This window comes from Glycine max, chromosome 6, assembly GCF_000004515.6.
Source record: "Glycine max cultivar Williams 82 chromosome 6, Glycine_max_v4.0, whole genome shotgun sequence".
Lineage (NCBI taxonomy): Eukaryota > Viridiplantae > Streptophyta > Magnoliopsida > Fabales > Fabaceae > Glycine > Glycine max.
Genome location: NC_038242.2, coordinates 3277554 through 3418545, shown reverse-complemented (window position 1 = coordinate 3418545; position 140992 = coordinate 3277554). Strand labels below are relative to the sequence as shown.

At 31.8% G+C, this 140992-nt stretch overlaps 20 protein-coding genes and 1 long non-coding RNA gene across 29 annotated transcripts in view; 10 read left to right on the top strand and 11 right to left on the bottom strand.

Annotated features, from left to right (window-relative positions):
- Nucleotides 1-6444, top strand: part of LOC100797127 (transcription initiation factor TFIID subunit 4b) — an 8955-nt gene extending 2511 nt beyond the window's left edge. Inside the window, exons 2-16 of one of the 4 annotated variants that reach the window (XM_006581198.4) lie at nt 61-196; nt 295-400; nt 532-1058; nt 1198-1293; nt 1389-2333; nt 3640-3758; nt 3856-3943; nt 4043-4178; nt 4303-4358; nt 4438-4494; nt 4579-4719; nt 4865-4930; nt 5009-5249; nt 5798-5971; nt 6229-6444. In XM_006581198.4, the coding sequence (XP_006581261.1) occupies nt 158-196; nt 295-400; nt 532-1058; nt 1198-1293; nt 1389-2333; nt 3640-3758; nt 3856-3943; nt 4043-4178; nt 4303-4358; nt 4438-4494; nt 4579-4719; nt 4865-4930; nt 5009-5249; nt 5798-5970 (2790 nt within the window). In that variant the 5' untranslated portion in view covers nt 61-157 and the 3' untranslated portion in view covers nt 5971; nt 6229-6444. Of the gene's footprint in view, nt 1-60; nt 197-294; nt 401-531; nt 1059-1197; nt 1294-1388; nt 2334-3639; nt 3759-3855; nt 3944-4042; nt 4179-4302; nt 4359-4437; nt 4495-4578; nt 4720-4864; nt 4931-5008; nt 5262-5797 lie in introns of all 4 variants that reach the window. The other 3 variants (XM_006581195.4, XM_006581196.4, XM_006581197.4) reach the window with 3 other exon arrangements.
- Nucleotides 6445-14854: 8410 nt separating this feature from the next.
- Nucleotides 14855-17695, top strand: LOC100818258 (subtilisin-like protease SBT1.7). The gene has a single exon (XM_003525877.5). The coding sequence runs from the start codon at nt 15054-15056 to the stop codon at nt 17361-17363; it is 2310 nt and encodes a 769-aa protein (XP_003525925.1). The 5' UTR covers nt 14855-15053; the 3' UTR covers nt 17364-17695.
- A 773-nt stretch (nt 17696-18468) lies between these two features.
- Nucleotides 18469-20617, bottom strand: LOC100527621 (protein arginine N-methyltransferase 2). Its single transcript, XM_003525878.5, has 3 exons — nt 20292-20617; nt 19824-20219; nt 18469-19080 (listed from the first exon to the last, which is right to left on the bottom strand). Exons 1-3 carry the CDS (start codon nt 20566-20568, stop codon nt 18767-18769), a joined length of 987 nt encoding a protein of 328 aa, XP_003525926.1. The 5' UTR covers nt 20569-20617; the 3' UTR covers nt 18469-18766.
- A 3986-nt stretch (nt 20618-24603) lies between these two features.
- LOC100815067 (uncharacterized) lies at nt 24604-27429 on the top strand. Its single transcript, XM_003525872.4, has 5 exons — nt 24604-25025; nt 25330-25444; nt 25528-26130; nt 26241-26424; nt 27023-27429. The coding sequence occupies exons 1-5, from the start codon at nt 24949-24951 to the stop codon at nt 27046-27048; spliced, it is 1005 nt and encodes a 334-aa protein (XP_003525920.1). The 5' UTR covers nt 24604-24948; the 3' UTR covers nt 27049-27429.
- A 1111-nt stretch (nt 27430-28540) lies between these two features.
- On the bottom strand, nt 28541-29830 carry LOC113001935 (cytochrome B5). The gene is made up of 2 exons (XM_026128828.2): nt 29576-29830; nt 28541-29035 (listed from the first exon to the last, which is right to left on the bottom strand). The coding sequence occupies exons 1-2, from the start codon at nt 29657-29659 to the stop codon at nt 28706-28708; spliced, it is 414 nt and encodes a 137-aa protein (XP_025984613.1). The 5' UTR covers nt 29660-29830; the 3' UTR covers nt 28541-28705.
- Nucleotides 29831-30297: 467 nt separating this feature from the next.
- Nucleotides 30298-33195, bottom strand: LOC100816659 (uncharacterized). Its single transcript, NM_001252800.3, has 4 exons — nt 33110-33195; nt 32987-33031; nt 31587-31619; nt 30298-30846 (listed from the first exon to the last, which is right to left on the bottom strand). Exons 1-4 carry the CDS (start codon nt 33147-33149, stop codon nt 30677-30679), a joined length of 288 nt encoding a protein of 95 aa, NP_001239729.1. The 5' UTR covers nt 33150-33195; the 3' UTR covers nt 30298-30676.
- Nucleotides 33196-35086: 1891 nt separating this feature from the next.
- On the bottom strand, nt 35087-36708 carry LOC100813467 (3-oxo-Delta(4,5)-steroid 5-beta-reductase). The gene is made up of 2 exons (XM_003525871.5): nt 36555-36708; nt 35087-36471 (listed from the first exon to the last, which is right to left on the bottom strand). Exons 1-2 carry the CDS (start codon nt 36591-36593, stop codon nt 35344-35346), a joined length of 1167 nt encoding a protein of 388 aa, XP_003525919.1. The 5' UTR covers nt 36594-36708; the 3' UTR covers nt 35087-35343.
- Nucleotides 36709-38718: 2010 nt separating this feature from the next.
- On the bottom strand, nt 38719-44400 carry LOC100796597 (uncharacterized). The gene is given in 4 exon segments (XM_026128714.1): nt 38719-39197; nt 39200-39258; nt 39260-39560; nt 44073-44400. Coding segments are annotated over 4 exon segments (1167 nt in total).
- Nucleotides 44401-49630: 5230 nt separating this feature from the next.
- On the top strand, nt 49631-50615 carry GASA9 (gibberellin-regulated protein 9). The gene is made up of 2 exons (NM_001371564.1): nt 49631-49969; nt 50107-50615. Exons 1-2 carry the CDS (start codon nt 49888-49890, stop codon nt 50289-50291), a joined length of 267 nt encoding a protein of 88 aa, NP_001358493.1. The 5' UTR covers nt 49631-49887; the 3' UTR covers nt 50292-50615.
- A 5146-nt stretch (nt 50616-55761) lies between these two features.
- On the bottom strand, nt 55762-59445 carry LOC100795545 (pumilio homolog 12). The gene is made up of 5 exons (XM_006581193.4): nt 58340-59445; nt 57975-58137; nt 57104-57267; nt 56738-56996; nt 55762-56629 (listed from the first exon to the last, which is right to left on the bottom strand). Exons 1-5 carry the CDS (start codon nt 59146-59148, stop codon nt 56519-56521), a joined length of 1506 nt encoding a protein of 501 aa, XP_006581256.1. The 5' UTR covers nt 59149-59445; the 3' UTR covers nt 55762-56518.
- Nucleotides 59446-65879: 6434 nt separating this feature from the next.
- Nucleotides 65880-70132, bottom strand: NRAMP3B (metal transporter Nramp3b). 2 transcript variants are annotated; one of them, XM_006581192.4, is made up of 4 exons: nt 69265-70132; nt 68907-69043; nt 68113-68765; nt 65880-66527 (listed from the first exon to the last, which is right to left on the bottom strand). In XM_006581192.4, exons 1-4 carry the CDS (start codon nt 69819-69821, stop codon nt 66507-66509), a joined length of 1368 nt encoding a protein of 455 aa, XP_006581255.1. In that variant the 5' UTR covers nt 69822-70132; the 3' UTR covers nt 65880-66506. The 2 variants fall into 2 exon arrangements, with proteins under 2 accessions (XP_006581255.1, XP_003527729.1); XM_003527681.5 differs by having other exon boundaries at nt 65880-66585; nt 69265-70127.
- A 5789-nt stretch (nt 70133-75921) lies between these two features.
- LOC100794488 (E3 ubiquitin-protein ligase APD1) lies at nt 75922-78921 on the bottom strand. 2 transcript variants are annotated; one of them, XM_006581189.3, is made up of 8 exons: nt 78770-78920; nt 78446-78672; nt 78252-78351; nt 78081-78158; nt 77020-77240; nt 76851-76917; nt 76436-76769; nt 75922-76344 (listed from the first exon to the last, which is right to left on the bottom strand). In XM_006581189.3, exons 1-8 carry the CDS (start codon nt 78876-78878, stop codon nt 76266-76268), a joined length of 1215 nt encoding a protein of 404 aa, XP_006581252.1. In that variant the 5' UTR covers nt 78879-78920; the 3' UTR covers nt 75922-76265. The 2 variants fall into 2 exon arrangements, with proteins under 2 accessions (XP_006581252.1, XP_014632739.1); XM_014777253.3 differs by having other exon boundaries at nt 78446-78921.
- A 4686-nt stretch (nt 78922-83607) lies between these two features.
- On the top strand, nt 83608-86773 carry LOC100793965 (putative cyclin-A3-1). The gene is made up of 7 exons (XM_014777252.3): nt 83608-84063; nt 84558-84792; nt 84878-84953; nt 85074-85150; nt 85230-85263; nt 85358-85507; nt 85610-86773. The coding sequence occupies exons 2-7, from the start codon at nt 84560-84562 to the stop codon at nt 85649-85651; spliced, it is 612 nt and encodes a 203-aa protein (XP_014632738.1). The 5' UTR covers nt 83608-84063; nt 84558-84559; the 3' UTR covers nt 85652-86773.
- Nucleotides 86774-87476: 703 nt separating this feature from the next.
- Nucleotides 87477-89759, bottom strand: LOC100793436 (putative cyclin-A3-1). The gene is made up of 8 exons (XM_003527678.5): nt 89251-89759; nt 88930-89162; nt 88757-88832; nt 88596-88672; nt 88478-88511; nt 88232-88381; nt 88007-88141; nt 87477-87924 (listed from the first exon to the last, which is right to left on the bottom strand). Exons 1-8 carry the CDS (start codon nt 89530-89532, stop codon nt 87835-87837), a joined length of 1077 nt encoding a protein of 358 aa, XP_003527726.1. The 5' UTR covers nt 89533-89759; the 3' UTR covers nt 87477-87834.
- A 1911-nt stretch (nt 89760-91670) lies between these two features.
- LOC100792917 (WD40 repeat-containing protein HOS15) lies at nt 91671-98243 on the bottom strand. Of its 3 annotated transcripts, none has more exons than XM_003527677.5 (14): nt 98101-98243; nt 97452-97597; nt 96635-96989; nt 96433-96527; nt 96303-96349; nt 95413-95563; nt 95156-95219; nt 94876-95034; nt 94644-94765; nt 94382-94456; nt 94020-94073; nt 93843-93916; nt 93412-93486; nt 91671-92183 (listed from the first exon to the last, which is right to left on the bottom strand). In XM_003527677.5, exons 1-14 carry the CDS (start codon nt 98159-98161, stop codon nt 91964-91966), a joined length of 1698 nt encoding a protein of 565 aa, XP_003527725.1. In that variant the 5' UTR covers nt 98162-98243; the 3' UTR covers nt 91671-91963. The 3 variants fall into 3 exon arrangements, with proteins under 3 accessions (XP_003527725.1, XP_006581249.1, XP_006581251.1); XM_006581186.4 differs by lacking the exon at nt 98101-98243 and adding an exon at nt 97879-98078; XM_006581188.4 differs by lacking the exon at nt 98101-98243 and having other exon boundaries at nt 96635-96997; nt 97452-97586.
- Nucleotides 98244-99731: 1488 nt separating this feature from the next.
- On the top strand, nt 99732-100502 carry LOC100804911 (MFP1 attachment factor 1). The gene has a single exon (XM_003525868.5). The coding sequence runs from the start codon at nt 99871-99873 to the stop codon at nt 100354-100356; it is 486 nt and encodes a 161-aa protein (XP_003525916.1). The 5' UTR covers nt 99732-99870; the 3' UTR covers nt 100357-100502.
- A 9248-nt stretch (nt 100503-109750) lies between these two features.
- On the bottom strand, nt 109751-110485 carry LOC121175038 (uncharacterized). The gene is made up of 2 exons (XR_005891939.1): nt 110143-110485; nt 109751-109915 (listed from the first exon to the last, which is right to left on the bottom strand). It is a non-coding gene; the product is annotated as an uncharacterized lncRNA (long non-coding RNA).
- Nucleotides 110486-116104: 5619 nt separating this feature from the next.
- LOC100801734 (F-box protein GID2) lies at nt 116105-117342 on the top strand. Its single transcript, XM_003525866.5, has one exon. The coding sequence runs from the start codon at nt 116582-116584 to the stop codon at nt 117104-117106; it is 525 nt and encodes a 174-aa protein (XP_003525914.1). The 5' UTR covers nt 116105-116581; the 3' UTR covers nt 117107-117342.
- A 4665-nt stretch (nt 117343-122007) lies between these two features.
- On the top strand, nt 122008-126473 carry LOC100800645 (protein MRG2). Its single transcript, XM_003525864.5, has 10 exons — nt 122008-122379; nt 122486-122542; nt 122633-122646; nt 122740-122885; nt 124319-124359; nt 124607-124711; nt 124884-124963; nt 125388-125557; nt 125871-125955; nt 126076-126473. The coding sequence occupies exons 1-10, from the start codon at nt 122191-122193 to the stop codon at nt 126164-126166; spliced, it is 978 nt and encodes a 325-aa protein (XP_003525912.1). The 5' UTR covers nt 122008-122190; the 3' UTR covers nt 126167-126473.
- A 7111-nt stretch (nt 126474-133584) lies between these two features.
- Nucleotides 133585-136001, top strand: LOC100792388 (putative receptor protein kinase ZmPK1). Its single transcript, XM_003527676.4, has one exon. The coding sequence runs from the start codon at nt 133600-133602 to the stop codon at nt 135943-135945; it is 2346 nt and encodes a 781-aa protein (XP_003527724.4). The 5' UTR covers nt 133585-133599; the 3' UTR covers nt 135946-136001.
- Nucleotides 136002-137074: 1073 nt separating this feature from the next.
- On the top strand, nt 137075-139574 carry LOC100791864 (probable carbohydrate esterase At4g34215). Of its 2 annotated transcripts, XR_414570.4 has the most exons (3): nt 137075-137737; nt 138193-138295; nt 139080-139218. XR_414570.4 is itself a non-coding variant. In XM_003527675.4 (2 exons), the coding sequence occupies exons 1-2, from the start codon at nt 137114-137116 to the stop codon at nt 139389-139391; spliced, it is 936 nt and encodes a 311-aa protein (XP_003527723.2). In that variant the 5' UTR covers nt 137075-137113; the 3' UTR covers nt 139392-139574. The 2 variants fall into 2 exon arrangements, 1 of the variants encoding a protein (XP_003527723.2); XM_003527675.4 differs by lacking the exon at nt 138193-138295 and having other exon boundaries at nt 139080-139574.
- Nucleotides 139575-140992: the final 1418 nt, after the last annotated feature.

Sequence of the window (140992 nt, the reverse complement as noted above, 5' to 3'; positions counted from 1 at the left end):
TAGTTAAACAAATAAACAATATGCCTACAGCCTAATACATATGTTGATTACTCCATTTAGGTTCAGCTGCTTCCTGTGAGTAAGATATGGTGTAAAAAAAGTTTCTGAAGTGCTGTTGGTTAAAAAGAACAACCAAGATAACAGTGCATAAAACTCTATGGACCCATCTATAGTGAAGCTTCTGGAAGATGACGAGGTTTTCTCCTCTCTTCTTTATACTTTCTTTCCAGAAAACATTTGCTGTTACTGAATTGGGGCTTAACTTATCCTGTCACTGTGTTTGGATGTCCACAGGATGAAAGTATGCACTCAGGGGCAGACGTGGAAGCATTCCAGGCTGCATTAAATAGAGACATAGGAGGAGATACTTCGACTTCTCAGTTGTCTGGTTCAGACACAGGTCTCCATCAAAATCTTAGGAGTATAGGAAAATCAGATTGACTGTTGTTTCTTGTGATTTTTGTATTTGCTTGGTAAATTTTCAATTGCACATGCTTTGTGCTACTTTGATTGTTTCATTTTTGTCTGAAGGAAGCAATAATTCATTAAGCCAGTCATTACCAAAGCAGCCAACTTCTACCCATGACAAGCAAAGTGACTGTCAAAATCAAGAGCCTAAAGTTGTGCAGCAGCAAGAGCAACAACATTCGTCTGAAATGGAGCAGAAGCCACAGCAACCTCTTGTTGAACAACTACAGAATGCTGCTTCTCAGGATGCCAATAATCTCCCTTCATCTCAGAAACAATCTCAAGATGAAAGTGCTCAAGGCCATACTGCACAAGCTCCCCACCAAAATTCTCAAACAAATGTAACTCAGAATTCTGAAAAAGATCCTGTCTTCAACCATGAGGCAGTCAACACACATAATCCTAACCATGAATCTCAGTATGCAAAGCTGCAGCAAATGAGTAATCAACAGGCCACTGTCAAGGAACAGCCTGGAAGTCAGGTCGATCGGAATAAACAGGTACCATTTGCCATGTTGCTCCCTATGTTGATTCCCCAGCTTCCCAAAGACAGAGCCATGCAACTTCAAACTTTATTTAATAAATTGAAGGTTGGTTTCTCAAACCAATTTCACTACCATGTCCTTTCCCCATCTTTTGGGTTAATTTTAAAAATTGCGATAGTAGGCTTAGCCGTTTAGCCATATTACTAATTTTTTGTTTTCTCAATTTTGTTGCTATTTGTTATAGAAAGATGAAATGCCCAAAGATCAGTTTGTGCGGCTTATGAAAGGTATTGTAGGGGATCAGATGCTTAGATTAGCATTAACGAAAGTGCAATTACAGGTAGGCAGAGAATATGATTTGTATAGTGTTAGAGATGGCTTCTTAATTCTCGATGTCATGGTTATGCTAAGAATTGTCCTTTTATACTGTTATAGACAAGATCCAACCCAGCACCCACTGGGCAGCAGCATCCTCATGTAAGGACGCCAAATGTTAATTCAGGTGCAACAAAATTTAATGATCCCCATGCATTAGCCCATCTGCATCAGAGAAGTATGAATGCTGCTGCAGATCAATCTAATAATACTTCTTCAGCCGTCCAAGTAAAGAATGAACCAACCTATCCAACTATGGACATTAATGCTAAAAAATCTCGGGAACTGGATGTTCAAGTAGAATCTCAAGGAGCGCAACTAAATCAGTTACCATCATCCAGTTCTAATGCTGTTAGTCAAGAAACGGAAAGATCCTCACTTCACTTACAAGGCCTTAATAAGGAGCAACAACAGCATCTACATTTCCCTTCAGCATATGGTAACAGTGGTGGTAATTATAACCCTTTTTCGGGCTCAACCAGTAGTTCCACATCATCTATCAGACCACAACCTTTTGATTCACACATGAGGCAAATTCCACATCAGAGCATCAGTCCAAATCAATTAGGTGGGTCAACACAGGGTTTGATTGGTTTGACAAAACTTGATCAGCAAAATTCTTTCAATGATCCCAAGAGAATGCCTGGTGGATTTGTGTCCCCTGTGGCAAACAATACAACATCACAACAAACATCAAATTCTTGGCAACCATCAGCAAACAAAGAACAAAGTTCAGGCTCGTTTTCATCTGTTCCATATGTAAAAAAGGAGCCTAATGACCTGTCTACCGAGCAGCAACACAGGCATAATTTGTCTAAATTGCACGGGCTGCATTCTGTTAATTCTGTGCAAAATGAACAGGGTAGCAGTGCCAATCAAGGCACCCTAAAGGAGGAGTTTTCAAGAGGCTTTCCAGCATCCACAAGTATGCCGCATACAACATCTAGCTTGCTGCCTCTCAATTCTGCTTCCCCTTCTGTATCTCAACTTGACCCTAGTGCCACTGTAAGTTAGAAACTAATATGCATGTTTTTGTCCAAGATATACTTGCTTACTTTTTGGTAATCAAATAGTTTCTAAATTTGTTTATATTTTCATGGGTATGAGGCATTCTTTATTAGCATAATATATTGAAGGCATCTTAAGCATAAATTTACAAAACACTGAGGCCTTTCAGTGATTTGTATTCGGGAAATGGTGTCCCTTTATTTATATTGTTTCTAGGGAAAAAACTTCTTCACTATTATTATAATTCTGTGAAACATTTTGTGCTATTAAACTTTCAGCATTGAAGCAATCAATATATTCCCCTTTACTTATATTGTTTCTAGAAAATAACTTCTTCACAATTATTATAATTCTGTGAAACTTTTTGTAATATTTGACTTTTAGTATTTAATCAATATATTCCCCTCTTCTCTTTTTGTTTTGGTAGAGAGTTATTACAGCATGTTGAGGGATTAGGAAGCTGTATTTAATTGATTTTGTCTTCTTTTTTTCTTGGTTTTCTATTCTGTTCCTTTGTTTAGGAAGATTTCATATGCTCCTTTTTGTTTGCCTTTTATCTTTGTCTTAATAAGTAAACTTCTTTTAGTTTTATCAAAAACAAAAAGAATCACGTAACAAAGAACTGATAAGAACAAGTATGAAATTTCCTTATTGTCAGTAATCAAGAGTGATATTTATACCCCTATCTTACTGGATCATAATTATTACGCTTATTCAGATTAGTAAGTTACTTCAGTTAATTTTATTAGCTCCATTCTAGTGGTATAGTAATAATTTTGCACTAATAGGTTGTGGTCTACATTGAGGCTCGTGAGTACATTGTTTAGGTGTTATTGACTCTGATATTAATGTCCAAGTCTTCTATATTAGGAAGACATCTCTAAAAAGTCATGTTTTTTAAATCATTTTTCTTTGTTGGAATTCTCCCTAGCACCCTTAAACCCAATAAGACTAACACCAATTTGACTTTTTATAACCAGCATATCACTTGTGAAATTGCTCTTGCCTTGAGATGCATACTATTAAGCGTTATTAAACTTTGACATCAAAGATATTGCAAGTTGTGATGAAGAGATTCAAGGGTATAGTTATGTTTATAGTTTCCCTTTAATAATATCCTTGGGCTTCCACTTTTCTGAGCATTGCTATTATGAAATATGAATTTAATTTATTTTTTTGCAATTTTCCCCCTAAAACACCTAAATTTGATATCATGCTGTACATAGAGCAAGCCTTGTGTTTCTAATGATATCTCCATAATTGGTGATGCCTAATTTCCTTGCCCCCTTTTCTATTTTATCAGTTAAGCCCTCAGATCCCATCAAACACGTCTGTTATAAATGCAAGGACACCTCTGAAAAAGCCTTCTCCTGGCCAGAAGAAACCAATTGAAGCACTTGGTTCTTCACCTCCTCCTCCAAGGTGATATGATGTATTCTGCTGTTTCATGATTTACTTGTTCTGTGTTAGTTTTTTAATCTCTATTTTGATATGCACACGTGTGCTTGTTATACTACAGTAAGAAACAAAAAGTGTCTGGGGCATCTCTTGAGCCAAGCATTGAACAACTTAATGATGTTACTGCTGTTAGTGGTGTTGATCTTAGGGTATGATACTTTATCAGATTGAACTAACTGTATAAGTTGGAAATGTGTACTTTTCTATTTTAAAACCTGACTCTGTTTCTGTGTTTCTCTCTTTGATAGGAGGAGGAAGAACAATTATTTTCTGGGCCCAAGGAGGACAGTCGAGCTTCAGAAGCATCTCGCAGAGTTGTGCAAGAAGAGGAGGAAAGTCTGATTTTGCAGAAAGCTCCATTGCAAAGAAAACTGATTGAGATTAGTTAGTCCTATTTATGCCAAACCCCTGTCTGTCTGATTTTATTCTTTCCATACTTTGAAATAATCTGGGTATGTACTAAGCCCCACGAAGTCTAATAGCTGTTCTATGTTGTAACTTTTGGCAGTAAATGAGTGTGGCTTGAAGGGTGTGAGTAATGATTTGGAGAGATGCTTGTCACTGGTGAGATTCAAACAATGTTGCTATTTTTATAGCAGTAGTGGGGTTGTGTGTAATCTTACATCTGAAAGTAAATGTTCAGTGTGTGGAGGAAAGAATGCGTGGAGTAATAAGTAATGTGATTAGAATGTCAAAACAGGTTAGTTATTTTCTCTAACTGCTTGCATGAATAGTCTTTTCATCAATGTATAAAATTTCTTATTTCCGATAATTTCCTTACCAGCGGGTTGATTTGGAGAAGACAAGCCATCGGACTGTTGTCACTTCAGATGTACGGCAGCAAATCCTAACAATGAATAAGAAGGCAAGGGAAGAATGGGAGAAAAAACAGTCAGAAACAGAGAAGCTCCGGAAACTAAATGATGTGCGTTTCTCTTCTTGGAATTCTGTGGGGATTTAATGACAAGCCTTGTCCATGCATGTTTTCTATGCATGGATATTTTTTAATTTTGTTTCTCCAACCTCTGTGCTTATCATTTAAAACCTTGTAATGCTATTCTTAAGTATAGGTAGATGGTAATGCTGGGATTGATGGTGACAAGGAGAAAGATGAGGGTCGGACTAAAGCAACAAAGGTATTATCTCATTTTAGGTATCATATTTAATCTTTATGTACATGGGAAATCTTATCTTTGATCGGTAATATTCTGCAGGTGAACAAAGAAGTGGATGACAAGATGAGGACAAATGCTGCTAATGTTGCTGCCCGAGCTGCTGTTGGGGGAGATGACATGCTGTCAAAGTGGCAACTTATGGCTGAGCAAGCCAGACAGAAGAAACGTGGTGGGGGAATGGATGCTTCATCTGGTTCTCAACCAGCTAAAGATGTGAGCCAGAAATCTTCATCAACATCAGGAAGGAGTACAAAAGATAATCAGGCAAGAGAGAAAAAAGGTCCAACTTCTGGTGGGTTTCTTCTGTTATTTATCTATCATTTCAGCTGAGTAAGAACTAAGAACTCAATGGCAAGATGGGCATTCAAATTTAGATATCGTTACCACTCGGCAAACTGAGATTCTTGAGGCAAAAAATTTAGAGGATGAAAAAAATAGGACTTCAGGATATATCAAATGGAAGTAAAGAGCTAAGCTTTGACTAATATCCTTTTTCTGGATTGCAAATGTTTTGGTAAATATAATTAGCTGAATGAAGAATATCCTCCTCTTACCAACTTTTTATAAGACAATTTAGAACAATGTTGCATGTTCTCCTCCAAGTTCCTCCAATTTAGTTGATAAACTGATTTTGCTGATCCAAATATGCATAAAATAGTATTGTACAATTGCAACTTCATTAAACTTTACGCCTCCACCTTTACTGGAGGAGCAAATTATGTTTGGTTTCTAGAGAAGATACTATGTGTACACCCATAACCCATTCTCTGATTAAGTTGTGCAACTTTTTAATTGATGTTCAATCCTTTTGATGTTATATGCCAACAGGGGCTGGTAGAAAATTTGGGAGAAGTCATGCCACGACACCTCAAAATAGCATAGCTCGAAGCATATCTGTCAAGGACGTGATTGCAGTCCTGGAGAGGGAACCCCAGATGTCCAAATCATCACTCTTATATCGATTGTATGAGAGAATTCATTCTGACACCTCAACTGAATAAGGTAAAGCTTTGGATTCACTTGAACTTTTAATTTTACAGATCAAATTTATGCATTGTACTATTTCTATCGCCAAATATTTAGTAGCGGTGGTGCACTGGATTCACTTGAACTTTTAATTTTAGAGCTTAAATTTCTGTAGATAACGTGATGTACATCAGTAGGTGTGTGGAAAATACTTATTACACATTCAGTGGAAGGAGATCTTAAATTATTTTTCTTCCCTTTTGAGTTTTAACAAACATTACAATTTCTCCCAGAGGTACCCAACTGGACAGAAAATGCTTATTTCACAACAGTCATCCCTCATATCTCTGGAAGAATCGCAAGTCTACTTGCAGAGAATGAGATGGGACTTGATATATTCGGATGGTCAAAATTGTGTAGATGTCAGTAAAATTACGTGTTTAAATGTATGTATGTATCTTGTAATGCGATGGGACTTGATATAAACTGGACTTTATTTAATTTTTAAACGACTTGTGATCTACATTTCTATACATTTTAAGGCATGGAATGAACTAAGCTAGCTTGGGAAGTGGTAACCTTTATGTAGCTCGGTTCAGCAGATTCATAAGCTGGAAAATTTGCTTGTTTGTTAAATGGGTCGAGTTGGAACTTTCATAATTCTGACTCATTCGCACGTGAATTTATTTGAGACACGCACTTCGGTTGAGAAATTAAATTCAATTACTTATCCTCTGTAACTTGAGAGTGAAGTAGAGAGAAAAGAAATAAGATGGGTACAAATAAAAGTAAAGTAGAAAAAAATGTGATGCTTGTATGAATAGAAATAAGAGAAAGAATCAGAGTAAGTTCTCTATACTTGTTTGAATTAGTGAAAGAGTGGAAAGAAATAAATTATATAAAAAGTATTTTTGTTAAATAAGAAAACTAATGTTTTTAGTTAATTATTTATTTTTAATACATTATTTATTATTTTTTAAAATATGTTATATAAAATAATTTAATCTTTTAAGAAATTAAAAAAAAAAATGAAAGTTATAATTTTTTTAAGCATGTCTTGCCTGTTGGGAGTGGAAGTTTTTCCCAGTGAAATTTATATAAAAATGTAACAATTTATGTCTAGATTATGCAAAGATAGGACAAATAAGTTTTGGTTTGAATTGTCTTTTTGTTTTTTTTTTTTATCTTGAGAATCGGATATAATGTTAAGAAAATTTATAATAACTTATGTATAATATTTAACCAATTGAACTGGAACAATTTGACTGATTTGAGTTGTCTAGTTCTGCTTAACTAGATTTTTTATTAGATATTTACAATATCCAACTTCTCTTGTTGGGGTCCCATTTGTTTCCTGAACTATCGTAAGGAAAAGCCCAAGGATTGAATGTCATTTAACTGGAGGAGCTCGGAGTGCTGTAAGAGTGTTATCTAGCTCGAAGGGCTGTAATGTAAGACTTTTTGAGATAACTGCAAAATTTATGTTATTTTAATAATCAATTATATGTATAATTATTTATTTTTATAATCAACTATATTCAAAATTAAATATTGTTAAGCTAAGTTTGCTAAAAAGTGATTATAAAACGATAAAAGTCTACTACTATTTAATAAATCTGTATAGAATGAGAATAATAAATCTCTTCTCTACAATTATACATGAATGGTTAGAATTAAAGTTACTAGTTAATAGCCAAATGACTATTTAAAAAAGTCACATAATTTTATCTTTTAATTTTAATCTTATATAATTTGATTTAATGGTCTGTATTTATCTTTCACTTTCTAATAATAAAATCTCTCTCTCTCTCTCTCTGTTGATAAAGAGGATCACAAGATATTTATAAAGCTAAAAATCGAAAAGAATTACATAAAAAGTGCATCTGAATTTTATTTTATTTTTTGCTTAGTGCATCAAATGCAGGAGTTGCAGTCAATAATTCGGTAGTTGTGAAACCATGTCTGCTTTAAAGAAAACATTTTTAATGATTGACTATATATACAGTTTTTTTTTTTTCCTTTTCAAATAATCATTATCCAATGTCATTGTAACTCTTGGGTCCTCAACAACCTTTGCTGAGTGACTTTAAGGTTGTATCATTCGAAAGTGTCGCATAATACGAAACAACCAGCAACGTAAAGATAACTATTATTTGATCGCCATGACTATTGCGCGTCCAAGCATATGCAAAATTGCGCACGCTTTTCTAATTACATGTGTTTAGTTAATCATACTAATGCGGATACACTTGAGCTTTGCTGGTTGTTCTAATCAGGGAGGTCCCCGAAAAAACGTAAGAATTCAACATAATACGGCTTCTAAAAAATGGTTCCCAATGGTTTTGTCCGTTTTCTGGTACGAGAATGCAACTTAACAGCTACCATATGATTCATATCTTAAAGATCGTGTATTATGTGGGTTCTTATATATCTTAGTCGCATACTAGCAGTGCTTAGGTGTGTGAATATTTATTCGTATGTGTTATTTCTGCCTGTTAAAAATTTGTGGTTTGATATTGGAATACATGTAATTTGGCTGAGACTTAAAAGTCATTTTCTTGAAGGATGGCCATAGAAGCTTAGATACCCCACACAAGATTCTCACTATATTGTTATTTGTTAATGATTCTTATTTTTCTTTTCCCTTCATGGGTGTTGATATTCTTTCATTTTTTGTCTAGCTAGCACCTTCATTTGGTGATATTGATCAATTCATGATTGAAATTAACTGATCCAGTAGCAAAGGATGGTCCAATCCAACATTAATTTGTATTTTAATTTCATGAATGCTTGCTTTTGTCATAATGCTGGACCTCCAAAAACTCCAGCATGTGAGAATTGATTGAATTTGTTGTTTGGCCAGATGAAGGTATACTGCTTAGTGCTTAGGCCCCCTTCAACTTTGATTGTGCTTTGTCTTGATGGATTAACTCGCTTTGTCGAGTTTCTTGCAGTAAGAGGGGCCCAATTGCAAACTCAGCAACTTTCAATTGTTACACCACTAAATTCCAAACAACAAATAAAGTTTGTTCCGCATTCATTTTGGATGTCTAAACATATATACATGAATTCCAGTCCTAATTAAATAATAATATTTCCTCGTTTGTTACCTTTGATATGCTGTTAAGTGTTATGGCCTTACGTACTTATGTGCACTCCTGCGATAAGAAAAAGAATCGAGAGAAATCTATCTCGCTTCATGAAAAAAGAGATATTATATGCGAGTCTCACCCACAAAAACGGAAAAATACTTAAATGTTCTTAATTTCATTTTGGGATAGATCAGGGATTAAATGAATAGAGATGAAAGAAAACAAAGAGAAAATAATAGATGTGATGGAAAAAAAAATGAAAAGGATAACATATGACTATATGAGTGTAAATAATTGTTCGGTTCGACGGACTAAAGCTTAAAATGATGGGTCAAGTATGTTCTAATTTTCATGAGTCATTTATTTGATAGTTTGGTATAGCCTATTGGACACGAAATCAAATTGATTTGTTTTTTTATATATTAATTTTCAAATATCTTACATTTAAAAAATTGGACAAATATAATTATAATTTTTGGGTTATATTTTTTTAGTTTAATTTGTTCCATGTGATCCAAACAGATAGACCAAATTAACCTAGTTTCTTTTGGATTGTAAGTTTAAAAGTATGGTTTAATTCATCGAGTCATTAAATCGATCTATCAGATCGTTGTTTGTGAATTTTTATAATAAACTCTAAAAAAATGCTATGCTTTTTCTACACCATGTCAGTAAAATTGCACATTTCCACCTAATCTTAATCTTTATTTTATTTTTTTTGTTTTCTATTGATTACTATACACTCACACATGAAAAAGAAATCCGTAGTGGCTAATTAGTCTGTTGTATTAAGTTGACAAATTGGCATTCCCTACCACACCTCGCTTTGCTCCACCAAAAGCAAGTGGGGGAGGGCTGGCTTCTTCATGAAATGTGGGTTAAAAAATGTAGTCCAGCTCATTTATCATTTTCTTTTTTTTAAATCTCATTTATTATCACAGTTTCAAAACTTCGTTTATTACCTACACAACTATTAGCACATAAAATTAATTAAAAAATATATTTATATACAAAATGCCTAGTTTTTTTCTCTAAAGATATTTAATGAGTTTATTATTATTTTTTTATCAAATTTCCTGTGTATGACATTTATAATTAGATAACAATATGAAGCATGCACTATTTATTCTTTTTTAATAAAAAAAAGTCTTAATGGGCAAATTCACTTTAACTTATCATCAACCCTTATTTAGCAGAATCTTTTAAATTTTTTTTAGCAAACTTATTAAAAATAATTCCACACATTTCACCTTTCTCCTTTTTTTTTCCAGGAATTTCACCTTTTTCCTTGCAAAAACATTGACGTGAAACACCAATATGCCTCAATAAGAATCTTATAAGTTAGCATAATTAAGGTTAAAAAAAAAAAACTCTCTAATTCTACACATTTCTCCTTTCTCCCTATAAAATACTGACGTGAAGTTTGAAGCTCTGCAGGTGCCCAACCAAAGTTTAGCTTACAAAAATAATTGATGTGAAGTATCTCAGATATCCTTCGCCTTGAATTGATATTGAATAAATACGCACGAACATATTTCTATGTTTGCAAAAGGAAAAGTATGTTAACAAATTATATTCTTAGAATATTTTAATAAAGAATAATTTTGAAATAATTATTTTTGAAATTTAAATAGTAATAAATTTGACTTATTTTGAAGATCAATTAATTTGAATCACCATTAAGCATTGAAATTTTCAAATAATCACGAGAAAGTAAGTAGTTAAACACCAATACATATTTTAAATTAAACTAAAATATAATTTTCGTCTCTCTATTTTTTTATTTACACTTTTAGTCTCTTCATTTTTTTAATTGAAACATTTAATCTTTACGCTTAAAAAATTTATAATTTTAATCTTTCATTTTTTAATTGAGATATTTCATTTACATTTTTAAAAAATTTGTAGTTTTAATTCTTCATTTTTTTAGTTAAGTATTTTGTTTCACACTTTTAAAAAATTTGTAATTTTAGTCCTTGTAATTAATTTTATTGATTTATGTATTCTATAAATATCAGCTAAAAATTATTCGTTTATTATACGCATGATAAATATTTTTTAAAATTATTTAATTACTAATAAGTTTAATTTATTAATTTTTTTAAAAAAATACACACTCAACAAGTTTGAAATTGACCTAAAGGACTAAAATTGTTCATTTTTTAAAAGTGAAAAATAAAATATCACAATTAAAAGAAGATTAAAATTATAAATTTTTTAAAAGTAAAAGACAAAATGTTTCAATTAAAAAATAAAAAAGACTAAAATCATAAATTTTAAAAAAAAAATAGGAGAACAAAAATGACATTTTACTCTTTTAATTATATGTACATGCAAAAATGTGCATTTCTTAAAGGGGTTCTTCTATGAAGCTTACAAAAATAATTTATATCTTCTATATTTTTTTTAACTTGTTTTCATACACTTCACTTATAATATAAGATCTCGTATAATAAAAATAAACTTATATGTCCAATATATCCTAAGTATGGAATTTAACCTGTAAGGATAACATTGATAAGTGGTAGGTCCACTGAAGGCACCCACCACAATAATGCATAAAGCGTCTTTAGCTTTTATAATACTGCGCAATTAAATTCTTAGAGGATGGTGCGATAATATCTGAAATTTGAATAGTGTAAATAGCAGTCACCTAAGTCCCAAGGTCTAAGCAGGATATGCTAATTCAGCTTTGGAGGGCCTGCGGAACTGAGTGGTTCTTCCACTATAGCAACTAGCAAGCAATATCTTACAAAGATTTTTCTATTAAAATTATTTTAATTATTATAATATTGTTTCAATAGTGGTCATTAAATATCTTGTTATATTTTATTACAATTAAAAATTTAAATATCAATTATAAATTAGATAACTAATTAAATAGAAAATATGTCAGTTTAATTTAACAAAACAGTTCATAAATATGTATAAAATATAATAAAAATATATAATTGTACCAGATATGTGCGCGCGCGAAGAATTTAAATTTATTATACATATAAAAAGGCAAATTAATATTGTCTTAACTTGTTATTTAGTCTTTCCCATGTAATAAAGTAGAAAAAGAAAATAAAAGAAGTATATCTTAATTAGTTGAGCGTAGTTGAGCGTTTTTTTAAAAATTATTATAAATTTTTTAAGGTTACGTTGAATAAAATATTTCAGGCAATTTTTTTTATTAACTGAAAAAAGTTGTTTAAGTGTTTGGTGAAATTTTTTTATATAATTTTTTAGTTATTTTTAGTGTTTTTTAAATATTAGTTGAAGTAATAATTTTTAAAATATTAATTTATAATTTTTTATATTTTTTTATCCTTAATATATTTATTAATTAAAAAAAAAAGTAGAAACAGGGAGAGTCCCATTTTCCACATGCTCATCCTTGATTGTGAAAAAATAACAAGGGAATAATTGTCATTTAGTTTCTCTTTAATTGGACAGTACACTTATATATGGAAGAATCCTATGGTCAAGATGTTTATGTATACTTACTACTTAATCATTGAAGTTAAGTTTTGTGGAGTGGACCACTAGGAAAACACTAACTGAACTGAAAAGGATTTAAAAAATTGCATAGAGTTGTTCTCTCAATTTGAAAATACTAGAAAACCCTCACTACAAGAAAAATATACCTACTGAGTATTTCTCACCAAATTTATTTCGTTGGAAATATTTAAATTTCTGAGGGAATTTTTCAAAGGATTATATTTTATAGGAAGCAGAAAAGTTTGCATTTCTACTTGTATATTTAAATTTAAATATAACTTAAATATTTGGCCCCTCACTATAAACAAAATTTAAAACATGAAAGATTAAATTAAAAATTTCTAGAATACATTAAGGATAAAATACTTTTTTTATAAAATATATGTGTATTTTTCTGTTATGTCACGTTTAATAATTGACAATAATGACTAATGTAAAATTATTTGAAAATGTTATGGATTAAAATAAAAATTTTAAAACATAAAAGATTAAATTTAACAAAAATTAAAAACATAAAAGATCAAATATGTATTTTAGCTAAATATTTTTTACTCTAAAAAAGATAATTAAAAAAAGCGTGGAACATAACTCGGTAATAAAATTTAGTTTCAAAGAGTAAAAACTACACTAACACCATACTTTTTTTTTTTATTGAGATTGTATATAATTCTATTTTTAAAGGTTTACACCAATCTTCCTTATAATAAGAGTATATAATGTAATATTTTTAAATAATTAAAGTGAGTTGATCTAAGGTTAAAAAATGAGAGATATTAGAAGGAATTTGATAAAATTTTAAGAGATGTTAGTACTTTATTTTTAAAGAATGACTCGTGTTATTATATTTTTTAAAAAATAAATTTAAATTATTTTTAATTAATTATATATACCATATTTATGTTTTTAATCTTTTTAATATACCGTATATACCATATTTATATACATTGGATGTTGTTGAAATTGTGTGTGTAGCACTGTGTCTAGAGATTGTGAGATCTAAGACCAAATTTATTTCAAATTTTAATTTAGTAAACTTTGTTATTTTTTTAAAAATAAATTATGATTTCATATTTTAAATATCATTTAAATTTTAAATTGACTCTCAATTAAAGATTTAAATTAATCTATAAATACAAAATATCAACATGAAATGAAATTTAGTTAAATGTGTGATGTTATAATCAAGATTTTGTCAAAACATTTTTTTTATATATATCAATCATAGACTTATTCATTAAATTTAAATTTTTCATTAATTTCAATAGATTTTTTTAGATAAAGAAGAAGTTAAATCTAAAATAGATATAAAATAATTTTTTTATTTTTTAGAATAAAATTAAAATTTACTTAAATAATTTATGATAATCATTATATTCATAACTTAAGATTATGTAGTCTTATTAATAAAAAATAATTACAAATAATAGATTATATCTAAACAAAATTTACCAGGCAAAGGCCTCATGCTTATGGTCTCCACGGTCCTCTGTATGTATTTTAATGTTTTTTTTGGTTAGTTGAGACATGAGATAACTGATAGTACACGTACAGTAAGCAATAAACTTGACTGTCTCCCACTTTCTTTTTCTTTCTATATAATAGTATAGTCCAAACTTTTTCAAAAAACGTAAAATATCAAATATGATATGTAAAGCAAATATTGGAACAAAATGAATGATATATATATATATAGCAAAAGAGATACGGTAAATCCACCGTACCTACATATGTAGATAGTTCAATGATCTGGGACTATGTAGTCTCCAACTCATACACTAAATTTGCACAAGATATGGCTGATGACAGGTATCTATACTATAAAATACAAGATTCCACCACACACAACAATTTTGAAACTTGGAGGAAAACTTAATTTGCAGCTGAACCTTTTTCTCTTAATAATAATAATAATAAGAGTTTGTATATTACCTTTTATAACATGAATGACTTCCTCGGCTAATAAATTCAACAATTAAGGAGAGAAAAAAAAGAAACACAAAAGAGGCTTTTGTTCACTTTTCTTAAAAAATTATTAATGGCTTATTGACAACACGATTCTGCGTCTCATTGACATTACTGTTATCATCTTCCAAAAGAAACACTCATATAGATAGTGTTTGTAATAAAAAAAAATTTAACCGGATCCTATGCATTTTCACAAGAAACTGCAGCGTGTGCAGTTGTACTTATACATCCAACCATTAAAATTTATTAAATTTAATTGAAAAATGATCATTTTATCATATAATGAAATGAATTGAATGAGTGAGATCACTGCAGTGACAATATTAACTCATAAGTTTAGATTGGTAGAAAGTGATAGAATGGAGTGGTACAAATGAATTTTTAAGGTGTTCTACTGTTTGTATTTTTAGCCTTACTTTTTTCATTCCGTTCCAATTATTACAAGATATCTTAGATAGGCCCGCAGCCTCAACAGTTTCATAGTTTCCATGTCAATAATAAATACCAGCTATCCCTGCAATATTTCGGAAGCAAATTTGAAAGAAGCCTGAGACTAAATAGTGCTAAGAACTCTAATGGTGGACAAGATGAATATGCTGATATTCAAGTCCCTTGTGATTTCTTGGCTGCTAGTTTTCTCTAGCAGACACACCACAGCAGAAAAGAAAACCCATCACACTAAAAACACATACATAATTCACATGGACAAGTTCAACATGCCAGAAAGTTTCAACGACCATCTCCACTGGTATGATTCATCACTGAAATCAGTATCAGACTCGGCAGAGAGGCTCTACACATACAAAAAAGTAGCTCATGGCTTCTCTACAAGGCTAACTACACAAGAAGCCGAGTTACTATCAAAGCAACCTGGAGTTCTCTCTGTGATCCCAGAAGTTAGATATGAACTCCACACAACTCGAACACCGGAGTTTCTGGGGTTGGCCAAATACACCACTCTTTCACTGGCCTCTGGAAAACAAAGCGATGTCATTGTCGGAGTGCTGGACACTGGTGTGTGGCCTGAACTAAAGAGCTTCGATGACACAGGACTTGAGCCAGTACCGAGTAGCTGGAAAGGTGAGTGTGAGAGAGGTAAGAACTTCAAGCCATCTAACTGTAACAAGAAACTTGTTGGTGCAAGGTTTTTCTCGAGGGGCTATGAGGCAGCCTTTGGACCGATTGACGAAAAGACGGAATCAAAGTCACCGAGGGATGATGATGGCCACGGAAGTCACACCTCAACAACAGCAGCGGGTTCTGCAGTTTTTGGAGCAAGCCTATTTGGTTTTGCTAATGGGACAGCAAGAGGAATGGCCACACAAGCCAGAGTTGCAACTTACAAAGTGTGTTGGCTTGGAGGGTGTTTTACATCAGACATAGCTGCTGGAATTGACAAGGCCATTGAAGATGGTGTCAACATCCTTTCCATGTCAATTGGGGGAGGTTTGACGGATTACTACAAAGACACTATTGCAATTGGAACTTTTGCAGCCACTGCCCATGGAATACTGGTTTCCAATTCAGCAGGAAATGGTGGGCCTAGTCAAGCAACTTTGTCTAATGTGGCACCATGGCTAACCACTGTGGGTGCCGGAACTATAGACCGTGATTTCCCTGCCTATATCACCCTTGGAAATGGAAAGATATACACTGGGGTGTCGCTTTACAATGGCAAACTCCCACTCAACTCTCCACTGCCAATTGTTTATGCTGGTAATGCAAGCGAAGAATCCCAAAACCTGTGCACCAGAGGTAGTTTGATTGCCAAAAAAGTAGCCGGAAAAATCGTGATATGTGACCGGGGAGGGAATGCTAGGGTGGAAAAGGGTTTGGTGGTGAAGAGTGCTGGAGGCATTGGGATGATACTATCAAACAATGAAGACTATGGGGAAGAGCTAGTAGCTGACTCCTATCTCCTCCCTGCAGCAGCTTTGGGCCAGAAATCAAGCAATGAGTTAAAGAAGTATGTTTTCTCATTTCCCAATCCCACAGCTAAACTTGGATTTGGTGGCACCCAGTTAGGAGTCCAACCATCCCCAGTGGTGGCAGCATTCAGCTCAAGAGGGCCAAATGTGCTCACACCAAAGATACTCAAACCAGACCTGATTGCTCCAGGAGTCAACATCCTAGCTGGGTGGACCGGTGCAGTTGGACCAACTGGCTTGGCTGAAGACACCAGGCATGTGGACTTCAACATCATCTCAGGCACTTCCATGTCCTGCCCCCATGTCACTGGCTTAGCTGCCCTTCTTAAGGGCATTCACCCAGAATGGAGCCCTGCAGCTATAAGGTCTGCCCTCATGACCACTGCCTACAGAACCTACAAAAATGGCCAGACCATAAAAGATGTTGCCACAGGGTTACCGGCTACGCCATTTGATTATGGCGCCGGACACGTTGATCCAGTGGCTGCTTTTGATCCTGGCCTTGTGTATGATACCACCGTGGATGACTACTTGAGCTTCTTCTGTGCCTTGAACTACAGTCCCTATCAAATAAAGCTTGTTGCAAGAAGAGACTTTACCTGCAGCAAAAGGAAAAAGTACAGAGTGGAAGATCTCAATTATCCATCTTTTGCTGTTCCTTTCAACACAGCTTATGGAGTAAAGGGTGGTTCTAGCAAACCAGCCACTGTCCAGTATACAAGGACTCTAACAAATGTGGGTGCCGCAGGAACGTATAAAGTTTCGGTGTCGCAGTCTCCGGTGAAGATTGTGGTTCAACCTCAAACACTTAGTTTCAGGGGACTTAACGAGAAGAAGAACTACACAGTTACATTCATGTCTTCTTCAAAGCCTTCTGGAACAACCAGCTTTGCTTATCTGGAATGGTCGGATGGGAAACATAAGGTTACTAGTCCCATTGCTTTCAGTTGGACTTAAACTCTGATTTTTGAAGGCCCTAACTTTGAATTACCTGTTGCAAGCAAACGTGGTCGTGTCCATGAGTAATTGTGTCTCTTTGTTTTGTTCTGTTTTTGGTCCAGCAGAAGGGCATGATGTTATGTTTCTTTTTGTTGTACTCCTCTGAAAATAAGTAAAGAATGATTGTACAGAAAAGAAACAGGGTAATGGAGTACCTGAATAAATGACAGTAAGCTCTTTCTTGTCCCACTATGTGGAATAGGTAGTCCACTTGGGTTATTCATCTATATCCCCAAAGAGCAATAAAACAACTACACTTGCCATGGTCTGATAGACGTTTACCTAATAAAGAACTTTCTAATGGTGTGCTCGAAAGTTTAATCTCAGTTTCAATTATATGACAAATATGATCGTTATTATAGGTTAAAGTAATTAAGTAAATGATATAAAAAAATTTAAGATCCCGTGTTCATTAGTCACTTGATGAACTGAGCAGGCATGAGATTGGGTCTTTCGACTGGTTGAACATATCCTCGTTTTCCTCTATTGCTCTCTCCAGTTTCCATCCAAACCATCACAATTCACCACCCTAGACTCCCATTTTTGTATTTAAAATTTTAAAAAAAAGTAATCAAGAAATTTCAGGTAAACAATAATCTTTAAATCAATTGATAAGCTCTATCTTTATCAGAATAAAAAGAGAGCCATCTTTTCGTCAGAATCCCAAGAAAACGACCTTGAGTAACTACAAATGACTTTTTTAGTCCGATTATAATTGGAAACATGTCCAGTAATAATTCATTTGCTTAAGACTTCAGAAGATTGATGACATTAGCATATGAACCCACTGGGTTGATTAGATTGTTACCCCAACTTAAAGTATCAAAATAAGAAAAAAATATTGTTAGCCTAACTTCATATAGAAAAGCTTAACATTGGAAAAAAGGGAAATTTGATTTAGCTTATTGGAAAGAGATACAAGCTGTAGCCTTAAACGTGAAAATAAAACTGTAGTTCTTAAGTGTACACTTTAACATGAAATCCTTCGTGTATAATGCATTTTCTTGAACCAAGTTGGTTAGCCAATGACTTCTAAATTCAAAAGACAAACAATGTAATGAAATTTACAAATAAAGCTCAAAAATTCAATATGACTCTAACTGTATTCTTACAATTCCATTTGATACGTTTCAGAAAAGCAAAAACACATGGTGTGTTAGAATATTTTGACGATGTGATTAAAAATCAAATCATACATCACTGGGATTAAGATTCTCTACAGTTAAAAAAAAAACTGCATGAGATTTCAATTATTCCTTTAATTTTAATATATAAAGAAGAGAAAAAACTTGCATGGACGGTGAAATTTTAACTGCACATGGTGCAGTTCTTTCTAAGCTGCAGGAAATCCATTTCCTGCCTCACTCAGGGTCCTCTACGGCCTGACAGACAGGAAGATAGTACGTATCGAGCTGCCAATATCTTTGTTTCACACCTTCCCAAACTTGTTCTCCCAAACAATCCTTAACCGGCAATGGAATTAATTGTGTGGAATACCCCAAATTCTCAAGCTCAAGGGATACCAAATTGCAGTAAACAACATGGAAAAATGCATTACTGCCACAAAGACCGTTGAAGAATGAGTAGATACCACCAGGCTTCAACAATGCGGGGAGATGCTGATGGAACTCCCTCAGATCTTCGTAGTACTCCCCATAGGTGTCAAAGAATATTCCTGAACAAAATTCACGCCAATGACCCATATCAAAGACATAATAACAAAGAAGTCTTTTCCCACTAGGTAAGATAAGCTATATGGGATTGCATGATTGTGATGTTAGTAGAGTCGGTTAAAAACTCTTTTATAGTTTGAGTTAAGGTCTAACATGACTATGAAAGCTAACTGATAGATAGGGTGAGGATTACTCCTCACTTATATACACTATTTTGGCTATATTACTAGTGAACAGAGCATCTCCAACACACTACCTCACACCTAACATTTGACGCCTAGAATGTGAAGTTTATAGAATTGGACATTTACAAGTGATTGCAGGACATTTGTGGGTGGTTCAATATCAACCCAATAATAGGTGGAGATACAAGTTGGTCTAATGGTGAAGGGAGAAGGAAAGGAGAGAGAGATCGCGGGTTTGAATCCCTCCACTAACAGATAACATTTGTCGATAAATAAATAAAAAATAATAAGTGGTCAACTGATAGACCCTAAAACAAGAACAACTGTTGGAGTAGGCTGTAATATCATCTTAGAATTTGAATTTAAATCTGACACATTTCCAAATGCTGCTACTCATGGGGGATGAGGCTCTCCCACTTGTATACACTACTTAATGTATATACTAGTAAACAAATAAATAAGACAATAACATTGCAATATTTTTCACAGGAGAATATCCTATTAATTGTAATTGTAATGCGGCTGCAACTAAGCATAAGAATTGGGCGATTAGCAAATACCATCATATGTTTCAAGCTGAGGCAGAACATCTTGCCATCGTCCAAAAACAATCTTGACACTTTCCTTCTGACCCCAACCGGAGCTAAGCATGCGTTCATAAACCTCAGGATGAGCCTCAACAATGGTGTGTGAAGCAGGTGCATATCGCTGAATGGCCGAATCCACCAGCCCCATTCCAAACCCAATATTGAGTACGTGGCCACCTCCCGAACAAACAGCTTTGGCATGAGCCTCCATCAACGGATTCTCCCACGCCATCATCACAGCCTTGCTTTCAGAGTCCATAAGCTTGTCTTCGCTAAAACTCACCCTGTCTTCCAAGTAATCGTGACCGGAATCGCCGTTCTTGTTTTCCTTCCTCGCAATTGTTCCCAGGATCAGTTCGGCTTGAATCCCTAATAAATTGAAATGAAATTAGATTCCAATGCTCAAAATGGAAAAGGAGACTGTTGAAAGGGAAAGTGTACCGGCGTTGACGAGAAGCTCGAAGGCTTCGTTGTGGCCTTCTTGCATGGCGTAGTCGCCGGCGGAGAGGTTGGAGGGGGAAAGAGCGTTCCAGGGAGCGCCGGCGGAGAGGAGGAGGGTGAGGACGGGTGCATGGCCGTGCTTTGCGGCGTGCATCAGAGGATTGAGGCCCTCGCCGTCGAAGTGGCTGACGTCAGCGCCGGAGTCTATGAGAGACCTCACTTTCTCCGTGTCACCTTTTCTGGCCGCCTCGCAAAGTTGCTCCTCCGCTTCATTCATCTTTGCTTGCGCACCTCAAACCCTCTCGCTTCCCACTCTTAAACCTCAACATTTCTTACCTTCCATCTCTTTTTTATTTACTTAACTAATTAAATAACAATAATAATGATAATAATTCCTACTAAAAAAGAAATAATAACAATTTCAATCTTAATCTTACAAGTTTTACTTGTTTTTAATATTTTATGTTTTTTATAAAAAAAAATATATGAATACATAGTTTTTTCTACAAATTATTATATATAAAAAAATATTCACCTTTATAATAATTATCTTAAAAATAATATGAAATAAGTATGTGAAAGTGTTTCAGCAATTAATTTATGATAATTAAGTTTTTTTTAACATTAGGATTGAGAACTTAAATTATAACTTCATAAGAATTGAGAAACAAATTAGTGAAACTTAATATTTCTTTCAAATTCAATTATAAAAAAAATTATTAAATATGAATAACAAATTATAACAATTTTTTTATCATATATACAAATAAGAAATTATCTCAAAAGTAATATAAAATATATTTGTGATTAAATAACTATGTGAAAGTGTTTCAACAATTAATATATGATAATTAAGCTTTTTTTAACATTAGGATTGTGAACTTAAATTATAACTTTATAAGAATTAAGAAACAAATTGGTGAAACATAATATTTCTTCCAAATTCAATTATAAAAAAATCAATAAATACGAATAACAAATTATAACAGATTTTTATCATATTTAATGATATTGTTTTAAAAATATTTTTGGATTAATCTGAAAACACATAGGAAGCTCGTGAAAAATGTTGAAGAACATGAATATTGTAAGTTCATGGATGAAGAATCTTAACTTGCATGATACCAAATATGAAAATGATTATACCTATATTGTAACTTGAAGAATCTTTCCTCCTTCAATGATGTAACTCCTGACTGATAAGTTGAAGAACCCCAAAGGTTACACGTTCAAGAAAGAGCAAACCTATGAGATTCTACATGTTTAAGAAAGTGTCATGAGATTTTAAACGTTTAACTCACCATTACCATGTGTCATGAGATTATTACGTCAAGTACATTGCAAAATCATTAGATTCTTTCTTGTGTGAACTCAAAGGCATGAGATTCTCATCCACTAATGATAAATGCATGACACCAAAGTCTACTTCGCGTGATTAAGTCACTAGCAAAGGGTACTTCTCTAATGTATTTTGAATTTTCTCCTCTTAGCTTTTCATTCTTCTTCATTCTTATTTTGCGAAGCTTGTTTTCTTTCTCACATGCCACTTTTTTCATTCTTTTTGCAATCTCTTGTTTTCTTTTTTTTGTGAAGCAATTACACGTGCACAACCTGGACCTATTGATGGCTCGTTGTTGCGCTTGCAACACAATTATATTTCTAATCAAGTGTGAGAAGGCAAAGAGAAAATGATTCGTCCAAGGTGTAATTTTGTATGGGTGTTTACACATTTGGAATTTATAGACAATCATGTGAAAAAACTTAATAAATGAAGCTAGTTTTGGTTGTGTTATAACTGTTGGGAAGAAGATTGATATAAACCAACATTTGGCCACTGCATTGGTTGAAAGTAGGAGGCCCAGAATTCACACATTTCATTTTTCACATAGGAAGACAACCATAACTTTAGAAGATGTGACCTTGCAGTTGAGCCTCAAGATTGACGGACTACTATAATTGGTGTCCTTACTAATGATTAAGTGTTGCTTGTCAAACCTTATTAGAGGACATTCCACCTAAGTATAAGAAAAATGATTTATCGAACCTGATTGCGGCTTCTGTTGATGTTGTGATTGCACAACATGCTAGAGCACATATCATGATGCTCATAGGCGAAATGTTTGATGTCAGATACATCAGGGGCAAGAGTTCATTTTATGTATTTCTTTTTGTTATCAAATTTTACAAAGGCGAGTCATTATAGTTGGGATGCAACAGTACTAGCTTCCTTTTTTTGAGTTCTAGGCCAGGATATAAAGCTTTTACAGAATGATATTAGAGGATGTTTGTTGTTGCTACAGTCTGCATTAAATGCATTGCCCCATGGATAGATGACTTATTTGATGAAGGAGTACAGCAAGAACTTGGATTTCCTCTTGCAGTGGTCACCGCCAATAAGCCAAACAAACATTCCCACTATAGACCACATATGAATGAGGTTCATTTTTCTTATTTATATTAAGTATTTCTTTGTGTTTTGTATTCATTAACAAATAAGTGACAATAATAACATATGTCTTCCAATTCTTGTGGACACCTTATGAGACACTTCAAATAAGGTGATTAATTAATCATGTTGAGGTATCTATGATTGTTCATGTAAAATTACCTCTCATATGTTTTCCAACGGTGGAATGACATGTAGTAAACAGGGTCATCAAACAATTTAGACAGTGAAAAAATATTCTAAATGACCCACCAAACATAGATGAACTCCACGACATAGGTATAAGAGGGAGAACAAATATTTGTTTGTCTTACTATCATTGTCGCTAGATTAACAAATAAAATCATTAGAATGATTATATTGTTCAAGGTGAAGTTGACCATAGTATTTTGCATGAAAATTCAGAATACGTGTAATGGTATATACGTTGAACTAGACGATATATACCACGTGAGGGGACAACATTTATATGTTTACTTAAGAATTTTGATAAATTATTGCTATTATTATTCATTATTATTTTGAACTTCATAATTCTTAATTTATGGTATTATCTTGACGATCACCACCATTAATCACATGTTGAACCCATTGTACCTCTAGTGTATGTTTCTAAATATATGTTTCAACATCGTCAATCACATGCACAATATATTTATCAATCATCAGACTTCTCTAAATATATGCCTCAAGGATGTGAACAAAGTTTTCAAACATCATAATTCTCATTATATGTCTCAGTGCTCATTTCAAGATTCCTTATACCTCAAATATTTTTGAAGGACTTTTACAAAGGTTTGGTATCACTTTTAACACTACAACATCTTCATACAACCCACCTCCATCAAGCTCTTGGTATTGTCCATCGTTATCTATTCAAATGCATGGTATGAGTTAAGAGGATGAAAAGGGAGATGATGATAACAACAATACCAATAACATGGATGATGATGAATGTGATAATGATGATAACCATAATGGTGACAATGCTCCTTAACAACAACAAATTGTTACAAGTCATCAACCTAAAACAAAAGGAGGATGAAGTCCTGAAATAAGAGAACAACAATTACCATCAAATCAAATGTATTAGGATGAAAGATCTCAACGCATATGCAGAAGAATTTATCATGTGACATCATCCTATTATTAATATTTTTGTTAAACAAATGTGTATAATATATTTTAATATTTTTATTTAAATTTAAATTTTTTACATTATTTTTTTAAGTTACAAAAAAAATAATAATCCTTGACATTTGTAAAAAAATATAAAAATTATTAAATATAAAAATATAGAAAATATATTAAATAAAACAATATAAAAATATAGAAAATATTAAATAAAACTAAAAAAATACATCAATTCATTAAATAATTAAAAAAATTATCCCTTTCTGTCTTTTCAACAAAAAAAGGAAAATAATTATATTATTAAAAAGCACATGACAATTTCTCCTGGTGAAAAAATTGCGATTTTTTTTAGAATACACCTAAAATGAATACAGATTAATATAATTAAAAAAAGATTAAATTAATTGAATATTAAAATATATTTTGATTTAAAACAATTAATAAAGCTGATATAAGTTTTGATTCTAATTTATAGCAACTTTAAATTCAATTAAGACATCTCACTATTTTTAATAAATGCACCTGAACAAAATTATAACATAGGAGCAAAAATAATTTTCTCTTTTTATATCATAAAAATTCACAATTATATTAATTAAAGTAATTTTAATGTAACAAAAAAGATTAAATTAATTAAACATTAAAATATATTCTAGATTAAATTCGTACGAAGGTGTGTCTCTAAAAAAACGATGTGTTTATATCTGTCAAATTCATGGGAAGATGTGTTTCTAAAAATAAATAAAAAATCATACTAAGAACCAACTTGACCGACCGCACAATTTTCATGAATTAAATGGGTGATTTACTCTGGAGGAAGCTAATCTTCATCCCACCCTACTGTACCAGCTGACACGGACATCATCTCACGCGTGCTTGCTGTATATCCAATTCTTCATACTTTTCCTTCATTGCCCAAAATAATTTTGTTACGTTTCCCTCCAACTATTCCAATCCATCTTTTAATTCACCTTCTCCCCCTTGTAACCCAACACAGATTACATACATCGAATTCCTCGGTTATTTCCTTTCCCAGATTTCGGTTGTTATTAATTATCATATTATTATTCAATATTCATGGCGTCGAGTTTTGATCGATGGGAAAAAGATCCTTTCTTTAACGCGGCCGAAGAAGTTCAGGAATCTGCAGACAGGTACCTATCATTCTTCCAATTAGGTTTTCCATTTGTTTTCGCCTTTTTTCCTATTTCATTTAATCTTCAATTTGGTTTTCCAAGGAAATGTAGGGATAATATAATAGAATCTTTCCAAGTAATTCCATTTTGGATGAAACAGACGCACTTGCCAAATTGTACCCTCCCCTTTGTTTTTTTTTTTTTTTATTTGTTTTTTTGAAAGGCTTAAGGTTTTTAAGTTCTTTTGTGTGCACAATCTTAAAAAAAATAATGTATTCCTCAGATTTTGTTGTCATTGATTTGCTATGGTTGTGTTTTCAAGGATGGAATCTACATATAGAACATGGATTCATGCAAGGAGAGATGCGTCCAGCCCATGGAACTGTGATGAACTCCGCCGAGATCTAGAAACTACTCTTGGCACTGCTAAATGGCAGGTAATTTCTCTTAGAAAATGTGTAGTTTTACTTTTTTGTATAATCATAACGAGCACGTGGTTGCATTTGGATGGACAATGCAGTTAGAGGAATTTGAACGGGCAGCTAGGTCAAGTTATAGCAGAGTTTCAAGTGAGGATGCGAGAAATAGACACCGGGATTTTATTCATGCCATTGGTGACAAGATTCAGAAAGTTGAACATTCGTTACAAGAATCTGTTCATTCAGGTAGCAAGGCATCTCTGCCTTGGACGCGTCTGGATGAAGGAGAACGAGATGAGCTTGCGTCGTTTCTTTCGGGAATACCGGTTCTCATTAAATGTGTTGGCAGAGACAATGAAAGTCTGCAAGCTAATTGTTCAAGCAATTTACATGTTTCATCTGGGTGGGGTTCGTCCGAAGCAGCGCTGGAGAAATCACGTGGGCATCGCAGGGCAGCTAGTGCTGATGCTGATATTGGTACTTGGAAAATCACTGTTTCTGACGATGTGCAACAATCTAGTTCCTCCAATGGTTCTTCTGGTCCTACTCCTATGCATAAGGTAGCCAGTCTCTCTGGATTTTTTGGTTCTATGGAAACCATCTCTAAGTTCAAGTGGCCTAAGAATGGTTATAGAAAGCTCAAAGCGGTTAATCCTTGTGAAGAAGAGGACAAGGCACTGCTACCACCAGCTGGATTGAATGGGGTTTGTTCTTTAGCTGCTTTTGTTTTTATTCTGTTAACAGAGACTTGGTTGTGTACTTTTAATGCTTTTGCTTTAGTATTAATACCTCATGTTTTTTCCCCCAAATAAAGGGCATCGAAGCATACTATGAGAGAAGTAAGAGTTCCCTTGGCAATTGTAATGAATGTTATGATAAGCAACTCCACGGGTGGTATGGGGCTCTCCATAGGCAGCTTCAAAGATCTCAATACCAAATGCAATACAATCGACCAGTTCAAATAGCTGTATGGGCTGTTATTCTCCTTTGCTTTATTGGTAGGCCTTTTTTTCTTTCTATAATATGTATGGCCTTCTTGATGATGCTTTCCATTTACCCCCCCCCCCCCCCCTCCTTTGGATATACAACTTTTTTTTGCCCCATTTTAGTTTTTCCTGGTTCCTTTGTTCGTGAAGCCTTTTCATGGTATCATTGTTCTTGCCTTTTCATGCTTTCTTTGTGGGCATGATTTTGTTGCAGTTATATATTTCACGTATAGAGATGAAGCTAATTTTGAATTTATAGAACTTTATTATTCGTATGCCTACTGTTGGGGGAACTTCCAAATATCATATGAAGTGGTGAGATTTAGTCACGATTGCCCCTTCTAAAGTTTTACTAAGAAATTTTATAGTTGGCCGTTTTCACCTACCAAGGGGTGTTCTGTGTGCATCCTTGTGCAGTTGTGCTTATATCTTGGTCTATAGTACTTGGTAACTGTTTGAAACTTTGTCTATATGCCTCACAGGCCAAACGAATACTGAGAAGCTATGTCAATTCAAATTCTCTTTGCAATTGTTACTTTTATCGTTTCCTTTGTCCTCCTCTCTTTATTGCAATAGTATATGTTGGCTTACAATTTTGATTTCTCTGCAGTTTTAATTGCTTTTTGCACGATGTAGAAAGGAAGATTTAGATAAATTTTCTATCAATTTCTGGTTGCGGCAGGCAGAATGGGAGAATGGACAAACAATCTTTTGATTCGAGTTCATATAATCTATGTTGTCGCTTAAGCAAGCGAGAGTTTTTTATCTACTTCTCGCTGGCATACATGGTGTCGATATAACATTTCAAGTGCTTTGATATTATTACTACTTAGAGTCTTCCATTATACATAGCAGTAGCATTTCCTTATTTTTTTCTTCTTCTCATTTTTGCTATCTATTTTTCGTTCACCTATTCCAGAATGGTCTCATGAAGATTGAAGAGTATTCCCTCTTCGCTGTTGTACTATATCACAAGATGTAAATGACAAAGTCAATGGACATAAATGTTGCAACGAATAAGATTTTAGCTTGCATGTATAAATTGAGGATAATATACCATGATTCTGTTTGGATTATTTATGAAATAATTTTAAGAAAATAAATTATATAAGTTTGTCCATATTCTAATTTGTAGAAGTTGTTCAAAATTAGTTTATCCAAAAGTTTATTTTCAATTTATACATAAATTAATTTTAACCTACAGAAAAGTTACTTAATTTTTTTTTTTTTAGTTTTCTTCTTGTGAATGTATTTATGAAAAAGTTGATTTAAACATGTCCTATCTTGGTACTTGTCAATTAACCAACACTCGTGGAATGATGGAATTAATTCAGGGTAAGGCACGTATCTATATCTATCATCTATTCATCTTGTGATGGCCACCTTTTCTCTGGGATGAATCATAAAAAGGGCTGCCAATTAACTAACTGCAATACCAAGTCTGGAGCTAAGGGAAAATAAGATACTATTGGAGGGCTCAAATATGAAAGAATTATTAATCTTGCATTTTCCAAAGTGATGTATTTTAAAATTAGAAAGATAGGGATTTTTTTTAAAAGACTAGAGCTATATATGTACAAATGTGTGTTTTGATTAGCTTTATTTTTAGAAAGTCGTTTGTTTTTATTCTTTTTAGAGAATTTCTTTTACCATGCACGACCATGTACTTGTGTTAAATACAAGAAACTAAAGAATTAATAAACACAAAAGTCATATGAAATAATTAGATTAGCTGCTAGAAAGCAATTCTCCATCAACCAGACGTTTGAGCCTGTTTGATTACGTGTAGGAAACCGTTTACGCATTATGAGAGCAAACGTGCAAGGAACAAATTTTTATGTTGAGTTAATTATATCCATTAAATTACGTTCCATCGAAAAATCAAACACATCTGAGCTATGCGTTCAATTCCGGAAAATATCAGATCCTTTGAATGGAAGTATATATTGGAAAGTACTAGAAATTAGCAACTGAACCAAATAAGCGCGTGTTTGAAGACTAACTTCAAGTTAAACGTCAATAACCATAAAGGCATTCCGTCAAACAGAAAAAACCATAAAGACATAGATTTCCGTTGGAACTTGGAAGTGTATTGGAAAGTAAAAAATGAGTAAAACAAACACACTTATTTTCAAAGTGTTCCAAATACAATGGACCAAAAAACAAAAAAATAAAGAGTTCTTCTCGTTTAACCCATATTTCATCCTCCAACAGATAGATATCAACTCTCAAATCTCAATTAAAAGCAATACAACTATACAATAACATTCAGAAAGCGAGTTAATAAGATGAGCTAGTAAGTGAGACATCGGTAACCAAAATAGAGTGCAGCTACAAGAAGTGGAACAAAGAACTCGTAAAAAACGAGGGACTTAGACCTTGCACTCTCTTTGATCACGAAGGCACTCATCTCTTTGGTGTCGGATTCCTTGTCGACAACATCCTTCACCTCTTGAACTGTGGCACCTTGGAGGACACCCACTTGGTACTTTAGGACCATGTTTTGCGCTGCTTTGCTGTGTCCAATAACATCAAACTCCTTTGTCGCATCCTTCCCAGCTACCTCTAGAATCACCTCTTCCCCTCCCGGGTGTTCCTCCAAGAACTTTGTCACGTCCAACACCTACCAAAATTCAAACAATCAATTAACATAACCTCTTTTTATTCTTCCATTTGATATGTGCAAAGTATTCCCCACTTTTTACAATAACTAAAATAACGGCTAAATGAGAGACGAGAAAGTGCCCCATGAATATCGTTTGAATATGGTGAAATGCCAATATAAATCAATGCCAGATCAAATGGTGGACATTATACTTTCTCACTTACATGTTTTTAGGCTAGATTTCCTATTTTCTTAGACACAATTAGCTACAAAAACACCAACTTTAATGAAATATCCTTTGCCAATTACATTTTTTTTATGTACATGATTCCGGCCCGAGACCTTGTTAATTTTTAGAAATCATCTCTTAATTAATTACTAGAAAATAAAAGGAATAATAACGAAAAATCTATATTTAATCTTTAAAAAAATCTGTTACTAAAACTTAATGACTTCAAAACTAACAAGGTAAAACAAATTTTTGTTATTAAACTTGGTTACTAATTTATTCATTTTTATGAGAGTGTATGAGACACAAATTAAGAAGCTACTACTTACCCTGCCATTGATCACAAGCCAACAGTCTTTGTTGGATTTATGTTGGGCAACCTGTGAGAGAGTGAAAACCCTTCGTTCTGCCATGCTTCCTAATTAATGAGTTTTGGCGTAGTTCCTATAACACGAGAAAAAAAAATGCTCTAGTTTGAAACAACAAGATACGTGCCAAAATTTATAAAATGGTGGTAGATAAGTTGCACTTTCAGTTACTACTACCACGTTTTTTCTTCCTCCGAGGGTTATCAACCACCAATCACCACCTTGACAGGAAGATCTAACTGGCTCTATTAATGATTAATTCCATATCATCGTCGTCTACAAGATTCCGAAGATATATAGAGAGAATTCCATTTAATTAATTTACTTGCCATGGATTTATTTCTATATTTTAAAAGATACAGAGTTTAATATTTTATTGCATAATGTAAAGTTGGTTTATTAACTGATAATTATACATTGCTTAAAAGAATAATAAAAGTTTAATGGAATAATAAAACTCAAATTTTTTATATTGTTTGTTTAAGGTTCGGAATTTAGAAATATTCCAAGGTGATGTTACATTAAGTTTTTAAAATAAATATTTATTTATGAATATTTAATTATATTTAAGGTCCTTGATTATCAAGCCCAAAACTCAATTGTTTTTGCCGTGTTAATCGATTATCATCTTCAAAAATGATTTTTGTGGGTCAGTTTTAAACCACTTATAAACACTTGAAATCGCCAAAATTTCAATTTATGGCTGTTTTTAACCAATAAAAAAGATCCACCACAAATTTATACACCGTATCAGATTACTGTTCGTTTCTACTTTCCAAATTCCACACCACCAAATACACACCATTTACTATCTCATCTCAATTTCCCCTTTATTTTTCTTGCACCAAACGAAGCGTACATATAAAATTACCATTCATGTCACAAACTGTTTACTTAGTGCAAGCAGTATCCAAGAAATGAGAGCTGTAACAAGCACTGTAGTGCTACTACGATTTGAAAGGACAATAATCGGAAGTCACAAGTACTATCTCCACAGGCTTCTTGTTATTACAAATTCAATTTATCTCCATAGGCCAACCAGGAATTTACAAAGTACAAACGCTACCGTGCACCTCCAACTTCGGTCCTGGGTTTTGACAACTCCGTGCTGTTAACTTTCTCCTTGCTATCAAAATCCACTCCTTGAAATGTGACCCGTGAGGAACGATACTTGCTACCAAAGGCAGTACCAAACCCCCAACCAAGCCCTACTCCAACGCCACAACCTCCACCTTCATAATTATATCCAATACACCCAATTCAATAAGCTAGGTCAATTTCATAATATTTGATTTACAAAAAAAATGTTAAAATAAATTTTCAGCCCTCGTAGATAACATAATATTTACATGCACAATCATTTTCACTGGCTATTGCCCTTATAACAATGTGAGACTGACATGGTAATACCGCCGAGTAGAAACAAATTTGCAAATAATTGTTACATCTCTCTCTGTCTCTTTCTCTTTCTCTCTGTTCATGGTAATATAACGTTAAGAGACCAAATTAATGAAATGAAATTCTGTTTCAGAAATCAGAACTAGTTGAAAACTTTCTTTGAGTACAAACAATATTGTAAGCAGAATATTAAAAAAATTCCAAAAATTCGTACCACAGGCAGAACTAAAATGACAAAATAGGAAATAGCAATGCCAACATTACTTGAGAGTTGGGAGATGAAAAAACAGAACTACTTTCAGGTGGTCAGCTCTTTTTATATTATTTTCTGCTGAGGGAGGGGTAGAGTAATTATGCCAACCCTATCCCATAAGGTTAGATATTAGCACTAACCAAGCCAGAAGGATAGATATTAGCAAACAATTTGTTACAATGTCATCAACTAGTAGGATTTTTGGTGTGGGGGGGAAGGCAACACACTTCATACAGTATGTCATAGTCATAGCCATTAAATACTGAAAATTAAAACCAAGTAACAGAAAAGGAAGCAAGATTAAGGAGTATTGTACTGTACCTGCACCAAGACCCAATAAGTTCAATGGCATACCTGTGCAACAGATAAAAACAACAGATCAGATACGTAAATTATGAGCAGAATATGAAGAAAATTATTTCATCTCTGTATTATTTCATGAGTATAGATACATTATATAGAAATGAACCATTTTCAATATCTGATTTGATGAAGTTTCTGTTAATCCTTACATGCTTCATCCTATCATGTTCAATTGGATTACGAACTAGGCACTTGGCTGAATTGCTGTCAAAATAAAGAGTTTCACAGGTTCTTGAATTGGAATAGATAAATCTTCCAGTAACCTATTTATCCAGATCAGTTCAGAAACACCTTCATTGATTGCTCTATATTCTGCCTCTGCACTTCTCCTAGTCAAAACAATCTGTTTCTTGCTTCTTTAGGTCCCCAAACTTCCCAATGCCTTTGCACAATACATACAGACGACTTTGTCACTGAACCAGCCTAAGCACCTTTATATCTAGGGTACTGAGAGATGAGATCTTGAGAAGAGAATGTATTTTGTTCATAAATTAAATGGTTAATATAAGTACAGGCTAAAGTCCACTAGGTAGGAAACTAAGACTGATACTTTGTGGAAGGCTTGACTAAGGAAAGTAGCAATAGATAGACAAAATTTGAGAAGATTGTGCTAAAAAATTTGGAATGAAAATTTACACTTGCTTGGTATCACAGAAGTGTGGAAAGGATGGATGGTAGAAAGTGGAGTGCTATATTCTTCACTCCACGTCACCGTATTTGGCCTATAGTGGGTGATCCTATGGTATGAAAATGTGCCAAGAGCAAGTTTGGATAAACTTTTCAGCAAATACTTATAGAAGAAGAAAAAATAAAGAACCAAGGAGATGAAATGAATTAGAACTTATTGCATAAGTAAAAGTCAACTCACACTACTTAACTTTTTCAAAATCTCCATTGTTTAACTTCTCCATAAACACTTATAAATTATAATAAATCAATTGTTAAATATTTATCCAATTGACAAGGACACGTAAGCTAGAAAGAAGCAAATCCAAAATTGGGCCTAAATTACAAGTCTAGAAGTGCTTGTCCACCCACATTCCATTCTATACCAAGAAACCTTACTATCCAGACTCAATAATTACCAAATACCAACAGACAATCAGTTATGCAAGCATATCTAACAAATTCGTCTGGAACGACAAGATTAACATTAGAACAAAATAAAAAGGAAATTGGAAGTAACAACTAAATTGGATAATAAATGAATGCAACAGCTTAAAAAGATTGCTAGTAAACAGCAGGGAAAAAAGACTCATAATTCTAAGATCAACGAGTGGAGTATCAAAATTGGGTACTAAAATTAAATTGCAAAAGGTAGAGAAATGTCAAAAACGATTCGAAAGTAAGGCACAGACCTCCGAAACCCCATCCTATACCGAAACCGCAACCTACGCCGAAACCTGAAAAAGAAAATTTAGCGTGTGAGAGGGAATCGAGATTCCGAATATGCAGAAATCGTGAAACCCAAACCAGCGTACCAAATCCAACGCCGGTTCCGTTGAAGGTTGTAATAACCATTTCTTTCCTTCTTCCTTTCTGGCTATACAAAGTAAGGAGATCAGAGAAGAGTGAGTGTGAATAAATTAATTAACTAGTCGAGAGTACAAGCCTTTTTTCTTGGGCCATATGGACTCAAAGACTCATGCTGGACTTGGACCCGACACGCAAGTCCACTTCATAATATGACTTCCCCAATGTTTGTGGCTGATTGCACCAAGAAAAACAATATTATGACTCAGAAAAATACATAAATATTTAATTTTTAAAACTTTTCATATCTTTCACCTATTTTCATTTTTTAATTATCTTCATCTTTTCATTTTATTCAACTGCATATTCTTCAATTTTTTTTACCATCACCATTCATCAAGAAATAGTTGTTACAATACCTCGTATTACTTAATTATCTGGTCAACTAAAATGAGTTTTTTTTTTCATGATGGAAAAAAAATATTTTTTAATTCTTTTTTCTTTTACAAATAGACTCTAATTTGAGGGTTTAAGTTGATTCTTTGAGAACAATTAGACATTTTTCTTGAACAAGTCTTTCATTTGCTAAGTTGTCCAATTAGACCAACTTATTTCTTCGTCAAAGTGATGAAATAATTTTGTTATAGAAAGAAGTTGTGATAACAAATGCTCAACTTGTGCTCTTGTGAAGTTGTTAAGGTTAAGCCATCATTTGCAATGATGACCAAATCAATATTAGTTGTAATGTCCCGACGTTCTTTACAACGATATAAAATTTGTTTAACAGTCTAAATATTTTCAATATGTTTTTTAACAATAATCTAAGATTGGAGCAAAGCTGATGTTGAATCTAAAGGATCCCTAAATCCGAATTTCATTTCATTTGATCATCAAACTTATACATTTTTGTAATTAACCCATTCTATTAAGTTCAAGTTAAATTAAAATTTATATATTTTATTTAAATCTTAATTCGCTATTTTATCTCTGACTCATTTTAAATGACTATTATTGAATGGCATTAGAGAATGTTAAAAGATATAGTTTGTTTTAATGTGTTCTATTTCTATAGAAATCCTTGACTTACATTGGAATTCCTTCTTTCCCTTAAAAAAAAAAATGGAATTCCTTCTAGTTAAAAATTTCATGTATTTACATATCCAATGAATTGATATTGTTGGATAAAGTTCAACCATTTCATTTTTTTATTAATCAAATTTAAAACATGCATTTGAAATTCAAACTGTTCGATCTTTATTCGATAGTTTAATTCATTGATTGCATGAATACATAAAATAGAACTTGGAGGGGATCAAGATCCATCTTTATACGGGCGAACGTGAGACTCTTGTCAAATTTTGGCAGCGTAAATTTTATGTACCTTTTCTAACATTTTATCAACCGATTGAATACAATATGTTTTTTGGTCTACAAACAGAAACATGTGACTTGAAGGCATCAAACTTGACAAGATGCTAATTTCTTGTGACAATCAGCGTGACATATACTTGTACGAGAGACATCTAATATTCAAAATTCAATGTGTCTCTACTTATGAACAACTTGTGAAGTCATCTCAAGACAACGCGATCTGCATCCAGGTCTGACGTGATTCTCTACTCTCAATGATTCTAGGAACTAACTCGAAACATTATCCTCTCATTCTCAAAATGTATTCTTTCTTTATATTCCCGTATCAGCACGAATATTTCCCCAACATTATAACATAATATTTTTGAATGAATACAATCGTTTTCCATAGCACTCTATTGTACGTGGCAACCATTACATTAATAAATTATCAAACAAACAATCACGAAAAGCAACTACTACTTCAAATACAATAATCGACTCTGTATTCAAGCCAATCGTGGAATTTACTTGTTTTAGACTAGTAGTCAATCCACTTGTCTCGTGATGTTTATCTAACAAATTGCAATACCCTTTTTATAATCAGGATATAAATGAAAGAACAATGAGATACGTTACCGAAAACTGGTTCTTGCTTATCATTCAAGTTTTGCTTCCACTTTCTGTAAATACTAAATACCAGAAACTGTGGATACAAAATTACAACACAACACAAGACATAACTCTGGATTATCCCAACCACTCATACGAGTTATATCCTCGAGTTTTATTCATTCATTCATTCCATATAATGATATAAATTACAGGGAAATACAAACAAAGACGCACATGAGAAATTAAACAGAAGCAGCAAGAAGAGAATGAATTAAATTCAAGGCACAATCTTATAAGCCTTGGTCTTGTCTATCCAACTTATGAACGAATTCTTGGAGTTCCTGAATCCCAAAAACCCATGTTCCTTGGCCTTGTTCATGCTATCCAACATTCCCTCCCCTGAGAAAATAAGATCCACAAACCACCAATCAGCAACCTCGTCAAGCTTGGTAGGCAGAAGCTGATTCTCACTCACAATCTCATCCCAAACAGGACCCTTATCCTTCATCAATTCCGACAAACTCAAACCTTCTTCCTCAAACCCATACTCCTCAATCCCAAACTGTTCCGCCAGCACCTTCCAAAGATGCTTCCACCTGAACACGTCTCCATTGGAGCAGTTAAACGCCTCGTTCCGCGCGTAGGGATCAACCGCGGCCCAAATGTGCTGCTCCGCAATCAAATCCGCATCGGAGGCACAAGAATAACTCTCCCACGCGCCTCTCGTGCCGGGGAATCTCAACGGAACACCCTCGTGCTTGCAAATTGCGGCGTACACGCTGAGCGTCCCAATCATGTTCATTAAACTGTAAGGCGAAAACCCAAAGATTACTTGGGGTCTGTGAACTGACCAGGTCAAACCCTCTTTCTTAGCGGTTTCTTCAAAAAGAATATCCTCTTGGGTGTAATAAAAATTGGGCGCATCCAAACGCGGCATATCCTCCGCGAAGGGAGGTTCATGAGATTCGATCTTGCCGATGAATTCGAAGGGTCCGATGTAGTGCTTGCCGCCTGTCTGGAGTGACACGTGGCGGAGATTGGGGGCGTTGGGGATAACGGCGCGAAGCACGTTCTGTAACATAGCGCCGTTAACTTCGCAGTTTTCTGCTTCGGTGGAGCGGTTGGTCCACGACACGAAGAAGACGTGAGTGACGTCGGTTAGGGCGGAGAGTTTGGCTTCGGCGTCGGCGGGATCGGAGACGTCGCACTGGATGTACTCGACAGGATGGTCGGCGTTCCACGGCGGACGGGGGCGGCGTGCGACGCCGTAGACCTTCCATGGACCGGCGGGGGTGTCGGCGAGAGGGAGGATCTCGGCGAGGCTGTTGCCCACGATGCCCGTCACGCCGATCACCAGGCCCACGCTCTGGAAGCTTCGCGGCGGTTCCTCTTCCTCGAATTTCTTCTGCAGAAAAAAAGCAATTAAATGTTAATAATAATAATAGAAATGAAAAAAGGAAAAAGAAAATGAATAGTTGTTGATCTTGCCTTGGCAGCACCGATTGCTCCAGCCCACCACCAACTCATTTTTTAGAATCTGAATAGTTCGATTAAGCAGATGCCCTTTTGGCTTGGCTTCTTCCACTTGCAGATTTATTTATACAGACAATAATCATAGTTCCGATCGACCTAGACTTCTGACTGGATGACCTGTCACCATATTTTTAACAAGATAAGACGAAATAAAAGAAAAGTAAATTTAGTATTTTAAGCAAGGTTAAATCAGTTTTTTTCTTCTGATTTATTATTTAATTTTTAATTTTTTTAATTTAATCTTTTAATTTTTAAAATATATATTCTGTGAAGGTTTAAAATCATAACAGATTTAAATTGTCACAAAATGTAATTTTATATAATTTAGATACAAAGATCAAATTGAATTAATTTAAAAAATCAGAATATCAAATTAAATCTAAGAAAATAAATTTAAACTTTAAGTAACAGTGCATTCTATAAATATTTAATATTTAATATGATTAATTTATATAATTAATAGGTATGTTTAAATATATAAATTCATCTTAGATTTATAATAAATAATTTAATTTGTGACAAAACATTAGTTTTAGAAATTGACAATTATTAGTAATTGTTTCTAATTATTTGCGATATAAATAATATAGATTAAAATCGAGAGAGAGAGAGAGAGAGAGAGACATTTAAAAAGTTCAAATACTTATAAATTATGGGTATTTTGAGATGATTGGAAAATATGTTGTAAAATTAATGTGTGAAATGCATGTATAAAAAAGAGAGACAAAAACTGAGAAAAGAAAAAAAAATATTGAATTCCTAATTTATACTTGAAAGAATGAAAAGATAAAAAATTCACTCTTTCATACATTCTAGTCTATAATACAAACTGGATTATTCTTTATATTTTTCATATAATGTTTTAATTTAATTAGTATTTTTGCCTATTGTATTTATATATTACCGAGCACGTGGAATGGTGGTTGTGACATATAATTGTTTTAACTTAATTAAAAGTTTTAAAAATATATTTAAAGAAATTTTTTTATCTTCATATCATACTAATACCTTTAGTAGAGCATATCTATACAAGCTATACTCTAAAAATAAAATTAGGTATTGTGTAAAAGGACTATTTTTTATATAAATAAATTTCATAGTATATAGATTATATTTTATTTATAACTCAACAAATAAACATCTTTTATTGTAATTTTATTTTAAATTTTAAATTTATAATAATGCCTTGGGAAGAGGTGGTGCCGTGGTGTATTCGTGGAACGCAAGGAGAATGGCTGTTTGGGTTTGCTAATTTTGGAAGCCCTGGGGACTCTATTCATGTTGAACTTTGGGCTTTGAAGATAGGAACCCAACATACTTGGAAGGTTCAGGTATAGCTCTGTCCAGTGTGAAACAGCCTGTCAGGATGTTGTTAATTGCATGAATAATTGGTCAAATCTGATTTGGATAAACCTTTGCAAAATTAGTTTTAAACAAAATCTATTTAATAAAATTAATTATAATCATTTATATTTAAAAGCTTTTACTTTTAAAACAATTTAGTAGAAAATTTAATATAATGTTTTTATTTAACATTTAACTCATAAATCAATATTAAACTCAAACAATTCTTCAATTAATATAAAACTAATTACATATAAACATTTATCTAAAATCAATTTTAAGTATTATTTTATCATGAATTTATTTGTTCTCTTTCATCAAAAATACTATCATGATTTTTTTGTTTATCTAAGGTGGAACTAAATATCTCTAATAATAGTACGTTTGTGTACTTGTTCAGAACTATATGTGCACCAATTCTATTATTCTATTGCTCCGGCGTGATGAAAAACTTTGTTGCGGTTCCTATAACTTACGTTTGGCGTAATCTAAACAAGAAAACAAACGCAGCAGAACCTTATTTAAAATTTACAAAATTCATCCGGTTCTCTCAAACTCCATTAAGTTTTTGCAGTTCATACGAAGTTACGAACTTCTGATCAGCACTGGGAATGCTTTAGTTTGTGTGGTACTAATATTGTTGTTGGGTATTTTTAATTTGAGCAATAAGTTACAGTAGTATTATATTGAAAATGGAGATGTGGTCCTCTCCATTTCCCTGCGTGATGCTGGGTTAGGGTTATATCAGTCACGCCATTCTTTTATAATTAATTGGCTATTCCATCATGCATAACACTCCATTTATCATTTTGAATACGCAAAATAGATTAGAGAGCCTTGTTAGTTCGATTTCTATGTACTGCCAATCATCTGGGTCCTTGAGAAGGAGAAGAAGACAATAGATACCTATGTACTGCCAATCATCTGAAGATCTTGAAAGGTTACCTAGAGTGTTCACAACTTTTGGCAATTCAGCAATGTTTTTCCTTCCTACTTTGCTATAACACAAGATTCTAACAAGTCCAACCCCTGCTGGAGACGTGTGATTTATCAAACCACCCCACATATCGCACAAGTACTTGAGAAACACCTTTTTGCAGATGAGATCCAAAGACCTATCTTTGCAAGCAAAGCAATTCAGAAGGTAAAGAGACCAACACTGAAGCTGGCTAACCCATTCCTCTGCCTTGCGATTCTCCATATCCAAATCCCCAACCCCTCTAGCCATGAAGTTTCTGTGGTACTCAAGTCTTTTTTGTTTTCCTTCAAAGATACGAAGTCAACATAGACCACTTGTAAACAAGTTGAAGCCAGGTTCGTGCTGTGCTACTGATTCAAACGTGCTTTTGTAACTGGCCAAGTGACCAAGTACTCTAACAGCAACTCTTTGCTCAACCCAACTGATTTTCCCACTAAGCAGGTCCAGTAATGGAGGTAACACACCTGATTCCACCGCTAGTTGTGCAAACTCTTCCTTGTTCATTGTGTAAGAGCCAATGATGTGAGCAGCGTAATAGGGTATGTATATGTTTTGATTCGTGAGAAGCCAGTGTGTGTCGTTTATGCCTTTGTGGATTAGACTTGCCATGCACTTGAATATGCCGAGGGATGGGGACTCTGGGGCTCATTGCGATGTGCCATAGTCCACTCAGCACCGACATGTGTTGATGAGTCTCTCCCTGAGGCTGAGGCATTTCTTTGAAGCAGGTTGCTATTCCAGCCCTTCTGAGAGACGTATCTGGTTCTCTCATGCTGCAGAAGAAACAACAAGGGTTGATTGCAGGACCCTTCGTTCACGTGATCGCTGGTGTTGCAAGGAGTGTTGGGAATGGGAGTCACTCTTTTTTTCTTTATTTGGGACTTCATAGCTGTCTCAGTTGATTGGGGATTTCTTTGACTACTAAGTTAGGATGCTCAGTGCGTTATATATATGAAGGTCCTGGGGCATGAGGGATTCCAGATTGACTAGGTTAATAATGGGCTGGGGGGGAGGGGAGGAAAGAAAGAAGGGGGTGAATGCTATGTTACACCTAGAGGCTAGAGGCGCATAAATTGAGGCTTTCAATGTCCAATAAAGCAGTTTCTATCTATATATATATGAGAAAAAATTGGCATGCTTCATAGAGCAGTTATCTTTTTGTTTCCGGTGTTTTTGTTTTTACAGTAGATAAATATGTTCATAGATGACAAAGTTATTTCCTTTAAACATTTAAAGTAGTTGTGCATAACCAAACTTTGAATGAGTGAGACATGATAAGTTAAGAATATGGCCCTATACTAATTGATCAGTAATATTATTATTTGTACAATTTTTCAGCATAACATTTTTTTTTACTTTTGTACAGCTTTTCCTCATAATAATATCAATTATGACACACACTGGCACACCTTAAAGATCTTAAGTAAGATTGGAATGATGTAATATTTAGGTTAAAGAATTAAAGGAAAATTTGCACATTAATTCTTTATTTTCAACACATTCGTAATATATATATATATATATATATATATATATATATTGATTCAATAAGTTCACTAAGTTGTGATCAATACAATATCAATTTAACAATTAATTTATGTTTCTTTTATAAATAACTTTTTTTCATTGTTTATGTTTTCAGCTTTCCGTGCATTTGAATACCTACAAAGAAAACTCAATTTATGTACGACCACTGTTATCAAAAGAAATTGGAACAGAAATATATACTGAGACACTTAATTTGCGGGAAGCAAAATTGTTCTAAGAATTAAATCAGTGAACTTTATCGTTGCTTAATTAAGACTCACCTTCTTTCTTAAAATAATAGAGCAAAAAAAATGACACTTTAACATACAGCATTCTCTTTTCTGGGTCCATTCTCTTGTCCATATATATTTAAGAAAAATGTGTGTATAGTTAAATTTAATCACGTGCACATTGATATCATTATTATCCCTTCACAACTTAAATACTTTCTGCCAAACATATGTAATACTAGTATACCATGCAGAGCTTCAATCACGTTCGTGGTTACGAATTAAAAGAAACTGGGAAAGAGATAGATTGCATACAGCGATACACTGCACTCGGACAATTCAACACATTTCTATAATTTTTTATTTTTATTATTATGTCATGTTCCTCTTATAATTAAGTACTTTGGTGCGGTGAGGGGTTGTCCTCCTCTCCCTGATCATGATCTATGTTTCTTGTTGGAAGCTAAACGTCCCCGACAGTACTTTCTTTTTCTTTGGTCGATAACCCGACAGAACTTTTCAAATCAAACACTAGTTCATGAAAGGCTTTTTTACCTTCGTTTTTTTTTTAATCTAACTTTTCTTACTTTTATACATCCTTTCTCATGCAAGAGTCTATCGTCCTTATGCGACAAAGCGGATCATCACGTAAGCAAGAAAATTTGAAGACTTCGATCATATGTTGCACACAGTGTAGACTCGTGATGCTTTTTCTTATTTTCTATGCAAATTTATCATCATGCTGTCCAGTATCCAATCAACTAAATAAGTTCCTTTTTCAACAGCTCCAATGCTCCACCTATGCCTATAAAGACCTTTTTAAGCAAAAAATGTGTATAAAGTCTAAGTTAAACTGAAAATAGATTATGGGATTTCACCAACCTTAGCTGTTATGAATAGAACACATGAGGCACCACAATTGCAAGCAGCACAATCAATAGGAATGCTGACGTGGCAGGATGTTATTGGCTCCCAAAGATTATCTTGTCTGCTATTTTTATAATTCTGTTATGAGCAAATCTTTTCTGTTATGCCCTGTAATCAGAATCAATAGGGATGCTGTTAGCACTAAAGCTCTATATAAAGAAATCAATCATATGTAAGAAGAAGCAGAGAAATATAATCAGAATTCCTTCTCTTCAATCCTCGAACTCTAGGATCATAACATTAGCCCACAATTCCCAACTTGCTAAATAAGATTTAATAGCTGAAGAGAAATGAGCACCTAAGTTACTACTTACTAAGCCAAGGTGAGGGACCACATCTTCAAATGGCAAAACAATCCCCTTCAAATCAGTAGCAGAATGTGGTCCCGTCACATTGCTAAATTCGCACCTTCAAATAAAATCATACACCATAACTCTTTGAAAGCAGAATATGGATTAAAAACATGATTCAATTACAGGTGGTGGTGGTCTCAAGAATATGCGGCTTCCATATAGGTGGAAAGCATAAAAAGGATGTTTCTTAGATTTTATCTTCTTCTTAAGAATATTATTTCAGATCATGCTTCAAAGATTCGTTTAACTATGCCAAAACACAATTGAGGCGGGGACTTAATTTATTAATTGTTTGTTCGTACCATTAACATGGATAAATAACAATAACAGTTCTATGTTCATGATGTCAAGAACTAGATTTATAATCTGGACACACACAACTATGCGGAATTTAGCATGTTTTGCTCGGATATAACGGTTTCAAAGTCGTTCAAATCCAAATCATCATGTTCCCCTGTCATGCTAAAGAAGTTTCACTTGTTTTTTTATCTGGATTTTAATTTTATCATACTGAAAACTAGATGAATTAGCTAAACAACTCTGCTGGAAATTAAGGCTTAATTATGCAGAGAAATGTATTTGGATGCAAGTCTATCTATTCTTTCTTTTGAGTTTTTTGAGGTGATAATTTTGTGAACAAACGTATAGGATAACAGACTAAACAGAGAGAGCATATTGCAAGGCTAAGGTATATTACAAGCATCTCTAATGACTTAAAACGATACTTATAAGTATTCATTTGTTTTAAAATTGTCTTCAAAAATTTGATTTTATACCATCAAACAAATTGAGATATGTGTTCAGATAAATCTAACTGTAATGATAAAAAAAAAATTTCAACCGTTAAATTTACATCAAAACGTATGTCTTAGTGTAAATTAAACATTTTTGTTATTTATTGCTTTAAAAGTACGTATTTTGAACAGCAGGAGGTGACCAGTTGTAAATACAAAGGCTAAAAATCTTTAAAACATTTTGTTGTTTAATAGTTTAGCATAAAAAATGATTATAGATAGTTGAGATCTCTTTTTATTTGAAGTGCATTTGATTGTCCTTTGCACTTTAATACACCAGCTTTAACGATAATAGGTACATACTTCTAAGTTCTAAGAATTAGTCCAGAATAGTAAATTAAAGCAGATTAAAGTCGGAGGGTCAAGCTGTCTAACTCTTAAAAAAGTGACTATATATATTGGTTAGGTAATGTAATCCACCAATTTAATTGTCCTATCTCAATTTGTCTAACTTGGCAATCCGTTGGGTTGAAGGCGGAATTATGGCAGGTTGAACAACTTAACCTATTTCACTTTGCTCATAATATTTATAATTAGATTATTGGTATTTTAAGAATATTTAAATACTTTTAATCTTTTCATTTAGTTAAGAAAGAAATATTTGAGTAACTTTAATGCACACAACATATGATTATTTTTTTCTAACAATTTATTTTATATTTTATACCAGGAGGATTCAAAATATTATTATTATTTGTGTTTATTAAAATATATTTTTTGTCCTTATAAATATTGAAAAACTCTATAAAAAATTTTGATATACTTTTCATTCTTATAAAATTAAAATATGTTATTTTTTTTAAGCAAAGTTAGATATGAATAAAAGCTTAGATGATATTTTTTTTAATTTAAATTTAAACATGTAACTTTTTGAAGTTAAAAAACATAATAATTTTTCAAAAAAAAATCAAATTGTAATTTGAGACAGTTAAAGATCACTACAAATTGTAGGATTTTTTTTATTAAAAACCCCTTCCCAGTCATAGCAGCCGCCATATACATTAGAAGCTCCTTGCAAGTTCACCTCTACCCATCTCTGATCATAATACTCAAGCCCTTCCCATCTTGTTATAAGACTTCCTGAAGCGGATTTGATTACCAAATAAATAACCCCTTTTTCAACCATATAGCAACATACACTATAGCTATTAATTTTCTCAACCAATTTGCATCTCATTACAAGAACACGATTTACAAATTGCAATCGAATTTGATACTCTATTGCAATGTTGGAACAATCTAAGGTTGCTCTGTAAAGCAGCATTAGTCGTTATTCCAGTGCTCACCAAATGTCTGATAAAAGTTCTGTAAGAACCAACCTGCATCATGCCCCAATTCACAACACCCTGTAGACTCCTTTGACAACACCATGTAAGAACCCACCGCGACATCAACACATTCTTTTCCTATTCTTCTACCTCCAAAACCATGGAAACAAAAACTTGATAAAAACGGAAACAACAAAAATCTCAGAACAAATCTTGAATTTGGAAGAACTAGAGGGGGGGAACTTGAACTTCCAAGAACCTTGGCGAGGGTTTGAATGTAGCAATCAATCATTTGTGGCTTGGTGCAGCCTTTGCCGGCGGACTCATGGATGACGACGAGCCAATGATGGTAGTCACAGCCCTTGAACAGCGACACCATGTCCGCCGGAGGGTGCTTCGTGAACGACGACACGGTAGATGAGGGCCTTCCCGTGGTCAATGGCGAGTACGTCCAGTCTCCGGCACGGTCGGAGAGGCACCGGACGACAACAAAGGGGGCAGTGGAGGGAGAACAATGGAAGGAAGAATAGGACGAAGCGGGCAACACGCGCCACCGCCACAGACCACCACCATCAACCTTTCGCCGTGTGACCCCAACCAACACCCAATCGCATTACCGAAAAAACGTATGAAGAAGATGAACGCTAGGAAAGAAGAGAATTTGACTTCTCTACTGTACCTTCCCATACTTTATCTGTGTTGTTGCATGAAAATCATTTGACAGCACAAGAGTAACAGCAGAGAAGCCACATGCCGAAAAAGGGAGCACATGTTGGATGAGCCATTAGGAGTAACTAACGAGGGAGTGACACGTGTTGTGCAACCCACCACATAGGTTCAATTAAAATGGAGTCTAACTCCAGCCAAGAAGTCAATTGACAAAAAATTTACAAAATTAAAAATAAATTTTAAACATTTTATAAGGAAAAAAAACATATTTTAACTTAAATATAAACATACACCCATTTTTACATTAATATTACATGTAAAATATATTTTAGATTATAAATCATACAAGTTGAATTGAGAACTAAATGTACTTTATTAAAAATTGAAAGAACAAAATTTTGAATTCAACATTTAATATATACAAAAAGTATAATTAAATCTAAATCAATTCATTTAACGATAACTTCCTGAGTTAATCAGTTGTGTAAAATGATACTCAAATTGCAATTAAGATTAAAGATAATCAACACAAACAAAAGAAAAGTGATCAAGAGAAAATAAAAAATATTTCCTTTAACATAAAAACGTTACTTTATTTGAAATGGAAGGAAAGATCATACGGAAATATTTCATTTAAGTATTTTTCTGATAAGAAAGACTTGTAGCGGTTAAAAAGAAAAGGAAAATGAAGCAGGACATGAAGGTATAGTAGCGTCATTACATCTTAACTATATTTTTTTCCTTTCTGAGAGAAGAGATATAAGGCAAAGCAGCCCAAAGGCTGTGGTCTAAAGCAAAGATTTCATAATGATATCAGCCTGTTGACAAAAAAACAATACTGCAGCCATGTTTGGGCCCAACGTCCTATAACCTATTATTCCATTGCGCCATTTTCAGGATTTTTTTTTAACTAACATTTAATTCCCCCGTATTAGTACCACCGAAGTTTAATCAAATGTCTCAATTATTAAATATGTAATTACTTTAAATAACTAAAAAAAACTTTGTCTCCATAATAATTCTATTCGATTCAAATAAAATTATATTCAATAAAAAAATACATGTAATTTAAATTAAAAGAAGATGAATCTAAAAAATTATTTTTTTTATGTTTATTATTATGCATGTTATGCGTTATATAATATTCGCACAACGTTAAAATTGTGCTTTTGTACCACTTGACATACAATTGAGACAGGCAAGAAAAAGGAATTTTTTTAGGGGGCAAGAAAAAGGAATTAAAACCAACATAATTGATTCTTTGACTTCTCTGACTCAATCAAATTCAAGTTAATGCCTCCCAGGTTATTTAGGTCTGTTTGGTTTAAAATTTGATTGAGTATTAATATTGAATTGTTGAATATAATTAAGAAATATATTTTATTAATGATTAATTTTTGTTTAAAAATTTGACTGATTATTTTTAATGTAATTTTTTTTCAATTACGTTTTTCAATCTATAAGTTTGAATTCAAAAATTTATTTTAAAGAGATTAAATTTGATATCACTTGCACCATGTTAATAATTAAAAAACATATTTACATTAATTTGAATCAAATATTTACATTAAAAAATATTTTACTATTTTAAAACTAAGTAATAGATAAAAGGTCCAGAATTACAACAAGGAGACAATCTTCATAAAAAAAAAAAGATAAATACTAATATTTTAGTGTGTGGGCTATCTTATTCACTTAAATGTTTTTGTTTTGATTGTAGTGTATGTATTTTTTTAGTCTTTATTGTTAGATAATAATATTAACTAATGACATAATAATAATATTAACATCTTATTGATTTGCCACGTCATAAATTTTTTTTAAAAAAATCATATATAATTATATTTTTAAATTCTCATATATTTTACCAAAAAAATATACTTGACTAGTTGATAAGGGATTTAAAATACATTTTAGCAAAGAAGAAAAATAAGTCTGACTGTCCTATTAATTTTTTTTATGATATCATAAATCAATAAGTTTAAAACAACCGATTTTACAATGAGCAAGAGATTACACAATCCTGAAAATTATAATAAAAAGATTGTTGCAAAATTCTTTGTTGGAGAAGTTCTATGAACACCGACGACAAATGGTGGCTCTATGAAAAGAAAGTATAATTGGGTACAAATTGCTCTTGCATAAGAAAGTGAAATTGGGCAAACTAACATTAGGAAGCGGTCATGGTCTGCTTTCGTGACAACTCTCCCATAGTCCCGTCTCTTGAAAGGAAATAAATTCAACAATTTTGTCTTGTGATCATTTTTTAATGAATCTCTCCATAGTTATTTCAAGTGAATTTTTTAAGTTGATTTTACCTTCTTCTTTTTTACGAAGTTGATTTTATCTTTTTCTTTTTTTTCTAAAAAGAAATACATGTATTCTTTACGAGAAATCATTTTATTTCATCTATATAGAATTATTATAAATAATAAAGTTTTTTCTAACTATTTAATATAGTAGTATATCTAAGATTAAAATTTGAGAAAACAAAAAATCAACTGGTAAAAAGTTCCAAGAAAACTAAAATAACACTTATCAATTCATCTACGCATTCAATAATAAAACTAATCTCATCAATACTAAGATAAAAACTCATGTGATGAATAAATACATAATTTTCTTCTGTAAGTATAACCTAGTTGCAATTGATACATGACTCTCCTTTGCTTTCACGTTAAAACCGCGGTTCCTCTAAAAAAACAAGAAGAGTCGCCATATTCGCAACTGTTTCCAACTTTTGAATTACGTCATAATCTTTGCTTGGTGTAATAAAGGGTAAAGATTAAAGAAGCCGGCAATGGTCCCAAATAAAGGGTAACATCATGATAATGAATTGACAATTTGACAATATACATTCTTCCTGGTTCTTAGCACACTCTGAACTGGCAATTCCAAACCTGCGAAAAATCGTTTTATGTGGACACAAAAAATAAAAGAATATATAAAGAAAAATATTTAAAATAATTTATTTTATATTTTATAAATAGTTATAAAAATATTATTGTATTTTTAATATTTTCTTTATTACAAATATTTGAAAATAAAATTATAACATTTTCTAAAGAAAATCAAAAGTAAGAGATTGAAGGAAAATATTTTTTTATTCGTTCTCTTTCATTAAAAGAATTAAATTGTTTTTACACAATTTAAAATTTTTGTTGATAAAATATTTATTTTTTAATATATTTTTTTCTTCTATTCACTCATTACTTACCAAAATAATTATTATCCTTATAAAATTAAAGCACTTAACAATGTTTTTTTACTGAAAATATATACAAATATTTAATTCATTTGATTTAAGAATATATATATATATATATATATATATATATATATATATATATATATATATATATATATATATATATATATATATATATATATATATATATATATATATATATATATATATATATATATATATATATATATAAGAGAGATATATACATATAAAACAATATGGAATATCAAGGCGCTCGTGTGATGTTTTCTTTTGCATCGAGTCATTTGCAGAAGTGGCAAACAAAGATTTGTCGAAAGAAGAAAAAAACAGAAAAAGATAGAGCACAAAAAACACATTTATGGTAGACGATGACGAACCACATTATCATAGCCTCACAGAGAGATTTTTGGGATATGCCTGTTGTTGTAACATGGATTCGAGGGGGAACTGGGTCCTCTTAAACCTTACTGTGTCATTTCCCTTCTTGTAGAATTTGAAAGAAAAAAAACGTATTAGGAAATGGACAATTTCATCCCATAGATAGATATAGATATTAAAACTATGTATATATGTAGTTGCGATTTATTTTTTTTTAAAGGATATGTAGTTGCGAATAATTTGAGGAAAATGCTATTGTCTACATATTTAGTCGTTAATCTTTGAAATGATTAGAATTGAGTTTGTAGTGAGGGATTTGAATAGTTTAAATAAAGTTATGGATTCAAATTTCGTTTCTATGATAATTGCATTAAAAAAATCGTTAATCTTTGCCAAAGACAGGTTGTCACAAAACTTCCTAAATTAAAGTTGTAATTTGTTCAAGTATAAATTATTGAATCCGGTTGGCATATATACTTTTTTTTTGTTTATGTTACTGATGAATAACATCCTTGTCATAATTAACAATATTCGCATGCATATATAACCCTTCATATCAAACAAAATGCAAATTCTCAATAAATTATCTGGGGCATAAAGATGCGCCTGAGTACTAAAGTGTGAGAGCTGGGAAGGGTCTAGACTTTTGGTGCAAAGCGTGAGTAAACTCACACCATGGTATGAGCATATGCATGGCATATATGTAGAATGGCAATATGAATATGCAGGGTAATGGCCATACATATGGTTATCATGCCCATGTTCTGACTTACTACAAACGTCAATCTAAACCTAGAAATAAATTTAATAATGTCATGCCCTTTTTTTTTTGGTGAAATATGTTTTTTTTTTGGTAAAAATAATGTCATGCTCTGACTTAGGTCAAGCGTCAATCTAAATCTTGAAATAAATTTAATGATGAATGGCTTTCTAGTAAATTGTATATTTTTTTATAGCAATTAGTATTTTAAAGTTATGCTTAATATTTTTTTCTAATTATTTTATAAAATATAAAAAATTATATTGATGACATATCAAAATTAAATTCAAAATATTAGCAATATATTTTACATATACTATTTTAATATTTTTTTTTCTTAAAGAGAAAAAGATATAATAAAACAGAAATACAATTAATATATATTTCTTATAGTAATTAATATCCTTCTCTTACACCAATAAGATTATTTAAATATGGTGTGTGGATATTAATTATAAATATTTTGATGCTTGTTTAATTTGTAGGGATAAAAAAAAAGCATCCTTTATCTTGTATATATATTTCTCTCTATAATAAAATCATGTGTTGTGTAGCAAAGAATGATGTTAGGCACTTAGCAGTACTGGGAAATGCCCAGCTGTATCCTGCTTGCATATTCGATGGAACTAAGAAGTAGTAATAAATTTCAGACGTAAGATATTCTTGACCTTACACCTAACTAGTAACTACCCTTCATTTGTTACTATAAATAGCACCCTTAACTGGCTCACACTAGCGCAACACAACCTAGTAAGCTCTTTTAAAGTTCTGGCCCGAACCCTTTCTTTCGTCACAATCACAACTTGGTAAAGGTACTCCGTGCAAGAAAGATGAAGCTCGAGTTCGCAAATGTGCTACTTCTGTGCCTTGTCCTTAGCTCTTCTTTCTTGGAAATCTCAATGGCTGGTTCTCGTAAGCCCTCTCTCCCTCCCTCCCTCGATGATCACTGCATGCAAATACAGTTACTGCTTGATTTAATTTGTTATATGCTACTAATGAAGTGATGAAATTAATTAATGTGTACATTGTGTGATGTGTGGTGGATTTAGCTTTCTGTGACTCAAAGTGCGCGCAGAGGTGTGCCAAAGCTGGGGTTCAGGACAGATGCTTGAGGTTTTGCGGGATCTGCTGCGAGAAGTGCAACTGTGTCCCATCTGGGACTTACGGAAACAAGGACGAGTGCCCTTGCTACAGGGACATGAAGAACTCCAAGGGCAAGGACAAATGCCCTTGAAGAATATCTAATTTCATCATCACACTCCATTCCAATAAACTACCTTGTATTGTATCTTCAGCCTTCCTTTTCAGAGTATTGCATTATGCCACGGATCTATGTACCTACCCTTCAACTTAAGTATTCCGTCTAGTTAATTAGCATAGCTACCCTTCAACTTATGTGTTCCGACCTAGTTAATTAGCTTATTAATTATTTACGAGAGTAAAACATCGTTTTAGTTCTGTCATCTTAGTCTTTGAAGTTATATAAAGAAATTCAAATTAAAATAAATTTGTAACATGTTAAATAAATTTATAAACTTTATTGTTTATTATTATTTTAGTCTTTAAATATATATTAACTTTATCTATTTAATTAAGCGACTTTTTGAATTTTAGATTAAAGTGATCAATAAATTGTATTTTTAGAGATTTTTTTTTTTTTTTTTTACTTTTAGGTCTACATCTTTACATGTTTTATCATATTTATGATGTTCGATCTGTTCTCATGTTTTATGAATTTTGTATATATAACATAAAGATTTATGAATTGGATGGGAAGAGAACCGTATTAATTGATTTGCTTCATTGTTGTCCTTTTCTATATACAAAAGTTTCTAAATTTAATTAGTCTCTTGTGGTTAATCAATATTGCAAATTATATTTATTATATACTTAGCAACCGAAGATGTAAGTCGCAATCTTACATATCATTAGCCACCGAGTGTTTCGGTGACAAATCATTACATATAATCGTTTTGCTTTAATAATACTTTTGCCACCCAATCAGTGACCAGTGTTATTTTAAACTTTTGCAACTGGATAATTAGTCGCTAATTCTCACTCCATTAAGTGAGATTTCGTTTTCTAAACACAAAACGGTCGCGAAGTTGGTCTTTTTCTTTTTAGTGATGCTTACTCCTTTTAAAATTAAATGATAGTTATTTAATCTTTTAAGAAATTTTTTATTAAATATCAATGAAAAAATGTTATATATACAAATGGTTTAATCTTTGTTGGGATAATATTTATTTATTTAATTAATTAAATCTAAACTATTAGTGTAAATACTACATATTTATACGAATAGTATAATATTATACGATTAAATTACCATGCTTGAGAAAAAATTATCAATAAATATTAACTTTTAATTGTTAATTTTTTTAGTGAGAGGAATTAAATCTGCAACTTTTCCCTCCTTCCTTTCTCCTTTTACTAAACCAGTTTTATAACTCTTTCATGCTTAAGAATTAATTCAGATAAAAAAAAAGTTCAACATAATTTGTAGATAATTTAGTTTTTTAAACATGCTGACCAGGATATAACTCCTAACTATGCAAATACTTTACTTCCAAAAAAAATAATTCAAACATAATAGGTTAATTAGGATAAGTTTTATAAGGTTTGAAGATGGTTTGTTTTATCACTTTTCCCTTTAAAAAATATTTTTTTAATAAATTCAATCTTTTATTATTTGACATACACTTTTTTATATTTAACTTAGCTTTTTTATAAGTGTACTTTAGTTTAACTTATTAATTTTTTTGTAATAAATCTTTTTAAACAGATAAAAAAATTACTTCTAATAAATAAGTGCTAAACCTAAACTTACATATAAATGTTGGATCTAAAGACGTATAGAACGTCTAATCCCTAAAATTGTTTTGATAATAACAAAAAATAATAATAAGTTTGAATGATCTAACAATGCGTTAAATGAGCGGATATATCTTTTTTTTTTAGAATAACAAGAGCACTTCACTTCATTTATAATAAGAGGATAAATACATGAGCGGATATAAAGAAGATTTTGTTTATTCTATTTTCCCAAAGAATGTCTGCTTTGAAAGACAACTACGTTTTGTGAATGAAATCCATATTGTCTAAAGCTATACGAGTTTTTAAGCAAAGATTCAAAATATGATTTTACATGAAAAGTGTCCGAATCAATACTTTCTACAAAATGCATCCAAATAACAAGCCTTTTAGACGATACGGCGATACCCTTTCAACTGGGCATTTATTTATGCACTGAGTTCATGTAATTTCTTGTTGCATGATGAAGAAGGAGAAATAGAAAGAACTCTCATTGTGTCAAATAAGTATAACATAACTTTTAAGTAGACTGTCAATGCAACAGTATTATCAACTTTTCTTTTTCCTCCTAAAAAGGACAAACTCTCTCTATAATAACACACAAAAAAAAGTTTGTCATACATTGAATGAAAAATTAGAATGAGAAGAAGCTCTTTCAACAAATACTTCTCATTGGTGTATAAAAGCAAGACTTCAACAAAGTTCAAACATAGAGAAGTGAACATAATTCCTTCTAAACTTTTTTCATTGGATGAAACTCTGAACTTACATTCTTTCATGTACCTTTATTATCAATGCTTTGTATCTTGAACTTAAGTTTCAAATCCTCAATGAGTTACCTTTTCATCCGGTGAACTTTGTGAAAGTTTGAAGAAACTTAATGAAAAAAAAATAATTAATGTCTGTTTAGATGAACATTTGATAAAATTGATTTTGAAATAATATGATTTATATTTAAATTTTTTATTATAAAATAAATTAAGAGTAAAATCTAATATAAATTTTTAAATTCAACTCAAAAGCTACTTAAAAGTTAATTGGGTAGAATGCATGAATTATTATGAATTTTTTTATCTTCAATTCATACATAAAAAAATTATTCTAATTCAAAATTAATTTTAAACCCAAAATCAACTCTAAACTTTACTCAAACAAAGTAAAATCAAACATATAAAAATATATTTAAAATTAATTTTAAACTTAGAATCAATTCTTTAACATCAAACCAAACACACACTTAATATCTATATCATCATGATTTGGTCACATTGATGTAAGCTTGAAAAGTCAACAAAAAATACTGTACGTTGTTAGTGAAATTGCTTAAAGTGAAGGGACTAAACGCAATTCTAAGTTATAGAATGAGTCAATATAAATATTTGTGTAATTTTATGTTTCCCTTTCTCCCTCACGCATCTAAGTTTTCATATTGCAAACTCAGTTTACACTTTTTTTTTTTTTTTTGAAAGAAACTCAGTTTAAACTTATATTCAAGATTTTGCGAAAATGTTTTCAAGAACACTTACACTCAACTTAACCCCATTTATTGTGTGTACCTTTATTTATTTCAATAGATTGATATGTTTAAAATTGTAAATAACCAAAAGGTATATAGTCTCAACATACTACAGTAAAAATTTATCACTATCAGTAACGAATTATCTAGTTAAATCTAAATTAAGCACCTTTAAATAAACTTAGAGCTTGATTTTTTTCAATAAATAAGCTTTCAAAAAAAATGTGATGGCTCATTTGATAAAGAAACCTAACTTATTAGCCCATGTTTGATGTGGGTCATGCATGCAATGAAGGGAGACGCGGAGACTAGACTGAGAAATGAGAGAAAAAAAAGGTCAATTGACAAATTGGTTGTAATTTTTTTTTTTGTGTTGATTATCAATTGTGGTTGATTTTCAATTATTATCTGTTTTGGAATAAGTTATAACATTTGTTATGATTTTTGAGTTAAAAGTGATAATCAATACTAAGATTTTTTTTTTTTTACTGAAGTCCTAAACTTTGATACGATTTTCATTTTAAAAAAATTTTACAACGTCTAAGTGGTAGTTAATTTTTTTTTGTTTTTATGACTTTAAATTTTTTTAGGTTTTTTTATATAGAAGTGCAAATTTATTTACGACTTCTAATATTATTTTTTTTGCGTATATTTTTTTAAAAAAATTGTAAATAATTTTTTAATTGAATTATTTAATAAATAAATGTTTTTTTAAATTTTTTAGTTTTATTTAATATTTTATATATATATATATTCATATGGTTTTATTTTATATTTTATATATATTTTTAATATTATTTTATTTAATACATTTTGTATATTTATTTAAAATTTTCATATGTTATTTTATTTAATACTTTTTCTATATTTTTTTTACTAATGTTAAGGAATTTTATTAATTATGTAAATTAAAAAAAATAATGCAAAAGACTTAAATTTAAAAATACTTAAATTCAAATGAAAACATTAAAATATTTTGTTACTAATTTTAAAAAATAATTATTTTTTACAATTATCATTAAGTAAATTAATACATTCATATAGTAGTATTTATTAATTTTATTGTATAAAATTAAGTGTTTTTGAATTTAAGTCTTTTACATTATTTTTTAATTTACAAAACAAATAAAATTCTTTAACATAATAACATAACATAAGTAAAAAATATAGAAAATATATTAAATAAAATAGCATACTAAAATTTTAAATAAATATACAAAATATATTAAATATCAACTAAAACCATATAAAAATATATACAAAATGATAAATAAAATTTAAAAAAACATTTATTTATTAAATAATTAAATTAAAAAATTATTTCCAATTTTAAAAAAACGTAAAACAGAAAAAAATAAAAATCATAAATAAATTTGCCACTTCTATATATAAAAAAACCCAAACAACTTTAAAGTTGTAAAAACAAAAATAAAATAAAAAAACTAACCGATTTTAAAGTCATAAAAAAATGTCACACCTTAGAAGTCACAAATTTTTAAAAAAAAATACCCAAAATTATAAAGAATTTACAACTTCAATTTAAAACAATAAAAGTCATAACATTAATTATGACTTTCAAGTCAAAAGTCATAAAAGTTGTAATATCAGTTATGATTTTTAATTTAGAAGTCATAATAGATGCTACGATTTATCCCAAAACAGATAATAATTAAAAATCAACCTCCAATTAGTAATTAAGAAAAAAAGATTACACCCAATCGGTCAATTGGCTGAAAAAACATCTACCAGGGTTAGGCTTATAATTATTTGTTACAACTTACAACCTGCTCAACTCTTATACGAAAGAGTGTCAAATCAAATGGTAAATGGGTGGTTGAAGGAAAATGTAGAGACAAAGAGACGAGACAAAGTGTCATATGAGATGATAATCTATGTGGCATCATTGGGATGTGTTTGGCTGAGAAAGCAAAGAGAAATGAAGAAGAAATTGGATGAGACCCATGTGTATTTCATATTTCTTATATTCTATTTTAATTCAAAATTTTATTTTTAATTTTTATTTTTTCTATTTTCATCTTTTAAACCAAACAGAGGCAATGAAATCAGCCAAGGAATATTGACGGTTTGGAAAAGAGATTTTAAATGAAAGAATAAAGGATTTTTATTATGGTAAATTCATGGTGCCGTCATAATTGAAGGGCGCTGTCACATGTGCAAATAATTATCCACAAAAGAAAAATATATGCAAATAATTTGTTTCATGCAGAAGAAAACGTTAATTTAGAACGGCACGAGAAAACCACCACCAATAATAATAATAATAATAATAATAATAATAATAGAATGCACCTATACTCAATAATACTTACGGATAAAAATTCACACCCGACCTATATCCATCAAATGGGTAATTATGTTATTCATCAAGTGGAGTTTTTTTTGGATCCCTATATTTTAATTATGCACACCTTAAAACGTTATTATGCATCAATAAAAAATTAGTTACTTGTGCATACCTTAAAATAAAACTTAATTACATTGATTAATTTATGTGAACTCACCTCTTCAAAATCCAATCCGCAAACACGCCTAAGCCCCTACATAATAAGAACTTATTGAACAAGATCATAAGTTGTTTACCCAAACGTGCCCATAATCTCATACTAGATAAAGAGAAATATGGGAGTGAACCTCACAGATTACATCTAAAAATAAAGAATACATTATTATTGGGGGGAAAATGTATCAAAAAGTATGTCGCGAGCATTTATCATGCATGTTTCTCAGTTTTTTGGAGGTAAGTAGCAGGAGCTACTGCAGTACTGCCCCCTAAGCAAATTTATCCAATTCAGAGGAATACAGTAGAATCACAAGAATACAGTTTCTGAGTATCACAATTTGTTTCACCTGCTTCAGCTCTTATGCCAGAATTATGTGTACTTTACATCTGAGCGTTGTCCTCTGTAGTCCAATCTACCGCATGAAAGTGACAAAAAATTGAAATAGAATAAATACACTACAAACTAACAAAATAGCTCAAGGCATCACAATGTTTGTTATGAGAGTAATGAAACAGACAGGCAATGGAGACAACACACGAGACGCGATTGTAACTCCCTGGTGGTATGAATGGGGTCTTCTGAGCTATACAAAGTAAATGTGACACACGTTTATATTTTCCCCTTTTCAAACCAAGCAAGTAACTTCTTCCCATAGAGGTTGCTCCGCATAATCAGGGAATTTAGTTTGATCAGTCGCTCCAAGCGATTCCGAACATGACCCTGCAATTCAACCTTTAGTAACTACCAAAAACACGAACTGCCAAAACCATAAGAACCATGCAAGATTAGAATCAAGAGTATTGCCCAAACATGAATATTACCACTGACCTTAGATGCTGATAGTGCTGATTTGATGACATAATTTCCATAGGGATCCACAAGAAGCATTGCAACATTTGGATTGTGGAGCAACTCCAAAACAATAGATGTCGAATGCTTTTCACCCGAGTCTTGGAGGAACCTCTCCACTACATTACTCCCATATTTGTTGCAGGCAAGATAGAAAAATCTTCCTTTAAGCTGTATGAGTAGAGATTCTGCAACTCCTGGTACTTTCAGCGACAACAAATGTTGCACAACATAGTTGCTGCCAGACGAGTTAACAAAATCAAAATACAAAAGTATAAATAAAGCATATTTAAATTTATTGGCTAGAAAAGAGAAGACTTAATATAGAAGGTAAAAACAACCAACCCGTAACAGTCTTCTGCTAAGAGTGAAACATGTAATATGATAGCATCAAGCAGCTTCTGTTTTGTTTCTCCCTGTGCATGGTTAATGCATTGCTGCAGCACAACACACCCAGTCTTATCTGTTGCAATTTCAAAGCACTTGTTTGCCACAACATTCAGAAGATTCTGTGCAAAAAGTCTACAATCAGAACTTAATGAAACCAGGAACCAGAGCAAATTAATTTGATAAACCAGGCCTTATATCCATCCAATAAGAGTAATACGTCTTATTTCTTTCTTCCGGATTTCTTTAAACAAGTAGAATACTGAGTTTTGTATGAAAACTACATAAGTTCCATCACTTTGATAGGACTTAACCAAACAAGAACAAACAGATCACTGTTAATTTACTTCAGAAGAGAAAATATGGATGAAGGAAAATATTAAAAGAAAATTTCTTTAAAATGGATAAAATAAAGTAGCATGAAGGTATTGAAGATCTTTATACAATCTGATATGGTAAACATAGACTTCATTTCTACTAAGAAACTTAATTTGAGACCTACCAACGGGAAAAAAAGAAACCAAGAAAATAGCTTTCAACTTAAATCGCATAAAAAGTCAAATCCAAAATGCTATGTAATCAGGTATCATCCCCTTAAACACGAGTGGAAAAATCTGCTATGTAATCAGATCACTGTTAATTTACTTCAGACGAGAAAATATGGATGAAGGAAAATATTAAAAAAAAATCTCTAAAAAATAACTTTGATTCCTATAGTTAGCACCAAACACGATTTCACCACACTGTTTCCAAAATTTCCTATTTGTATAAAGGAAATGAATGTGCGAATTCAAATAAAGTACATAAGAAAACCATGAACAAACATTACCTCATTGTCTTCTCCAGAGAATTGTTTTAGACAATGCAGAAGCACCCGATGACCATTCACATCCTTGGCCAATATAGCAGCACCGGGGCAAAGAGCTGACAAAACAAGATCTCGTTGCTCTTGGGTTGTAACACGCTCCAATAGTTTCTCAACACCCCGGATTCTGGGAAAAGAAAAAACACTTTAACAAAATCAAAAACCACTATTGAAAAAGAAAACCACTTTATTGCACACAGATATATACATATAAAAGAAAAAGACCCAAATTGCTTCCTTCACAAACAACTGAAACAAGAAATAATCAAGACATGAAGATAAAGTAACCAAACAAAAAATCTTGGAAAGGGAATAGGCAGCAGCTATACCCATGCGCACTTAGACAAATTCTGACCAACTGAAAATTACACTGAGCCAAGCTCAAAACGATCTGACTCAGCTGCTCTTCAGTGCAGATTTCCACCATTCTTTGAACAACATAGTTCCCAAAGGGATCAACCATCAAATCGGTCACGTGATTGATCAGCTCCAAGAAGATGATATAAAACTCTTCTCTAGTCAATTTTCTCATTGTCTCCTGCAAAGTCCTACACTCATGTTGATCCGTAGCCAACAACAGAACCCTCCCCCGCAAATCATTGAACCATCGGAGGCGCCTTTCGTTGCCACTAAACCCCAGATTATTGGACCCGTTATTACCACCCAAAAACCCGTACAAGAAACCAGCATCATCAGGGGTTTTCTGTTGCATCCCATTGGAGAGTGGAAAAACGGGAAAAGCACCTCCACCAAATGTGGGGGTTTTTTCTCTTTGCCTCACCAAAGGTTTGGAATCGACAAAACCATCATCATAATAAGAATAATTGTTGGAGGTGAATGCGGGGTGCCAAAGATTGGAACTTTGAAGAGTGGTAACCCCATGACCCCAACCGTTACAAGGAAGAATCTTTGAGGGGGTTTTGACGCCGTAAGAGCTACCGGCGGAGAAATCAGAAGGTGGGTAGTTGAAGGGAGACGCGGAGACAGAGAGACGAGAAAAAACGTCTTCTAGGGTTTGACCAGGGTTTTGGGTTTGCGACAAGAACCGGGGCATGGCCAAGGGTTGCTGAGACGACGTCAACAACGTCGGAGACTGATCGTTGTCGAACACAGATGATGATGATCGTTGCGACGACATCGTTGGGAGCCAACGAAATGGGTCAAGGAATAACAAGGGTTTAGAGAAAAGGGGTTTTACGGGAAGGAAAAAAGAAAAGGTTTTTGATTATTTGTTATCTGATAATTGCAAAAAAGTGGAAGGGAAAAAAAGGGGATTAGGGTGACATTGAGGGAGGAAGAAGAGTGAGGGAGGTGAAGAGTGAGTGTTGTTTAGCTGAAGTAAGGAGAGTCTTCCTATGAGAAACGTTTTGCATGCAATATATAGTAATTTTACATGCGAGAACCCCAAAAAGGGTCGAGAAAGAGAAACTGAGTGCTTAAGAGTCTATAGATGTGAAGGTTATGCCCCATAGTTTCCCTTTTATATATATATATATAAGGTTGATCCTGATTTTTTATTTTTCAAGAAATTAGTCTACAGTCTAAAACATCTAATCTTGACCAACCTTAGATAATTTTGACCAATTTTAAATAGACACGTTATTTACTTTCCTTTTTTAGAAATTTTAAAATTACGATTATATATTATTAGTGTGTTTGCTTGAGCATTAGTGAAAATTACATTTAATTTTCAAGTTAAGGCCAAAATTACATATTGTTTCAGATTTTCACATCCTGAATTCTTTTTTTTTAGGGTTTGAACTTTGAACGCAAATACAAAACCCAAATATAAACACGCACTATGTGAAGATTGATTGAACCGGATTCTTGAATTATATAGTTTCTCTGATTTTGTTCCAAATGTTAAAATCTTTGATATAAGACACCTTCGATATAATCATATAGACCAATAAAAAATAGATAATCCGGTTGACTTTTTAAAAATATTATTAATGTATCAATTTTATCTATTTTAATAATCATTAACTTGTTTCATGATTAAAAAAACTTATTATTGGTGATGTGTAAATTAAAATTTAAGAGTATTATGCATCACTATCAATAAAAAATACAAAAATTTAGAGTATTTAATAAGAACAACTAATAAAAAATAAATTAAGTGCATGATAAAAATATATCAAATGCCTTGTAAAAAGATTATCAAATCCTTCTAAAACTTATCTTATATTAGATATGAAAATGAGTTAGATAAGATCGAATCTCATCTCAAACTTGACCTACTTTATAATTTTATGGTCCAAACTTAAACATGTTACATACTAAATAAAAATCAAAATTGATATACTTTTTAGGTTATTGGCATGATAAAAAAAACATGTCAATCACCTGGAAACAAAAAAAAAAAAAAAACTCATGTGTCCATATGATCACCCCTTGATTCTATTATTTTTTTACATCAATTTAATAAAAATATGTTAAATTTTTTTCCACATTTTCATGTCCATCTTATGTGTGTTTCTCTTGACCAACAAAGTACACCAAGTTTGTAATTTAAATAATGGACTATTTTGTAATTTAAATAAAATAAAGGTTGAATTGTAATTTTGGTTTTTTAATTTTTTAAATCCATGATTTTGTTTTCTTTAATTTTCAATTATAATATTTGGTCCTCTAGTTTTATAAATTAAAAAATCATTATTTATTAAAAAATTAATAAAAAACTATTGATCCTAATATAATATATTGTGGGTAGAGTCACGTGCAATAATGAAGATAGAAGAGGTGTAATTGCGAAAAAAAGGAGTAAAATATTGTAGAAAATTAAGATTAATAACTTTTTATTCACTTTTTTTTAATAATTAATAATTTTGATTAATTTATAATTAAATTAATAACTCAATTAATCAAAATTAATTATTAATAAAAAATTATTAACCCTAATATATGTTTTACACTGTACAATGACAACAATTAAGATTAAACCAGCATTGTGTCTGCATTAAGACCTCTCAAGCAAGTGCCTGAGACCCTCTTGAAAATAACATGTATGTTCCGTATCAAAAAAAGTAAAAATAACATACTTATTAATTAATACCAAGACCTTCTTACACGAGTATCTTAGGATTTGCGATGTCACATGCTTAACTTTTAAATTGTTTTTTAGAATGAAATTGTTGTTAGTATAATGGTATTTTAAAATTTTAGTGATATATATATATATATATTTGTTAAAAAAAATATGAATTCCTTGAATAAATCCTAATATTTTAGGGATTAATCATTAATCTTCCAACAATAAATATCTTGGTTAAAAAATAATTGTATGTGGTTGTGACCAATAAATAAAATGGTAATTAAAAAAAACTAGTCGAATTATGGTAATGAATCTTGAGGAAATATGAGATTAAAGACTTTAAAAGTGTAGCCAAGACATCTTTTAAGTTTAAGTCTCTCTTATTTCTTTTTTCCTATACTGTAGTTGTCCACTTTTTTTTTTCCCCTTTGTTTCTTCCGGTTATGACTCAGCACTAATGAATGCATGTGGTTTCCTTGGTTACCATTTTTAGTTTCGGTCCACGCTCCGTCCAACTTACACAACTTTGTGCATATACTCTGAAAAGGAAAATAAAATATACTACGTATTTATTTTGTCTTTCAAATACTTTTCGGATCAATTGAATAAGTTGGAAATTTTCACTGGCTATATATAATGTGCAACTTAACATACAAGTTGCCCATGAGTTGATTCAAATTCTTTCTTTTCTTGGCAACGGAGTGATTTGGGCTAGTGTGTGTTTGAATTTGATGAGCATTATCAAAATTGATTTTTGAATAAAATTAATTTTGATTAATAGATTTTGAAGTAATGAAATTTATGTTTGAATATTATTTTTATTATAAAAGTAAGTTAAGGATAAAAATCTGTATACAAATTTGAAAAATATTAGGAATACATTCTTTTAAATATATTGGTTTTAACTGGTTATTTTTTAAATAATAAAATTTTATAGATCTCAGATCATATTTAATAATTTTCTCTCATAAATTTAAAATTGTTAATAAATTTTAATCAATTTAAAAATGATGTGTTTTAAGAAGTATGTTAGATAATATATTCCTAACCTTCTAAATTTTTTATTTAACGCAAACTTCCTAAAATTATTTTTAACAAACAGTCAGTTTTAGACTTGAATCAATCATGCACTTTTTAATTTTTGAAACCAAACATATAAAAATTTATGTAAAATCAATTATAAAAAAATTAATTATTTAACATAAAATCAAATACACTAAGGCGACACATATATTAGATGAAAATTGAAAAGAGTATTTCCTTCCTTGAACCTTGTATGTAAGGTTTTTATGTTTGGTAATGGGCCTCTAATCAAAGACAGGGACATCTAATGGATTTGACCATCAAAGATTTAATCTAACAAATATTAGAAACATCAATATGACAAATGAGCGCGTGGTGGTGTAGAAGAAATTGCAAGGGTCAAAGTCAAAGTCTCTATTAGGATTATTTATATTATTTGGAATTTGTGGTTTTGTTCTTGGACGAATTTTCCTTGTGCTTTTTATCTGTCAAGTAAAAATGAACAGCTGGGCAAGCGCATTGAAATCATTAGGCAACTTCCTCGTTTTTTCGTTACCGCCATGGCATTAGTATTTCGCAACACCTTCGCTCTTATTAGGGGAATTCAAAATTGGAGCATTTGGATCTTCTTTTATTCTTCGTTTTGATTTTCATTAAGACGATCTTAATTAATTAAGATAACTATTTATTTTTATAATTAAAATATATATTTATATTTTCCAAGAAGAAGAATTCTTGATGTGCTGGCATGTGTTTAAATTATTAATTATATACTCTTGTTATCATTTTGAATACTCAAATCGTGAGAATTGTATTTAATTATTACAATCAAAATAATCATATTTTTATAAATAAAAAATTGAGGAAAACTCGTGGCTGGCATAGTGTTAAATTTATAAATAAAATTGTGATTTTTAATGTATTTCATAATTTTTAAATTTGACAAATATGTCAGTGGACATGTGTATAAATATTTAAAAGTATATATAAAAATATATCAATATTGGTATTTTTAAAATAATTTTACATATATACATGTTCCATTTATATAAATGTGTTTTGAAAAAAAAAAGTATCTTTATACATATATTTATATTTGTACACGATGCTTTAATAAGTGATGTTTGAGGGGAAAGAATTTAAAATAGTTTAACAAACTTACCAAGAAAATTCTATTTTCCAATATAAGTGTTTTTCTATAATATTTACTTTCTTAAAAAAAAAATCCTTAATTGACGTACGAGTGCATACTACTTAATTAGAAGGCGCATAAAAAAATACTACTTAATTAGAAACCAGCAACACGTTGATCTAAATGGAGGGGTAGAGAGATTCAATAAAATCCAATTATATTTGTTTCGATTTTTTAAGTGTTTGGGTTGGATCTCACTCAATTTAATTATGATCTGATTAAATATGAATTAGATAATGAATTTTATTTTTTTAAACTCAATTCAACCTAACTCAAACCATAACATATAATTAATTTCATTATTATGATTATAACATATAATTAATTTCATTATTATGATTATGTTTCGCAATATATTTTAATTAATTTTTAACTTTTTTACTAACTAAAAAACCTATTTACTTATCAGATAAATTATTTTTTTAATAATTTCTAACGTTTTTTAAACTTGCTCAAACTAAAGTGTTATGAGTATGAGATGGAACTAGAAGTAACTAGAGGATAAAATGCCTCATATCAATAGTCAATTAATAAAAGAGCTTTTCAAAATCTAACCAAATGGAGTGTAAAATAAAAAATCACATAAAAATTAATGATTATTGATTTGATTTGTCTTTTTTATTTTTCAAATGAAGTGATTTGGTTTGGTTTACAGTTTAACACGCAGAAATTCGAATCAAATCACATCCTAAACATCCCTAAAATCTACTGTTACAATTAACATTTAATCACTAAATATCTAATTTTTAAGTTTTCATGATTAAAAACACGTATTATGAATGTTAGTTTATTATTTTTTTAAGTTTAGTCGTTGGAACTTGAAAATAAATATTATACATTATTTTTACTTTTAACTTAAAAGATTATTTTAAAACTCAATGATTACTATTTAAGTATTATTCAACTTGAAAATAATTACTACTTTGTTTGAGTTTAATTTTTTTAAACTTTTGTTGTCCATTTATATGTTGATTGTTAAACTAATTATTATTCAAGTTTTGTTCAATTAATAGTAATCTTTTAAGCATTCTTATAGTGATTTGGTTTGAATTCCATAAATAATTTTAACCGAATCTAAACAAATTCCACAACATTTTATTTTCTTATTTAATTTGAATTAATTTTAAACCAAAATTACATAAAACCGCGTATTAAACACCTCTAGTTAATAATAATAACCATCTGGTAGGACATGGAGAAACATTTGGAATTTTCATTTCTTTCTTTGAAACCATTTATTTAAGAATGATTAACCTACTACATCTCATTTCGTTTTGGATCACGATGAACTATTAATTAGTAATACATCAATAATCTATCAACATATATATTCAAAAATGATTGTTTTACATTTTGAGGTATATATACCTCAAGTGAGAAGAAATAAATAAATAAAATAAGAGAAAAAATGATTGATGTAATAGTTTAATAGGTAATGCAAAGAAAAAAGACAAAGAGGTGGAGAAGAATGCAAAGTGAATGAAAGAATGAATTTATGAAAAAAATTCAGAATTGCTAACTATTTTTCAAAGAGATCATAGGAAAAGGAGAAAAAAATAATTAAACGTTGCATTTTATTTGGAGATAAAAAACCCTAAACCCTGCCTCCTCCAACGGTTCAAAACGTAACATTCCAATTCTTACCATTAAATTTTCAAAAACATAAAAAAACTAATATGAATATTTTAAAACAAAAAGAAAACAAAATAAAAAAATAAAAACATAATAGAATAAAATGATATTTTAATCTTTTAGTTATTATGTCACGCCTTAAGTTCACTCAACATCACTCCAGATAACACCAATGCAAATGATCAAAATAGAATTTTTTAAAAACACAAAAGATCAAAATAATTTTTTTTGAATTATAAAAGACTAAAAAAGACACTAAAACTTAATAGCCCAAAATAACATTTATCCTCGCCAATAATAATATACTTCCGACTCACCTTTTATTGTTCTTCACAGTTTAATGACTCCAATCAATAACCCCATACGGCCATACCGTTAAATGTCCCTTGACTTGATGTTTTTCTTTGGAGTTTCCAATAGAGACAGCTTGTAGGCTAATGTACTTAATCATTTTAGATTCATATAAATATTTTGTAGTGATATTACTATTATTATTATTATTAATTATATATGAATAATTTTTATAAAAAAAATATTCAAAGATAAAACTCAAAATTTTAAAAATATAGATTGAAAGAAATGAAAAATTAAGTTAAATGGTTCATTTGATATTAAAAGCATAAGAGTGTTTGTTTTATGGATTAAAATCTTATTCCCAGTAATATGTTTTATGGATTAAAATCTTATTCCCAGTAATATAAACACAAGAATGTAATATTCCTATGTTTGTTACATGTTTTGAAAAAAGATTCCCACGTATTGCTGATTTATGAGAATATTGTAGTTTCATTTTTTAATATGTTTTCACACACTTTTATTTCCATGGAGAGATGAGAATGAGAATGTGTTATATACCCATGAGAATATAGAAAGTTATTCTATACATGTACATGTGACTTCCATTTTTACTTTTAGTTAGTGTGTTGCTCATCAACTGAGTAGCACCTTCACGTTAGTTGAGATCATAGCTAACTAGAAAGCATAGAGATGATAAATATAAATGTACTGGACATTGCACTATTGAGTAATCCCTACAACTTATGTATGCTGTCTTACCTGGCTACCTACGTGTGCCAGTTCGTCCAAGTTAAATACAAACTGTTTACATCAAAGAATAATGGAGCAATTCACAACTTGTTACAAAAAGAATATGGCAACTAAGTAGGACGGTAACCGGTAATTTATCCTGCAAGTTGTAATGATGCTCCCTCCGCATCTTCCATTACTTAAGGTATCTCCATCTTGTTACACATGGGAGGTAAACTCTGTAATGCTATTGCAAAATTGAAGAGCAGTTAAATCAAGGTGCTTTCCTCTATCTGACCTTGTATACCCTTTAATTCAGGTTGCAAGGTTAGAGAAACTCTATAAACTCTTTATGGTGTATGAAGGAAAACTCCTCATGCAAAATTGTCTAGCAGAAGTTTGCCGTACTGTTTCCAGATTTTTCATGGTGTGTGAATTTTATTGACTTAATTCCCAGTAGAAGAAAATCCTTTGGGAAGACGATTAACCCAAGCAGAAGGAAGAATACCGCTCTGTGAAACCAAATATACAATGAATGCAATATAGGCTGTTGTGCAGGAGCAGGCTAAAAGACCAAGCAAAATGCCATTCACCTCAGAAACGAAGAAATCTAACAAGAGATATCCATTAATTATCATTATCAGTCCAGCAACAATCCATGCTACTCTCTACAAAATAAATAAATAAAATAAGCAAACATTAGTATGAAAAAAAACCACATGATTTTGATAAATTGAAATCAGTTTACTGAATGAATATGGACATATGGTATTTGCTCGTCAATTTTATTTATAAATTAGTTTTACATCAACCCAATTCCTACAAAAAGGACCACAATCATGTGAATCTTGTACAGGAACAATAGGAAATCAATGTGCAGCAATCAATTTCCTTAATGTTATAAGACAATCTCTTACAACATTAGGATTCATGAACTCAAGCAAGGAGCGGTATAATTTTTTTTTCCACCTATAGAAGTATGAACTCAAATTCAAACAACTTCACTTGATGTACCAGTGAAACATTCATGATAATGAGAAACAATCACTCTGTCAGAAAAGGCAAGTGCATTGGCATCTATATTTTGTAAAATTAGCTTCGAGAAAGTGACCAATAATCACTCACATATTTTATATAACTAAAGAATTCCAAGCTCCATAAATTTCTCCATAAGCACTTGCAAGAGAAAAATAAGGGAAGTAAAATGAATTAAATTTCTCCCATAAGTTAAAATCAAATTATGCACCTCAATTTTTAGATAAGATAGATGAGAAAGCTGCTAAAGATAGTTAAGGTATATAAGTTGACTCTAATTTATGAGAAAAATTTGATTTATTTTACATCCTTATCTATTATCTTGTAAATGCTTGTGCAGACAAATTGGGATACTAACAAATTGAATTTCCAGGATCACTAGTTTGTCGCTTTTTTAAATCCAAACTCATCAAACCACTCAAAACTTCAAACTCTAAAGTCAGTCCCATCAATTAATGTATCCAGATGTGATTCATGAACATAAGCAATGCTCTAGTAACCCATAATTTGCAGAAAATTCATGGCTTAGTAACAAAATAGTTGGACTCGGATACACTTTGCAGAAACAGATCTTCCAAGTTATTTAAATTCAAATTTGCTGATCAATTCTGCTACAGGAATACAAATCCATTTACAAACACCTACAACTAGAGAATTCACATATGTATTTCATACGAACAAAGATAATCACACAAAAACTATTAAAACCGATTGCATCTGAGCAGCAAAACAAGAAAAGGGATAGAAGCAAATATAGAGATTAGAGAAACGTCAAGCATCAAGCATGTTACAATCTCTTAATATATTACAGCAGATCTGTTTCTATTTTTACCCAGAAAATAGGCATAGATTGTTGTTGAATAGCCAACATACATCTTAATTCTTTCAATAACTCTAGATTTGATAAGCAGATTGACTCTGGCTGCTAAACTAGACAGAGTGACAGAACCATTCTTAACAAGTGAAATAGAGATTTCTAGCTGCACAGACAAAGCTGAAACATTGGAAAACTTTACTTTTGTCCCCTTACTGTTGTCAAATAATCTAGTAAGATTAAAAACATAACTTTGAATCATGAGGGGATTTGCTTCAGAGAGATCTCATCTTATGGAGTAATTAACAATCAACAAAATGAAAGAACAGGGAGATAATGAACTAACCTCAAGAACAGGCCCAACCCTAAAGGTCCCCATGATCTTCTCTTTGGAGACCAATGTGAGGAGGGGAATTAGAGCAAAGGGAATTTGCATGGACTGAAGCACATTGAGCCATTCATTCAAAACATCCAATGAGCCTTCTGATTTATTAAAAACAATCGCTACAATTATAGTTGGCACAATTGCAAAACTTCGAGTGATCAATGCTCTCAACCATTTCTTTAAACGAAGGTTGAGGAAACCCCCCATTATGAATTGGCCAGCATATGTGCCAGTGATGGTGCTACTCTGCCCAGCTGCCAATAACCCAATCCCCCATATATAAAGAATAGGGAAGACTCCTCCCCCATACTTCTCTTCAAGATACTGCCCTGCATTGACCAATCCTATGCTATCTGCCTGTTTTGTTCCATAAAAACCCTTAGCAAAAACTGTTGTGACAAATAGATTGATCATGAAGGAGACTGCAAGTGCCGCCGCCGATTCAATTGAATAGTAGTTGAGAGCCTCCTGCACCCGACCTATCTTTTTAGGATCAACCTTCCTTGATTGCACCAAAGCAGAATGCAGGAATACATTGTGAGGCATAATGACACAACCCACAACACCCACAGCCTGACGAATTGTTTTCGAGCTTAGTCTTGGAACCAAAATACCTAACACAAGGAACAAATACAGTTATATTTTATGCCCATGTTATTAAGGGCTCCATATATTTTTATTTCTGAAATACCAAAACAGATGAATCACACAGAAAAGTGATTGATATTCGAAGCACATCATCAGATGAAATTTACCCATTAAAAGCTCTTTTCTATTAGGTTGAGCATCACCGAACATCCAGGCAAAAGAAAGACCCATAACAGCGATGAGAACCGCAAAAGCAGCTTCCAACTTCCTCACTCCATAGTTCTCAAGAAATAGAAAGAAAAAGCTGCTCAACAACAGGTAGAATAATAATAAACCACAGTTAAAACATGTTATAACATGAAAAAGTAGAATGGTTCGAAGCAATTAGTCAAAGGCAAAAATAAAACATGAAACCAAGCCAAACTAAAAGCCGCCTAACTGGGAGATATAAGGTTGGTCTAGTGGTGAAGGAAAAGGGAAGGGGGGAGAGATAAAAAAAAAAAAAGCAAGAAGAAGGAAGGGTACCAATCTGAAGCAGTGATTAGAACTCCAGCCCAGAGAGGGAAGAAGCCGCGGCTGAGAATTTGGATGGCAATGGCACTTCCAATAACCTCTTGAATGTCGGCGCCAATCAGGGCGAGCTCGGCCATGAACCAGAGCACGAGGCGGGCCCAATTGGGATACTCGTCCCTGCAGAGCTCGGCGAGGTGGCGGCCCGTGGCGACGCCGACCCTGGCGGAGAGAAGCTGGATCAAGAGGCCCATGAAGGTGGCCCACATGAGGAGCCATAGAAGCGAGTAGCCCGCGATGGCCCCAGCCTGGAGATCCCCCTCTAGATTCCCTGGATCCAAAAACGCTATGCTCATCAAGAACCCAGGCCCCGTGAACAGCCAGAGCTTCTTCCACGAGAAAGGAGGAGGAACGCTCCCATCGTCCACCCTGTCGAACTCCAAATCCGCCACCAGGATCTTCTCCCCCTCTTCTGATGATGATTCTGCTTCTTCTTCTTCTTCTAGAAGCCGGTTCGCTTCCTCGTCCCTCTCCTCCTCCTTCGACTCCTCTTCTCGCGATGGAGCACTCATTGTTGATCCAATTCGTGGTAAAATTTTCCGGCGAGCGCGGGCGGCGGAGAAGCCAGTTTGCGGTGGCTTGCTGCTACGTGTGCATACTCAAATGCGCCTATTTATACGGATATATCTATCTAGTTCTAATGTACCCATCTGGTGGTGGAGTTACTTACTCTATGCTCCGCTCCTAGATGCAACCGGTGGAGTCGAACTAACTATCTAGCGACACGTCACGGTTGTAGGGTTATTTTCGGCATTTCAGAGATACATTTGCACCGTCTGCGACGTCCATCGTTCGATCCGAATTTCAACATCATTGTTTTTTCTTTTGAGGTGAGCAGTTTACAACAGCTTAATTTCAGAGATGACTTATGTTTATTGCACCTAACACGTTACTTCAGGTAATGAAATAAAAGTCGCCTTGGTCAATTTTGTTTTGCTGTTGCTAAAATCTGTCTATACAAATTTAACGTTTAAATATATTTTTAATTTATGATAAATCAAATTTTTATTTTGATTTTTATAAGATTTAAATATATTTCTAATTCCTTTAATTTAAACCATTTTGTTTTTTTTCTCTCTAAAATTAAAGTCATTTTTTAATCCTTGAAAATTATAAGATGCTCATGATGTTAGTCAAACAAAAAATAAAATATTCATAATTTAAAATATTTTTTATTGTCAAAATCAAGATTATCATATTCGATAACTTACATAGACTGGTCGTGAGGATGAATTTTATATACTCGACTTATAGACTTAACGGATAGACCCGTAAGAATACACTTCATATAAAAAATAATAATAAAATATATATAAATAACATACCAATTAAACATTTCAACAATATAACAAAACAAAATAATAAATCATAAATTATACAATACTTAAATAACCAAGTTTAGTAATGCATCACTATTAGATAATAACTTGCATTTGTTATATAAATGGTAGATCATTTCCATCATTGAGGGTTTGATATTAATAAATAACAAGGGTTTGATATTATTAAAGGTATAATTTTTTTTCATGAATAACACACTAAATGAATGTATACTTAATACTAAACACACAGAAAACAACAAAAAATGACTTATATTTTGGTCTAATTTTTAAACTTGCTTGCTCAGTGATAAACTCAAGATACTATTGAGTTTACTACAACGAGAGCTTGCACACGAGTCAACACATAGAGAGTAAGTAGACTTATAAACTCGTAAAAATTAGCAAATTGACTCAAAAGTTTGATAATCATGGTCAAAATTTAACTTTCTATTTTGTATTTTAAATGATGAATTTTCTTACGGATAAAGACCATTAAAATCAAATCAATAAAAAATTAAATCAGTATTTAAAGCGTTTAATGAATTTATAATTTTTTTACTAACTTGATTTTGGTAGCTTTTAATTGTCATGAAATCATACTTTAAAATAAGAAAATAAAAAATCAAATTTTGGGGTCAAAAGTTGACACAAATGGTAAATTTTTAATTCCTTATTTAACTCTTGTACACAAGGATTAAAATAAATATTTCATGAATTTTATGAACTAAAAAAAAAAATTAACTTTAGAAGACTAAAAAAAATTACTCAAATTTCAAAGACTAAAAACACATTTGAATGTTTTTATAATAAGTTCATCTTTCTAATTTTAGTCCCTCGTAACTTTGTAAGTTGATTATTTTTTCAATTTTGATTCCTTTAAGTTTTTTTTTTTGTTCATTTCTATTTTTTAATCCTTGTAAATTTATAATTTTTTGAGCAAAATATCTTATAAGGACCAAAATTATAAAAAAAATATATAAACTTATAGATTAAAAGAATAATTTTTTTACAAGGATTAAAATTAAAAATAATATAAACTTATCAGAACCAAAAACATATTTAAGGCTAAATTTAAATTTATTATTTTTATTTATTGAACAATAGTTGAAAAACATTAATTTTTAAATAAAAATAAGTACGTTGTTAAAAAGTATTTGCTTTATCACAAATGAAAAAATTATTTAATGTTTATTTATTACACCTTGTTAACAAATGTATTTTACTAATATAGAGTCGTCAAGAAGATTAATTTATTTATGAAATGGTATTTTAAGAACAACTTTTAAAAACTCATAAAGCTATTAATGTTATTGTGAAATTCTATTGTTTTTTATAGTAATATATATGCATGCATTTAACATTTAAAAATATAGATTTATGTTGACAAATGTGAAATGCCACTGTATTTAATTATTTATATTAATTATTGAAAAGGAATATATCATTGGTGACTTTTGACCCCTGTATATGAAGTAGCAATGCTAATAAGCAAGTGTTATTATGTGCTCTATTGAGTCTATTCATAAACTATAGGGCGTTTTTAGCCAAGAAACATAATAGGATCTCGACCCTTTGGTTCTCATCCAATCCTTTTCGTGATCTCTAATGGGGGTGTGTGCATCACATGGAATCAAACTTCTATTTTTCTTGTATTTATTTTTTTCTTATCAAAGGGAAGTACAAAGAGAAAGAAAAGGAGGCTAGGCTAATCCAACAAACAGCAGAGTCGTGGTTGTCTATGGCAAGGCCGAAGAGGTCCATCGCTCCAAACTCTTAGTTTATAAACATACACTTAGAAATTTATTCACTTAAATCTTTTACTATTTTTTTTATAAACATTATCATACATTTTAAAATATTATTGAAGAATCGAAATTAAGAGATAAATTCTCTCTCTCTCTCTATAATAATAATAATTTTTAGAAATTGATTCCTTTTACAACTTGTGATAAATTATATTATCAAATAGTAGTTAAATGAATTACTATTGAATGAGATATTGAAAACTTGAAAGTACATTATTCTTAAATTTTAATTAACATTTTTACACATAAAAGGTTAGAAGAATAAAATGAAAAGTGCTAAATTATATATTAGAATAACACATATATAAAATTTGCCTTAGCTAGGTCTTAAAATTTATAGACACGTCAGCCAAAATGAAAGTTCCTAGCTCACGTGAGAGGACACTGTAACCATTAACTAAGATCACTCCAGCACCTTTGTTAGCCAGTCAGTCAGCACACGCGTTTTCTTATAGTTTTAGATGCAACATCACACACAAAATCATATATCTGTACCAAAAAACACATAAAATCATTCATCAATTTAATGTGATTTGTCTTGACAAACCTATATTATATATAAATAAAAACTAAACTAATGTATGAACATAAAAAGATGCAATACATCCGGTAATGTAAATGTAACTTTTGAGTAAGGATATTGGAAGCCCTTAGAGTCTCTAATCTCCATTTAATTAAGCAATTGAGGTTATTTTTTTCTGAAAAAATAAATAATTAAAAGGATTAAGGGTCTGGTTTTAAAAAGAATATTTTTAGAAGAAATAAAAAGTCATTTACGTGCAAGCACCGACACTCAAGCTGCGGCAGCTATGGCCCTGCATTAATGGTGCAAAACTAGTGAAATGTCCCATGAATCATGATGCAAGATTCCTTGGTTAAAATTTCATTTCACTTTTGTACAAATAAGACTAATATTAATATTGTCCACGTTTTTGTTGTCTTATAACATATGCATAATGCTTACGGAAATGACTTTTGCTTGCAGTCCTTTGTTAATTTCAATTGTTTTACACTATATCGAGATGAGTTTTGCATTTTCTGTTCTCCTGTAACTTTTTAATATTTTATCGGGTGTCATTTTTTAGTAGTGCATTGCTTGGCTGTTCATTCTCTCTCTCTCTCTCTCTCTCTCTCTCTCATTTTGCTGCTTATATGGTCCTGCAAAATTGTAAACGTTAGTGTGTTCAATGTAACAGCGCAAAATCATATCAAACAAGTACTAAACAAAGAAAAGCAATTAAGATCATATCAAACAAGTACTAAACAAAGAAAAACAAGGCAATCTGCAGAATAACAGGATCAGTTACCACATAATATAAATTTGTAGTACTTAAGAACATTATGAGGTTCTAATTTAAAACTTTGGATGTTGGACCAGTCATAAATTTATCAGGTTCTAATATATAGTTTAAAAAATTAATTAATTTTGTCATTTTTATTAAAATTATTTGTAATTTTCATGTATATCCTTTATTTCTCTTATTTATTACTTTGGCATTTTTTTTTATAATGATTACTTTGGCATTTCGTACTCTATATATTAATAAGGATATAATCTTTTAACTAGCTACTTACTAAATTTTAATCTTAATGATCCATATAATCGAGGACCCAACAGGAAATGTTCTATCTTCATACATCCCAACAAAGGAACATCTTCCGGGTATAGTACTGTACTTAATTGTCTCTTGCAACAAGACTGTTAGTTGTTTAATGAGAACAATTCCATAAGCTTTAAGAAAAGCGCAACAATGTGCTGAACCAAAAACATAACCTAGTTGATACTCAGCACTTTATGGTTTGTTTGAAATTTGTGTGTCAACAATAACCGATAATAGGCACCATTTTTTAGAAGAGTGTCCAACTCGAACCCAAAAAGCGCTACAGAGTATGCATTGTTTTGATTTTGGCGATTTCGTTTCGAGCTCTTAGCATCTGCAGCAGCCATAACAAGAGCCATCAGATTTTGATAAGAAAGTAAAGTGGGCCATCCTGAAACACTTTCACCGGCCCCCTTTATTGATTCTCTCTTATGTTGATTGTTCCAAGCCAAGCACATGCACGAGTTTATTCAGTTGCAAAGCTTCTTGCAAATTCAGAAAATCTTCATCTAAAATCGGGTTGCTGTGATGTGAGATTTCAGACTGCAATAGAGAAAATGACATTTGTTCTCCACTGAGAACAATGTTGGAGCCCTTGACAGGTGAAAGAACGAGTGTAGTGAAAAATTGGCATGTAATAGTCCACGGGAACAGTTGCAACACCATTTCAAACCACACACGGAGTCTTTGCTGTAGACCCTTTAATTTTTGGCTAACCACTTGGCGCACTTTAGCTTGGGAATATTTATTTTCAAGATTGAAGATTAAAATTCGACACATCGTTGTGAACTTTCTATCCATAATTCTAAAGCTGATATAATCACTTCCTATCACCAGCTGGCTGGCTGTGGCGATTTGGGTCAAAACACTATGTTCCTGTTATAGATGGCGTACTTAAGGAAGGAGAACTAACATAAGAGCATTCAAGTGTCAAGTGTAATCTGTCTCATAGCTCAGCAACGAGGCGTATAAACGGTAACCACCTTCCCGAGATCCCCGGGAGTGGCTTATAAACTGCCCATCTTACTTAGGGGCCAAGGAACATGAGTGTATGTGTGTTATAGGTCACGCATTGGATAACCCTAGTGTCTCGGTCGGGTACCGAACCATAAGAGCTACAATAAACTTACCGATCGAGAGGAAACGAGGGATACACCATCCCACAGAATGTGTGAGCACAAAGAGACTATGAGCAAGGTCGTTCCCATCTCCGACCGAGAGGAAAATGATTATGGTTTATGTACATCGTGGTGGTTCCTGATTCCAGCAATCAGACTAACAATTGTTTATATTAGTATATTTCAGCTTAACAGTTTATAGAGAAAAAGGTTAAGAGTAGCTACTTCCATTCCTTTTACTTAATTAGTGTCAGGATACAATTTTCATCACAAAATGACTTCAAGTGCCAGGACTATCAGGTGGTAGATTTTTTATTTTTTTTAACTCAGTATTTCTTACATGAAAATCAAAGACTAATTTATTAAAATACTAATATCTACTTAAAAAGATTATTTTCCTCAACATATGATATTTGTATGCACAAATCTATAATTTTATGATTACCTATTGAATAAAATTATTTATCAATAATCAGGTCATATGTATAGGTAATAATAGAATATTATTACACAAAATGATAGATTTTGATTTTAAATGGAATATCATTCATTTTTTGAGTTAAAGTTCTCTTATTTTTAGCATTTTTTAAAAAATAAAACATGCCTTTAAACACTTTTGTGAACACATGGAAGTTGTAATTATAAAAAATATGTAACTTCCATTTTTATGAAACTCTAATAAATGAATTGTTTTTTTATATATCCCTAAAATGCTTTCAAAAAGCATTGTCGACAAGTAACATATTTTGTTAAATAGAAGTCTGAATTACTGCTAAGAACAACAATATCAGTGACATCATTCTTTACTTTCTCTCACAGTGAACTTACATAGAAAATATCAAAAGAATAAATAAGAGAAGTCATATTGTTGGTTGCTTATCATAGTTACCCTATGATGAACTCTGCCCAAGCCATAGTAACTGATTCCCCTGCAGCTTCATGCAAAAAATGGAAAGCCATGGAAGTACATTTGAGGAAGGGAAAAAGTACCGCCAGGAGAAAATAACAACTCACATGACCCCATTCCCAATGTTAATTTCCTATCAAATTTTCCCCACTATCTACATGATCCCTCAAATCAAAATCACTACAAGACACATGTTTATAAGCCTAATTATGATATAATCGTCGTACTTTGTGAATAAGCCTTCGGCATATAGGGCACACTTTGCTCTCCCCATCTACAATCCTGCAAAATGCTTCTAATGTGAATCTCCTAACATTTGTATATTGGTAAATTATTAGAGCATGCATACAAAAAATATTCGGCAGTGAGGTACCTCTCTGCACAGTCATAGCAAGTGGCACAATGCCCACAAGGAACAAAGAAGCTGTTGCGTTGTTCATCGTAACAAATGCAACATAATTTTTCATCATATAACTCCTCTGAAGAGCTACTGGATGCTCCTGAATCTTCTTCTTCGTCATCTTTTGCATTTGTTCCATATGTCCATCGATTTGTCTCCACTTGCATCAAGGGCTCAGTTTCGGTTTGCCTTGCCACTACATCACTTGTTCTGTATGTGGCGTCGACAGTCACACGACTATTCCGATCACCACCATCATAGACTCCAAGGAACTTCAGAATCAGATAAACAACAATCATAAGAGCTCCTACACATGGAAAAATGCGGCATCTTTAGTAACAAAAAGTATAATTAAACCAAATTAGAAGATAAATTTTAATCATTGTACCTAAAAGTAATATGTAGGTCAACACACGAGCCAGAAAAGAAATTTCAACATACGAACCCCCATCTCCCTGTAATCAATTGATGTAAATGTAACAATGTATATATTGTTGAATTACTATGGTGAAGATCCATAAAGATAAATGAGTCAGACAAGGTTAGCCATGCCTTACTTTGCCAGGTGCCGTAAAAATAACATACTGAGTATTAGGGAAGACAAAACTGAGCCTACACGATCCATTTGCAGTAGAGCACATCTTCTTGCCTTTGGTGGTATCATATACCTTTGCCGAAACATTAACTTTCATATTCAAGATAATGTTCCTGGCATTCATGTTTAGAACCCCCATGTGGTACATATTATCTTCCTCAACCTTGTATTCAGCTTCTTTACCTAGCAATGTCCACAAAAATCAAAAATGTCTTGCCTCTTTCAAAATTTCATATACTTAATAAGCTCTATGCTAATCATAGATAATTTGGCGTACAATCATAGAATTGGAGATGTTGATGCATATTTGGTAACGATTTTGTTTTGGAAGAAATAATAGTTGTTGTAACCTTTTAGACAAAAGTGATATTATTTCTTTAAAATAAAATCAACTATACTCTCACTTCCCATACAATAATATTAGAGATCCTAAATTGACTAGTAATATGAAACAATATATAATAAATAGAATCAATCCTCACTTCTTGAGCTAGTTTTTGAGTAGAGTTAAACCTAAATTCAAATTCTAATTTGATATCAAAGTTTATCACAAAGTTGTTATTGAATCTATTAGACAAACGAAATCACTTGCAAATGTCTAGCTCTCAACATGTGTCGTGAGGGGAGCGTGCCTGAGATATCACACAGACTAATAATATAATCAAAATTATATATATATATATATATATATATATATATATATATATATATATATATATATAAAAGTGAAGAATAGTTCTCATCAAATTTTAAGAATTGGAATAGAAAGTGTTAAGTCACCTTAATAGACAGCCTTAACCCATCTTAATTTGCAATCTCATACATCTTCATTGTGATAGGTGTGAGGAGGTGGACATTGACTAAAGATAAAACGTAAGTAATGCTTGCAACCTAAGCTATTTTCATCTTATAAGTCAATTTTGTGAGGTTAAGTGTTCAAATTCTTGCTCAATTGCTTATGTCACTAAGGTAGCCTTTGACTCAGTTTTTAGGTCAAAGTAGCGTAACTCTAGAATCAATTACCATTAACAATCTTGTGAAGAGCCATTGCATTGGGGAAGCTCGTTTGTTTAGCCTGTGGCAGTTTAAACTTCTTTTCTCCTGCGAAATAAGAAGGTTCTTGAGACAAACCTGAAACTCATACTCAGAGAAAAGAAAAGGAAAAGATAGCCATGAGATTTCCCCCCAACAAACCTTTGATCACCATCCCATGTAGCTGATCCAAACTACTAGTAGTGTGTGCTTCCCACCCCATACGGATGGTGGAGCCCTGATTTAACCACAAAGAAATTCCCTGAAGTTGAAAAGTCAATTTTTTCAAAGACATTCTCTCGGTGACTGCTTTAAAACAAACCAAACCTAACCTAGTAACCTTGTTACAATGTTACCTTGCTTTTATACGCTTCAACAAGACACAAATTTGACACTGTCCAATTAGTTTGGGAGCTTAACTCGGGCTTCTCATTGAAGGCATGAAGAATAACTTGATTATTGTCCTTGTTTGACACTTGAAGCTGCTTCACAAAAACAGAACTGGTCTTCATCAAACGGGATGAGGCAGGGCCAAGCAGGATGCAAGAATCGCCGTAATAACCATAACGGAGTGTGATTGAAACTGTAAAACAGAAAGAAAGAAAGAAACAAAAGGGCAATGCATGAGAAAGAGAGATCAAGGGAAGGAGGGAACCTAAAGAAGATGAAAAATTATATGCCACAAATCCAAATGGTGAGAGGAGGCAGCATCCAAGCATGTTGCCACCGCTGATGCTGATACATGGATGGTATAGTGATAGTGTGCATGACTCGGTGTAACAGAGCCATTGATTCAATTCAAGATAGCATGAAGAAAAACAAAAGTGTGTGTAGATTAGATCACTTAAGTTGAGACTAGAAGGTTTTATGAAGGTAACCATTAGGTGTGAGTGACGGGTATTTGAATGGCAGTTACGTTGATTGAATGTTAGGTGGTCCTTATTATAATTTTAATTTTAATTACTTTTCATATCCGTTTTGCAATTCTTTTTTTTAATGTTCATGTTTGGGGTAAAAGTAAAAGTAAAACTGTTAAAATATATCATGTAATGTGTATCAGTATATGTTCATCATGATTGTGGGCACAAAATTTTTTGCAAGCTTTTAGGGTTTTTTTTGTAACATGAGATAAAAATGATTAACGGGTGATTTAAGATTTATACAGACGACAATTTCCCACGTCACATGTAATGACTAATGGGAGAAAATAGATCCAACATAGGAAAATCAAATTGACAAAATAGATACTAATCAACTGCTGAAGTTATTAAATATTTCTTACAAAGTGGTTTGTGAAACTAATCTTAGGCTGAAGTTAGTAACAAGTACGTTATTGCGTTACTGTTAAAAAAATATTTATTTTATAATTTAAAATTTAAATTTAAACAGATTTTGTTTTTAGAAAAATAAAATGTTCAATTTTTTTGTTCAATTGTTTATTTATTAACATTTGATTAAGTTACCTATATATATATTATATGTTGATATCTTTAATTTGCAAGTGGGGTGTTTGTTGCTCTGTGTTTTAGTTTTTAAACCTTACAAATATATTATAGTATTTGTTACCTATATTATATGCAACAATTTCACTTATGATTTTCCTCTCAATGTTGTTCCTGCAGGTTGAGTTGAGTTGGTTTCTTTTAGTGCAGGTTGCACTTTTTGTGGGCAACATTGGTACATCTTTTTTCCTATAAATATTCAGTTTGCTGCTCTTACATACACACGAGAAACAGTACACTATATATTCCTCCAGTGGGGTGTGTTTCTTAAGGATGTTTGTGTTTATACATTGATTGGTAATTCGTGTTTTTTTTAATTCTAAATTTATATTGTTACTTTTTGTTCTTTTATTTAGTTAGAATTTTTGTATTTTCTTCTTGTTTATTTATTTTATTTTATTTCTCAGTTATAGATATATTGTAAATTTCAGCAAATGCAACTTAATCACATTAAATGAAGGAAAGCAGGCATACATAAGATTCAACTAGTAGCAAATAACAGGCATACAATTAACGTCAAAATGAACAAACTGACAAATAATTGCAACAAAAAAAAACAACACACACATACGTGTATATATATATATATATTACTAGTGCAAACAAGAAATAGGAAAACACAGCAAATATATATGCAGCAAATCGGATTGAGAAACCTAGAATTAATTTAATAAAACTTGAAGGTTTGCAATAAAAAGGTTTAAAACTTCAAAGCATGTATCCAAAGCAAAAAGACTATATTTATGGAAAATGTGTCAAAATTTGAACTAGACAAGTGTTTTTACTAAAAAGGAATATAATGATTTTGTGAGGGTGACAATGGATCACTATGTCTCATCCTTAACAAAAAAATGAAACAAGGTGAGAAATGGTCAAACATTGTATTTGTGACATTTATGATAGGTAGGGGTGTCTTAGTTGTATCCAAATAGTATACTGAATTGGAATCTATTTAAAAAGTGTGAGATTAACATCTTATGATTGAGTAACCAAATCTATGACTATGTAACACTTCACTCCTTTCCTATCATTAAGAAACACAAATCTTCTAGCCATTTTATCAAACTTAAACATATGATGAGAAAGTGTGAACACTAAGGATATTGATCCAAAGGTGTTTAAGGTCAATCAAACAAGAAAACTTTAGAGATACATTTATAATATTTTATTTCGAGTCTCATGTTTATTCAACTCTACTACGATGGATAGAGATTTATAAATTAAACACATTATTTGTCTTTGATAATTGTCCCTTTGCTCCTCTCTTTATAAAATAAATTGGAGAAAAAATATAAATAATGTTTCAACTCTTTCTTTTATTAAATAAAAAACAATAGTCAATTATATTTTCTCATTTATTTTAGTATTTTATCTATAATGTTACATTTGATTTTTATATATTCGTAATGTCTATTTTTTGTTTTATATATATGTCTATATGCTTGTGTGCATGTGTGTGCATGTATGTGCGTATCCTTGTAAGTATATTCATAGTTATCTTTAAAAAAAATTGAAGTATATTGTTATACTAAAACAAATATACTTTTAATATATATATTTATATTATTTTTTTTTGAATTTTTATATTTATACTAAAATTATATTAGAGTAATTTAACTTATATATAATATATAATTAAAGTTATTTTAGTATTTTCAAATTATAAGTATCCCTGAGTTTGAGTTAGAGTTATTATCCACCCATGCCCGGTTAATAAACAAGTAAAATAGATTTATTTTACCTTTAGATGTAGATATCCATCAAATAATTTATTTTTAATAAAGAACAAAAACTGAAGTAAAAGTTGGTTTTTTACATATTTGTAAAAGATAATTGGGCAAAAATTGAGAATTATAAAATATAAATACAATCCAAATCATAAAAATGGTTTAAAGTATAATAAAATACAATTATAAAATATTGAATTACAAAAGAATTTGAATGTGTGATTTAAATATTTACAGGATTTAATTGAATTATATTTTCAATTACCAATAAATGTATTAATATTTAAATCTATTTTTAATCAAACCAAATTATTAGGAGCCATCAAATGATGACATATATATTTAAATTTGAGTGTATTTTTTTAATAATTAATTATGAAAATAAATTTATGAATATTATTTCTATTTTGTGTTGCAAATTATTACTTATTTGTAAAATAAAAAATAATTGAGTGTTTTGATGCGAGGGTCGGCGGAAATGAAGCGCGCCTCCCTGCCATATGAAAAATTTTCTTTATACTCAAAATCAAAACAAAATCACACATCTAAGTTTAAAACCAAAGCCAGATTTTGAAATTTTCATACATCTCTTTTGTCATATTATACACCCAATTAAGTGCGCACACATATATATTTATATAAATAAAATTAGTATAAAAATATTTACACCAAAACACTCAATTGCCTTTGTCTTTATATAATTATAAATAATTAGTTTTTTTATTTGCTAACAAAATAAGGTTTATGTAAAATGGCCCCCCCAATTTGCCTATTCCGAGATCAACCTAAGATGTTAGTGAATGCAATTTATTATTTTTCCTATATAACTGGTGTCAAGGTCAACTCAAATATATTAGCAAAAGAAAAAGTCAACCTAAATATTCAATAGTGTCCTCATTATTTTTATTAATCAAATACTTTTAGCTTATGTAACTATGTTGTTTACACAAAAATTGAGGGACTTAATTAAAAAATAAATACAAGTTTAGAGTCTCAATTAAAAAAATAATAGAACTAATTAAAATGGTCAAATAATTCATAAATCTGCAAATAAATTTAGTGTATTCTTTTTTATTTTACTCTATTTTAAAACTGTCACATTATATGATATAATATATTATATTTTTATTTTTATATTTATATGCATCATAATACAATAAATAACACAAATAATATTTTAACATTGAATTCTACAAAATACAAAAAATAAAAATTGATAGTTTTTTATTTTATTAATGTTTGTAATATTACAATTATGGGATCATTCAATAACTTATTTTTAGCTTACTCTTATTCATTTGTACCATTTTTTCAATTTAAATAATCTTTTCACTCTCATTTTGAATTTTTTTTGTCTATTATACGGTATTTTTACTAATGTGAACTATTAATATAATAATTTGTGTCTTGTATGGGTCTTAGTTTATAATTAAAAAATTCTTATAATTTTTAATATATTTTGTAATGCCCATCTTTTTATTTTAAATATATATTTATGTATATGTTTATGTGTTTGAGCAAGTGTGTATGCATGAGTATGCATATGTCTATAAGTATAGTTATAAATATCTATTAAAAAAGTAAAACAAAAAAATTGAATCATATTGTTATACTAAAAGATATATTTATACCAAAAACATTTTTTTTGAATTTTTATATTTATACTAAAATTATATTAAAGCAACTTAACTTACATACATTTAAGTTATTTAAGTAATTTCTAATTATGGGCACCCATAAGTTTGTATTATTACTTACTCAGGTCTCGCTAATAAGCAAGTAAAAATTGATTTATTTTATCCTTAAATGCATATACTCATTAAGTTGTCTATTTTGAATCTATAATAAATTTTAGTATATATTTTTTGTCATCTCTAATAACTATATTTACGACCCAAATTAAAAGATACATCAAGTAAAAATTAAAGATTAACAAATGAAATAATATTTTTATATTATATAATAGATTCTAAAAATATACTAAAAATATACTAAAAATATTTTATTTTTGAATATTTTAGAATAAATTAAATTTACAAACATATTTTTAAATATAGTCTAAATCATTAAAAAATGGTTTAAAGTATAAGAAATATACCGTTATAAAATATCTTAAATATATAATTTAACTATTTACATGATTTAATCAAATTATATTCTTTAATAATTAATAAATATATTAATATTTAAATTTGGTTTATAACCAAACCATCAATGGATGACTCATCATGTTTTTATAGTATATATATGTAGAGAGAGAATTTATAAATTACTATCTGAATCTGAATCTGGAACCAGAAATCAAATTCTAGACAGGCTAAACCATTTTCATTTGAAAACTCGCCTTTGTCTTTGTCTACTCATTATACACTCAGATGACAACATATTTTCTCACTCACCCAACCAAGACTTCAACTCCATCTCCTTCTCTTTTTATCTTTTCCAAATCAACAACACACAAAAGGAAGAAGATGGAGACTATGTCGCCGCAAAGAGAAAGACAAATGCTGCCACCGTAGTCATAGTTGAAAAACAACACCCCAAACGGAAGCACGTTGTGTTGGGTGAACTTCCCAATTTACTAAATGTTATTGTCCCCACAGCTCAAAATCCGCACAAAGAGAAACTCCAATGTCAGAAGAATCCCAATAGAATAAGCCATCTCCCGCAAACAACACCCTTTCTCCACCCCAGATCGATGAATCTTATGTTTCCGACATCTTCGAGCATCTTCATGCAATGGAGGTAATTTTGATTTTCAATTTTGTCCAAATGGACTATGTTGTAGTTTGTTGAGGTTGTTGAATGTTTCAGGAGGTGTTTGGTTTGGTTGTTTTTTGTTTTCATTTTCACTGAAAACGGTGATGAAAATGTGTTTGATTGGATTTCTGAAAACATTTGCAGTGAAAATGAAAACAGGAAACAACCAGAAAATGAAAACAATAAATTTTCATGTTCCGTGTTTTCAGTTGAGAACAGAAACCACATTTCGGGTAAAATGAAATTGTGGTAACAAAATGTAATTTTAAGCTAATATAAAAATACAAAAAGACACGAAGTCAATGTATCATAAATTTTTAGTATTTTTATTTCATGAAAACTGAAAACATGAAGTCAAACCAAACATATTTTCAGAATTCTAATCTTTTGAAAATGAAAACAGTTTTCAAGAAATGAAAACAGAAAATGAAAATGCAAACCAAATACACCCTTAAATTTTAAATTTTTCTGCTTCTCAGATATGCAGAGAAAGAGAAGGCCAATGATTGATTACATGGACAAAGTTCAGAAACAAGTTACGACAACTATGAGGACAATATTGGTGGATTGGTTGGTAGAGGTAGCTGAGGAGTACAAGCTTCTCTCCGATACCCTTCATCTATCTGTTTCGTACATCGATAGGTTTTTGTCTGTTAATCCTGTTAGCAAATCAAGACTTCAGTTACTGGGTGTTTCATCCATGCTCATTGCTGCGTAAGGATTCGACACCTTTTTCAATTTTGCAACAGTTGTTCTATTTAATCTAGCATAATAATTGCATTCTTTTTTTAATATGCAGCAAGTATGAGGAAGTTGACCCACCCCGTGTTGACCCGTTCTGCAACATCACTGATAACACATACCACAAGGCAGAGGTAAATAAATATGCTTTACTATTCTCTTATTTATGATGTGATACCAAATTATGTTATGGTTTTTTACTTGTTGGATCTTTCCCCCTCACTTTTGTTTACATGGTTACTGGTTATATATAGGTTGTAAAGATGGAAGCTGACATGCTCACGACCCTAAAGTTTGAGATGGGAAATCCAACTGTAAACACCTTTCTAAGGTAAGGACTTTATATTGTGAATTTTAATATTTTTAGCCTATGTTGAAATGAAATTAATTGAGTGTTGTTATTGCTTCAGGAGGTTTGCAAATGTTGCTTCTGAGAACCAAAAAGTGAGTTGAACTACTCTATGCCCCTACCTATTCTTCTTCTTGATTGTCTTAAAAGCTTTATTGTGTTGTTTACTAATTTTCTTATTATTTTCAGACACCAAATTTGCAGATTGAATTTTTGGTTGGCTACCTTGCTGAGCTAAGCTTGCTGGACTATGATTGTTTAAGATTCTCGCCTTCTATCATGGCTGCATCAGTTATATTTCTTGCCAGGTTTATTATCTGGCCTGAAGTGCATCCTTGGGTAAGTATATTATATTCTTGATAATGATATATTTTTCTTCTTTTTAAAAGAATAAGCTCTTAGCCATGTTTCAAAGCACTCAAAGTTGAGCACCTATTGCAGACTTCTTTGTCTGAATGCTTGGGTTATGAACCAGCTGATTGAAAAGAATGTGTCCTCATCTTGCATGACTTGTATTTGTCAAGAAAGGCAGCCTCCTTAAAAGCTGTTAGGGAGAAATACAAGCAACACAAAGTGATTATTTTTGCATCTCTTTTGTCGTCATATACATCAATTCTCCTTGTGACAAATTGAGTAACTAGAAATCTTCGGAACAGTTCAAATATGTGGCAAATCTGCCTTCCCCTCCACATGTACCAATTTATTACTTTGAAGAACAGTGATGCAGTGGAAATTCTTTGATAAATAAAACTCATTTGAAAAATAGAAGACTTTTTGAAGTGATCTACTCTGATGGAAGTTGGTATCTTTTAAATCATGCTTGATCAAGCATGTGTTGAACAGTGTGGTTTGTTCGACCATTGTTTGGAAGGGCCTGGCTTAGAAAATTGATGGGCAAGGTTTGTGTCTGAATTGCAAGGGCAGCAGGATCAGGACACATACCAATGTTCAATTGCCTTTCCTGATGAACTATCATGGAAAGACCTTTAAAAAGGAAAGGGCTTAAATAAAAAGATCATAAATGGTACTATTACATAGTTATCATTGAGGCCATGAAGGAAACACAGGACACAATCTTGGATACAGCTGAACAAATTTGTCAGTCTAGCAATAGCATGCATCTGGAGAATCACTCCATAGGATGAGGTTAAAGTTGCATAGTTCATTCTAGAGGTGAAGTAGTTTGAATTTGGAGGATTTGAAGTTTTGAACAAAGTCATCTTGTGAAAAGCGGTACTTATGATCTTGCTAGACATCTTTGTCATCATTGATCCAAATGATGTTGGCTGCAATCTCGTGGGAGACTCGGTGATTCAACCAAGACAGCACAAGGGTTTTACACTGCTTCCAAGCAAAATACAAGGGATCTTTATCTCGGGGTTTAGAGATGGTGTTGCCAACAAATTTCAATCTGGTCATCTGCAAAGCCATGGCTTGGGTTTGTTGGTGTTAATTTAGAATTCTTCTAAATTGGAAATGTACTTTGATTTAATCCACATTAATTCCTCCAAGAATGAGGTGAAATTTGATGAACAATTTGTTGGTGTAAAGTTTATGTTTGCGATCAAGATTGAAATTGAAAAGGACCAAATTTCAAGATATTAATCATTATGTGTTAGAAAGAGGTAGACTTGAGACAAGAGTTTGAGTAAAGTAAAAGTTATCAGTGTCACATGGATTATTTCTTAAACCTTGTTAAACATTTGATGGTATTTGAAAGCTGTAATGTTTAAACCAATTTCTAAAAGCATATTTTAATTCATTAAGACATATTACTAAATAATGATTAATATTTTGATTGAAATCAAATTAAATTCTTATAATTTGAATTTATACTCAAAACATCACGCACAAATTATTAATTCTTACATTAAAATGTTTCTTCATTCAGTTTCATTAGAAAACCTCAACGTCAATAATAGGTTTCCCGATATATAAAAGCATGAATAATTTCTTACAACTTCATATAGTAATTTTACTCTATTTTTTTTATCATATTATCCATCTAATTTAACATTTTTTTATCTCTTTTTATCTGTAGTTATAAAAATTTATAAAACTTTATGAGAACAAAACTAATATTATACATTATTATCAACACATTTTCTCTTCAAATAAAAAAAAAATTGTTTGTTGATTTGGTATGTTGAAAATCATAATCATACCTCAAATTTTAAATTTATTAAAATTCTTATTATCTTCTAATGGACCAAACTAATTTTTATTCATTAATCTTGTACCAATTTTCTATCAATAATCTAATAAGTTCATTAAATCAAATCACTTATATTAAGCCCATCTAAATATAAATAAAAAATATAAATTATAATATAATATATAATCCATATTAATTAATTAAAAATTATAAAATTCCTAACAAATATGTCTAAAAACTACTTCACTAAGATAAAAATTCTCTGTAAGAACAATGCAATTTTCGGTTCATCCTACACCGTAATTCTCCTAATACATGTTGCAAGTATGCAGTTGTACATTCTAAGATCTTGTTATTTGATCCTTATTTAAAGGTCTTCTCCCTGATAGTTCATCAGGAATGGGAATTGAACTTTGGTATCTAATGAAATCCTGTTGCTCTTGCAATTCAAAGACAAAAACCTACGCATCAAATTTCTAAGCCATGCCCATGCAAGCAATGGTCGGTTTGATCATTTATCAAGGAATTCACTGCACCACTGGTCTTCAAAGTAACAACTCGGTACATATGGAGGGGTAGGCAGGTTTGCCACACATTCGAACTGTTCCAGTAGAAGATTTCTAGTCACTAAATTAGTCATAATGAGAATTGTATTATAACAAAAGAAATGCAAAAACAACCACCTTTTGCTGCTTGTATTTTGCCCGAACAGCTTTGAAGGATGCTGCCTTTCTTGACAAATACAAGTCATGCAAGATAAGGACACATTCTTTCAACTCAGCTGGCTTGTAACCCGAGCATTCACACAAGGAAGAAGTCTGCAATGGATTCTCAACTTTGAGTGTCTTGAAACACAGGTATATTTTATTCTCTTAAAGATCAAAATATGCATAGAAAAAAATACTAACCCATGGATGCACTTCAGGACAGATAATGAACTTGGCAAGAAATATAACCGAGGCAGCCACAATAGAAGGCAAGAATCTTAAACAATCATAGTCCAACAAACTTAGCTCGCCAATATAGCTGCCCAAAAAGTCAATCTGCAAATTTGGAGTCTGAAAATAAAAAAAACAAAAAAAAAAACAATTAGTAAACAAAACAATAAAACTTTTAAGACAATGAAGAAGAATAAGAAGGGCAGTTCAACTTACTTTTTGGTCATTAGAAGCAACATCAGCATACCTCCTGAAACAATAACTAAAGTCAATTAATTTCATTCCAACATAGACTAAATATTCACATTTACAATATAAATTATAAAGCCCTTACCTTAGAAAGGTGCTTACAGTAGGATTTCCCATTTCAAACTTTAGGGACTTAAGTATGTCAGCTTCCATCTTCACAACCTATATATCACCAATAACCATGAAAACCAAATTGAGGAATGAACCAACAAATAATAATAAAAAAAAACAGCATTGCATATTTACCTCTGTCTTGTCATAAGTGTGATCAGTGATGCTGCAAAACTCGTCCACACCAGGTGGATCCATCTCCTCATATTTTCTGCATATTGAGAAGGAAAAAAAAATGCAATTGTAATGTTTAAGCAGGTTAAGTATAACAAGCATTGCAAAATTAAGAACAGGTAGTGAAGCATTACGCAGCAATGAGCATGGACGAAACACCCAGTAACTGAAGTCTGGATTTACTGACTGGATTAACTGATAAAAACCTATCGATGTATGATACAGAGAGATGAAGAGTATCCGATAGAAGCTTGTACTCCACAGCTACCTCCACTAACCAATCCACCAATATTGCTCTCATGGTTGGGGTAACGATTTTCTGAACCTTTTCAATGTAGTCAACCATTGGTCTTCTCTTATTCTGCATCTGAGAAACCGGAAATTTTTAAAATTGAAACATCCAACAACCACAACAAAGCAACAACGTTGTTAACTTTAAACAGAATCAGAATTACCTCCATTTCACGAAGATACCCGTGGATATCCGAATCATAAGATTCGTTGATCTGAGGGGAAGGAAAGGTGTTGTTGTTTGTGGGTGATGGTTTCTTCTCATTGGGATTCTTCCGACATAGGAGCTTCTCTTTGCGCGAATTTTGAGTTTCGGAGACAATAAGGTTTTGTAAATTGGGAAGTTCACCCAACACAACCCGCTGCCTCTTGTTGGGGTATTGTTTTTCGACAAAGACTATGGTGGCGGCATTTGCCTTTCTCTTTGCGGCGGCGCGAGTCTCCATCTTCTTTCCTGTGTGTGAAGTGAATTTGGAACAGATCGAGAAAGAGGAAATGGATGGAAGAAGATGGAGTTGAAGTGTTGGGTGAATGAGAGAGAAAGAGGTGTCATGTGTATGTATAAAGGATAAACAAAGACAAAGAGCGGTTTCCAAAATGAAAATGGTTCGGCCTGTCTGAAAATTTCAGAATTTGGATTTGGTTCCAAATTGAGATGTGTAGTGGAGATTTAGGGTTTGTTTTGGAACCCAAAGATTTTTTCATATAGCGGGTGCGCGCGCTTCTTTTCCGCCATCCCGTCCAATCAAAAACTTAAATTATTTTATTTATTATTAGTATTTTTATTTAAAAAGTATGTTAATCTTACCTGAAAAGTGATAAATATTTTACACTAGATTATTTCTTTATTTTATTTTACAAATAGTTCATAACATAAAATAGAAATACCAAATTATCAAATTTCTTTTCATAAATAATATATACTTTTTTTAAATCTTAATTAAGAAAATCGAGTTCAATACTCTTCAAACCAATAATTTGTTGGTAAATGAATATCATTTTTTTATTCTAGAGCAAAGATTAATCAAGTTCGAGATATGTAACAGTTATTAATCCAATTTTTTTTTACACATGATGAAATTAAAATATGAGTTCTTCTACTAAAATAAATCATTTCCTGTGAAATTTTACCATTAGTGTGTAATGATATAGGTTCTAATTTTCTATACAATGTCAAATAATATAGAAGATAAATTCACTTATTTCAAGAATAACTCTTTTAAAATTACTCGTCATTCTCATAATTTATTTTCTTAAAATCTAATGATTAAGATAAATTATTTATTATAACGATTAGATCTTGAGAAAATGAATGATAAGAATGAAAATTAACTCTAAAAAAGAGTTACTCTTGCCGGGTCCTTCCTCAATAATATAATGTGTATTTAATAGTTATGTATCATAAAAAAAATTATCAAACAATATAAAATTATTGTTAATACTACTTTTAAGTTAATTACTAGCATAAAGAATTGGATTATTGTGATAATAAAGTTTAAGGTATTTTTATTGATTAATCACTTGGCCAAAGGAAATTATTGAAAATCCATGCTTGATCCCATTCTAATATAACATCACAAAATGTTATGTTTGTCTCAACCCAAGACCAAAACCATAATTTGTGCACACAAAGTCGATTAAAATAATATCTAACCTAGCCAGTCATACAAAAAAAAAAAATTAGTTCAATAAAGAATAATATTTAATTATTGATTATTTCCTTGTCAATAGAATATTTTGGATACTTGTAATTAATTTTTTTAAAATATCACATTTGTCAAACCTTACGATTTTATTTTAGAAATTGCAAGTGCAGTAAGAAAGGATATATGAATCAGACCAGCCCGTTCAAGGCACATCGGGGAAATACATGTTTCAAACTAGTTCCGTCCCCAAATTAAATAGACTAAAATTTCAAATTACTGCATGGCTTGCAAAGCCCGTAAATAAACAAGCCAGCCCCAGACCAACAGTTGAGAAGCTTTAAAAAAAACATTTTTGAAAAAATATATAAATTTGTCAAATAATTAGGATTTTTTTATTTCCCTTCCCTGTTTTTAACCTAAGGTAGAGAACAGGAATACAAAGAAAAATATAATATAATCATAAGCATTAATTAAATATTAACATTCAACTGTAGATAAAATATAAAACATTCACAAGACTAATATCTAATAAAAAAATATAAATATAATCATAATAATTTAACCATTCAATTTATATATGTAAACAAATTAATTATTAGATCAAAATTAATTGTCACTAAATTTATTATCTAAATTTACATACACATCAAATATACATTAGAAATTTTAGTGTTACATATAACGTCATTAATTATTTTATAACATAATTAGTCTATTATCTTAGTTGATTAAAACGTCATGATAATGTAAAAGTCACATGTTTAATTCCTGTTTAGGCCATTAATTTTAAATTAATTCGTAAAATATTTTTGAATTTTTTTTTTAAAAAAAAAACCTTTAGACCACTTACAAATTGTTCGATCTATATCAGTTTTACCAAAAGACAAAACAAGAATCGTGCTGGTTTGTTAGGTATACCAACAATTGTACTGAGTGCATGTAACAACAGCCCCCTCACAGATTGCGTGCTTTGCGGTCCAGTCCACGGGCTCAAATTCATATACCCACCCCTAAGTGCAAGTGATAACTTACTCTACTTTAAGAATTATTTCAAATCCTACACCATTTTAATAATTTTGAAATAAACCTACCCGTCTAATAAACCGAACACCAAGTAAAACCGGGTAAATTGGAAGTAGGGAAATGTAGCTAATGGCCCTGTACAAAAAAGCCGTAACAACTAGCACATAGGAAATGAATAGTAGCAGTTTGTAATCCTATCCTATCTACTTTACATCCGAAAATCCAAAACACAAACTATATTGTTTGAAAAACAAGCAGCAACTTTATCACCATCTTTGTTCCAATTAACTTCAAATATCCCACCTTTTCCAGTGTATGTTTTTACAATCTTGCCCTCCTTCACGGACCATATATGCAGGTATCTATCCATGGAGCCACTGGCCAGGTACTCCCCATTAGGGCTGAATGCAACGGAATATACAGGATCCCTGAGTGTTACAACAGAAAGCAATGTATTAATATGCTAAACATATAGTATGCTCGAACATTGACAATTTCTAAATTCTACACTACATAAAATTATTGATTTCTGCATTAGACCTTCATTTCCTATCACACAATCCAATCTGTTATTACAGTTGGTTACTGTAAGAATCCAGTTATTGTTAGTTGTTGATTACCCACCAACAGAACTGTATTTGTAGACTTCTTTGTACTGAGATCAAATTCATTTTTTCGCAATGAATCAATACTTTGTTTGTTTCTCTCTCTAGCCAGTCTAGCTTAATATAGTATCAGAAGATTTTTTATCCTTGCTTCTACTCCTTCATTCTTCGTCTTCCTGCTTCACTCCACCAGGTTTCCTTCTCCAAGCCAGTTCTTCCCTAAAGTTATCTGCACTAGCAGATGTGGACTGAGAAGTTGCCCTGTGATCAAGAAATCGACCACAAGATTCAGCATTTTTCTTGGGGATAAACTGATCTCTCGGAAATCAAAATAAGCAACCGTCCTGCTCTTCAGCAAATGCCAAGTACTGAGCCATGGTGTGTGTTGCCACTGAATTGTTATTTGTTATGGCTATAGTAGCTACTTAGATAGTTTGAATTAGTTACTGATATAGTCATGGATTTCTATGACAATCAATCAGCGCTCTAAACACAGATATTGACTGCCATTTTATCTGTCAACATGTTTACTCTAGATTTCTCTGACTACTTCACATTAAATCCCAACACCAATAAGCAGATATCCTCATAATGCTAAGCAGCTTGTTCAGGCTGCTTATGTCCAAGATAGGATTCCTTGATATCTTCATCCACAGTCCCACCGTTTAGGAGAGTATAACACCATCCAATCTGTTATTACAGTTTGTTATTGTTAGATTACAATTATTCCGTTATCTTTTTCAGTTATTGTTGGTTCTTGATAACGTGGCAACAGAATTGTATTTATAGACTTCTTTGTATGGAGATCAAATTCAACTATTCTCAATGAATTAAGACTCTTGTTTCTCTATTTAGCTTAATATTTCCTATAATCCTATTAATTAGCAAAATGCCTATAAATCATCTTCAATTCTTTAGTTGCCATTTCCAATTAATAACATATCATATATTAGCAATGACAAATGCATCCATCGTTTCTTAAATATCCATACGCATGAGTGTTTATGTGTGTGTATTTTGCTAGTAAAGCTCATTGATTTATTTTCTGCACCTGTGGCCATTTAAGCTGTAGAGTACATTCCCTAGTTCCACATCCCAGAGCTTTATTGTTGAGTCGAATGAGGCACTGTTTAAAAGAACAATAAGCCAAAGTATTAGGGAAATACAAAACACAGATTTTTTTTGGTGTATTTCAAATTTATTGGACATTGATTATTTTAAGGGTTTTGTTAATGTGCCCCTTTAGTGCCACAGTTTGAGTACAAGTAACATTCATTATGTAGCTTAAACACTTCAGAAAAAAAAAGTATTAACTGCTTGTACTTTTCATTTAATAGTATACATTTGTAATTCTTAAGCTCTACCCTCAGGGCACAAGTTAACAAAACCATTGTTTCAAAACAAAAAGTTTTTCACAAGAAGCCACCACACTTTCATATCTTACTACTATAGCCAATTCTATTATAGTTGAAGCCTATTTACCTTGCTAGTACTAGCTGCTGATTGGGACTGTTGGTACCAGGGCCTGTAGGGCTCCATCGGATTGTATATATCCCCTAAAGGATCATTACTTTCTTAGAAAGAGAAAGAGAATAAATGGAAATAGAAAGAAAAGGCACACATGAAAGAAAAAGCACACATGGCAACATTTCTTAAAACCTTGACATGTTCCTTCAAATCATGCAAAAAGTTGTCCTGCTTTAGACTCCATATCTGCATCATAGTTTCATGAACGAACAGTCAATTGGATACTCGCACATACTTAAAAGCATAATGATAGTCAAGTTTACACTTTCCTAGAAATGTTTGTTATATACTCTTATAAAACACTAAATTTTATAGAGATTTTTTTTCCACAGTTACACTGCCAATTTTTTTTCTGTGAAACCCTTATCTATACTATGTATCCATTATACCACTATAACAAATTCTTTAAAAAAAATATAAATATGCACTCCACTAGTGGATCTCTGTTTTATATAACTACTAAGTGAATCCGAGTGATAATTCCTGTTGATTACTTTTGCAGTGTGATCGTCGGAGCAGGAAGCCAGCAAAGAACCTGATGGGTCCCATTTAATGGCATTAACTTCATCCTGAAACAAAAGTATTTCAGAATGTTTGAGCAATGATTAAAACTGTAACTGAATATCCTCATAGCTGAATTATAAGTGAGCATATTATTCTATTTTGTGATGGAAAGTCACTGTCTCCTTTCCAATTAAAAGTTAGTATATTAATAAAAAAAAACCATCAGTGAACTGGTTGACTAGGAAGAGATACCTGATGCCCTGAGAAAGTTTTGATTGGTCTATTCTCTCCAATTTTGCAAACATGTATCATTTTATCAGTGGAGCATGTAGCAAATGAAACATTGTTTCGCCAATCAACATCAAGAGTTGGGCCTGAAACAATTTGCTGATAATTAAGATTACAAGGACAGCCATACAGAAAAAGACAAGCTTTTTCACCAGAAAATGTGCAAAAAAACAAAACAAAAAAAACAAAAACTTACCGGTGTGAAATTCAAATAGTTGTTTCCATTCCACAGTCTTTATATTCCATACAATAGCAGTCTTATCCACACTTCCACTAAGAAGATAATCCCCCTTCTTGTTCCACTTTAGAGAAAAGATTGGACCTCTGTGCTTGTTTAGTGTACAATTCAACTCCCCTAATGAACCTCAAAATAAAACTTGAGTTAACAGCAAAGAATAAAAGGCCCATAGTTACAAATAATACACATCTCATGCCAAGAAATGCATATTCGTAAATAAAATATCTTAACAGCTCACCATCTCTACTCCATATTCTTGCTTGGCCATCATAGGAACCAGTTGCCAATAGTGTTCCATCCCCCTTTGTAATAAAAATCATAGCAAAAGATATCAGCTGGGGTATAAGATTGAAACACAAGAGAAAGACAAAATTCATAGTATTCAGCTAAGTGGTGCAAGACCCATTACATATCAAGATACACATTAAAAGAGTAAAATTAATTCACAAATATTCATGGTAAGTATGCAACCACAATAATGCTACAAAGATTTACATTCCAGTCAAGTGTTGTCACATCCTTGCTTTTTTCATTGGTGCTTTCTTTGAAGTGCTGCAGCACCACAACATTTACTGGTTCATTTTGCACACTAGAGTCACAAGCTCCATCAGCAATTTTCCAAATTCGAGCTGTTGAATCTCCAGACCTGAAATAGTTAATAATACAAACATATAGGCAAATTCTTAACTTAAATTGGTCAAGAGAAAGAAAAAAAGAAAAGAAAAAGGATAACACTAGCATCAGAAACTGTGCCACTTCACCACTTAGATGATTTTAATAAGAAATATTTACCGCACTGTTAATTTATGATAGATAACATTTGTATTGTCCCTATAGATCAAATTACACTGTCATACTCTAAGTTTTCTAAGCAGGTTTAAGTTATAGTGTATATAAATATGACATCTTATTTTTATGCTAGGAAAGAAGAATGAAATATGATTCAAATTCAACACCGGATCAAATCAAAGTATTAAAATTTGAGGATTTGAGAATTCCAATCAATTTGACATACAAATCCAAGGTCAAAACTTAAAAATCAAGAGAATGTTCGTCATAAGACTCATAACCAGCCTACCGTGTCCAATTGCCTATTAATATAACAGTTTCCTTAGAACTATAAACAGTTAGAAATTAAGTTTTAAATTCTTGGATAGCTAGACAATATTACTCTACATCCCTATTACGAAGATTATTGTATGGAACTAGTAAAAACACGGTTTAAAATATGAAAACAACCAACAATTCATGAATAGAAGAACAAAGGACAGGCAATAAAATGAACTGAAAGAAAAAGAACTATTATCTTAATTTAAAATAGAATGAATTAACAGGGAGGAGATACTTTTGAGAAAAAATTTCTTTACGAAGAGGCTTGTACTCACCCAGATGCAAGAAGTGGAGCTGATGGATTCCATGCACAAGCAAAAACCTGCCACGAATGAAATAACTTTCAATAAACCACAGTGGGAGAAGAAAACCTATGCGAAAGATAAAAAAAAGATGAGTCCAAACCTCTGATGTATGACCTTTCAAAAGTTTTACATAACCACATGGAGTATCATCAGGCGACGACATGGGGCTCTGGGAGATCTCCATTGGCTCAGCCCCTATGCCATAAAAGTTTAACTTTTTTCCTTGTCTAATATGTTATTGATAAAGATTGATAGCTAATGAGAAAGAAAAGATAAACAAAACATTATACATCAATATTTACCTCCTTGTGCTCTATTTTCTAGATTTTCGACAGTAATCTTATCTTCAGGTTTCTCTGTATGGTTTTGATCGGTGTGCTGTATTTCTTTATACTCAGGCTTTGGCGGCTCCTTATCTTTCTCTAACCTAATTTTTTCCAATGTGTGTTCATTTTCCTTTTCTTTCCTCTCTTTCTCAGTTTCCTCCCTCCTTGGGTCATCCTGACTCAAGTCATTTATTATTTTATTTGATTCAAATTTATGCTGACGTAGATTTTCCTTTCTGGCTTTCACTATATTGTGTAGTTCACTTGGGCCCTTTGTGATAAGATCCAGAGGTTGTAGAAATGAAAAATCCTCATCCATGTCAGCATCACTCTGGAGACCTAACACAGACACCAATCAGCTTAAGGTCCTCGACCAATGCATTCATCATGTGCATGTTGGCATCAATAATATGAACATCGAATATCATACAATACAACAACCTATCAAGCACGGACACCTCTCTTGTTCGAAGTGTCACCGTGTTGGACACGTTTCTGACACCAGCACTTCTTATTAGTTGTCCGATTGAAAAATTATATTTTGTTGGCTTGAACACTTAAGTTGTTACCTAATACACTTGAAAAAACATAGAAGGTTGTTTTAAAAAGATGAATATACCATCAATTTAGATATTTTGTTATATGTTATTCATATTTCATTTCATTAGAATCTCTCTATTTGTGTTTGTATGTGGTGTTCCCGTGTCCTATATTTAGACATTATCTGTGTCAAGGTGTGTGTTTGTGTCATGTCCAGTGCTTCATAGACAAAAAAAAAAAAAAAGAAGCTTACACCACTCAAGTTTGCTTCCAGCTCAAGATATTGAATTCCTTTCTGTATGAAAGTAACAAGAGCACCCGGTGGAACCACACTATCATCATTTTTGCTTTTATCAATCCCAGCTTCATACCCGAATGCAAATGCAGAATGAGTAAAACCTGAAACAAAGCAGCCATCAGAAAATATCAGAAGAAATTAATAGTGTGTTTAGAAACACGGCCTACACCTAAAAAATCTTCATGGAGCGAAAAAAGGCAGAAACTAAAATCAGCAGTGTTCACTTTGATGTGAAAAATCACATCCACGATCAATTTCAAACACGCAGGGAATCATGTTATCTTCAGCACATTTTCCTCTTTAATGAAAAATGATATGATAAGTAATTATGCAAGCACACGACACGAAAATAATAATAATAACCCTAATATCGCAAACATACCGAATCTACGAACTTTGTAGAAACCATCATAATACGGTCTAAAGAGAGAAACACGTTGGCAAATAGTGAAGATAAAAAATTTCGGTATAGAGTGATGTAATTGTGAAGAAAATGGAAGAGTTGCTGCATAGTATCCGAAATAGATGTTGATATTGATGAGCATGTAATGTAATATTGTAATGTAATGTGCGAGAAAGGAAAATGAATAGGGGAAGGACGAGCCTGATTCGTGGAGGTAACGGAAGACTAAGTAGTTCAATTCAGTAGAAGTGATTGAGATCATTGTGATTGTGGTTTCAAGTGTCAACTGCTGAGTAAACTGCACATATTAAGGGAGACAGAACAGCTGCTGAGGTGGTGGTGCTGTTGCTGGGTTGGGGTTTTGATACTCGGGTCGGAATCAAATCTCAATATACAACCCGCCCCGGCCTACTGCATGCTTTGCCAACCTCATTGGGTTTTACTGTTTAAGCCTCAGCCCATCCACCCAATATTTATTAGAAAATTCTTTTTTAATCCTCTAATTTATTATTTAGGTTCAATTTAATTTTATTTTAAATTAATTTAATTTGGTTCTTTAATTTTTTCTTGATTCAATTTAATCTTTTAATTTTTAAAATTATTTTTTTAAAATGTATATTTGGTAGCGATTTAAAATCACTTAGTATTGAAACAAAGTGTGATTTCTTATAATTACAAAACATCAAATTGAAACCATTAAAGAAATTAAAAGATCAAATTGAACCTTAAAAAAATTTAAAGAACCAAATTGAATTCAAAAATCAATTAAAAGACTAAAAAAACTAATTTAATCATTTTTTTTGCACTTATTTGGAATTATACAGTTTTTTTTTGGAAATTTAATTTTTTCGGAAGTCATTTTTTTACATTCCAAAAACTTATTTCTTACTACACTTTTAAGTCTTGAGTAGACAAAAATATTTTCCCTACAAGATGGAAGGAAGATTCTTATTTTTCCTTATTCTCCATCTTCTTTTACCTTTCTTTCTTCTTGTCTTATTCATAATTTTTACTCCTTTTGATTCTTTAAGTTGACCCATTCACAACGTCCTGGTTTTAATAAGAAAATAATAATTTCAATTTTAAGGTTATTAAAATCAGAATATTACTAAATCTTAAAAATTCCTAGTTTAAAGTAATTTTGTAATTAATATTATGTTTGGATTGGAATGATTTAAGAAACAAATATGTAACATGCATAAGATAAGATGACAAGTAGTGATAATTGATGCATTTATGCAAAAGAGATGATGTATCGACCAAAAGCAATTCTTTAAAGTCTTTAAGAGAAATACATGAATTTGGTATGCATATATCAAAGTTAAAAATAAATTAAAAAATTAATTAGTATGCATATATCAAAAAGATATATATATATATATATATATATATATATATGGTCTTTTATCGCTTAAGAATTTTATGATTAAATGTTATTGGTTTGAAGTAATATGGGATAAATCATAAAAGTATAAAAATAAAATTTGAAATAGTGTTTTTTTTTTTTGGGTAAATTGGAAGTGATGTTATATTTCATACAAATATCCTACAGTCCATTAAAGAATTAAATGAAAAGTAAAAACATAAAATGTCTTAAAAATATAAATTACATTAAATATTTATGAAAGTAGAAGAGTTTGAATTATTCAAATAGAAAAGGTATTCTCAAAGTAAACGGGTCATAAAAATATATAATTAATAGTTTAAATTATGTACCAAAAAACTTATAAGTTTTAGAATATGAGTAGATATATTTATTAATGAAACAAAATTTACTATCAGATACACATACGTTACAAATCACAAATGTGAAATGTTGCAGATTAATTTATCATTTATTATGATTTTTGAATTTGCTGAATTAATAAGTCCTTTCCCTTTCGTGGCCCCAGAAAGCCAAAAGTTACGCTACTACTCCCTACTCTCTGTCAGACACGCCCTGCCTCTCCAATCCCACCCACCCCTCTCAAAATGTCTGACCCGGAAAATACACCCGCGCCCCAATCGGAGCAAGACTCCTCTTCGCCGCCGCCCGCCCAAGACCAACCCCTCGCAGCTGCCGCCAAGCTCGGCCCCGCCGCCGTCTCCTTCAGCATATGGCCCCCCACTCAGCGCACGCGCGACGCCGTCATCACTCGCCTCATCGAAACCCTATCCTCCCCCTCCGTCCTCTCCAAGCGCTACGGCACAATGTCCCCCGACGAGGCCTCCGCCTCCGCCCGCCAGATCGAGGACGAGGCCTTCTCCGTCGCCGCCAGCTCCGCCGCCTCCGACAATGACGGGATCGAGATCCTCCAGGTCTACTCCAAGGAGATCAGCAAACGGATGCTCGACACCGTCAAGGCCAAATCCACCGCCGCTTCCGCCGCTGTCGATAACGGGACTCCTGCCTCGGATGCTGCTCCTCCCCCCGCCGCAGATGGAGACTCCGCCGCTGTCGCCGAGTCCGAAACCTGATCAATCGAGATTATAGTATATTATATTTGGGTTCCCTTTCAAGGGTTTATATTTTAATGTTATATACTATTATGATGTTTTCTATCTGTATAACTTTGTTTATTTCTCGTGCCGCCAATCTTCATTATAAATTATTCCCTTGAACATCTTGTTGTTTTATTGCTTGCCTGGAAACATTATTGCGTGCGTGTGATTATTGTCTGATTTTATTTCATTTTTAAGTTAATTCTCACTTTAGTTCCTTGGTATTGTATGTTACATTGTTATAGTTACTGACTTCACAAAACTCTTACCATATGAGTTCGTTGCTTTGGAACACATCATTCACTTAGTCTTTAATGTGAAAAAAGGAGTTAAAAAGGACAGTTGAAAATGACATTTCTTTGAAGGGAGGGTTCTGTAAAGTCAAGGAAAAGCATGCGGTGATTAAGGGTGCATTTGTTTAGCCATTTCAACCTCCATTTTAGGATTACCATTTAACGGCATTTGAAGTGTTTACAAAAACTACACAATACACACTCTAATTGGTATAACATGCCATAATTGTCATGGTGTTGCTTTTGCTGGATCTTATAACAGCTTCCCTGATTTTGTACACCTGCAAGGCGTTGAAACTATTTCTTGATGATTTAATTCGTTACTTGACTGTTGTGGCATTTTCCTCTCTTGTGCAATTGAGATTTCTTTTTTCTCTTTACTTGGTGAATGGTGATGTCTTATATATTCTAGGTAATGTTTTAGAAATAAATATGCAACGAGAGAGTGTGGACATGTATAAGTGTACCCTTTGAATAATGAGTCATCTATTTCTAGTATTTATTCATACAAAAATAGTGAGGGCGAGCCCTGGTGCAGCGGTAAAGTTGTGCCTTGGTGACTTGTTGGTCATGGGTTCGAATCCGGAAACAGCCTCTTTGCATATGCAAGGGTAAGGCTGCGTACAACATCCCTCCCTCATACCTTCGCATAGCGAAGAGCCTCTGGGCAATGGGGTACGAAGTTTTTTATTCATACAAAAATAAATTCCTTGAAAGTTGGAATTACCATTGGATCAAGTTCTATATGCTTGTGTGACAGATTACACCAAAGCATGTGTGATGTAGACCAGGGATTCAAAGTGAAATGTGGTATTAATGGAAATGGACAATGAATTTGGAGATGGGAGAAGTCAACCTCCTTGGATCGAAATCTGAAAAGAATTCAGGATTTCTATCCAATCCTTGAAGGGAAGGACATGCCTTTCAGCCCTTCTACAGGAATAGTTAAGTTTAACTCAAATTGTAATGCTTCACTACTAAAATGAAACATCCTTGAAAATACTTATTTATAGGACCCCATAAATTGCAATGTCCTAGAGCAGACTGGGCCCATGACTACATTTAGTTACTGTTTAATTTAGAGAATGAGTATGCTTTATTATTCAAGTGAATGTAGTATGTAGGTTCTGCATATCAATTTCTAAGGCCCCTAATCTTGAGATTAACTTTCCTATGCAGAGAACAATGACTCTTTCGTGGTTACTTAATATTTCTCATTCTGCATCAATCCATTGCTATATTTTTTTTTCCAGGTGATGTGACCATATGGTCCATACCCTTGTTGATTTCTAATTTCACGGTCTTTTCAATTTTATGATTTCAATTCTACTATTGCTGCTTTAGTTTCAACTTTCAACTATCATTATGCCTTGTTCTGTTTTTATTTTTGGAACATCATAGCATTGTTTGATGTCGAATGTAACATGAATTTGTAGAATGATGGAGACTTAGGATCTTTATGAGCCAAAAGAGAAAGATCCAGCATTTTTGGGGCATAAGGTTCTATTGGCCTCTCTTGTAAAATGATATCTGTAACTTATATTCTTAGATGAATAGGGTTTTATGATTGAGGTTAAATTTATGGAAAGTGTGGCTTTGTCATGGTTTCTTCTTACCCTCTCAGGTTTTTTCACTGGCTTGAATTATGTCATGTGATCTATATAGCCAATCTCACCTAGTGAGATAAGACTTTGTCGTTGTCGTCTCAAATTTGCATGTGTTAAATGTACTCATTGCATTGGTTGGAGACTATAGAGTTACTTACCTTGAATGTAAACGATTGAATTCTATGCTACCTGCTCTCTGTGTTTGAATTATGATTCCGTGCCTTATTTTTGTGAGTCGGTAACAATGTAGTACTACTTATTTGGTTTTGAGTAACTCTTTATAGAGGTTTTTTCTTTTGATCATGAGAATATATAATCAACAACCAACAATGTTGTTTCATTAAGAAACTAATCATTCGATTATATGTCAACATTTTGAGTGCCCTATCTCTACTTAATTTTATTATCCTTTTCTTTACTTCAATTTGATATGATATGCAGTTGAATAATGGTCCAGTGCTCTTTATCTCTGTGTTCCAAGTCCATGATATTATGTTCCTGATTTATGTGGATTTTCATACACGTTTTTGTCCTCTGAAGATATGTGGCACAGTAGTATTAATATTTGTTTTGATTTTCATCTACATTGCCATTCCTTCTATTCTTTACCGAGAGCGGTTGCCACGAGAGCTACTTTCAGAATAAACACAATGAACTCATTAGATTGCAGTTTTTGGTTAACGCAATGTGAGGAAACGTTGACAAGATGAATTTTTATGTATGTTTTCTAAAATAATTTGAACGTATGGTCCTTTGACCTATTTGGTTTTGGGTAGTCTTAATTAATGTGGGCAAGAAAAAGGTGGTTGAATGGAGTTTCTTATCTTCATTACTTGATGGATAGTAAGGAATAAAGGATTGTGCGTGCGTTTGGTAGCTTTGGTTGCCATCGTCTCATAGTAACGCACCCGCACCTGTCTGAGATTCACATCTGTCTTCCATTAACTACGGCACACACCCTCTGCAACTTCGCAAAATTAATGCTTAATTTGATCCGGACAGGCGCGAAGGATCAGTGTGCGTTAGATAAATTGAAGAAACCCGAGGGACCAAATTGAGATAAATGCTTAATTTGGCGAAAATTTTAATAACTTGTTTTTAGAGCTACCCTTTTGCAAACTCTCAGAATTAATAGCTAAACTAAAAGCTATTTAATTTCGTGACAGCTTCTTCAGCATCAGATAGGTGAAGGCGAGGTAACGTCAATTAATGCAAGTTTACAAGCGGACAAAGTGTTAGGAGAAAGTGGTTCTTTCTTCTACGGCAATATGGGTGGCCAAGTTACTGTACGTCCTGTCTGTCTCCGTGCGTGAATCCTACATAATTGGTCTTTGAAGACTCCCTACCCAACATTTCTTACTCCCTCACGATTCTCAAATGCTACAACAGCCAGTTCTCACCTTTTAGGCTTTTACATGGAACTTCACATTAGATTAAAAGTTTTATTTTGATACGTCATCCATCCCTATGTTCTTACATATATCGCTTAGGCTTAACAAGTAAGTAGTACTTTTGTAGTAAACAAATTTACTCTTGCAAAAAATTCTTTTAATGATATGACAACAATTGATTGAATGGGGTCAAAATTTTTATATTCACAAATACATCAAACTTAACAAGAATAATCATCTGACTGATGGAACAAATTTTTGGTAAACGTTGTATCATTGGCAAAGCCAAAGGTTCAGTTAACATGCTAATTATTTGTAGTATTTGATTTAGCTAGTTTGACACATTGTAAACCCCAAGGGTCTGCCAAGTTTACTTGTATAAAACGTTAAAATAAACAAAGTGTAAAAATTTTGGGACGTATAATTCTTCATATTTTACTAATAATTCAGTTTTGTTTTTTTATATACAATGTAAACAAGAATACAATCTATAATACAAACTATTCAAACCTCCAATAACTAATTAAGTGGACCTTAGTGAGTTTCTTTACAACTAATTCACTAAAGATATGAAATCTAAACCTATATATTTTCTTCTCTTTATAGCTCGTATCCACTTTCCCTTATGTCAAGTATTGGTGTATTACATTGATCTTAAAAAGTGAAGTCATTTTCATATCCCAGCCAATGTAGAAAAACCAAATAATGTCCCGTGTGATATTGTATTGTATATATATACAGCGAACAAGCAGCCAGGCAACGTCAAGTTTTGAGGCAGTGGCTCTCATTCAGAGATGATCTTATCTTTGACTTGAATTCATGATATTTGATTAGGTGTGTAAATTGTCTGTAGCAGTGTAGCCTCGAGACACTCTTGACATTGCCCAGTGAAAATAGTGTAACTCAAAAGTTGATTGTTACCTTTTGCATGTAAGGGTTTTGTTAGACCAGATTTATTCTCATTTACTTTTCTGTTTTCTGTCTCTTTTTTAAATTTTCATCATAATCAATAGCCCTGCACTCAATGCTTATTAGTAGAAGTGTCTAAAGTTATAAGATTAATTTAATGATTAAGAAATATTGAAGAGAAGAGGAAGAGAAAAGGTTTTAAGTTTAAATCTTTAAAATAATTTTTTACAGAACTAACAAATTAATAAAAAAAAATAGTTACAAGTGTCTAGGAATTTGGCTACATTAAACAAGGTATCAAGTCTTTTGATTGGAAAAAGGCTTTGACCGGAACCACATAAATGAGTTCATTCTACTATATTCTTATTAGTCAGAATCTAAATTGACTTTCAATTAATACTAATGATATTAGACCAAACAAACAATCAATAGTTGAAGCTGGATTTTTGTGTCCTCTGGTAGTCTTATGCTTTGTGAAAGAATCACCCCCCTAATTATTGTAATTACAGCTGACAGATACTAAGATAATAGCGTGCATCATCCCCTCATGTTTACAACATATAGTAGCGTGTTTGCATTGCCGATGAAAACTCGCATATGCTATAACTTTCACGTCGTCAAATGTACCATAGGACGCAGAAGCTATAAATTTTAGCTTCTGGCAGGTCCAGATCAATTTGTTTTAAACGCATATCTAAACATGGGTTAAGTTGATGATAAGAAGCACATACGGTTACAATATAATTTATCTACATTGATTAATTTAATAAGTAATCTGATGAGTATACATACTTTTTTATTTCTAATAATTAGAATACTCAAAATGCGTTTTGCATATACAGTCACGATAAAAAAAGAAAACATCAAACATGTAATATGTTACGCCTTGTTTTTAATTACAATGAGCAAGCACTCTACAGAAGTACAAATTTCATACACGTATCATATCAGTGTCTGTGGGGGAAGTTTTTCTTCTAAAAAAGAAAAACAAAAAGAACATATAAAATGAAAAAAAAAAAAACAATTGTAAAAATCAAAATCGAAATAGAAAAAAAATGTAATAGGTAGTGCTGAATTTAAAGTAGTTAGCTAATGTCCAGGTCCTTTTTTGCTAGGTCCAGAAGCTAGTCTAAATGCCAAGCTGCGTTTTGAAACAGGAGTGCTTGAATTGTCAGAATTAGAAACAACAAAGGACTTTGTCGTCCATAGAGAAGAACCTGATCCTTTCAACTTTACACAATCAGAAGCTACCTTTGTTAACGCCACCTTCGATCGAAGAACTCGGCTACGCACCAAACATAGCTGCGATGACAACACGAGCATTATGGTAAACGCAATCCAAAGGCTCTTCATCGGCATCTTTGTCCACAAAAACAACCCTTTTGACAAATAATAATAATAATATTCCTTATTTTTAAGGGCCTCTTGGTATTTCTTGTATTTCAAAACTATTTGTGTCTTGGGCTAAATTAGGAGGCACTACTTGGTTTATATACAAAAAAAAAAAAATTCAGCTGAGGACGGTGAAGTGCTTTCCACGTGGATCCTTAAAAATTGCATTCTGATTTGACTTTAATTTAAGCATCTTGCGATATTTCTTCGAGTGACATCATTTGAAGAATTGTGGTGGCGCCCGTTTGGGGATATAAATATAATGGTTTCTCACTTGCGTATCCTTGCTTTGAAATTCTTCAATTGTTCCAATTTGACTTTATAATAAATACTACTAGTACTAATTACTCAAAAGTGATCAAGGTATGTGCTAGCTAGTCCATGTCGCAGCCCGCAAAGGATAATAATAAAAAAGATTGACAATGACAACGAAAGAATGCAAAGGGAAGGTAGGTTAGGTTAATTAGTGAAATCTCTAGTCTACGAGCTCGTGGTTTTGCTTTTGCATGTTTACGTTCAACCCATTAGTTTCACACGGGTTTTTGACTCGATATGTTGTTGTTTGTGTTGGCGATCTGTTACGCGGTGCATGCTGAGTCCGTATATCAATTTTTAAACATTTTGTGATCTTTTTGCATGTCGCCTAGTTAACAACTAAGAATTAATGTGTCCTTTGAAATTTATTGCATACCTGTCAATTAGGAAAAGAATGCTCGTTTTGTTTAAACTTTCTCCCCTTTTTCTGAGTTCAAGACGGTGGTTAATATGGGGCAGTGGCCCATCCTATCGAAAGCATGCGCATACAAACGATGTCCATGCTTCATAAGTTTCCCGTATATAACAAATTTCCATTCTTTATCTTAGTTTTTTGCTTGAACGCAAGGCATCTCACTCCAGAACTAGAGACTAATTCTGAATATATTGACATTTATTTAAAAATAACCTTTGTTAACAAATATAATTTTACATAAACTTATTTAAAGATTCATGAAATCCTAATCACTACTTGAAGAGATAAAGTTATCTTTCAATTACGCATTGTAATTAGTATTTTTTTTTTATCTTAGTTTAGTGACACATACTAGTGCTTTGACATAATGACATCTAAATTTTAGATGGGTTAAGTGACTAACGATAAACTGATTTAGAAAGAAAAAAACGCAAGGGCGTTTTTAAAATTAACCAATTGAGTTTCTAAATCAGTTCCTGTATAATTTTCTAGAAAATAATCATTTATTATAACTCAATCAATGTAGAAAATCATGTTCAGATTCTTATCTTCTTTTCCCCACTGCCCTGGACCCCATCTAATGCTGCATTTTGGTTTGCCCTTCTCCATCTCGCAGGTGCATCCGGTTTTTTGTTCTTTGTCTACTTAGCTGCTTATACAATAAGTTTTGATTACACCTTTTATATTTAGAAACAAAATTCCTCCAGTGCCGCAAAATTTGAAACAAAACCACTGCTCGGTACAAAGTAATCCCAACAAAAAATGACAAATTGGTTAGTTGAGCAATATTAGGCTTCTTGTGATCGATCATCAATCATACAGTATACACGTGTTTGAAACTTAGAGTAAAAGTTAATTTCATTCAAATTTCAACATTTGTATTACTTGGTCCAATTTTTTTTCCCATAATCTCTATCGAATTCCAGTTTGAAAAAGGCCCTGTCTTTTACATATATTTTCAAAATATGTTGCATGGTTACAAATGCTAGAAAATTTTAACCTGCCCCGCCAAAAAATGGGTGCAGCCACTTGCCTGTACGTCCTAGTCCTACACTAGTAATTGTTCACAAAAGAGCGATCTAAAATCCGCAAAGGCCTTCGAATTGTTTTATCAATTAACCATGTTATTTATGCAATCATTTGAGGAATATGTATACTGCGCCGAATTTTATTCTGATAAGATCATAATTGGATCGTTGTTAATTGGGAGCAATCACGTACACCTAACTACGTTCTTACCTCAGTTTTAATCTTTCTATGACTTTTAAAGGGTCCCAAAACATAATTCAGTAGTATACCCTTCACGTCACATAAAGGTCATGATGGATGATGCTCTTTTAAAGTATTAGCTGGCGAAGTGGAAAAGATCATTTAAATGGTTAATTTCATTTTTAAGTTGATAAGTAAAAGTGTTTTTTTAATTAATTATTTAATGAACTATGGTTATAATAAACCACTTTATTAATTTAATAAAAGTAAATCCAGTATTAATTACTTTGGAAAAAAAGTTATTTTTTTGCTCCTGAATTAGATTGTTCTGTTTTGAGGGGATGCAAGTAGCAATTAAAGACCAAGTCATCCTAAGTTATAATTTTGCACTTAAACCCTGGCTCAGGTAGTAACTTGGCAAAGATATACGGAGAAGAGATTGAGATTATCACGGAACAAATGTGTTAGATTCCAAAAATCTTGTTAGGTATACGGGCAATTCTTATCCAGTCCTTAGAAATAGAATAAAAATATTTCAATTATTTGCTCCTGAGATCGATATTTTTCTATATTTCCTAGAAGCTATTAAATAAGTTTTGCTTAAATTTACATGTTCTCTTGCTATGTTTGATGTGAGGAAAAGGGAGAAAAGATGAGGGAGATATTTTTGGAAGAAAATAAAGGGAAATTAAGGAAGCTAAAATCCCTTCCCTTAAATTTTTGTCACTACAGTCTTCACTAATATTGAAAGGATATTGAGGGAAAGGAAAATAATTTATAACTTTTAAAATGTATTGACTAAATTGTCTCAAGATTTTATTTCATACCATATTTTTTTTTATTAATACTTGTAAAGATATAATAATATAGCATTGATATTTTCTCTCATCTTTCCTTGTGAATCGAATAAGGTGATATTTAGATGTCAGTTCCGAAATAAGGAAATCTTTTCTTCCTCTTCTCTTCTTTTAAATCAAATCAAATAAGAAGACTTTTCCTTTCTTCTCCTCTATTAATTAAAATGAATTTTCCCCTCTTCTTTCCTTTGAACTTAACACATAATGCCTAAGATTTCACGGAAATTTTTTCATGAACCAAATTGTACACATACTTTATCTATTTACTGTGGATTAGTTATAAATAAACTACAATCTTAAGTGAGTTTTATTTGAAATGTTGAGGATTTGAATCTTAAAGTTGTTATTTTGATAGTTATTCCTCCATACTTTGATTAAATTTCTCCAATAAGTTCTTATAAGGGAAAAAAAAAGAAGTGAAATGAATCAAACTTTTGTTGTAAGCTAAAATTAACTAAATTATACACCTAAATTTTCAGAAAAGTTAAGTGAAAAAATTTCTTAAAAGTTTGAAATGAATAAATTGATTTTATCTAAGGAAAGAAATATAATTTATTTTACTTTTTTTATTTACTTCTATGTGCAGGTCTCTGTTCAAAAGTTTATATGAACAAGAATTTTATACGATGTAACCATTTCCAATTCATATACACGTGAACCTAATATTTAGCATTATAAAATAAAACATATTGTCTTTTTATAGTGTCTATGTCTAATGATGTCCTTGTGAACCATGAGGTGGACAAACAGGTTGTCATAATCTCTCGTGATATTTCGTTGCTTAACAGAAAGGGAACTGATGAAATTTTTAACACAATATATGATTCCTAATTTGTAGACCTAATCAACTAAGTGTTACATATTTCTAATTGCAATACATGCAATCTCGTGAGCTTCCTTTGATCAACAATTACTTTAGACTAAGTCTTCTGCCGTATATATAACATTCTCATTTAACTGACTAACAAAGCAGAAAACGTGGTAACACCAAAAATTATTATTAGAAAAGAGTTTTCAATATTGCATATTGATATATTTTTCAATATTGAACCAAAGATCTGATTAGAATCCTTGAAGCGGTAGGGAAGAACGCGCTCTCTTTCCATGTAATTGGGAAATTAGCAAGTCCCGAAAAGCCGTACCTAATCTGAGTGATAAATTATAATATCTATTAATTTGTACTATTATATCCATAATCCATTATCCCATGTTAATTATTCCTGCTAGATAAGCAGAGAAAGTAGAACATGATGTCATACATGAGATGCTTCATTTATCTCTCTCTCTATATATATATATATATATGATATATAATCCCCCAAGGAAGAGTAGGAACTACAAGACGCAAACATAATAACTAGAAATGAAACGTACCAGTCTCATGTTGTTCACCTTTCATGTACAACATACTCTCATGGTGATTCTTTTGCTCCTTATGATCTTACTTTGCTTCTCACCATGGCACGTTGAAGGCTCGAGGCCTTTACCGCATCAGCATTCACCTGCTTATTTGCCCTTCATTATGGCTCAAGCATACTCTGGTCCTAGTCAACGTGGAATGGGCCACAAACTAATTTCTTAAAATTAACAAAGGTTTTACGCTCTTCCGATATATGAACATTGTTTTGGATTCTCTGATGTCATTAGATTATTTCTTCATTTTGTTTTGCATCTTATCTTCCCGATTCATGTATGTATATGGTTGTTAATAAGTACATTGTCTTGATCAAGAACTTAATGAAAGCAACGTTAGTTTAATTAATCAGGATACTAATAGGAAATAGGAATATTAGGTAATTGTATGTCTTTTATTTGTGTGTCCTTTACCAGAGAGAATTGGGTAGCGAATTCAAGTATTAAATCATACATATTATTCAATCAATTCAATTAAATCCTTTTAATAATAATAGTATTCATGTAAAATGTTGCATTTAGACCATAGGATAAAGTGCAACCATGAAAAATCAGTCTATTTCTGCCATGATTGGAGTAAAAGGAAATAGGAATATTAGGTAATTGTATGTCCTTTATTTGTGTGTCCTTTGGTAGAGAGAATTGGATAGCGAATTCAAATATTAAATCATATATATTACTCGATCAACCAAATTAGATTCTCTTAATAATAATAATAGTATTCATGTGAAATATTACATTTAGACGCTAGGATAAAGAGCAACCATGGAAAATCAATCTATTTATGCCATGATTGGAGTAAAAGGGAATAAATGTGTTATGAGAACCTTGTTTGGCATGACTTTACAATGTGAGTGGTCTTTTTCCTCCATTAAAGAAAAAAAAAATGAAAAAAAATCAGATCTCTAAATTTCATATAACAAGATGTGAATTGGGTTTATATTTTGCTTGATAAACATTAAATAATTGGACTTTATAAAAGTTAACAAGAGAATTAGTACCGGCGCAAGAGTACGGGTTCCATCTCAATTATTGTACGGCTTCCAATTTTAAAGATATTCATCTTCTTACTAATATTTACTCCAATAACACCATTGGAGTGACATAAGTTTTCAAAAAATATCAACATGTAGTTTATTAGTAATATAGATGAGAGATGTGAAATTTATACATGATCTATCATGTTCATGATTGTTAATATTATCTTTTTTCTGTTAATAATAAATAAAAGTATACTGAAATTATTATTTTCAATCTTAAATAAAATTTAATTTACCCGAAACATGCTACATGTATGACATGCTTGCAGGCACATAAAAAAAAACTGATAATAATTCAAATGCGTGATTTTGATTTTTCAATAAATTCTTGTTTGAATTTAATGCATTGATTGTTTAATTTTTAAAATTTAACTTAGTCTCTCCGTCACTCCTCATGCGCACAAAACCTTAAAATTCTTAGGCTCCATTAAATAATTATATTTTTATGATAAAAATAATAATTTAAAAGGTTCAAGAAGAAAACAGTTTAATATTATATATATTGTATATTAACTTAAAAGAGGATCATACGTAGTTCATTTTTTTTGGTCCAAATATGTTGTTTAAAAAAACATAAGTTATTCTGTTTAAAAAACACATAAGCTATTTTTGTTTGGGTCCCGGCCAAAAGGTTTGAATCTTGGGTGGCCAGTCAGCCCTAATAATTCATTACAGAAAAATTATGATTGATAATATTATCATTATATTTATTTTAAATTATATTTATCGATATATTTTTTTAAGTAATTATTATAATATTATGTTTGTAATGATAAAAAAATGATAAACATTTATCTTAAAATTATGTTATTTTTAAATAAAATAAAATTTTAAATCTAACAAATTAATACAATAAAAACATATTAATATTTAGGTTAAATAAAAAATTATGACATTTTTGTTTAGTAATGATAATTTATTAACATTTTATTTCAATAGAACATACTAATATTTATGTCCAATATAAATCACTTACATTTTTCTCTAATAGAAAATATTGACATTTTTCTGTCTAATAAAAAATTATTGATAGTTACATTCAAAAATATTATCTTATTAACATTTTTATCTAATCTAGTCAGCATAACTACGTTGACAATTATTTCAGTAACAAATTTGTTCTCTTGTGTCATATAGTCTATTTTATTAACGATAATAGACGAAAATTAACTACCGAATATATTTGTCATACTTTTTACACTTTCACAAACTAAATTTTATATTTTCATATTTCAGGAATACATTTATCAATGAATTACATATTAAAATATAAAAATAAATATTTACCCAAAATAAAAATAACAACGGCATATTGGAAAGAACCCCCTAATCTTACCATTGATTCAATTAGGCAGCCTCGTGAAGTGAGTAAATGATTGTACGTAAGTAGTTCAATAATTGAAGGTAATTAATGGTTACAAGAAAAAAAACAGGGAATTTTATATAATGTTGTTATTATACATTTTAAATATTTTTTTATATATACATTTCGCACACTACTTCATAACTAGCAATTTTTTTTTATCTCTCAACCGTATAAAATTACTCTCTTTTTATCCTTATTTGTACATTTTATCTTCTTAATTTTTTTATTTCTTTCAGTTTACATTCTTTTATCTATACTTCTAATTAAATTTTAATAAACAATTTTAAAAGAAATTATCAATAATTAAAATGACCTTGTATTATAATTTAATTTTTTTCATATTTTTAAAATATAATTTATATATTGCTATGAAATATTTATTTATTATAAATTTTGATTATACAAAGATAAATATCTTATATAATGTATATCACTGTTCATTGTCTCCTGCTTTCAACTAGAGCGTGGTTTTATACTTTTATTACTTAAAAGCTAATTTGATATTTTTTTAATTAAAAGATAATTTTTTTGCAAAGTATAAGATAATATAGTAATATAATTGGGGAACAAAAGATAATTAAAGAGATCATTTATTTTTATTAAAAATAAAATTATTTTTTAGATTAAGAAAGATTGAAAAATTCTTAAACTAGTACATGTAATAAAATTGCTAATACATGTTAGCTAAACCCTAGTTAAATATAGGAAAAAAACTCACGCATGACATGAGTATACTAACTGTTTAAAGATTTAAAATAAATAAGTGACCTGATCAGTAAAGATCCAGTTGAAATGAATGCAATTGAGTAAATGCGAAAGAAGTTGTTTTCAAAAGCGATTCTCCAAATTTTGCTTCCAAGTTCCAACTTTTGTAGGGATTTGCGAACCATTGCTAACCTTTGTATGACGGTAAGCACATTCCTACTAACGTGGAGTTGGTCCTAACCACTTAATTTGCTGTTCTCTTTGTAGTGCCCAAAATAGTTTGAGACTGAATGAAGTGAAAGGACCTCAAAATTGCTCGAGTTATTCAACCAAACTAAAGTCTTTTTAAGAGTTTTTTTTTTTTTTTTTGTTTTCCAACGAGAACGTTCTTAGAAATTTTTCTTAACCTCTGATTATGTTCAATCTATCATCTTCAATATCCTTAATTATAAATTGAATATTTTTTAAAATAAAATATAATTTATATGTTAATATATATATATATATATTTTTAATAAAAATAATTTGTAATATAATTTATATATTTAGAATAATTTATTTATTATAAATTTTAGTTATATAAAACAAATACTTTTTTGTGCAATGCACTAGCTAAGAAATATACTTGTCTCAATATTTAGAGTAGTAGGTATTGTATTTAATATGTGCTGAAGTAACTTTTTATAGCTGTGTTTACTTAATTATCAAATTCTAGTTTCATTTATCAATAAGTCATTTGAGTGAGAAATGATAATCCCTTAAATAAGTTTAAATGATTAATTATTAACAAAATCTATAGATTTTCTAAAAAAAAGTATATAGATTTTCTATAAAAAAAAAGTCTATATATTTGTCGCACTTATAAACATGCTAACCCAATCTTTATTAAGAGAAATAAAACGATAAACTCAATCTCACTTATCTTAACATGACAAAAAGAAAATTTTGATTGGCTTGCATAGCGGTTTAAATTGATAAGTGGTAATTTTAAAAAAATATTAAAATGTGTTCTATGAATTAATCTACCAAATAAATACTTGAAACACCATATACTTTTGGTTGATTAATACTAGTAAATCCAAAACCACAATTAAGTCTTTGTGTATTATAATAAATATAATGTATACTTTTTAAAACAAAGAAAGAGAATCCAACATGTCAAAAAATGAGTTAGCTTAAGTTGAACTTGATTCGAAAATGAATTGGAAAGTCCACCCCAACTCACCTCCCATTTTACACGTTAAGCAATTCAAGATAATGGTTTTCTTTTTTTTTTTTGTCAAGCTAATGGTTTAAGTTTTTTTTACCATTCCCAATATGGTCTATTAGTGATAATCTCGTGCATATCTAAACCATGGGTTTCACTTTAGCATGTGAGGATGCAAATTTCGAACTCCATTGTGTGATAGCCATTTAATTAAAAAAGAACATCTTTGATTAGTTAGTGATGATTTTCTCCATATTAACCCTTACCAATAACGTCATGGAATGTGAGCAAACGATTGTCATTTACACATTCTATACAAACTATATTTCTTATTAGCAATATATCATGGTTTAAGTCTATAGCTTGACTTGAAGGCATTCTTGTTCTCACATGCAGGTCAGATTCTAAATTTATCATTCACATGATTTTTAACGGAGTTGAGGATACTCACCTGTTGTTCCCTTTGGTTGACAAAATTTGTAGCTTCATTAATCGCTCGTGGGCTTTGAAGTTCCAGCATGCGTTTAGAGAGGCCAGCCACTACATTGATTGACCAGCTAAAACTGGTAATAGAGAAGACATTCCACTTCAGATCTTGTTGTCTTGCCCTAACGAGCTTCAACATAAAGTTCTTGCATGCAAATGTTTTTGGCACATTCTTTTTAAGAATAAGTTAGTTCTAGTTTTCAGCTGGTTATTCTTTTTTCTATTTCCGATTATAAAAAAAATACAAACAAGATTTCAAGTTAATAAATCAAACTCCTATCTATTATGCATTGGTTGCTTTTAACCAATAACTTTATATCGGAAGAAGACAAATTGTTGTGGTCACACTATGATGGTTCTCGAGTTTGAGACAATGATTACGAATACGACAATATAATTATTGATTAGTTTAAAGTTACAATTGTTGGTCACAATGTGACGTCTCTATCCAGTGGCTCCTAAATTTGAGATGATGGTTGTTTCGAAGATGATAAAGATAATTATTGATTATTCTGTTATAATTAACTATTTGAAAAATGACAAGTAAGCATTCTTTATTTTTTACTATTTTTTCATACTCTAAACCATTTAAAACATTATTCATCTTAAGTCTGTCATGAAACTCAAATTAATTATTCGAAAAGCGAACACATAAGTAATTTAACAAATCATATTATGCACGATATAAATCATAGTTTAACGAACTTCATTGAATTTTTTGATAAGTTGAATTAAAAGTCGATTTTTATATTTTTAACTTTTTATTAATATTGGCCAAAAGTATAATTTTATTTGAATTAAATAAAATGATTATCACAACACAATATTTTTAAAAAATATTTAACATAATTACATTTTCAAAATTCAAACTCAACACTACTGATTAATCTATGCAACACTGCATCAATTAATATACCAACACGGTGATTTTTTAACCTCTAAACATCCTAAATACATCCATTAACAATTTAAAAAGATAACACTAGAAATAGAATTATTACACAGTTGAATTTGATATACACAAATACAAGCAAAGTGCGTCGTGTAAGGACAAGGAAAAACCCGTTATTCGCGGATGGCTTTTAAGTAGACATATGATCTGGTTATGAAGCAAAGCAACTTGTTTATAAAAGCATAGCGTAACGCCCCTGCTGAATTCGAGACGGTGGAAATTAATAAGCATAGAGAGAAAAAAAGATGCAATATCCTTAGTCCACACCCACCCACCGACCCCATTCCCCGGTAAGAATGAAGAGAAGGCGAATAGCAACATGAAGAGAGGGCCAAGGAGGATGAGGACAAAATGGTCCATCAAATAAAAGAATCCAAACGCATTGATTTCTCTCTTTGTCGTCTTCGAAAACCATCAAAAACAGGTGCACCCCCTAATGACCTTAACCTTTAGTTCACCTGCCCCATTACCCATCCTTGCATTGCTTTCCCATTTCCGTTACCGTTATCCTCACTTCTCTCTCTCTCAACCTCTTATTTATTTATTAACCCTTTATTCCACCCCTTTCCTCTCCCTTCATCAAGCACCCAACTTTCTGCCACCCCCACAAAAGGGTGCTTGCGTTTCTTTCTGTGATCTCAACCATGAAGCGTCCACTCACACCTTCAGCCAGCGGCATGAAGACTAACAAGAAAGCCAAGGCGATGGAAAATGACGAAGACGTGGAGGGGCTGGGGCGTTTCGACGACAACCTTCTGTTCGAGGTGTTGAAGCACGTGGACGCGCGGACGCTGGCGATGGCGGGATGCGTGAACAAACAGTGGCACAAAACTGCGCAAGACGAGAGGCTCTGGGAACTGATCTGCACAAAGCAGTGGGCAAACACAGGGTGCGGTGAGCAACAGCTGCGATCCGTGGTCCTCGCGCTCGGTGGCTTCCGTCGCCTCCACGCACTTTATCTCTTCCCTCTCTCCAAACCTCAACAACTACAACAACTAACATCATCTTCATCCTCTTCCTCTTCCTCCTCGGCCTGGGGCCCCACCGTACCGCAGATGATTCGATCGAAACCGCTACGTTTGGGGAAAGACGAGGTTCACCTCTCTCTTTCGCTCCTCTCTATTCGCTACTACGAGAAGATGAATTTCAATAACAGAACCACCAGATGATTGATCATTCTTCTTCCATAATCCATCCACCATCCGCGTGTTGTTTTTTGTTACTATTAATCAAACCTAATCTCGGATTTGGACTCTTTTTTTTCCTTAATTTGTGCGATTTATAGATTTCAGTTGCCAGATCTGCTTTTTATTCGGGCAATTAGTCTAAGCCGGACGTGTTCTGTAACTTGTATGTACTTTGATTTGATAAATATATAATAATATATATGAATTTTGGGATCTAATGTTATTTTGAATTGCTTGGAAGAAAGATTAGGGTTTGGACATGAGGGGATTAGAGAGTGTACCGAGTGAGAAATTGGGTGTGGTGGTGGGAATTGGCGGTCCAGGGAGTGTTTTTTTTCCTAAAGTGAACAAGGAGACAGATCTGAGGTTATATTGTTGTGTAATAAATGTCTGGTACTGCCTATGTTTTCTGGCTCTTACTTCGACCCAATGGGTAAAGAACACACGAATGAGTTTGAGACTTCCATTGGCTCCGCAAAAGCCAAATTTTTTCTTGAGCCAAGATATTTGTCGCAATGGGGATCCATATTATTTGTTTCGTGCACTGTACCATTTTTTATCTTGTAGTAGTATTAGATAGATCAGTGAACAGTGAACACAGACTGACTCTCTTGGACCAAGATAATGTTTTTTTCTCGTCCAGTTTTAGCAATTGCTCTTTTCGTTGATTTTTTTTCTTTCTTTAGAGGAGGGAAGGCATATGAAATTACACTATTAACATAAACTCCGCTCATAAACTTAATTATGATTGGGAAAATCAAGAATAATGATGAAACCGGTTTTCTCGGAAGAGTGCGAAATATTGGTCAACCAGTTAATAATAACAGCTACTGTGTTGCTTTCTCACTAGGCATGAACAGCACAAGCATTCCGTGTCTTAGTATAAGTTAACAAATATTTTCCTTCGTGGTAAAGTTTATTGGATTAGAAGAAATGAAGAATTAGACTCGTCCCAAATGGCTGGAACATCTCTATCACAGGTAATCCATCAAGCAATAAGAATGACCTTACAGCGTAGGCTGTGTTTGGTTGTCCTCTAAAAAGCCGTAGGGCATGATGCGAAGAAAAAAAAATGTGAAAGACTAAAAGGAAAATTTATTTTATGTTCTCTCAAACATCCTTAAGATTCTATTTTAGCGAAAAATTAAACATCGTTATATTCAATCGCACCGTAGATTCCATCAAAAAAATCGAGTCTACGGTACGAAAGTAAAAAATCTTCGCACCATGCGTGAGTTTGGTAAAATTAGCTAAATGTAATATGAACCGTAAGTTTTGTTATTAAAAAAAATCAAGGGTCAAGATTGGTTGAAGGCTACCGATTTAGGATGCGTGCATATTAAAAAATATTTTTCACAATATCCAGACCTTTTGCAGCCTCCGCTCCGGCAACTACAACCTCCTCTGTTGGGACACCCTCTCCACCTTCCAAAGCAAAAGGCTTTACAACAATGACATTGTTCTATTCAAGAATATTGCCCTTGAAGACTCCCAGGTTTGCGCCACCGTGGTCGGCATTGTGCCGGAGAACCAACACCGCGTTCGAATTGTCATTTAAGTCGAATAGGTTTGATTCCATTTCATTTGGGTCGAGCTTCTCTTGCGGAGTTTTGAAGGGTAGTGATCGGGTTCGGTGTTAGGGTTTTGGGTCTATAGCGTTATGACAAGAGGCAATAGGCAGCATGATACAAAACAATATGATGTAGAGCAACAACCAGATAAAGAAAAAGAAGAGAATCAAAGGCCCAAAAGGAAAACCAACAAACCTCACTACCTCAGGGATTTTGTGTAACAGACTAGGAGGTAGATTGCCGAGTTGGCAGTAAAGTAGTGACCTTCTAGGATAATTGTCGGCCAAATATTTCCTTTCTGTTAGAAATTGTTCCCTTGACTCCTTGTATTTGAATTCCTCTAAGGCATGCAGTGCCAAAATCCATTACAAATTTGTTAGAAAATTGCTTATATAAACACGAATGATGTATTCTAATGGATAAGCAGAAATAAAACTTTCATTTCTTACCTTTCTTCTAGAGGTACTTAGACCTCGAATGCTAGGATCTTTTCTATGATCATAACAGTCTATAGCCAAAAAAATGGAGAGTGAGTTTAGGAACATGTCTATGGTGAGTCTTGTGGTTGGGGAGTCACATGTTTGTGGGTTGAATTCAAATGGGTATTTGGTTTGTATAGGAAGTAACAACTTTGGTCAAATTGATGTTCTTGAAGGAGGTGCTTTGAAGTTTTTTGGTTTGGCGCTTGGGGATGAGCACACTTGATGTTCTCAGGATTGGTTGAAGGCTATTGTCGAAGATGAAGGTGAAAACCATCGCGAGGAGGGCAATGAAACCTCCGACTACATCTCCAATCTCCCGAACAAGTGGACTGGCTTTGGTGTTTCAATTTCTTAGCTTCGTCAAGCTGCAATATATTTTGAAATTACACCTCAATTCGGTTGTCATCATCAAATCCAGTCCATTCAATTTTTTTATTTATTAAATCCGATAGACCAAAATAACTATAACTATTTTTTGCAAACTCTCGCATGGTGTGAAAGATCTTTTGCTTTTGCACCGTAGACTCCATAAAAAACCCAAGCACACGCTTAGCAATTGAAAGTTGAAACACTAGATCAACAAAAAGGTTACACACTTGCACTTTATCAACCATCCACCAAAGGTGTCAAGTTAGGTAGATACTTCCACAAACATTATCTAGGAAAAGAAAAAGATCAAAGGCAGCCTAAAGGTCATCTGACACCATGTGTCATACACAATTTTAGTTTGTGATGTTTGATTTGTGTCAATAAAATTTTGTATATAAAATAAATGTAATGAAATCTTATATCATCGTGATCAATCTTATAAATTAGGTGTTACTTAACATTTAAGTGTCCAAATATATCTTTCTTACAAAAAATTTAAGCTAAATTATAGGTTACTAGTAGTGCTCCTTCAAATCATTTGTAGACATGACAATAGAGCAAATAAGAAGAGAGTTTGACTATTTCCATTATCGTTCATGTAGATGGTGAGACAAATTCAGATTTATATAATTTAAATTAAAGAACAAAATTAATTGAATAATATAATATAAGCATAAATCACTTTGTATTATCTTTTTTACAAGACTCCATTAATAATTTAGAAAGATTAAAAAAAATAATTAATTAAGTTAATGGCATTAAATTTGTTGTATATTATATAAAGTTTGTAAAATTATCCCTTACATTAGTGAGATATACTACTAATAAGGACCAGAAGAGTAATACATAATACTACTAAGTAAACTAATATGTATTAATATAAAAAATACTACTAATAAATAAACATTAACAGATATAAACTAGTTTATATTAATATATACGAATATATATTTATTCATATCCACTAAATATATCTTAATTTATATTATATTTATTAGTATTGATTTTATTATTATATATACTATTAATATTAAATATTAAATACTAATGAAATAATAAATAAAAAAAGAAAATACTAAATATTAATTCATATAACTAATAATATTAAAATGATACGAATATGGACTAAAATAAATTAAAATGGTATATGTAGGAACTAAATTTAGATGTTTTAAGTTTGAAGAATAAAAGGATTTTTTATAATTATAAAAATCAAATGAGTAATTTAACCTTGTAAAAATTAGTAGAAATGTGGACATTGTGATTCTTATCTTTTCGTATTCTTTTATAAGGTGAAGAAATTGATAACAATTAATTTATACTTCTTTTGTTTTTATTTATAAGATCCAAATTTAAAATGATGTTGATCCATTCTTATAAGACTCAATTTATAATGTTCTTTATATTAATTATTTTTAGACTAGAAATAGTCTTCATTAAAAAGAAGAAAAATAATATATTGACAAACCATTAAAAAAGGAAAAGGTATTAATGCAAGGATAATTTTAAAAAAAGTTATAAAGTTAAAACAACTTTATTGCTATCAACTAAATTAATTAGTCTTCTTAGTCTTAATAATTAGGTAATTAAATATTATATATAGAAACGGATAAAGTATATATGATTAATTTTGAAAGGAAATTCAAGTTATATATATGGGGTAAAGCCATGATATTTTACAGCTTAGAAATAATGGCCGATTCTTTGAAATGCTAAAACCTATTTAAGATGTGGTTTCCATATTTTTTCTTCTTCAAAATGTTAATTGTTAAATGCTAGTTTTTTTTTATTAGTGGGAAAATTAAATTCACGACATCTCTTTTTTTCTCTAATCATCAAATTAATCTTATAATTTCTTAGTCTAAAGTGAATCAATTAGTAAAAGATTGTTCTAGTTTGACTATTAATTTTGAATTGAAATACTAAACATGCATGAGTTAAATATTCAAAGCAAATTATCGTCTACAATGATTCTACAATATTCAGGTAGGATTGTTTTCTCTAAAAGATACTTATATATATTTAAGGAGTAATATTTTTTCATTATATATATTTTTTTACACATAAAAAATAAAAAATTAAACTTCTAACTACATGTATATGTATAAGTAATATAAGAATTTACCAACTACATCACACCATTACCATACATGTTAGCAAGATTAATAGGTACATAAGAGCAATTGATAGGTAAAATGAGTAAAACGAATATATGTACATGCGATGACTTTAATAAAAATTTTCCTCTCCATCACTTTTAAGACAAATCTAATCTTCTCAACTAAATTAAATAATTTTTTTTAATTTTAGATAAATTAGTTAATTAAACATTGTAATAAGGATCCAAATTTGAAAGGAATAATAAACTTAAAGTAGATGATTATTTATGATGTATGATTAAATGGAAGTATTTTATTTTTTTAGGTACATATTAAATTAGTGTTAACAGCGGTAAAATATTGAATTATTTCCATTGAGATAAAGTGGGTGTTTCCGATGGTTGATGAAAATGGAGAAGAAAATAAGAGGAGACAACAGATACATCCTTGGTTGGCTCTGGGTTTAAGGAGGGAAATTGATTCTTGTTCTTTGGGAAGGATAAGGAATCAATCTGATCGCTGGAAGAGAGGAAGTAGCAATAGTAATGGAAATGGGGATTTCCAAGACGACAACAAAAACAAGCACTGAGGTTACCGACAACAATTCCAATTCCAATAGCAATAGCAGCAGCACCACTCAGACTGAAACTGACAACCATATCTCCGTTGCTGCTCCCTACGCCGTAGGAGAAAAGGTCTTAGTCTATCACTCTGATTGTCTTTACGAAGCCAAGGTAGGAGTACAATATTACAATCTCTTTTATTATCTTTTACCCCTAATTCCCAAATTACTTTATACTCTCTAGTTCTTGAAACCCAAATATTTGTCTTGTTTATAAGCTGAGGCAAGCTGAGTACCACAACACTAAAGGCTGGCACTTCCTCGTTCATTATCTTGTAAGCATCTTAACATTTCTCTCCTTTTTTAATAAGCGATTCCGTTACCTGCTGCTTTCTCATTTTCCCAATTCATTTTTATGTCCTCAGGGTTGGAAGAAGAGGTGAGTGAGCGTATATACATTATTATTGTCTTGTTCAACTTTCTGTTAAGAATTATACGGGCTTAGTTTGCAAGCCTCTGTGTTTTCCTGCAGTTGGGATGAATGGCTTGACCTGGATCGTTTGATGAAACACACTGAGGAAAATATGCGCAAAAAACATGACCTTGACGAGAAGCTTGGCAATGATAAGAATGCAAAAATCCCGCGTGGTTCTCTGGCTAAGTCCAAGACCACTAACGGTCAGATATTTCTTTTCTGCACTTTTAGTTACTTCAATCCCAATGACTTGTCGTATTTCTTGTCTAGAAATATAGACAGTAGAAGAGGTTGTTACTGTGTGAAAGCCAATTCAATCAGCAGCATAGCATTAGAATTGGATTTTCTATGTCTTGTTCTCAACTGGAGAATGTAGAGGTTGATGTGGTCTGACTTGCAATTTAGGAATCCAACAAAAAGGTTCATCATAGTTTTCTCGGTGTGCAGCATGAGATGCTGATGACTCAATGCATTTTTGTGTCTGCTAGTGTGAAGAGGGATCGGGAGGATATTTTTTTTTGTTGTGGCACTAGTTGAGGAAAAGTTGAAAGAAAATCGGTCAAAGTAGTGTGGACATGTTCAAAGAAGACCACAGGAGGCAGCAGTGAGAAGAGTAAATTATATGTCCTATAGTCCTATGAAGAGGAGGAGAGAGATATCATTGGAGGAGGTTTTCACAAGGGATCTCATGGTAAATAATATATCTGAAGCTTAGGTCTTTAACCAAGCCGAGTGACATTGTGTGATCATGTAGCCAATCTCATACTAATGGGATAAGGCTTTGTTGTTATTGTTATTGTATGAGTCATTATACCCAATAATGGTGAGAAATAAATTCAATAGAAGAGCTAGAAGCTTATTGGAAGAAAGATCTTATGGAATTCACCATATTGCTAAGAATCTCAGGAGAACCACACCGCAAACGCTAACTATTGTAGTTGGAGAGCTCAAGGCCTTATTAACCCTTCTAAAATTTCATACTTTCAATGTGAGGCTCAACTTTCACACCTTGCAACTGTATCCTGACACCTACACTTTGTAGAGTATAATGAGAGTGGACCACTAGTTAGAATAAATAATTTTAAACCTTTTCTTAATTAAACCACAAGCAACTCAAAAGCAGGCTATGAATTTGTGAAAACTAATTCTCTTGAATTTTTCATTAACAGTTAACAGTTAACACTTCCACTTTATTGAATGGGATGAGTTTCAAAAGAACAGAATATATATTTACTTGTCTTAGTTAATACGTAAAGATTAACGATCTTTTACATTCCACTTGTTTAGTGAGTGATAGTCATAGTGGAGACTTGAGGAAAGTGTAAATATTGGGGCAAATGATTGAAAATCCTTGTACTTAGTTGGAGCCCCACACACAGCATAGATCTAACCATGTACAATGCCTTGCATCTGACCTTGTACAATAAGTTGCATTTGTGCTAAGTTCTTCTCTTTACTTGAAAGTTGACAGCCATCAATGCATTCCTTGTTTTAATTTAGTTATTCTTGTAACCTATGTTGTAAATTAAAAGGACTTTATGGTTTATTACCACATGCAAATATGTAAAAAACCAACTTTTACTTCAGTTTTTGTTCTGAGTATTTCTGAGACGTTATGGGAAAAAATGAAATGCAGTTTCAAGAGGCAGGAAACGAAGGAATGAATCTGTCATCAAGGTACTCTCTCATTTTAAGTTTCAATTTATATAAGGCACTTGCCACATATATCCACTCTTCTTTAAAGTTCATGGAACTCTTCTGCATCAGTATAAACTGTCAGTCAAATTAGTTGGACAGTTCAAGTGCAAATATTGTAAACTTTTTGCTGATATTTTGTCCCTTGGGTAAGGGGATGGTTCTTCACAGTTCATTTTCAGCCTATAGAGTGTAAATTTAGTTGAATTTATTACTCGATTATTTGTAGGAAAAACCTGCAGTTGATCTTGAAAAGCTTGTCAACATTCAAATTCCTCCAACACTAAAGAAACAATTAGTTGATGATTGTGAGTTTATTACCCATCTCGGCAAGGTAGTGATATCATCTTCAATATATTAATTTAATTTACGAAGATTGCACAATGCCTCATTTTCTTTAGGAGCATGTTGATATTCTAGATGTAGTTTGTTAGTTGTTACAGAACACAGTTTTACTTTGAAAAAGTCATTTTCAAATTGTTGAATTTATGTTTTTCCATCTGCAGCTTGTTAAACTCCCCCGTACTCCTAATGTGAAAGGCATATTGAAAAATTATTTTGATTACAGATTGAAGAAATGTGGCTTGTAAGTTTATGCTGACTCACTCCTCCATTTTTTAAGCTTGATTTTTAAATATTTTTTCTATATTGGGAATTGAAGTGTGTGTCAAATTATTTCAAAGTTAAGCAGTTTGAACAGAGATCTGGAGCCAGCAATTATTTTAAAATAGTTATTATTATTTTTTAGAATAAAACTCTGTCTCAAAATCATTTCACAAGTCATTTACACTTCTTTTTAAGTATTATTTTTGGAATATGAATTTATTTTTCTGGGCGGTCAATGCCACATCCCAAGTAGAAAGTTTCAGTTTGATTAGTCTGTCTAGAATCTACTTCTTAAGTTTTGTAATTATTCAGCACTCCTGCGGCTCTGTTTTTGGTATCGTTACAGTCTTTATATTTTTACTCATGGTGCTTACTGTTACTGTTTAATACTAAATTTGATATAGGATGGGTGATTCAGTTGAAGAAATTATGAAAGGATTGTCTTGTTACTTTGACAAAGCACTGCCAGTGATGCTTTTGTACAAGAACGAGCACCAACAGTACCAAGAGGCTTGTCCAGCGAATGTCTTTCCTTCTGCTATATATGGTGCTGAGCATTTGTTACGTCTCTTTGGTATGCTCGTTTGTCTGCCACAAGACGAGCTTATTATATGATGGGTTTCAAGTTCAACTTTTTGTTAGTTTGTCATAACTCGACTCATTGTGGCATCAAGTTGTAATGGAAATGCAGATGGTAGTGTGGTTATTATGCCCTTTGTGGACAGCAAAATGCTGGCCCTTTGGGTTCAGGCTTGCATGAGTTTATTGCTATATGCTCATGGTTTTGTCAAAGTCTTTTTTCTGTAGAGCTTTATTATTATGTTTTCCAATACTTTGGGATTCTAATTACCGGTGCCTTTTTTCTTTTCTTGATTTGAATTTTGAAGTTAAGTTGCCCGAGTTATTGTTTCATGCTAGCATTGAAGAGAAGACATTGGTGGAACTTCAAGCACACTTAATTGACTTTCTCAGGTTTCAATGTTTTTGTCCTAGTTTTATGTTAGAAATAGTCATTGGTGATGAATTTAATCGGGAAAATATTGGCATTTTACTTACAAACTTTGATGCAAAGCTATCCTCTTCATGGTGCAGGTTCTTGCAAAAAAACCAGAGCACATTCTTCCTTTCTACTTATCATGTTGCAGAAGGTATTGAGAACAGCACCAACAAACAAGGAGACTAGGCTTGTGGACAACAATTGTTTTTGCTATGTACATAGTTTCACAGAGCTGCTGCTGTATACAATGCTTGTCACAATTGCAGTTTACTTTCTTCATCAAAATGATGTGAAATCAGATTTGGTAAGTGTATAACTTAGCTTTGGGAACTCAATGTTTTCAGGGTTCAGGGAGTGTAACTTCTACGGAAGGAATATGCACCGACCCTCAATTTTAAACACCAGTTGGTTTTCTGAAATTTTAGATTTAATATGTTTTTCACAGTCCAACCAACCAACCAAATTCTATCGATGAAATCTTAGTTCAATTTAATATTGTTTTATCTTTGTGTGTGTGATGATTGGTTCCTAACTTCCTACCACAGTCCCGTGCATTTTGAATTTTATGCATACAAATTAGATAAATGTGAATGATGTGATAGTTGTAAAAAAACTCCGACTCTAATGTTTAACTTAGCAAAGGGTTTTGTAAGTATAAAAGGATATGAGATTGGAAGATCATACGTGAGATTCTACTTTCTTTTATAGTGATTTGTTATGAAAGATATGAGATTGGATGATGATATCTAAGGTTGTACTCTCTTATATATAGTGTGTGACACGCTCTAATTCGATATACATATTTATATAATAACATACATAAAAATACATAATTACATAAAATAGGATTTTATTCAATGAACATAAAAGAATTTAAGTGGATAAAAGGTTCACATTCACTTCACTATTACAAATAAAACTTGTTAGAAATATTTTCGACTGAAAACATCATGCATTTAAAACAAAAGCTCATGCCTCAAAGTCATATTCTATCAGAGCATTGTGTTTTATTGTTCTCTAACATAAGGTTCTCTATAGCTATGCACCTAACAATCTGTTCCCACGAACACAAGGTTTAAGATTATCATAGGATTCAAACACAAACAACATACAAAGAGTGAGTTATCATATTTCTAACTAATAGAGAGAAAAAGAACAACATAGATATACATATCATATAAATAAAATATAATTTACTTAAACATAATTCACGTCATTCCACCATTTATCGCGTGACATCACATCCGAACACTACATGTCTTACACATTTTCATATCATTCATGTACTCAAGGATCAAAATATAACATCGCTCAACTAATCAATATTGATCAATACACAAACGTTATGTAACAAATATACTAAGACTCGATCCTATATGCAATATGATATCATGTGAGTAAGAAATCTCGTCGAACGCTTAGAAGTACATGACAACAGACCACACACTGGTAAGTCAAGTCACTCTCACTAGGTAAAATCATAGGAAGACGAGTCAGAGTCATCCTGTTTTGAAAAAATGTTTTAACCATGTGGGATTGACACAAACTTAAAGGAATACTCAAACAAAGTGTATTTACCTCCAAGGCCTAGACTCTGAAGAGTCCGTTAGGGTATCTCTCTCATGATTTAGGTCCAACCTAGAAAATATTTTAACACATAGACTTTATCTATGAACTGTACAAAACACACGATTCTTCGATTGCTCTTAAAATAATTTCATCTCGTTGCGCTTGTGATTAAACTCGTCGGGTCCCCACAGTGGTTCCCATCATAATAATCGTTGCGCATTAACTCGTTGCCCATAAAGGGTCTTATAGTCGTGTGATTGTACGATTCAAAGCACTCAACTCAATGAGCCCAACATCTTAATACACATATATATTACAAGTCGATACATACTCAATTTATCACATATATTCGGTTTCAATCATAATGATATAATCCTAAAGTAACATGTTATCACACCTCATGAATCATATAGGTTTTACCTATGAACTATGCAATACACATAATTACTCAATTATTTTAAAAATTATTTTAACTCGTCGGGTTCCCATAATGGATCTAATCACAATACTCGTCACGTAAAAACTCATCGTCGTTACAATTGTGTGATTGCACAATTCATAACTCACAACTCAATACATACAACATCTCAATACGCATGTATCTCACCATTCATCATAAGTTTAATTTGTCACTTATAATTTAAATCACCATTTCATAATCTCAATATAACAATTTATCATGCCAATCTATCAAATCTTGTCCAAAGTACAAAATTTTTTCTCACAACATGGAAAGTAAAACCCCTCAAACAATTTCACACAATCATATCAGAATCAATGAATTAAAATCATAGGTAAAAAACACGAAAACATCAAGAGCACTCAATTTTATCAATCAATTTGCACCAGAACATCAATTGGTTCGTCAAACACAACAATATCGTATTTATAATCGTAAAGGAAAAATTATAATTCAATAAACATTCTAAAATAAATCTCAATTTAATCATTTAAGGATCTCTACACATGTTCATTCTAATCCTTATTGTGATAAACTCATCCCTTACCTCTAAGCAGGCTCACAGGTCTAGTCCGAGAGTGATAGTGGCATCTCTAGTGATTTCCTAAGATTTTCCAAGCTTTTCCTCTAGTTGTTTTGTTAGGATTTTCAAGTGTTAGAGAGAAGGAGAAAGGATTAAAGCCTTCATTGTACTATCTGTGTGCGATGAACATTTTTCCTCCACAGACATTGTTTAGAAAATCCCAACGGTGGAAATGTGAGAATATGAATTTCGAACCCGGTATCCAAATTTCATGACGATCAACTATTAACTAGTCCAGAATATTAGTTTTACTAGGACAGGTTTGGGTGCACACGGGAAAAAAGAGAACTTGGTGCGAGGGACATTTCTCGCACCAAAGATTATTTTACAAATTACAACGATGAGGACGTGCAAAAATGAATTACAAACCTAGTGTTCAAATTTTACAATGATCCAACGATTAATGAGTTTGAGATCGTAGTTTTACTGAGATAGGTTTGAGTGTATGTAGGAAATAGGGTTTTTGAGAGAGGGAGAAGAGAAAACGAATTTGAGAGGAAGAGAGAGTGTAGAGATGTATCGTAAATAAAAACTGACTTAGTGTGTCTTATTTATAGCTAGGGTGCTCTCAGCCTATTATTTACTCTATTTTTATTTATTTATTTTATAAAAAAAAACTCTATTTTATTCCATGAATAAATAAAATATTCTTTTTTATTTTCCTTCAAACCATTATCTTAATTAATAAAATTATTTTTTCTTATTTATTTAATTATAAAAACCTATTATTTTTCTAAAACTATTTATTTTTAAATAAAACATTTTAATTTATTTTACAAAATACAAGGTGTTACATAGAGAACACTAATTTTGAATGCTCTGCTTTTATTTTATTTCATTTCATTCTCTTAATGAAAAAGGATGGAGAGAAGAAGGGAAGGGATGGTTCCTTTAAACTTTACATGTTTGCTCCAATTTTTGCTTCCCTCCCATATTGGACGCATTTGGAAGGGAGGGATGAAATTAAAAATATTTCAAAGTGTATTAACTAAGGTAGTTCTATTTATGTTTTGAATCCAAAATTATAAAAATAAATTAATTTTTTAAAAACTTTTCTCCTCCTTTTGTGAACCAAATAACAAAAGAGTTTCTTCTTCTTTTCTCCATTAAAATCCCTTCTCTCCCATCCTCTCAACCAACAAGGTATCCACTCTATTATTTTTTCTTCCTTCTTTTTCCCTCCCCTCTCCTCCATTAAAACCCGTCCTGTCCCTTCACTTCCATCCTTTTTAACCAAACAATTCATTAATGCTTGTGGCTAAAGGAACAAATGATTTTGACAGCCACCATGGGTAGTAGGCATGACAAATAATTCCAACTCGTCCCAACTCTAATGAAAAATATTTGCTTTGGTGGGTATGGATATAGATATTATCTGAATTTTTTAAGTGGAGATGAGAATAGGAGTGCATATCAAATTATATCATACCGGTAATTATTGCATTTTTTTAATAATTTTTTTGTCACAACACACATATATATAAAAGATTTTATTGTTATAATTTTTGAAAATATAAATCAATTTAATAGTATTTTTTTTACGTTTAACTAATTTTTTATCTTTAATTTATTTGTTATTTATTATATTTATATATTATTTGAATTAAAATATAATTAAAATTTTAATATATATTTATTTAAAATATATATTTAAATTATAATTATAAAAAAGAATGTAATGAATTATTTGCAGGTATATCTAAAACCCAAATCTGGTGGGGATGAGAGTGAAAATGTAAATTTAAATGCCTCTTTTATATCAAAATATGTATTTGTCCGATCTTTTACAGAAATGAAAAGAGTCAAGTCGGTTCCATTCTCATCCCTAACGGGTAATAGTAATCCGATGGTCAACAATCACATGACAGTCGTCCTTCCTTATGTTACCTTCGTTAATTTGCATTATTTTATATATTCCCTTGTTGCGATTAAGTTGTGGTTATATTTATGCCAATATAAGAATATATTTACCAAATCAAGGTATGAGAATATTCTAGAATACTAGAATTCCTTAAACGTTGACTTGAATAATAAAGAGTTAAACATCATGATATTTTTTATTTATTTGTGATCCAATTCAGTTCGTATAAATTGTCCTGGCTATAGATATTTAATTGATAAAATAAAACTCGGATTGCATGATTTTAATTAATTACGAGTAAACTGTTAAATTTATTCTCCAAATATGATATATCATTGTTATTTTAAAATTATCATAAAATTTGTTTTTTAAAAAGTGCAAGATAGTTCCAGTAAAAAAAAAGGTACAAGATAGTTTTATATTTCGTCTTTTTAGTTTTATAGTATTATAGTACGTCACTACTTATTTTTGGTGATTATTGGATCTTTAGTTGAGAATATAAATGATAGCTAAAATATTTGGGACAATTAGATTCTGGTTAGCATATCTATGTATCCGATAATTACCGTATGAGCCAGTAAAAAATAATTGACTAAAATGTAATTTTTCTACCTTTTATTTTTTAAAATTCTGATTTTATTTTTCTTATTTTTTATTTAAAATATTTTATTTTATTTTTAAAAAATTTATAATTTTAATCTCTTATTTTTTAATTAAAATATTTTATCTTTTACTTTTACAAAATTTACAATTTTAATCACTATAATCAATTATCTATCTTATAAATATTGATTGACATATATTTATTTATTATCCAGGTCACATTTTTTTTAAAATTATCTAATTGTTAATAAACTTAATTTATTAAAAAAATAAAAAATAAAGAGTTTAAAATTGTGATTTTTTTAAAAGTAAAAAATAAAATATTTTAATTAAAAAATAGAAAAAATGGTGGTTGACATTAAATACAAATTTTGTTGTAATAAGCCATGTTTATAAAGTAAAGGTAAATGCTAAGCGTTTTATATCTTTAATAAACCAATTTGATTCAGTAAAAAAAAAAATTGAGGATAAAATATAAAAAAAGTTATTTATCATGAGTTTATGAATGAATCCTTTTTTTTTAACAGTAATAAAAAGAAAAGACAAACAAAAAGCAAGACCAAGACAAGTGGAGGAGTTTGATCGAAATTTTTTGCGGGACTAAAATAATTAAGTTTATAATTTTTTTGTAATATCATTTCTTATGAATGATTTTAAACATGCTATTAATTTTTGTGATCAGAATATCTTTTTATTAGTTTACTAATAATACTCTTCCATTTTTTAACGATCTTATACCTTTTCTACTACTAAATAAAAACAAATAGAGAATTTATGTTTAAATTATTCTTATAAAAATCAGCAAGTCAAATTAAGTTATTTATAAACAAAATTTGTACAAAAATACTTTAAAAAAATCAACTTATGATTTTAACTCTCCAAAAACCTAACTCACTTTCAAAATCAACTTCTATATCATAGTCACCTTTTGTTTCTTCATCTTTCCAACTAATTACAATGTTTTATTTTTCTCTCATATTTTTTTCCTTCTTAATTTATGATTCCCAAGAAATTTTGATTCACTCATTACTTGGGAATAAGTCTTCAGCTCACACAAAGTATCCGTCATTAAAATATGGATTAATTTGAGTTTAATTCAATTCTATAAAATTAACTTATAAGATAAAAGTTTATTCTACTTAATTTGAATTATAACATCTTCATATTTATAATATCAATATCTAGGAAATTATATAAAATTGTAACATGTTTTTGTTAAATAGAATTTATGTATATTTACAATTAGTGGTTGAGAAAGTAATATATGAAATAAGAAAATTGTGTTCACAAATAAAAATCAAAAGTTCTATAAATATAAACTCATATTCTTACTATATTATATTTTCATACATACAAGAGCACTTATTTTTATACTACTTCTTATACTCTTTATTTTTATGGTAAAAAGGAAGCCACCGAGATGTTTAAATTTCAGTTTCTATTTCATCCTTCTCATCATGAAAGGAAGAGTATATAAGTAGAAATATAAAAATAAGAATAAGAGAATAACATTTTTTTTATATTTTATTAATGTAAAGTGAGCTTTATTTACTTGTTCATTAAATATATTGTTGAAGTATTTTAAATTTGAGTTAAAAAAAAGTATTTTAAATTTATCAATTTGATATATAATAAATGTTTTGATATTAGACAAGAATTATTAAGAAGAAAGAAGAATAAAACAAATATTTTAATATAAACTCTATATAACGATATTTTTAACATAAAATTATAATTTAACAAATAAACCTATTTCCTTATATAAAATTAATATTTTTTACTCGAGTTATTCATTTATAACTTTTTATACCAATCATATAAAATTTGAATTGAACTTATTTATATGATTGAATGTAAAGTTAAACTTGAATCTACCTATTTAGTGATATAATTTTTTTAATTAAATTAACATTTAACTAGTTAAATTAGTTTAAAAAAACTAGTTGAGTCGTATAATTAATACATAAGTTATTCTTTTAAAAGCAATTCATACATAAGTTAGATGACCTATACTTTTAAAATTTGAATCAATATTAGAATTGGCACCTTTTTCTTTTTTTCCCATTAAACGAAAAAAGGAGGACTCTCAATGTATAGTTATATATAGTTGCTTTCAGAAAAGATAGTTATAGTTTGAAAATGATAATGAATAATCAAGTGTTCTTCAGACTTCAGACTTCAGACAAAAAGTCACTGTCACACAGCCTGCGGAAGCAAACCTAGCCAATGCCAAAACGACGAAGCCACTGTTAATATATTCAGGTAAATAAATAGTCAACGGATAGATGGGACTGCTAATAATTCTAATGAAATGAAACGTGCATTTGTAGACAACATTGAAAAAAAAAAAAGACATTTGTATTGTGTTGACTATTTGTAATTTCTAATATATATATTTACACTGATCAACGTGAATTATTAGTGGAATCCTACAACGGTGTATTGAGTTTCGAGAGAGATATTTCCATTCCATGGCTGCAGTATATACCTTGTTGTTGATCCTTCTGATCTCTCTTGTTATTTCATCTTCAGCAGTGGACACCATGCATCAAGGTTCATCACTCTCGGTGGAGGAACCAAAAGATTTCATGCTCTCTCCAAACGGCATGTTCTCTTCTGGTTTCTTTGCCGTTGGCGAAAACGCATATTCCTTCGCCGTTTGGTATTCCGAACCCTATGGCCAAACACGAAACGCAACCGTCGTATGGATGGCGAACCGTGACCAGCCCGTGAACGGCAAGGGCTCAAAGTTTTCGCTTCTTCACAACGGCAACCTCGCCTTAAACGACGCTGACGAGTCCCACGTTTGGTCCACAAACACCGTTTCACTGTCCTCCTCCGTGCTTCTGTTCCTCGACAACACCGGCAACCTCGTTCTCCGCCAAACGGAGAGTACCGGTGTCGTTTTGTGGCAAAGCTTTGATTTCCCTACAGATACGCTTTTACCTCAACAAGTGTTCACGAGACACGCGAAACTGGTCTCTTCTAGAAGCAAGACAAACAAGTCCTCGGGTTTCTACACTTTGTTCTTCGACAACGACAACATTCTTCGTCTTCTTTACGATGGTCCTGAAGTTTCTGGCCTTTACTGGCCAGATCCATGGCTGGCATCTTGGAACGCTGGAAGATCCACTTACAACAACAGCAGAGTTGCGGTGATGGACACGCTCGGCAATTTTAGTTCTTCAGATGATTTACATTTTTTGACATCTGATTACGGCAAAGTCGTCCAAAGAAGATTGACCATGGATAACGATGGAAACATTCGTGTTTATAGCCGGAGACACGGTGGAGAGAAATGGTCTATTACGTGGCAAGCCAAAGCAAGACCGTGTAACATTCATGGTATTTGTGGCCCAAATAGTTTGTGCTCTTATCATCAAAATTCTGGTATAGAATGCTCTTGTCTTCCCGGGTATAAGTGGAAGAACGTAGCCGATTGGTCTTCTGGGTGTGAACCGAAATTCTCTATGCTTTGCAACAAAACCGTGTCTCGATTTTTATATATAAGCAACGTGGAGTTGTATGGCTATGACTATGCGATCATGACCAATTTCACGCTCAATCAGTGTCAGGAGTTATGCCTTCAATTGTGCAATTGTAAAGGCATCCAATACACCTATGTCTTTGAAAGTGGCACTTATACATGTTACCCGAAGTTGCAGTTGCGGAATGCGTACCGTACACCGTATTTTAATGCTGATTTGTACTTGAAACTCCCGGCAAACAGTTCATATTCTTATGAGGGGTCCACAGAACAGCACGGTCTTGATTGCTCTTCTTCGAGAACGATACAGCTTGAGAGAGCCTATGACATGGGTCATGAAAGCAGATATATTAAGTTCTTATTTTGGTTTGTAGGGGGAGTTGGGGGAATTGAAGTTTTTTGCATATTTGTGATTTGTCTTTTTCTGGTGAAAACAAGTGGCCAAAAATATTCCGGTGTAGATGGACGAGTCTATAATCTATCCATGAATGGTTTCAGGAAATTCAGTTATTCTGAGCTGAAACAAGCCACCAAAGGTTTTAGGCAAGAGATAGGAAGGGGTGCAGGAGGGGTTGTTTACAAAGGAGTGTTGCTGGATCAACGCGTTGTAGCAGTGAAGAGACTCAAGGATGCTAATCAAGGAGAAGAAGAGTTCCTCGCGGAAGTAAGCAGCATTGGAAGACTTAACCACATGAACTTGATTGAGATGTGGGGATATTGTGCTGAGAGAAAACACAGGCTATTGGTGTATGAGTACATGGAGAATGGATCTCTAGCACAAAATATCAAGTCCAATGCTTTGGATTGGACCAAAAGGTTTGACATAGCCTTAGGTACTGCAAGAGGTCTAGCTTATATTCATGAGGAGTGTTTGGAGTGTATTCTGCACTGCGATGTAAAGCCACAAAACATACTTCTAGATTCTAACTATCATCCGAAGGTGGCGGATTTTGGGATGTCCAAGCTGATCATGAGAAACAGAAATGATACTAGTACATACTCTAATATTTCAAGGATACGAGGAACAAGAGGTTACGTGGCTCCTGAGTGGGTTTTTAATCTATCAATCACGTCCAAAGTTGATGTCTACAGCTATGGAATGGTTGTTTTGGAAATGGTCACTGGAAAAAGCGTAACAAAGGATGTTGATGCCACTGATAATGGAGTGGAAAACCTGCATCTCAGCATGGTCGCATGGCTTAAAGAGAAAGACAAAAATGGATCTGGGTGCGTTAGTGAAATCTTGGACCCAACAGTAGAAGGAGGTTATGACGAGGGTAAGATGAAAGCTTTGGCTAGAGTGGCCCTGCAGTGCGTAAAGGAAGAGAAGGACAAGAGACCCACCATGAGTCAAGTAGTAGAGATACTTCAGAAATCTAGCCGCGAAAATGATCATCAGTGATCATCACAAATGGTTCCGTGCTGCTCTTATCCAACAATCACATATTGGATAAGAGAGAAAGGAAACTGTTTTTGTATTAATAACGATCCAACTCATTCATAGATTGGAGAATCAAATAATACATATAGAAAGTTGCATAACAAAATGTTAAAACTGTTGATAACTGTACTACGACTGTCTAACAGAAAACTTAATCTAACCTACGTTAGTTAACTGTGAGAAACAATTAACTAACCTCTAATTAGAAGAGATACATAAACTAATTAAAGGGAGTCAAATATTACTCTCTTATAAATTTTTATATTTAATAAAACTTTACTTTCTTTTACATTTTTTCTCACATCAATTAGCTATTAAATTTATTTTTATTTTCTTTTTCAAATCAAACAAAGCAAACATGGGACGATCAAGTCATTCCTTCTACCTGAATTCTGTTTCTTTTACTTAATCAACGGTATTGACGTAGGAAGCCAATCTAATTCGAGCTCGCATTCCGACAAGATCCATCACCAACCTACATTTCAAATTCCAAAGGCTACTATATTCTTACAGCTAGTTTTCTTTCATCTCAATTTTTATTACAATTTTGTTTTATTTTTTCGTTACATTGTTTATCAATGTTTACTTCTATCATGTTTTTTTTTTTTTCTCTTTATGTACTCATACATTCCAAATTTGGGATATACTTACAACTTTTTCCCATTCCTACTTCTCCTAACCCTGATCAAAATCCATTACCGTTCCTTTATTTGTTAATTCAACCACACGCTTGGGCCCCTTTGGGACTGAAAAAGAATATTATCAACCTTGATTTGTGATGATTATTACACTCTTGTTTCAGCGAATCACGCAAGGAAATGGATGTTTTCCATTAAGCACAATATTGGTCAAGGATAATAATATCTGCATGTAACCAAAAAAAGCGTAATATGTACATACATATGAAAGCTTAATCCACGTTTAACGCAGGCATGATGACTTATTTTGACGCGCCCCGCCTTTCCCCCCCCCCAAAAAAAAATAGAACGAAAACAACAATAATTTCCTATCACGAGGTATTTAATTATTTATACCATTTAAAAATATGAAAGAAACAGTGACAGATAGACTGTGAAAAGCAATTGGCAAACATTATATTATATAATAATAATAACTCGAAAGCGTATAAATGAGCAAGGTTGGACAAAGAGGTGTTCTATCTGAGAATATGCCTTGCTTGTTGTTGTTGTTGCTATTTCTGATTCAAGCATGGCCAGTGAAGCCACAACAAGCCTACGATAGGAACATATTCATATTAGCGGGTCAGAGCAACATGGCGGGTCGGGGCGGCGTAGTGAACAACACCGCCACGTGGGACGGCGTCGTTTCACCCCAGTCCCGTCCCAACCCTTCAGTCTTGAAGCTCGACGCGCACCTTACGTGGGTGGCGGCGCGTGAACCTCTCGACGCGGACATCGATTCTGCGAAGACAAATGGTGTCGGACCAGGAATGGCATTTGCAAACTGGGTGTTGGAGAAGCACCCAGAGTTTGGTCTGATTGGTTTGGTCCCTTGCGCGATTGGAGGCAGCAACATAAGCGAGTGGGAACGAGGAAAAGAGCTTTACAATCAGATGATAAAGAGGGCCAAGGCATCGCTGCGTGACGGTGGCACCATTCGGGCTTTGCTATGGTACCAAGGAGAAACCGATACAGTGAATTTACACGATGCGCAGTTGTACCAAACAAGAGTTCACAAGTTCTTCTTGGACGTTCGTGATGATCTACGGTCTCCGTTGCTTCCTATAATCCAGGTATTTTTTTTGTTCGATTGTTTGTTCAAACTATTATTTTCGTCGTAAATATATTTATTTATTAATCACTAGTTGTTCATTAAATTGGTAGGTTTGGTTTTGGTTTCACCTTCTGTTAGTTGTTTACATATTTTCAAGACAAAGTGGTTGCGACTGATAACATATATTTTCCTCAACTTATTTAATTCCGATAGCTAGCAATTGATTTATAGGGAACTTACTGCTGATTGGGATCGAGGAAGGAATCTTCGATTTCTAGGTAGCTTTGGATACCAAGTATATTGTAGTAATAGATTGGAAATCTTGGATATCCCATATCTAATAAAATTCTTACAATGTTTTTATTATTATTATATCACGTATTTTTCTTATATTTTTTTTCCATCTCTCTTATTTATAAAAAAATATTTAATAAAAAATTGTATGATTCTGAGTAGTGCATCCTATGTTTATAGGTGATGCAAGTGTACTAAATATATAGGATTTGGGACCTGCGGCCATCCTTGTAACCGGCACTCAACATCAATGATTTTGACATACTCCAACCAAGATGACCACGTAAAGTAACCCTACACCGACTAATAAAACTTACGTCTTTGGTTTACTTTCTTGTTTTTTTAATCTCTAGAATTTTTTTTAGTGTCAATACAAAAATTAAGTTTGATAGTTGAAAAACAATTTTATAAAAAAATAATTCCACCTTAAAATCCGGTTTTATTAGTTTTTTTTTCTCATTCAAAATGTAAATATGAATTTTCTAGGTTTATAATTTCATTATTATCACTGTTGAGCCATATTAAGGTTGAACTTGCAATATAATAAATGGTTGCCTGTTAGATGATTCCTGTCAATTTATGTTAGTAACTACTGATCTATCAAAAATAGGTTTTAGTATTGTTGTGGTGTGTAATAAAAGTACCTTCATACTAATAGCTTTACAAGTGATATATTGAGTTTGCCTTGATAACTACTTTACACGGACGACTTAAATTAACTCAAATGTTAAGCTATATAGACGACTTAAATTAAACCTTAGTCAAAGAGAGTAAAGTGTCCTTGCCAACAACACATAAAATAAATGACACTTCTTGTACACATGTACTTATTCTTTTTAACTCTTACAACCGTCCATCATGAATTAAAATACATTACGTTGATATTTTCTATTACTTAAAAAAACAAATTACATCATATATTATTGTGAGAGGGTTACTCTAAACGTTAAAAAGGTAAAAATACGGTGTCCAATCTCAAGAAACTACATGTCAATGTAATTGTTCTATAAATTTTTGCTTTTCCTTTTATCTTTGGTCCAATTTATTTTTTTTATCACATTTTGCAGGTAGCTTTGGCATCCGGATCAGGCCCATACATAGAGATGGTAAGACAAGCTCAGCTGGGCATTGACCTCCTAAACCTGAGAACTGTGGACGCTCATGGGTTGCCCCTTCAGCCCGATGGGCTGCATCTTTCGACCCCGGCCCAGGTGCATCTTGGGCAGATGATGGCCGATGCATTCCTTCAGTTCGTACCTTCTTCAAATCCAAATTACAATGTTAGCCCAATTCTTAATGAGGCAATCAGGCTGTATAATTATGCCTTTTATGTTAATATGCTTCCCTTGTTCTCAACTATGTACCCAACATTCTTATAGTAGCATTCTTTTTTCATTACTATTTTCACCCATAGGCATAAACACAATTATGAAAACTCGATCAGTGTAAGAATCATTTCAATTTAAAGCATGACTGCATGAATACTTGATGCTGCAAAAGGTTGATGTTAATGTTGTTCATATAAAAGATAGAATACAACTCCGGATAAGGGATTTGCAATTAATCATTCTCTAAATTCTTTCACCTGGACATCCGTTTAGCCTGCCCATTCATGTCTCGCTTCCATCAGCCATCTCTTTCATCAAAAACACATGTTCGCTAGCTGTCAATTCCTTTGCCTGATTTTATTTTCTAATTTTTCGGCTACAACTGAGAAATTCTTCATTGGATAAATTAAGAATGCATTAGCTATTTTGGTAGAGTACTCCTCTTGCCTCATTTTATTCACCATTCACTAAGGTTGGTTTAGTGATGAGAAGTTTGAGTAATAAGCATCAAGTCTAAGATTCTATCTTCATTATTATGATGTCATTATACACCAAAAATAAAATTCTATTTATCATTTAAGATATCATACACATTTTATCCAAACAATTGATTATAATTTTCGTGATAAAATAATTTCATGAGAATAAAATTCTCTTAATAGTTTCATGGTATAGTAACAAGTGTAAATATATTAATACCATTTATTTATTGAGTATTATTAAAAATAATTAATATTTTTTATATTTTAAAATATAAAATATTCAACAGAGGAATATTTTTTTAAATCAGAACCAACCCAAAGTCAATCAATCTCTGTAATTTTTTTAATATTATATTATTAATACAGAGTATTCAACTATTTTGATAATCATAAATTTTCATAAAAAATTTGATTGACCATCTTTAATGAGATTTGCCTTTAATTTAAGATATATTTTTTTTTATTCACAAGGTTCCAACTCAATAGTTTAAGAAGATTGGCTTGAGTTCTATTAGAATGACTTGTTTGTATTTTAAAATTATAACTATTAAATGTAAAATTGTTATTAATTTGTGGTATACAATTATGATAAATCCATAGGTTTTGAGAGAAAAAAAATCACCCCTTATGACAAAAATATATATTCTTGCGACATATTTTTGAATTTGTTTCATATTTTTAATTAAGATTTTTAAAGTACGCATATGTTAATTCAATGGTGTCCGCTGAACCAAACTTGATTTTTATTAAGTTGGTTTGATTCACGTTTATTGAAATATAATAAAAAATTAAATTTCAACCAAATTTGATTAGTTCAACTTTTTCGTCCAAAACTGAACCAAATTGACCCGTATAAAACTAGCTACGCCTCTTATTCTCAAATAATCCATAAATGGCATAAACTTCTACGATCAATGTCTCACGATCTATTAATTATAGTCTATAAGATCATCAAGGTCATTTGATGGATATAATAGAATAAAGAAAAAACAATATAAAAGAGTTAGATAAGAGTATGATATGCAAAAAAAAAAAAAAAAAAAGAGAGAGAGAGAGATAAGAGTATGATACGGATATAAATCTAGACTTTTTTAAAAAATCTAATATGGTCTTATTCTATCACGTGTTAGATGCATACCAAAGAACAAAACCGGGTAGCACTATATTATC

Bases quoted from the DNA above. Each gene is read 5' to 3' on its own strand.
- NRAMP3B (XM_003527681.5), bottom strand. From the start codon at position 69,821: ATGAGTGCTCCATCGCGAGAAGAGGAGTCGAAGGAGGAGGAGAGGGAC. The intron at 69,044-69,264 runs GTACCCTTCCTT...GTTGTTGAGCAG, and splicing joins CTAATCACTGCTTCAGATTG to CTTTTTCTTTCTATTTCTTG. The intron at 68,766-68,906 runs GTAAATTTCATC...TCCTTGTGTTAG, and splicing joins TAGAAAAGAGCTTTTAATGG to GTATTTTGGTTCCAAGACTA.
- LOC100804911 (XM_003525868.5), top strand. From the start codon at position 99,871: ATGTCTGACCCGGAAAATACACCCGCGCCCCAATCGGAGCAAGACTCC.
- LOC100801734 (XM_003525866.5), top strand. From the start codon at position 116,582: ATGAAGCGTCCACTCACACCTTCAGCCAGCGGCATGAAGACTAACAAG.
- LOC100815067 (XM_003525872.4), top strand. From the start codon at position 24,949: ATGGCGTCGAGTTTTGATCGATGGGAAAAAGATCCTTTCTTTAACGCG. The intron at 25,026-25,329 runs GTACCTATCATT...TGTGTTTTCAAG, and splicing joins GTTCAGGAATCTGCAGACAG to GATGGAATCTACATATAGAA. The intron at 26,425-27,022 runs GTAGGCCTTTTT...ATTTCTCTGCAG, and splicing joins TATTCTCCTTTGCTTTATTG to TTTTAATTGCTTTTTGCACG.
- LOC100791864 (XM_003527675.4), top strand. From the start codon at position 137,114: ATGAGCAAGGTTGGACAAAGAGGTGTTCTATCTGAGAATATGCCTTGC. The intron at 137,738-139,079 runs GTATTTTTTTTG...CACATTTTGCAG, and splicing joins CGTTGCTTCCTATAATCCAG to GTAGCTTTGGCATCCGGATC.
- LOC100813467 (XM_003525871.5), bottom strand. From the start codon at position 36,593: ATGAGTTGGTGGTGGGCTGGAGCAATCGGTGCTGCCAAG. The intron at 36,472-36,554 runs GCAAGATCAACA...TTTTTTCTGCAG, and splicing joins GAGCAATCGGTGCTGCCAAG to AAGAAATTCGAGGAAGAGGA.
- LOC100793436 (XM_003527678.5), bottom strand. From the start codon at position 89,532: ATGGAGACTCGCGCCGCCGCAAAGAGAAAGGCAAATGCCGCCACCATA. The intron at 88,512-88,595 runs GTAAGGGCTTTA...TTATTGTTTCAG, and splicing joins ACTGTAAGCACCTTTCTAAG to GAGGTATGCTGATGTTGCTT. The intron at 88,142-88,231 runs GTTAGTATTTTT...AATCCATTGCAG, and splicing joins GTCCTGAAGTGCATCCATGG to ACTTCTTCCTTGTGTGAATG.
- LOC100792917 (XM_006581186.4), bottom strand. From the start codon at position 98,041: ATGCTCATCAATATCAACATCTATTTCGGATACTATGCAGCAACTCTT. The intron at 94,074-94,381 runs GTAATCAACAGG...ACTATGATGCAG, and splicing joins CCGACGATCACACTGCAAAA to ATATGGAGTCTAAAGCAGGA. The intron at 92,184-93,411 runs GTGCAGAAAATA...TGTAACACTCAG, and splicing joins TACAGCTTAAATGGCCACAG to GGATCCTGTATATTCCGTTG.
- LOC100794488 (XM_014777253.3), bottom strand. From the start codon at position 78,808: ATGCTTGGATGCTGCCTCCTCTCACCATTTGGATTTGTGGCATATAAT. The intron at 78,159-78,251 runs GTTTGTTGGGGG...CTTATTTCGCAG, and splicing joins ACATGGGATGGTGATCAAAG to GAGAAAAGAAGTTTAAACTG. The intron at 76,345-76,435 runs GTACCTCACTGC...AGCATTTTGCAG, and splicing joins TGCTATGACTGTGCAGAGAG to GATTGTAGATGGGGAGAGCA.
- LOC100795545 (XM_006581193.4), bottom strand. From the start codon at position 59,148: ATGTCGTCGCAACGATCATCATCATCTGTGTTCGACAACGATCAGTCT. The intron at 58,138-58,339 runs GTATAGCTGCTG...TTCTTTTCCCAG, and splicing joins ATTTGTCTAAGTGCGCATGG to AATCCGGGGTGTTGAGAAAC. The intron at 56,997-57,103 runs GTTGGTTGTTTT...CTCGTCTGGCAG, and splicing joins TTAGCAGAAGACTGTTACGG to CAACTATGTTGTGCAACATT.
- LOC100527621 (XM_003525878.5), bottom strand. From the start codon at position 20,568: ATGAATGAAGCGGAGGAGCAACTTTGCGAGGCGGCCAGAAAAGGTGAC. The intron at 20,220-20,291 runs GTACACTTTCCC...TCAATTTATTAG, and splicing joins CGAGCTTCTCGTCAACGCCG to GGATTCAAGCCGAACTGATC. The intron at 19,081-19,823 runs GTATTTGCTAAT...AATTTTGTTCAG, and splicing joins TCAGCTTGAAACATATGATG to GAATATTCTTTGACACCTAT.
- LOC100800645 (XM_003525864.5), top strand. From the start codon at position 122,191: ATGGAAATGGGGATTTCCAAGACGACAACAAAAACAAGCACTGAGGTT. The intron at 122,380-122,485 runs GTAGGAGTACAA...CTTGTTTATAAG, and splicing joins ATTGTCTTTACGAAGCCAAG to CTGAGGCAAGCTGAGTACCA. The intron at 124,360-124,606 runs GTACTCTCTCAT...GATTATTTGTAG, and splicing joins GGAATGAATCTGTCATCAAG to GAAAAACCTGCAGTTGATCT.
- LOC113001935 (XM_026128828.2), bottom strand. From the start codon at position 29,659: ATGGCAGAACGAAGGGTTTTCACTCTCTCACAGGTTGCCCAACATAAA. The intron at 29,036-29,575 runs GTAAGTAGTAGC...GAATTTTGGTAG, and splicing joins GGCTTGTGATCAATGGCAGG to GTGTTGGACGTGACAAAGTT.
- LOC100793965 (XM_014777252.3), top strand. From the start codon at position 84,560: ATGCAGAGAAAGAGAAGGCCAATGATTGATTACATGGACAAAGTTCAG. The intron at 84,954-85,073 runs GTAAATAAATAT...GGTTATATATAG, and splicing joins ACACATACCACAAGGCAGAG to GTTGTAAAGATGGAAGCTGA. The intron at 85,508-85,609 runs GTAAGTATATTA...CACCTATTGCAG, and splicing joins GGCCTGAAGTGCATCCTTGG to ACTTCTTTGTCTGAATGCTT.
- LOC100818258 (XM_003525877.5), top strand. From the start codon at position 15,054: ATGGTGGACAAGATGAATATGCTGATATTCAAGTCCCTTGTGATTTCT.
- LOC100816659 (NM_001252800.3), bottom strand. From the start codon at position 33,149: ATGGTTATTACAACCTTCAACGGAACCGGCGTTGGATTTG. The intron at 33,032-33,109 runs GTACGCTGGTTT...TTTCTTTTTCAG, and splicing joins CGGAACCGGCGTTGGATTTG to GTTTCGGCGTAGGTTGCGGT. The intron at 31,620-32,986 runs GTCTGTGCCTTA...TCTGTTGCACAG, and splicing joins TATAGGATGGGGTTTCGGAG to GTATGCCATTGAACTTATTG.
- LOC100792388 (XM_003527676.4), top strand. From the start codon at position 133,600: ATGCATCAAGGTTCATCACTCTCGGTGGAGGAACCAAAAGATTTCATG.
- GASA9 (NM_001371564.1), top strand. From the start codon at position 49,888: ATGAAGCTCGAGTTCGCAAATGTGCTACTTCTGTGCCTTGTCCTTAGC. The intron at 49,970-50,106 runs GTAAGCCCTCTC...TGGTGGATTTAG, and splicing joins AATCTCAATGGCTGGTTCTC to CTTTCTGTGACTCAAAGTGC.